Genomic DNA, 144,179 nt, shown 5'->3' with positions numbered 1-144,179 from the left:
ACAAGGTGATGTAAATGAAATAGAAGAAAGAAAAGCTGAAACATGTTAAACAAATAGTGAAAAACAGCGAGAAAGAAGACAAAATTTTAAGAATTGATATTAAACACGAAAATTAAAGAGAGAGAAAGAAAGAAAAAACAAGTAGTTATTATATCTACACTTTTTTCTCCTTTCCTTCTTTCAGTGAGTAAATGTATAAATATTTGGAACAGGTAGGGAAAAAGTTCAGAAATTTGAAGGGAAATTTCAGAAAACTAACACTCCTGTTACTATCGCAAATTTGTGTATCAACCTTTAGAAGAGCGAAAACAAATTAATTGATAAAGATAGAATAGATGTAAGAAATTATATATATATATATTTTTTAACATTAAGATGCATAGACAGTGGGTAAAAGAATTTATTTCCGGCATAGGGGTGGCTGCAGCCTCATAGCCGCCCCCCCCCCCCTGGATTCGCCATTAGTCCAATGATCACAAAAAGAGATAATAATGAGCCAGTTTGGCATTTAAATATGAATAACATGGAAAGTGCTCCAGACATGACGGAAAAAAGGTTACTAAGGTTGTTTGTACTTGTTCAAAGAATGTTGAACTCAAGATAAATAAATACCTTTGTGCTGAACAGTAAAGTAAGACAAAACAACGTTAGAAGAAGCACAAATTTGCAAATTACAGTAGACACGTGTTTCGGCGTTACAGGGAACGCCTTTTTCAATGCAAAAAATAATGAGCTTATGGATGAAAAGACATCCGAACACGTCAGCAGTTCTATGGGGACAAGCCCCATCTTACATGATCCAAAACCAGGTCATGTTGAGAAGGGCCTGCTTCAGGGCCAAAGTGATGATCTTGTATGGACACAAGCCCATTGCTTTCGTGAGGCTTTGTAAAGTGATGTTTTGAATATGCTCAATTGTTGGGATGCCTTTCAAGTGGAAGTGATTGACTGATCCTCAAAGAATGAGTACACGACCCTTGTTATCGAAAAAAACTGGATTTTCGTTTCTATGTCATTCTTCTAACATTCCAAACACACTGGGTAGATTAAAATCTAGCCATTATCCTGTCCTGTATATAAAAATCAGTGTGAGATTAGAGTCAGAGAGAGAGAGAACATCAGCCACATGATAGCGTCCAGTCCACTTTGCTGCTAGTAGACAGGCCCGAAATACTTTGTTGTTAGATGAACGGCCCGAAGTATGACCGGCCCACTGGCCAAATGCCCAGTTGCCCGCCGGCTGTATTCGCCACTGGATACATGCATAAAAATATACACTCACCTTTTATCCTTTTAGCCTCCCTGACCTTGATCTTTCAGACTAGCCACACAGAGTTGCGACAACGCGGCATCAATTTCCTATTGGTCGAAGACCGTCTGAGGCCGAAATGGGAAGATTGGGCGCCGAAGATTGGGCGCCGACTATTGGGCGCCGAGCACTTTGGGCGGCGGGAAATTTGGGCGCCGAGCACTTTGGGCGCCGGGAACTTTGGGCGCGAAGCATATTGTGCCCAGTATTCCCGGGGCCTAAAATGCTCGGCGCCCAATGTTTCCGGCGTCCAAAATGCTCGGCGCCCAATGTTCCCGGCGGCGAATTTTGAAACGGTCTCAATGCTTACGTTACGGTAGCTACCGGTTAGTTACCCACGTGATGGTAATTGGTTGATCATAGAGCGCTGCGGTTAGTAACCGGTCGACCGGTGAGGTTCGTCGAACGCAAGGAATGCTTGCGTTCGCCGAGCTCAACTGTTAGCTACCGGTTAATCGTTCACGTGACATCTAATGATCACGTTCTTCATATTAATACGGCAACCGGTTGATGATAGAACGCAGCGGTTAGCAACCGGTTACTCAGTGGTCGACCGGCTAGGATTGCCGAACAAAACCAATTACAGTACATTGGCGAAATGAAAAATAAAAACGAGCGCGTTCTATAACACAACTTAGTAACCTGGATACATTAAAGCAACCCTGAGTAAAATGTAAACAGAGCCGCCTCTTTAAATTCTGAGGTAGAAATTGCAATGCGAAATATTGCTGTTTAAAGTTTTAGTTCGTTTTAATTTCACGATTTACTGTTTTTTGTGTTGTGAAATATTTCCGTTTTCGTAGGGTTTCTTCTGAATCTTAATTTACGTCTGTATTGTTATGTTTGGAACCCTTTCCCCCAACTACCAATCACTTCTGAAAAGCTCCAAATTCAGAGTTAATTACAATACAATATGAATAGCAACCCCTTTTGCAAGTTTTCCGGATTTTTCGCATGCCATGAATGTAAGGGAAAAAAGGGCCACTCACTTTGGCTCCCCTCCCCCCTCTAACTTAACTATCACAGGTGCTATGAATTCAAAGTCAATTATACAATATTTGCTGTAAACTCCTTTGATAGGGAACATTTTAATATAATTAAGATTTAGGTGCAATCTGCAAATTGTTATCAATTATCAGTTCATTCAGGCAAAATTAACAAGGCCAAAAAAAAAAAAAAAAATTTTTAGAGCTCTGAATATATTATTATCATTAGCATACAAATGAACTCACACCTATTAGACTATAATGATTTAGTACAGTTAAGGAGAGACACAAGCTCGGAGCATAAAACAATCGAAATGGAACAGCTTACAGTTCCTGGGGCCAATGACTACTGATTGCGAGTAGTTGGTGGTAGCCAAACGTGTCATTTTAATTTTTTCTAGGAAATGGGGGGGGGGGGAGTGTGCAAAGGCTGACACTGGTCGCTCAAATTCTAACGAGCCCCACAGAGTATAGGAGCAGTGACTCAACATCTTCACACCCATCCTTTCCCCTTTTTATTCTTTTTATAAAACTAAAAACTGAGACAGATGAAGGTGAAATTAAATTAAATGAAAAGGATTATATTCTTTCCTGAGATAAAATGTATTTCTTAGATCATTAAATGGTAGTATTTTTGACAGATTTTCTCACGACATTTTTATTGTTAAAAAACTTTATGAACTAACCAAAATCTTCAACATATTGTTCAGAGAAAACCAATAAATTAAAACATCAACAACATAAGAGAAGCACACTCAGATTGTATTTCAGTTACTATTCTCAAGAATATAAAAAAAATCAACAGTCAATGAAACTCATTTTGAAACAGCATGTATTATCTACCTTGTTAAAATCTGTTCTGCGTCTCTTTCAATGTGAGTTTATTGCGAATGTTTACAGCAAGCAGAATTTTCCAAACATAACTACAATACAGACGTAAATTAAGATTCAGAAGAAACCCTACAAAAACGGAAATATTTCACTACATAAAAAACAGTAAATCGTGAAATTAAAACGAACTAAAACTTTAAACAGCAATATTTCGCATTGCAATTTCTACCTCAGAATTTAAAGGGGCGGCTCTGTTTACATTTTACTCGGGGTTGCTTTAATGTGTCCAGGTTACCATGCTGTTTAATAGAACGCGCTCGTTTTTATTTCTCATTTCGCCAGTGCACAGTAATTGGTTTTGTTCGGCGATACTATCCGGTCGACAATTGAGTAATCGGTTGCTAACCGCTGCGTTCTATCATGAACCGGTTACCGTATTAATATGAAGCACGTGATCATTAGGTGTCACGTGATCGATTAACCGGTAGCTACCAGTTGAGCTGGGCGAACCTCACCGCTCGACCGGTTACTAACCCCAGCGTTCTATGATCAACCGGTTACCATTCTAAGCAGTTGATTGGAGCAAGTGATCATTAGCTGTCACGTGGTTAACTAACCGGTAGCTACCGTAACGTAAGCATTGAGAGCGTTTCAAAATTCGCCGCCGGGAACATTGGGCGCCGAACATTTTGGACGCCGGAAACATTGGGCGCCGAGCATTTTAGGCCCCGGGAATACTGGGCACAATATGCTCGGCACCCAAAGTTCCCGGCGCCCAAAGTGCTCGGCGCCCAAAGTTCCCGGCGCCCAAAATGCTCGGCGCCCAAAGTGCTCGGCGTCCAAAGTTCCCCGCGCCCAAAATGCTCGGCGCCCAAAGTCCCCGGCGCCCAATATGCGGCGCCCAATTTACGGCGCCCAATCTGCGGCGCCCAATCTTCCTAGACCGCCTGAGGCAGTGTTTCTTCTTCTCCCGTAGGATTAACATGGAGCGTATGACAGTGCTGTGGAAAAAACCCAGAATCTGGAAAATTAAAGGTGAGTCCAAGATTTTAATGCTCATATTACTGTTCTAAAATGTTCAAATTATACGTATGTAGCTTTACTTGAGTGAGTCCATTCCTATTTCTTTAACTATCGCGTAATTATATCAAGAACATGTGTTCAGGTGTGCAAAAATTCCCTTCTGACACTTTATTTGGGTCTTTTATAGTTAGTTTTCCTGTTAAATCGATTATTCCAATCACAACGTTATTGAAAAACAACACTTTAAGACAAGGCAAAAGTTTAAATTGTGTAAATTAATTTTTTTTAACGATAGATCTCTGTATTCGGTTTGGCGCGATTTTCTTCTTCTTCTTCTGGAGTTCCCGGAAGAAAATATTGTTGAGGACTGCGTACAGAGCGCTTTGCCTCCCTTTCGTATCTTATTTTGAATAAAAAACAGCTGTGTTAAGGCAGATCTTTTTATAGCCGTCTTAAATATATTAAAAATTGCTTAGAATTATATATATTTATATATATATATATTTATTTGTTTATTTATTTTTGATGGATGAAGCAACTGCATTAATGTGAGTATAATATGCAAATAACTGAAGTAATCTAACAGTATAAAAGTAGAGCAAAGAGAGGACGGGGCCGTGGTAGCCTAGAGTCCCTATATGAAAACGTAGTTTTCAGAGTTGCGACAACAGCTACGCTCGGAAAGCGCAACCGGTTACAGGAGAAAGATAGGGTTGCCGCCGAGCTGCAAGATTGGCTCCTTGTTCGCTTTCGAGTTTCATTAAAAAAAATAGTCACAAGCGGGAGCGGGAAGAGTGGCTGAAACGGGTTCTGAAGGATGTAAGCACGCGGATTCGAAAATGCATGCTGTCAATAAATGAAACGCTCGATTTTGTTTCAAACATTAGAAAAAGACAAAATGGCCCTGTGTTAGCAGAATTAAAAGCAGATTTTTTTCTTTAACCTTATTCTCTTTAATACGATTAATTTTAAATTAATCAAAAGATTCTCAGACAACGAAAATTATATTATAGTTTGAATTGATTCAAAATGAATGAAGGAATAAAAACTTATTAAGAAAATGAAAATAAATAAGCAACAAATAACGAACATAAAAAATTGCTTGTTTTTGCTACGTTAATTAAGTTTTATAAAGATTTTTGAACATAGAAATATTTCTTGAATTGATATCAAAAGCATTACTTATTTTTTTTCTATAAAAGGAAAAAAAAAATACAATTTTCTGATTTAAATGGAAAAGTTTAACATTAGCTTAAAAATTCCGAAAGGAAATATATGCCTGGGATGTCCACCTACGGGGGGGGGGGGGGACACCCATGTATATGCAAAGGAAAGTTTGAAAGAGTAATACTAGAAATATGCAGAAGCTTAAAACAAGGTATCCTATCCAGGCCCGGATCTATATATTTTGGGCCTCCCTGCAACAAAATCTCTATAGCCCCTTCCCAGAGGCCATCAGTGTATATTTGTAACATTAAATAAGTCTTAGTGCTAGGTTTTTTTCAATTTTTTTTCTTCAATTTCATAGGCCGTTGAACCCCTTAAGACCTGAGACACCCCACACAGCAGGGATCCTATCTCGCTCCCCCCCCCCACTCAAAAAAAAGAACCTCTGAATATTTCAATGGTTTAGAGGGCACACCTAGTTAATAGATTAATTTGTATTTAGCTGAAAACGAAATTATATTAATCAGAGGTCATTTTTATTTGAAACTAGATGCAGATAGAAATATTCAGAAATGAATTGGGAAGTTAAGGGGGGGGGCGTGTATTTTGACTTATATTTTTTTAACATTCGTATATGCATAAGAAACAGATGTCTCCATTGTTTTACATTTATTTCTTGAAAGTACACTATCTATTATTTAAAATTTTCAACAACATTTTTATACCAAAACAATACTAGAATGAAAGGTAGTTAGGTAGTAGACATTTTTTTAATGAAACAAAATTAAAACAATTCAGAGCACCAAAAAAGGACTTGTACTTATTTTGAATTTTTATAAGAAAACAAAAACTAAAAATTAAAAACAATTTAGCATGAGGAAAACTCATTTATTTCATGTTAAGTTTTCAGATCAATAGCATGATCTTATAGTTGCAATCTTGTTGCTGTTGTAAACAACATAGATCTCTGTTGTTCAATTTATTTTTTGGTGTTATTGTATCTATAAACTTTATTTAAACACAAAATTTCCAGCATTTTCATCCGAAAAAGAAAACATTAGTTTAATTAAAAACCTCAGTCACTAATGGGCTAATCTTCAAAAAGTGCAACTTTGCTGTCACATGCCTTTTACAGTTAAAACTAAGGAATAGTTTATTATTTTTTAATTTCAGCAAAAATATATCCATTTAAATCTGCCGACAGTTTTTTTTTGTAATAATTTTTATTTATTTATTTTTGGGAGTTCACAGCATGTGAATTCTTACCTTCATGTATTAGAATTTAATTAATTCAAAATAAATGAAGTGATAAAAAAAAGGTAAGAAAATGAAAATAAATAAATGAACAACAGATAATGCACATTAGAAATTGCTTGTTTTTGTTTCGGAAAGGCAAGCGTTATAAAGAGTTTTAAATCTAAAAATATTTCCTGTAACCATCTAAAAAGCAATATTACTAATAAAAATGGTTTGGTATTAAAAAAATTGCATGTTTAAGTTTACCCTGTACAATTTTCTGATTTAAATGTGATTAAGTTAAACATTAAATTAAAAATTTGAAAGGTAAATATGCAAAGGAAAATTTGAAAGCTTAATACTAGAAATAGGTAGATGGTTGAAACGAGGTAACCCCTCCCCCCCCCCAAAAAAAAAGAAAGAAAAAATACCAAGAACCTCTAAATATTTTAGTGGTTCAGTAGGTTATCATGGTTAAAATATTAATTAGAATAAAATTTAAAATTATTACTTTAATTTGATGTAGATAGAAATATTCAGAAATAAATTGAGGAGTTGAGGGGGTGTAATTTTAAACATTACTTATTTTCAACTCATATGAATAAGAAACAAATGTATCTATTGTTATTTATTTATTTCTCTGCATCATACATCTATTACTTAAATTTTGAACAATATTTTCACATCAAAACAATATTACAAAGTAAAAATCATTCACAGCACCAGTAGAGGACTTGTACTTATTTTCAATTTTCATGGAAAAGCAATGTTTACATTTAATTTTGACATATATTTTAAATACAACTTAGCATGAAGAAAACTCATTAATTCCATACTAAGTCTTCAGGTCATTACCACATAAAAATTACAACCAAAGTCTCTAATGTTAAATTTATTTTTTGGTGTTGTTACATCTGTAAACTTTATTTCAAACACAGAATTTCCAACATTTTTACACGAGGAAATAAAGAGGAAACAAAGACATTTTTCTCAACTAGGCAATCAAACTCAAATTCAGGGTACCGAAACAGGATTTGTAGTTTTTATAGATTTTGGGACAAACTATTATTATCAATAACTGCTTAAGTAACAAAATAGGCAAAGATTAATCTTTGTGTTTTCTGAAATGCAACGTAACGTCAAAATATTTAGATGTTCAAATTGTAGTGATTATTACCAAATTTTTAAAAATTCCTTACTCCAAAGTATCATTTCCTAAAATTAATAATTATGGACAAAACATTAGTTTAATCAATATTTTCAGTCACTTATAAACATAAAGAAAATAAATTTTGTTATAGGCTTTATTCCCATGTACTCAATCAAGGAGTTTCGATTAGACAGGGCAAAATATACTGATGCTTGTAATTTATTTTCTCTTATACTATTCGTGAAGTGAATTTTTATGAAAAAAAAAACTCCCTTGATTGAAATAAACTGAATTTTTTGTTTAGATTTTTTCATATAGATTGTTATTCCATTCATTACCCCATATCATGGATGGATGAACACGACGTATGTTCTAATATCCTGAAAAATGCTTCCAGAACTCAGTCAGAAACAGAACAGGTGCACTGACAGTCAGAAGTGGACTAAGATAACAGTTGCTACCAATCCCTTCCAAAATTGGAGCTATTTGCAGTTATTCAAATTCTGTCCTGTAGTTTAAGTGGGGAGAAAAATCTCTTTTTGAGAGGGGGGGGAGGGTTCTGGATAATTACAGGAACAGAATAAGCAGAAATGAACTGTTCATTTAATGCTGAAATAAGGTATAACAATAAACAAACCTAAATACATCTTTCATAATTTTATGTATACCTAAATTTTTTAGCCTTGCCTTAAATACCAAAAAATTTATTATAAATCTGAATTGAAAACAATATTTTTACATGACAAACAAGCATAAACCTAAAGAAAGCACTTGATTTACAAAACAAATTCAAAACTCTAAATTTAGAGAATCAAAACAGAATTCCAGCTACTATTTCAAAATTTCTGTTGCAAAAGTATTGTTTGTTTAACCTCTTTACATTTCAATATTATTATACAAATGAATGATAATAAATTTGATAATAAGCGTAACAAATCAGAAATACAGCATTGTCTGTATGAAGAAGATCAAAATTTCATTTAATTACACTATTTAGCATTTGAACACAAAATTTTCGTTGGTTTGTATGTTGTTGTTGAAAGTTCAAAGACCATTTCGGCAACAAATTTCCTGAAGTTTTCATCATAACAAACATGAATGGCATATTATACATGGAAATTTATTATTATTTTTTAAACAACTTCATTAAAATTAGTTTTGATAAAGCTGTCAAGCTAAGAAAACTTCGAAAATGATTTCTGGACATCCTTGTAAACTTAATACTGGAGATCATTCTATTATACAATTTTTTAAGCAAACAGTACAATATTATCATGAGTTTTCTAGAACATCTGCATCAGGGCTACAATTCAATTAGTAGTTGAGCTTTCTTTAAGTTGCAGAAAATCTGGAAGAAACTTAAAAAACATTAAGGGCAAATAAGTTTAAAAGCTGAAGTAAAACTCTTCAAATGTGCTAAATCATCAATACGGCTGATGTTTTGAATTGGCAGGAATGTTTTTAAAGTAGTTCATAAAATTATAAATGGAAAATAAATAAACACACTTTAATTGAAATAGAGCTGTATTTCAACTACTTTGCATTAAGTGTGTTGTAAAGTTTAATTTCAAATAACAGGGTGTTCTAAAAACACATGAAAAAGTAAAACACATATTACAGGGAATATTTTAATTCATCAATCTCTTTTGACTAGCATAGATTGTTTTTTTCATTCATTTATCTACATAATATTATGTATATATTTTTTAGTGTGCATCATCTTTGCTCTTAAGAAGAGAAATCATCAGTTTATGATGACTAAAATAAGTAACGATTGGATATAAATTTTATAGGAACCGTGAGATAACTTGCTTGTTTTTTCTGCATTTCACTTAGGAATATCCACAGCAAAATTGTAGGGGTAGGTGGGGTATGTTGGACAGTGGGGCACGTTGTTCAAGTCCCAATTATTTTAATAATATTAATATTTTTTATTTTATTTTCTGACCAACAAATAGCTCCTATGGTCCTACAAATTTTATCACGAAATCACATGGCACAGTTATATTGAACAAATTTTTTTCCAGAAAGTGTTATTTCAGCAGTCCTGAGTATTTTTCAGAAAACTATAATTTAATTTTTTTAATGGTTTTAGTCAAGATTGAGGAGAAAAAAAATTAAACTCCTGTCTTGAACTTTTACGTGAATGCCCCTACCTCATCAAAGAGCTTACTTGTGCTTGTGATTGAAAAAATGTGAGTGCATACTGTAGAAAATATTTATAAACTGTTCTTGTTTGGCTGTAACATATAAATATAAGTGAAGTAAAAATATAGAGAATGCAATAAAACTGATGCTTAAATTTAGATTCTTTAAAAAAAAGTCACATTTTTCAGTAAATTCATTTATCTATACCAGATATTTCAGCTGGCCACATGAATCAGTTTTGAAAGCCGTATGTTGGGCACCATTGTCTTAGAGCATTTGAATTCCCCTTTATTTCAATGTTCTATTTCCTGACAAAAGTATTGATTTTCTAAAGTCTTTAACAAATTAAGATAATCTCTGATAAATTGAATATTTGTTTATTTATACATTTATTTTTATGAGTGGTTGAAATGAACTCAGATGCAATTGAATTACCTTTTGAGTGGGTGAGGCAAAATCATGAACATGTAATAAATGAATATAAATAATGAAAGAAACATTACTTTTAAAGTGGATGCATTATAATAATAATAATATAAGAGAAATAAACAATTCTGATTTAAGGAAGCAGTTACTAAAGATTTTATTTTGCATTGATTGAAAACATCAGATAAATCTCAAAATATCCAATATATATCAAAATATCGGATATTTTCGAACCCTGATCTTTACAGATAAATCTCAAAAACCCATTATGACAGCCTTTATTTTAAAATGCCACACTAGTTAAAATTTAACTCCACATTAATCGAGATAGGATTATTTAAAAATCATTTTTTCCACCAAATATCGAAATTTTTACGAAATTGATGTGGGATGAGAGCTTTATGTACTTTATTTTTCTGCTGATCTAGAAGAGTAGAATTTTTCTAAAGTTTGATTCCAAGAAACAGGTTGTGTCATAATGACACACGATAGACGTGAAACATGTTAATTGTTCATCAAACACTTTTGAATAGATTGTATTTCTTATTCATTTTCTTACATAAAATTATATACATGTGTCCACTTATAATGATCATCTTCTTCCTTCTTAAGAAGAGAAATGATCTGTTTACGATAACTAAAGTAAGTAATTACAAATGTACATATTGATCTCCGCGCTGCCTAAACGTAGTACATGCAACCATACAAAATGAGAAAGAAAGCGAGAAGAGCGCAAGGTCTCACTTTCCCCCAATATCTGAAGGCAAGCAAGCCACTATTTTCCTTCTAACCGACATTGCTTATCCCCACCACTTTTCATCACACAAAAAGGTTGGATATAACTTCAAAGCCCTTACATAAAAAGTTTCACTTAAAAAATCTTTGATTCAGCATTTTATCATAAAAGTATTGATATTTCAACCCACAAAACTTTATATGTACCTAATTTCTGATAAACAAGAGCTTTGTGGCTGGGAGGACTTTTACAATCTCAAAAACCCATGATAAGTCCTTACCTCAAAGGTAATTTAAAACTTGTTAAAACTTAACTATGTATCAATCATGGCATAATTATTTAAAAATCATTTTCTCAATAAAAATAGAAATTTTTACGAACCTGAAGTGGAGTGATAGCATGCACTTGATTCTTCAGCTGATAAAGAAATAGCAGGTAAAGGAAATAACAAGGCAACCTAAAAATTAGTAAACCCTAATTAGAGCATAATAAAATGTACCAACACACTACTTGAACCGAACTTAGAACACCTCAGTTTTCTGTTTATGATGGAACACACAGCGACTGGCATGCTTGTAGAATAAAAAAGAGTAAATTACCAAAATAACCAAAACTACCTACAATTCATTAAATTTTTAATAAAATAATGCATTTTAAATTGGCTCGCTCAACCTAAAAAATCGATAAAAACTGTACTGTGTGTCAAGCAAGTGTTGTACTTCATTTCCACCTCAAACGCTTTGGCAAATTTCATGTGGTCACATTAATTTCATAATCGAACCGACATTTTTTTAAACAAATTTTAACTAATAAACATTTAGCAGAATATCATAACAAAACGTTTCCATAAATCAAAATGTTATTAAAAGATACTGCCAGCAAGCACTGTAAGTCCTATAATTTATAATTTTATTTCCTCTGCATCTCCTTTCAAAAAACAAAAATTTAACACTGTAAATACTTACGTTGTATACAGTGAAGATTGCTTGAAGGAACATGAAAAACGATACATTAGTCAATTTTTGTCTAAGAAACGATCAGGAAAAATAAAAACCTTAACATTAAAACATACGTTAAAATGGGTTTTAATATCAAGTCACATTCATTTAAAATAAAAATTTCCGCAGCATAAAGCATTTATAATACAAATCACAAGTTAAGATCTCTTCACATCACAAGTGTATGTTTTGTTTACTTCCACTCGTCGCCAAGCACGAAATTGATCGCGCCAAACCGAATACAGAGATCTATCGTTAAAAAAATTTAATTTACACAATTTAAACATTTGCCTTGTCTTAAAGTGTTGTTTTTCAATAACGTTGTGATTGGAATCATCGATTTAACAGAAAAAATAACTATAAAAGACCCAAAAAAAGTGTCAGGATGGAATTTTAGCACACCGGAACACATGTTCTTGATATAATTACGCGATAGTTAAAGAAATAGGAATGGACTCACTCAAGTAAAGCTACACACGTATAATTTGAACATTGTAGAACAGTAATATGAGCATTAAAATCTTGGACTCACCTTTAATTTTTCAGATTCTGGGTTTTTCCACAGCACTGTCATACGCTCCATGTTAATCCTACGGGAGAAGAAGAAACCTTGCCTCAGGCGGTCTTCGACCAATAGGAAAATGATACCGCGTTGTCGCAACTCTGAAAACTACGTTTTCATATAGGGACTCTATGGTAGCCCGATCGGTAGAGTGTCGGATTCGGAGCCGGAGGGCCTCGGGTTCGAACCTCGATGGTCGAAGACCCACCGTCGTCATTAAAGGGGACTGGGCGACGTTAAATATGCTCGTGGTCTCAATGTCCTCCAAGTGAAACGATACCTCTGGGGGTGCTAATTTCAGGTAGCTATTAGCTCCTGGATTAGTTCAAAATTCTCATTAACTGTTGGATCCGGTGGTGGTGCTGCCATCTATCGGTATAAAAAATAATGGAGGCAAGGCACTTAGTATGCAGATCCCTCGACATAATACAGTTGTAGTCAGTTATGACTCGGAATCGAATCGAAAGAGAGGACGGGATCAGAAGAGGGCGAGGATAGCCCTTCCGTATCTTGGATCCTTAAGCAAATCCAGACTAAAAATGTCATTTGAACATAAGTTATTAGCCTTTATAGTTTTTATAATAAAGTTCCTTTGTTCAATGTTTTTACTACAATTCCATATTACGTGCTGGGTATTTTCAATTTTTTGGCAGGTCTCGCAGATGGGGGAATTTGATTTCCTTAGTTTAAACAGTTTTTCTTTAGTTAAGAAGGAATCGGTTAGGATTCTATTCAATTTTGTTTCTTCGCTTCTGTTCTTAATCCACTTATACTTTTCATTGATTGAATTTACAATATTTTTGTATTTGGAGAAATATTTTGATCTCTCCCATATGATTTGCAACTCTTTATTCCTCTCTTTTTTTATATAATTTCGCGTGTTATTCCACGTACAGATAGGAAACATAGGTGTTTGGGAGCATGACTCTGCTTCTTTGGCTAGTTTGTCCGCTTCTTCGTTGTCTGGAATTCCCTTATGCTCAGGGACCCATACTATTTTGGTTTTGTTCTTTTTTGAGAGTTCCGATAAGTGGTGTCTTGTGTTGTATACCAGTAGGTCTTCGTTTTCGTTTTCTTCTTTTAGTGCTGTAATGGCACTTAGGGAATCGGATAAAATAATATTTGGAGAGTCATTTTTAATAAGGAATTTTGCAGCGTACCATATAGCCCCTAGTTCCGCCGTGTAAACTGAACAGATGGGTGGGATTTTTATTTTCCTTTTTAATCCTTCCTTTTTGTTATAGATAGAAAATGCTGTATTATTTGATTTTGAACCATCAGTGGCCCAGATGTTATAATTGGGGTGTTGTGTTTTGAATTCTTCAAAGGTCTGCCTGATGATGTAGTCTGGGTTTGGTTTTTGAAATTCTTTGTTCTTCAGGATATACTCGATGTTGCTGATGTCTGTTTCCGATTTTATGTATTCTTTACATATGCAATTTTCGTTCGCCATGGTTTCTCTTTCTATTTTTTCAAGGTTAGTGACTATTTCAAACATGTGTGGTTGGTTTTTTTGGAAATTTTTGATTGAGGTGATATAATTTTTATTCTTTTTAAATTTTTGTTTGCTGATGTATTTTATGTAATTCCATTTGATGCGGGTTTCTACGTTTTCTGTATCTGTAATGATCCTGATTAATTTATTTGGAGCGAAGGTATTGACCCCTAGTGCTTTCCGTAGAGCTTTATTTTCTGTTGTCTCAATTTGTTTTTGATTCGCTTTTGTATCTTTGACTCTGATTGTAATTCCGTAATTGGCTTTAGCTATAATTGTTTGCTTTGTGACGTTGAGAATATTAGCGTAACTGGCGCCAGATTGAATGCTCCCCAGCCAATTTATTACATGCAGCATTTTCTTCATTTTTCCATTTAGGTAATTTGTATGAACATTCCACTTCAGGTTGTTTTGAAAATATGTTCCTAGGATTTTATGATTTGTTGTCCATTTGATGCTTGTTCCCTGTAAGTTAAATTTTGTGGAGTTTTTCTCGTTTTTAGGGGAGAAATCAATTAAGACGGTTTTTTCTGTTGAGATAGTTATTTTGTTTTCCTTACTCCATTGTTCCAGGGATAATGAGTTTTGGTTTAGCTTTTCCTCTGCTTCGTTTTTGTTCTTCCCGGATACAATGATTGTCATGTCATCTGCATAGCAAAATATTCTTCCTTTCTTTATATAATTTCCGATGTCGGAAATAAAACAGTTAAATAGAAATGGTGATAAAATTGACCCTTGGGCTATTCCTTGGTTAATTATGGCTTTTTCTGAATTCCTGTTGTTCCAGCTTATTATTATCTTTCTATTGTGGAGGAAATTTTGAATCCATTTTATAATTTTGTAGTCTATTTTGAATTGTATGAGTTTTTGTATCAGCTTTGGTATCCAAACGTTGTCATAAGCTCCTTTAATGACTATGGCGATGGCGTACACAAATCTTTTTTTCCCCTTAAGTAATAAATTAAGTTGTAAAGGTCATAAAGATAATCTTCCGTACCTCTTTCTTTGACGAAGCCATATATGTAGTTTGGAAACACTTTAGTTTTTCTTCTGTTGATTCTGTATAATATTATTTTTTCTATTAGTTTACTGATATTTTGGGTTAGTGCAATAGATCTATAATTGTTGATCTGTTTGGGGTTTTTCCCAGGTTTCTTAATTGGGACTATTTTTGAAATTTTCCAGTCTTCGGGAATTTTGGCAGTTTGAATGCTTTGATTAAAGACGTTTCTTAATACTTCCAGTCCCTCATCTGGTAGAATTTTAAGAACTTTGTTTGAGATTTGGTCTGGGCCTGGGGCTTTATCCCTTGTTGTTTTTAAGGCTTTTTTTATTTCTTCAATGGTAATTTCCTCAGACATTTTAAGTTCTCCTTCTTGTTGAGAAATGTTGACTGTGTCGACCGTTTTTTCTGTATTGTCACTGTTAGAGAAATGTTTCGCAAATAGATTTGCCTGTTCTTGAATATCTGTTACCTTGGTTCCATTGATTTCTATTGTTAGGTTGTTGTTTGTGTATTCCTTTTCTAGATTTTTTTAAAATTCTGTTAACTGTATTGTAAAGCTCTTGGGGGTTGTTTATTTTATAATTTTGGAGAAAATTTGTTTTCTCCAGTATTCTCTTCTTGCTTTTTTGATATGGTGTTTGAGTACGGCGTTAGCTTTCTTGTAGCTAATCCAGTCCTCCAAAGAGGGATCTTCTTGCTTTGTTTCTCTTCCTATCTCTGTCTGTTTTTAATTTTGCGCATTTTGGATTCCACCAAAAGTTGTTGTTCATTATTTTGTAACGTATGCTGACAGAATGTTGTCTGATCGTTTCTTTTATGTTTTTGGTTATGTGGTTGTATTGAGTGTCTGTAGTATTTAGTGGAGAGTTCGTGGGAAGTTTGTTTTTTAGATCCTCTGTGATGTTTTTCCAGTTTTTGTACGATTTAATAATATAGGTTTCGTCTTTCTTTTCTATGTTTGTTTTTATTAAAAATGGGTAATGGTCGCTGCTTCCATGTTCATCTAGGCGTATCCATGAGAAAATTTTATTCTTACTGTTTTCTATTATTGCTAAATCTAGGATGCCATCTTCTTTGCCTTTATTTATTCTGGTTGGTATATTTTCGTTCAGTATATGTAGATTATTGTCTAGGACCCAATTTTCTAGTTTTTTCCCACTAGGGGTGGTAAGCCTGTCTCCCAAGCTTTGCGTTCTGCTGTTAAAATCTCCGACGAAGATTGAAAATTTGTCGGTTATATTGTTGAGTTCCCCGATCGTCGTGTCATTGAAAACTCTTGGAGGTCTATAGCAATTAATTATTTTAAAGGTCCTTTTGTGGAGAACTACGTGGATCATCAAGGATTCCATGCCATGGATTTCGCAAGGAATACTATAAGAGGGTAAATTGTCTTTGACATATGTGCACACTCCTCCACCTTTATGGGGAAAGTCCTTTTCCTTACTATAAACTGTGTATCCTTTAAGTCCGGGTATTTTGCTATCGGGTAACCATGTCTCTTGAATGCAGATGATGGGGGGGGGGTTGACCAAGCGACAATGAATTTGAGAAAATGTTAGCAAGAAGTCCTCGTAAATTCCAACAAAGAAGAAAAGTAGACCACGACGACATAATAACGACAGCAAAAACAACAGAACACAAAACAGCGAGACTAAATATCTCCCGTATCCAATTCAATGTCTTCTGTGTGAAATTCGTTTTGTTCGAATGGGCTCGAGTAAGGTAGATCGGTGAGTGATCCCTCGCTTGTCACTGAGTTATTCAGTTTGAAGATTTCTATTTTTAATTTCTCTATTTCCGCGCTTTTTAGGTTACAGCTTTCGCATTGATGTGATTTAATTTGATTGGTTAATGTTATCAAGACTTTTAATTTTTCGATTTCAGCTCTCAGTTCTTTGATTTCCTTATCTCTGCTATCTAATTTGTCGCTAAGTTCCGTTATAGTGATATTTGCATCGTTTTTTCTTTCTACCTTGTTGTGCCCCTTCGCAGGTTCTTCTGCCTTGGCAACGCTGGCCCAAGATTTATCAGGGGTGTCGGTTTTTAATTGTGTTTGGGTGGCTTTTTTGATTTTTTCTTTGTATACTGGGCAGTTTTTGTCTGTTGATAGGTGATTGCCTTCACATCTTATACATTTGGGGTCATTTTCGCAGTTAGCATGATCCCCTCCGCATGTCATGCATTTTGTTTTTCCCTTGCAGGCTTTCTTTTGATGTCCCAATTTTAGACAGTTATAGCAAACTTTCGGTTGCTCAATGTATTTTTGCGTTTTGTATATGATCCTCCCGATTTTTACTTCCTTTCTGTCAGTTTTCCCAAGCTCTTTGACTAGAATAACTGGTATCGGCTCTTTGGATCCTTTCCTGTTGAACCTTATTATTTGAGCTATTTGAATTTTGTCCTGTGTCAAGTATTCCGCTATTTCTTCCAATTTTATTTCTGTGTCGACATTTTTGATTATGTACTTTGAGGTTACAGTCTCGTCGATTATTCTGGTAATGATTTCCGTGTTGCAAATTTCTTTGGTTTTAGAGATATTAATTACTGTATTTAAATTCTTGGTTGTGATCACTAGGTTTTGTTTGCTTGTAAGATTGATGGTGTCATCCGCGGCAATTATCTTGTCTAGTTGCTCGTTGAGGGTTTTAGTGTTATTTGTGGGGATTTTGTTGACAACGCCTGTTATTATCAGTTTTGTTGTTTCACAGCCATTTTTGAATGCTATTTTGGCTTTTTTTACTATATTTATTGCCGGTTCATAAACGTTGTTGTCAGTTTTTATTTCTTTTTCTCTGCTACTTGCAGATTCAACATTCTCTACTTTTCTTTTGGACGAATTTTTCATGTTGAACTCTCATAATAAAAGAAAAACGGGACTTACCGAATATGGTTCTAATAAAAAATAAATCAGTAGAGTTACATCCGCACGTGTCGAACGTGCAGACAAAAATACTTACACCTCCGTACGCAACCTTGTACAGGTTCCTCCTTTCCAATGCAAAACTCCGCCACGCACCGTTTGGCGCGATCAATTTCGTGCTTGGCGACGAGTGGAAGTAAACAAAACATACACTTGTGATGTACGTGAGGATGTCTTAACTTGTGATTTGTATTATAAATGCTGTATGTTGCAGAATTTTTTTTAAAAAATAAATGTGACGATATTAAAACCCATTTTAACTTATGTTTTAATGTTAGGGTTTTTATTTTTCTTGATCATTGACAAAAATTGACTTATGTACCGTTTTTAATATTCCTTCAAGCTATAAAACTCCAAGTTAAATCTTCTCTTTATGCAACGTAAGTATTTACAGTGTCAAATTTTTGTTTTTTGAAAGGAGATGCGGAAGAAATAAATTGCTTATAAATTATTGAACTTTCAATGCTTGCTGGCAGTATCTTTTAATAACATTTAGATTTAAGAAAAAACGATTCGTTATGATTTTCTGCCAAATATTTATTAGTTAAAAATTGTAAAAAAAAATGTCAATTCGATTATGAAATTAATGTCACCACATGAATTTGCCAAAGCGTTTGAGGTGGATATGAAGTAGAACACTTGCTTGACACACGGCAGTGTCTATCGATTTTTTAGGTTGAGTGAGCCAATTTAAAATGTACTATTTTATTAAAAATTTAATGAATTGTAGACAGTTTTGTTTATTTTGGTAATTTACTCTTTTTTATTCAACAAGCATGTCACTCGCTGTGTGTTCAATCATAGACAGAAAACTGAGATGTTCTAAGTTCGTTTCAAGTAGTGTGTTGGTACTTTTTATTATGCTCTAATTAGGGTTCACTAATTTTTAGGTTTCCTAATTATTTCCTTTACATGCTACTCTTTCTTTATCACCTGAAGAATAAAGTGCATGCTATCACCCCGTTTCAGGTTAGTAAAAATTTCTATTTTTTTATTGATAAAATGATTTTTAAATAATTATGGCCATGATTGATACATAATTAAGTTTTAACAAGTGTTGAATTACCTTTGAGATCAGGACCGTTATCATGGGTTTTTGAGATTGTAAAAGTCCTCCCAGCCACAGCCCTTGTTTGTCAGAAATTAGATACATTTAAAGTTTTGCGGGTTGAAATATCAATACTTTTATGATAAAATGCTGAATCAAAGATTTTTAATTGCAACTTTTTATGCGAGGGCTTTGAAGTTATGATCCAACCTTTTTGTGTGACGAAAAGTGGTGGGGGTAACCAATGTCGGTTAGAAGGAAAGCAGTGACTTGCTTGCCTTCAGGTATTGGAGAAAAGTGAAACATTACACTCTTCTCGTTTCCTTTCTCATTTTGTATGGTTGCATGTACTGCGTTCAGGCAGCGCGGAGATCAATACGTACATTTGTAATTACTTTAGTTATCGTAAACAGATCATTTCTCTTCTTAAGAAGGACGAAGATGATCATTATCAGTAGACACATGTATATAATTTTATGTAAAAATATGAATAAGAAACACAATCTGTTCAAAAGTGTTTGATGAATAGTTAAAATGTTTCACGTCTACCGTGTGTCATTATGGCACAACCTGTTCCTTGGAATCAAACTTTAGAAGAATTCTACTCTTCTAGATCAGCAGAAGAATAAAGTGCATGAAGCTCTCACCCCACATCAAGTTCGTAAGAATTTCGATATTTGGTGGGAAAATGATTTTTAAATAATCCTATCTCGATTAATGTGGAGTTAAATTTTAACTAGTGTGGAATTGCATTTTAAAATAAAGGCTGTCATCGTGGGGTTTTGAGATTATCTGTAAAGATCAGGGTTCGAAAATATCCGATATTTTGATATACAGTCGAGTCCAGACTTACGCGAGGGATGCGTTCCAAGACCCCTCGCGTAAGTCGAAATTTCGCGTTGTAGAAAAAGGTATGTGTAAAAACTTTTAGACACGTGTAAACACAGCCTTAAACAGTTAAAAACCTTCTCTTAACCATACCTTATTGTTTCTTACATAAAGAACTGAATTTTTATTTGTATGTATTTAAAAAAAAGCCGTTTTATTCAACATAAAATACTGCTATGATGCACAAAAACAATGATCAATGGGAAAGAAAGACATAAAATAAACCAATAGTGTACGTACGGCATGTAGTAAGGAGAACAAATGCCCTATAGTTGTACTGTACAGTTGATTCAGTAATAATATTTGTAACTTAAAAAAAGTGAAAATGATGATTTATCCTGCAGTTATTCTAATATATTTTTAAATACAGTAGCTTCATTGTTTCTTTTATAAAGTTTCCATCTATGGCATTACCCCTCTTCCTGGTTTCTTTAATTTACAATAAAAAACAGCTTCCATTTTCATAATTTTTGCATTTTGCTTGGATACTATTACTCGGTGAACTTTTATGGATTTCCTTTTCTTGACTTTTAATTGTACGTATGGAAGACTCACTCATACCGTCATACCTAATTGTTGTGGTACCCTTTGAAGCATTTTTTGGTTCAGCTTCAGCTTCTCAAGAAGCTTTACCTTTTCTTTAATTGTCAGAAACGTTCTCTTTTTCTTTCTATCTTCAACTTTAGATAAAGCAGCGCTCCTAGGTGTCGTTATATTTCGTTAACTTTCGCATTTAGAATGAAAAAAAAATAATGGAAAATGAGAAGTAGTTATTTATATAAGCGATAAAAGACTAGTACAGTGTGGGTACTTCTGCTCTCAGTGATTCTAAAGGGATGAAGGTCCGTTCACGAAAACAACTTACTCACTGCAGTTCCTTTCCGAAAATTTTCATGTTGCGGGCAAGGAATTCGCGCTAGCTCTAAAATTCTTTACTGTTGAAAAAATCTCGTTATAGCCATTTCGCGTAAGTCGGACCGCTTTGTAGCGGGAGTAGACTGTATATTGGATATTTTGATATTTATCCGATGTTTTCAACCAATGCAAAATAAAGTGTTTAGTAACTGCTTCCTTAAATCAGAGTTACTTATTTTCTTACATTATTATTATAATGCATCAACTTTAAAATTAATTTTTCTTTCATTATTTATATTCATTTATTACATTTTCATGATTTTGCCTCACCCACTCAAAAAGTAATTCAATTGCATCCGAGTTCATTTCAACCACTCATAAAAATAAATATATTAATAAATAAATATTCAATTTATCAGAGCTTATCTTAATTTGTTGAAGTCTTTAGAAAATCAATACTTTTGTCAGGAAATAGAACATTGAAATAAAGGGGAATTCAAATGCTCTAAAATAGTGGTGCCCAACATAGGGCTTTCAAAACTGATTCATGTGGTCAGCTGAAATATCAGGTATAGATAAATGAATTTACTAAAGAATGTGGCTTTATTTTAAAGAATTTAAATTCAAGCATCAGTATATTGCATTCTCTATATTTTTACTTCACTTAAATTTATGTATTAAAAACAAACAAAAACAGTTTATAATTAATTTCTTTAGTATGCAATCACGTTTTTTCAATCACAAGTAAGCGCTTTGATGAGGTAGTGGCATTCACATAAAAGTTTAAGACAGGAGTTAATTTTTTCCCCCGCAATCTTGATTAAAACCATTAAAAAAATTAATTCATAGTTTTCTGAAAAGTACTCAGGACTGCTGAAATAACACTTTCTGGAATAAAATTTGTTCAATATAACTGTACCATGTGATTTCATTATAGGATTTGTAGGACCATAGGAGCTATTTGTTGGTCAAAAAATAAAATAAAAAATATTAATATTATTCAAATAATTGGAACCCGTACAACATGCCCCACTGTCCGACGTGCCCCACCTCCCCCTACAATTTTGTTGTGGATATTCCTAAGTGAGGTGCAGAAAAAACGAGCAAGTTTTCTCACGGTTCCTAAAAAATTTAGAATCGCGAACGTTCATTACTTATTTTAGTCATCATAAACTGATGATTTCTCTTAAGAGCAAAGATGATGCACAGTAACAAATATGTACATAATTTTATGTGCATAATTAAATGAAAAACAATCTATGCTAGTCAAAAGAGATTGATGAATTAGGTAAAATATTCCCCTGTAATATGTGTTTTACTTTTTCAAGTGTTTTTAAAACACATCCTGTTACTTGAAATTAAATTTTACAACACACTTAATGCAAAGTAGTTGAAATATAGCTCTATTTCAATTAAAGTGTGTTTATTTATTTTCCATTTATAATTTTATGAACTAGTTTAAAAAAACATTCCTGCCAATTGTGTTCAGCCGTATTGATGATTTAGCACATTTGAAAAGTTTTACTTCTGCTTTTAAATTTATTTGCCCTTACTGTTTTTTTAAGTTTCTTCCAGATATTCTGCAATTTGAAGAAAGCTCAACTACTAGCTGAATTATAGCTCTGATGCAGATGTTCTAGAAAACTCATGATAGTATTGTACTGTTCGCTTAAAGAATTGTATAATAGAATGATCTCCAATATTTAGTTTTCAAGGATGTCCAGAAATCATTTTCCAAGTTTTCATAGCTTGACAGCTTTATCAAAACTAATGAAGTTGTTTAAAAAAATAATAAATTTCCATACATAATATGCCATTCATGTTCGTTATGCTTCTTATTATGCTGATGACTTCAGGAAATTCGTTGCCGAAATGGTCTTTGGACTTTCAACAATGACATACAAACCAACAAAAATTCTGTGTTTAAATGCCAAATAGTGTAATTAATTAAAATTTTGATCTTCTTCATACAATCAGTGCTGTATTTCTGATTTATCACGCTTATTATCATATTTATTATCATTCATTTGTATAATAATATTGAAATGTAAAGAGGTAAAACAAACAATAACTTTGCAACAGAACTTGAGAAATAGCTGGAATTATGTTTTGATTCTCTAAATTTAGAGTTTTGAATTTGTTTTGTAAAACAAATGCTTTAAGGTTTATGCTTGTTTGTCATGTAAAAATATTGTTTTCAATTTAGATTTTTAATAAATTTTTCGGTATTCAATGCAAGGCTAAAAAATTTAGGTATACATAAAATTATGAAAGATATATTTAGGTTTGTTTATTTCAGCATTAAATGAACAGTTCATTGATGCTTATTCTCTTTGTGTAGTTATCCAGAAATCCCCCCCCCCCTCTCAAGAAGAGATTTTTCTCCCCACTTAAACTACAGGACAAGATTTGAATGACTGCAAATAACTCCAATTTTGGGAAGGATAGGTAGCAACTGTTATCTTAGTCCACTTCTGACTGTCAATGCACCTTCTCTGTTTCTGACTAAATTCTGGAAGCATTTTTCAGGATGTTGGAATATAGGTCATGTTCATCCATCCATGATACAGGGTAATGAATGGAATTGCAATCTATATGAAAAAATCTGAACAAAAAATTCAATTTATTTCAATCAAGGTTTTTTTTTTTTTTTTTTTTTTTCACAAACATTCACTTCACAAATAGTATAAAAGAAAATAAATTACAAGCATCAGTATATTTTGCCCTGTCTAATCGAAACTCCCTAATTGAGTAGATGGGAGTAAAGCCTATAGCAAAATTTATTTTCTTTATGCTTATAAGTGACTGAAATTTTTTATTAAACTTTTGTTTCATCCATAGTTATTAGTTTTAGGAACTGATACTTTGGAGTAAAGATTTTTTAAAAATTTGAGAATAATAACCACATTTTGAACATGTGAATATTTTAATGTTACGTTGCATTTCAGAAAACACAAAGATTAATCTTTGCTTATTTTGTTACTTAAGCAGTTATTGACAATAATAGTTTGCCCCAAAATCTATAAAAACTACAAATTCTGTTTTGGTACCCTGAATTTGATTTTAATTGCCTCATTGAGAAAAATGTCTTTGTTTTCTCTTTTTTTTTTTTTTTTGTGTACAAATGTTAGAAATTCTATGTTTGAAATAAAGTTTACAGATGTAACAACACCAAAAAATAAATTGAACATTAGAGACTTTTGTTGTAATATTTATGTGGTAATGACCTGAACTGTTAGTATGGAATGAATGAGTTTTCTTCATGCTAAGTTGTATTTAAAATCTCTGTCAAAATTGAATGTAAACATTGCTTTTCCACGAACATTGAAAATAAGTACAAGTTCTCTACTGGTGCTGGGAATGATTTTTTTCTTTGTTTCATTAAGAAAGTGTCTACTTTCTTTTCTTTATAATATTGTTTTGATTTGAAAATATTGTTCAAAATGTAAGTAATAGATGCATGATGTGATGCAGAGAAATAAATAAATAACAATAGATACATTTGTTTCTTATTCATATGAGTTGAAAATAAGTAATGTTTCAAATTACACCCCCTCAACTCCTCAATTTATTTCTGAATATTTCTATCTACATCAAATTAAAGTAATAATTTTTAACTTTATTCAAATTAATATTTTAACCAAGAAAGCCTACTGAACCACTAAAATATTTAGAGATTCATGGTATTCTTTCTTCCTTTTTTTGGGGGGGGGGGGGGTTACCTCGTTTTGACCATCTACCTATTTCTAGTATTGAACTTTCAAATTTTCCTTTGCATATTTATCTTTCAAATTTTTAATTTAATGTTTAACTTAATCACATTTAAATCAGAAAATTGTACAGGGTAAACTTAAACATGCAATTTTAATTAGCATTTTTTTAATAGCATACCATTTTAATTAGTGATATTGCTTTTTAGATGGTTACAAGAAATATTTTTAGATTTAAAACTCTTTACAACGTTTTCCTTTCCGAAACAAAAACAAGCAATTTCTAATGTGCATTATCTGTCGTTCATTTATTTATTTTCATTTTCTTACCTTTTTTTTATCTCTTTATTTATTTTGAATCAATTAAATTTTAACGCATGGAGGTGAGAATTCACATGCTGCGAACCAAAAAAATAAAAAAGAAATAAAAATTATTCCAAAAAAAAAAAAACTGTCGGCAGATTTAAATGGATATATTTTTGCTGAAATTAAAAAATAATAAATTATTCCTTTGTTTTAACTGTAAAAGGCATGTGACAGCAAAGTTGCATTGTTTGAAGATTAGCCCATTAGTGACTGAAGTTTTTAATTGAACTAATGTTTTCTTTTTCGGCTGAAAATGCTGAAAATTTTGTGTTTTAAATAAAGTTTATAGATACAATAACACCAAAAAGTAAATTGAACAACATGCTATTGGTCTGAAAGCTTAGCATGAAATAAATGAGTTTTCCTCATGCTAAATTGTTTTCAATTTTTAGTTTTTGCTTTGTCATAAAAATTCAAAATAAGTACAAGTCCTTTTTTGGTGCTCTGAATTGTTTTAATTTTGTTTCATTAAAACAATGTTTACTATCTAACTACCTTTCATTCTAGTATTGTTTCGGTATAAAAAATGTTGTTGAAAGTTTTAAATAATAGATAGTGTACTTTCAAGAAATAAATATAAAATAATGGAGACATCTGTTTCTTATGCATATAAGAATGTTGAAAAAATATAATGTGTCAAAATACCCTCCTTAACTTCCCAATTTATTTCCGAATATTTCTATCTGCATCTAGTTTCAAATAAAAATGACCTCCGATTTCAGTTTTCAACTTTATACAAATTAATCTATTAACTAGGTGTGCCCACTAAACCATTAAAATATTCAGAGGTTCTTAATCTTTTTTTTTTTTTTTTTTGGAGTGGGTTGGGGCGAGATAGAATCCCCGCAGTGTGGGGTGCCCCACGTCTTAAGGGGTCCAACGGCCTCTGAAATTAAAGAAAAAAATTAAAAAAACGTAGCACTAAGACTCATTTAACGTTACAAATATACACTGATGGCCTCTGGGGAGGGGTTATACAGATTTTCTGCAGGGAGGCCTAAAATGTATAAATCCTGACCTGGCTAGGATACCTTGTTTTAAGCTTCTACATATTTCTAGTATTACTCTTTCAAACTTTCCTTTGCATATACATTCCTAGACCGTTATTTTTTTTCTAGAAAAGGAAAAATATACAATTTTCTGATTTAAATGGCACAAAGTTTAGCATTAGCTTAAAAATTTCGAAAGGAAATGTATGCCTGGGATGCCCACCTAAGGGGGGGGGCGGGTGTTAGGAGTGTGGCACCCATGTATATGCAAAGGAAAGTTTGAAAGAGTAATACTAGAAATATGTAGAAGCTTAAAACAAGGTCGGTCTAGGAAGATTGGGCGCCGGGAACTTTGGGCGCCGAGCATTTTGGGCATCGGGAACTTTGGGTGCCGAGCACTTTGGGCGCTGGGAACTTCGGGCGCCGAGCACTTTGGGCGTCGGGAACTTTGGGCGCCGAGCACTTTGGGCGCCGGGAACTTTGGGTGCCGAGCACTTTGGGCGCCGAGCATATTGTGCCCAGTATTCCCGGGGCCTAAAATGCTCGGCGCCCAATATGTTTCCGGCGTCCAAAATGCTCGGCGCCCAATATTCCCGGCGGCGAATTTTGAAACGCTCTCAATGCTTACGTTACGGTAGCTACCGGTTAGTTAACCACGTGACAGCTAATGATCACGTGCTCCAATCAACTGCTTAGAACGGTAACTTGTTGATCATAGAACGCTGCGGTTAGTAACCGGTCGACCGGTGAGGTTCGTCGAACGCAAGGAATGCTTGCGTTCGCCGAGATCAACTGATAGCTACCGGTTAATCGATCATGTAACATCTAATGATCACGTGCTTCATATTAATACGGTAACCGGTTGATGATAGAACGCAGCGGTTAGCAACCGGTTACTCAGTGGTCGACCGGTTAGGATCGCCGAACAAAACCAATTACAGTACATTGGCGAAATGAGAAATAAAAACTAGCGCGTTCTATTAAACAGCATGGTAACCTGGATACATTAAAGCAACCCCGAGTAAAATGTAAACAGAGCCGCCCCTGTAAATTGTGAGATAGAAATTGCAATGCGAAATATTGCTGTTTAAAGTTTTAGTTCGTTTTAATTTCACGATTTACTGTTTTTTGTGTAGTGAAATATTTCCGTTTTCGTAGGGTTTCTTCTGAATCTTAATTTACGTCTGTATTGTAGTTAAGTTTGGAAAATTCTGCTTGCTGTAAACATTCGCAATAAACTCACATTGAAAGAGACGCAGAACAAATTTTAACATGGTAGATAACATGCTGTTTCAAAATGAGTTTCATTGACTGTTGATTTTTTTTTATATTCTTGAGAATAGTAACTGAAATACAATCTGAGTGTGCTTCTCTTATGTTGTTGATGTTTTAATTTATTGGTTTTCTCTGAACAATATGTTGAAGATTTTGGCTATTTCATAAAGTTTTTTAACAATAAAATGTCCTGAGAAAATCTGTAAAAAATACTACCATTTAATGATCTAGGAAATACATTTTATCTCAGGAAAGAATATAATCCTTTTCATTTAATTTAATTTCACCTTCATCTGTCTCAATTTTTAGTTTCATAAAAAGAAAATAAAAAGGGGAAAGGATGGGTGGGAAGATGTTGAGTCACTGCTCCTATGCTCTGTGGGGCTCGTGAGAATTTGAGCGACCAGTATCAGCCTTTGCACACTCCCCCCCCCCCCCCATTTCCTAGAAAAATTTAAATGACACGTTTGGCTACCACCAACTACTCGCAATCAGTAATCATTGGCCCCAGGAACTGTAAGCTTTTCCATTTCGATTGTTTTATGCTCCGAGCTTGTGTCACTCCTTAACTGTACTAAATCATTATAGTCTAATAGGTGTGAGTTCATTTTTATGCTAATGATAATAATATATTCAGAGCTCTAAAGAAAATTTTTTTTTTTTTTTTTTGGCCTTGTTAATTTTGCTGAATGAACTGATAATTGATAACAATTTGCAGATTGCACCAAAATCTTAATTATATTAAAATGTTCCCTATCAAAGAAGTTTACAGCAAATATTGTATAATGGGATACTTTCACGTGACGTCACAGCAGCTTTGTTGTCCATAAGACACGTGACTTTAGCATAGGACACGTGATCTATGCAGATTTGGCTGCTTTGTTTTGGAAGCCATTGCTGACCACCCAGCTTCAGCTACTTGTCATCACCAGTGAAAAATTGGGTAAAACTAGCATTTTATTAGTCTCGCCGTAATATTTGAAAGATTTTAGATCAATAGAAATACATGATCATTCTGAAAACTTCAGCAAAATTTTTTCGATGCATACGAAATGAATATGATTTGCAAAACTAATGAAAGGCTTGGAAGTTTGTAAAGAAAAGTTTGTTTTGAACCAGTATGTAAGTGAACTACGAACGGAAATAATGAAAAGTTATTCTTCCTGAGATTTTGCACCGTATTTTTTTTTTTTTTAATACATTACAGAAGAATCATGAGATGATATTAAGTGTTTAATTAAGCAAACATCCTTATAAAATAAAAAAGAACTGCCATGTGATCACAAATAAATAGTTGATTTTTTGTTCCTAACCAATATAATGTTTTTTTAGAGTTATTTTGATTTTATGATGAAATGGATAACTATAATAAACAAGTTGCCTATTTTTCTCTGCTGGTTTTGTTTTTCATAGTCAACCACTTTTTCTGTTCTGTAACTAGTTTGTAATGGATGACGTTAGGCAGTCACGTTACAGTGACATTTAGTGATTATCCATTCCTCGGAAAAGCAGAAATGTTTCTTTTATGAACATACAAAACAACTGAAACAAACTTCACCCCTCCCCCACTGAAATGCAGCGACATCCCTTCCAATTTTTTTCTGGCTACGCCAATGTTACAAGGACTTTACTTCTTGATAGCTGAAAAATTCAAACTGCAGTGAATATGATGCTAGCAGATCATTATCATTATTCCGCAAACTGTTTTTTGCTAAGCAATTTTCAATCTGTTGCGGAGAACCCTCAGTTTTTTTGAATTTAATGTGGCTTATGTTTAGGCGAGCCAGATTTTTGTACTGTTAAACTGAAACATCGAAAAACTCCCCCCCCCCCCTATTCAGCATAGCAAGTATTCAAAAGGGTAGGGATTTGTTCATGAACAAACGAGTCAAAAAGAATGAATTCTTAAAATGAACAGATCCGTTCGTTCACTAAAAAGTGAACAACCATTCCTTTGAACTGTGAGCATTTGGAAAATTTTACTGATGCATTTGTGATAAAATCGCATTTTAATCGCGAAAATACATTCATCTTTAATTTTTTAACGGGTAATCAATTTCAAATTTCCTTTTTCTCAATGCAGTACAATATCTTCTTTTCGAACCTTTTTACTTTCTGCGTTATTCATCATTTTTCTTTAACCATTGCAGTTAATTTGCTATTTTCCAATGTAGTATTCATTAGTAATGTTTTGTGTAACTGGTTTGGGCTACTAACAAAATGTTTGGACATTCCACTTCTTGTCCCACGCACTTGCTAAAATCCTTCTCATGCTTTCTGTCACCAAAGTTATTTCTAAAAATACTTTTTATCACTTTTCTGGTGATCATTTTATCTTCTATAACATTCCTATCAACTACATTCTATATTGATTTTACTTTATTTTTAGCTTGCTTAGGCGATTTTCAAGTCGCTTATTTTACATTCAATATCCAGGGATTTTTAATAAAGATTGTATAATTAGTTCCCCATTTAAAAAAGTGTTGCCTTTTTTTCTTCTGTTCCCATCAGTACTGTGTAATAATTTTGAAGTTCTCTAATATTTAGGTGAGTACCTTTTTTTAAAATTAAGTTCTTCGGTACTGCGACTGAGCTACCGATGCATTTCTTGTTACTTTTTTCGTTTCAGGAACTGAGAAATGACTTACAAAAAAATAGAGACGTACCGAGTGGCACTTTGACCGAGTAGCCAAGTACCGAGTACTCGGCCGAGTTACCAAGTACCAATTATGTTTTAAGAAGAACCAGCGACACACATGTGATGAATTTTGAAATTATTGGAATAGTAGTATAGACCTTCTTGTCCATATAATAGTTTTTAAAACTAAATTCCTGCTGAAATTTAATTACGCATTATATAAACAATTTTGTTTGTGTCAAAAATTTTGCAAAATATTATTTTTAAAATTAAAAATAAATAAATAAAAGGTATGATTAATCAAGTTGGAATTAAAACAAATTACAGTAAAATCTATCTAATGCGGACATTAACAGGACAATTTTTTTTGTCCGCAATAGAGAGGTGTCCACAGGACAGGGGTTTAATAATGTTATTTGCATTGGAACTGGGAAATTAAAAATTGTCCGCATAAGAGGGGGTGTCCGTTAGGAGGGGCTTCACTGTAAACCAATCAATTATAGTTTTTGTCCGCCAAACATAAATAAATTTTAAAAGCAGATAAAACAAATGTGCAGGAACACTGCAGACACGTGTTTCTGCCCCCTCCCCCCATTGCAAGGAACGTCTTTTTCAGTCATAACATGTGAGCTAAAGAATGCAAAGACACTTGACAAAAAAATCCGACTTTTGTCGGATGCCTTTAAATCTACAAGCTCCCATTTAGTTCATTGAAAAAGGAATTCCTTGTAACGCCAAAAGATGTCTCTGCAGTGTTTCTGCACTGTGCTTTTAACGTTTTTATTTCCTTTTATTTTTTAAGCAAAGGTATTTTTATATTTTTTATAACTATTTTTTGTTTGTAGCAAAAATCCATTTTTAATATAAAAATTCCATATTTTCTATACTTACCTTTTTTGCATAATTTTTAATAAATAAGTATTATTAACTTTGGGGACATTAAAATAAAGATTTATTCCATTGAAGCATTACAAACTTCATTATTCTCAAAATTTAAATTTGACTTTTAAATTTTAATTGTAAATGATTGCAGAATATAGTGCTTGCTGTTTTTTTTTATAAATTTTAGTATCTGTCTCGGACAATATTCAATTTTTTGCAACTACTCGGTTTTGGCCGAGTACCAAGTACTCGGCAAATTGGCCAAGTAGCGAGTACTCGGCAAATTGGCCGAGTACCGAGTACTCGGTACGTCTCTAAAAAAAATTTATAATTGCTTTATACATCTAAACCTGAATAAAAATTTTTGATCAATTTTTCATAGGCATTTTTTATTACTTTAAAATAATTTTAGTTATTTTCTCTTCAAAGAATATTACTGATCTAATGAAACATTTCGAGTCTAAGTGAATATGTTGTGCTGAGAGATCATCTGCAACTTTTTCAAATGTACGAAGTAGTTCGAATGAACGAGTTGAATGAACGATCCTCTGATGTGTGTGTGAACAGATCATTAAAAAGAATGACATTTCCCACCCCTGGTTGATTTTTAGAGTTTTAGAGGGTGGTTCATTTTCAATGCTATGAATAAATGGTTACTAATTCTAAGGATAAATCAGGGGTAATAAATAATACATGACACAATCAGATACATTTAAATATTTTAGTTCCTACATGTTAATATTTTTAAGTTACTTTAGTAGGAAGGAAAACTTTGATTGAGGAATAAAAATTTGAACAGTATTTACTCATTCTTTGCATTGGCCAGGACTGTTTTAGAAAGTTTTTTTTGTTTTAAATCTCGCTGTGAAAATTTCTCACAAGCTAATCCAATATTAATTTTACAAGTCAACTTTACCTCAGAGCAAGACTAACTTAAGTCCACAATCGCTACTTTATAGGAAAAAGAAGGAACATTTGTCTCTGGATCATGCAAACGATAAGGGGTGCGCTCTTTTAACACTGGTAAGTAATTACAGTGGATTTTTTTTTTTTTTTTAGAATTACATTTGCATGACTCGATATGGACTAGGATTATACATACAATGCAGAAAATCGCAATTTATAGACTTGTGTCAGTCTGGCTCTGAGGTACAGAAATGAGTTTTTGGACTTTTTCGGTCATCTGTAATCAAATTTATCTTTTTCCGCGACGTGAAGCGATTTTGTTTGAAAACTGGGACTGTCATGGTCAAACCAGGACGTCTGGCAAGCGTACTTATTATATTCTACAATTTCACCATCCAATAATGACTTAACCTTCCAAAATGTCTACGGCATAATAGATTTTTCTGTATGATGCAGTGTTACATTTTGTTGCTTTTATATTTTTCTTAAATCTTATGATAATACAGTGAAACCTGTGTAAGTTGACCACTCGGGGTGCAGTACTTTGGCGGTCAACTTAGATAGGTGGTCAACTTATAAAGGGCGGTAATTTTTTTTAAAAACATATTTTGTTATTTCTTGCACCATGTATTTTTTTTTTTTTTTTTTTTTTTTTTTTTTGAGGAATTCACCCTTACTCTTTCTGTTCAACTCCACTTTCATTGTTTAACATTATTGAAAGTAACAATAATTAAAGATACTATTCAAATACTTTTGTTATTTTCCCCTTGTTTTCCTTGTTTTTAACTATATTAGACACTGTAGTTTTAGAAATTCCATATATGCCAGCTAATTTCCTCTGGCTTTCTCCATTTACAATTACTTTTAATATTTCATACTTTTAATTAATCTCAAGTTCCACTAACTTTCTTTTTGAAGCCTTTTTATGTAAAACTTATAGCACTGCTGGCCACATAGATCCGGGCCTGCTCTTTTTAGCAGAATTCCTGTGTTGCCACAACGTATTGCGACCGAAAGAAAAGACTGAAGTTTTCTACTGACACCTATTTTCATTGAACAGAGTACAAGAAGCTATCTCAAATAGAACAACAAATAAAAAACAAGTTTGGAGAATAAAGAGCAGCATAAGCTTTATGCTGCTGTTTAGTTAGAAAAATGCTAGTATGTCATCAAAGCATTAAAAACATTTTTTGAAAGCTATCAAAAAAAAAAAAAAATATTATAATAAATAAATTAATAATAAAATAATATGCTGAAGAAAGTAAAAAAAAAAAAAAAAAACAAGTGGTCAACTTACAAAGTGTTTTTTACAATACTCCAGACCAAATTTGGCGTACATTAGTGGTCAAGATAGACAGGTGGTCAAGATAGAGAGGTGGTCAAGTTACAGAGGTTTTCCTTCATTATATGAGATAGGGCTAATTCCGTTCCTTACAAAAGCGGTCAACATAGACAGGTGATCAACTTACAAGGGTGGTCAACTTTACAGGTTTTACTGTACCATCAACCTTAATTTTAAAACTCATATATTATTGCTTATTACAAGAAAAAGAAAGGATGTTTTTCTCATAGCATGAGTATTGGAAAATAAATATTCATTGAAATCTGTTTATTGAAAACTAGTATTACATTAGTTTTTATGGATCATAAGGCAATCAAATGTAAAAATAGTACATGTCTGTATCATTGTATTGTTTAATAAAAATATTTGTTTGTATTTAATGAATTTATTTTTTCCATTTAAATCCATATTCACTTTAAAACAGCCTAGGCTGATACCACAAGAAGTTATGATTCATTAAGTTTGCTTCAGATATTGAACCAAAAGTGAAAACATATAAAATGCATTAAATTTGAACCGGAACAAAAGAGCTTAACTTTAAATTTACATTAATTTCATACTAAGTACTGGTTTCATTTCAATGTATATTGTGACTCTGATAAGTTTAAGCTTGACCTTGAAAATGTTTATATTCTTTTGGGATATCAAGGAAGGGTAATTGGCACCAAATTGAGTTGGGTTGCTTTTGTAGAAGTTTCTCAAAAGTATTCCAACCCAAATCCGTGCAGCAATTACACGTCCCTTTTTCATTGAAGTTCCCAAAAAGAAGTAGTCAAGGTCAAACTTGCATTTGTCAGAGCCACGCTATAATATTTTCTTTCTCAACACCAACTTTTTAATTCATTTTATAACTTTTGATACTGGACCCAAAATTTATGATTTTTTGTATCACGATTTAATTTTTAATTGCATTAATTGACAATTTAACTGCTACATTACAGATTCATCATTTACACAGATTACACATTTATTTATTATTATTAAGCTCAGCGTTTTCGATTTGAAAATTTTAATGTACTGAAAAAAGGTGGATAGGGCGGTTTTTCCCAGGGTGGACAAAATCTGACAACCTTGCCTTTCGGTGGTATTCCGCATAGCTTTTGAACCCGACATTTCTTTGAAAAAACTTCTCAAGATACCATTTAAGGACTTGATTCATAGCATATTATAGGATTCTAATAGAGAATTTTATCAGTTTATATTGATTGTTTTCAGTTGTAAGACGTGAATTTTTTGATAAGTTGACCAAAAGTTTAAAAAGATGTGATATATGGAAATTCACTGTATAATATTGTTTACATTTTGTTTCACTAGCTGTGAAACTAGCTAGCAGACGAGTGACCGAAGCAATGGTTCGGTCACTCGTCTGGTCAGTGCTAATTCTACATTAGCTACCAGTTTGTTTGGCACTCTAGGCTTCGTTAAGAGGTTTTCCACCTCCAGCTCACTCTCTTCCTATGCCAGGCTGATGAGTGCTAATAAGCACGAAACTGCAGTCCTCGGCTGGAATTGACTGAGCTGGCGGTGTATTTCACGTATTTCCGCCTAAACCCTGGCTATAGGGCGGTAAGTTACTGAAAAGTATATATGGACTTTCAATATTTTACCCCGCCATGGAGAACAACATAGTGGCATGTTCTAAGTATGAAATCTCTCACTACAGCAAATCATGGATTATACAAAGTATAGTTTTACCATATGGACACATCAAGCCATTGTTGAGTATATATATATTATTGTGTGTGTGTTGTAATTTTTTATTTTACTTTATCCTGGTAAACTTGGCTTCTTTACTAGTAAATTGATAAAAATTACCCTCTTATCCATACTATTCACTACTTACTAGTAATCAGACTGCCTATTGTTTGGGAGGAAAACTTTTTGATACTTAAAATACATATTACTCATTAGTCTTAAAAACAATTTTGAATGTTCAACAGTTAATATAAAAAATAACTGAAAATAAAATTACATTTTATTTGAATGTGTCAAACAAAAAAAAAAATCCATTGCTTTTATGAAAATCAGCCTTTTTGTGTGCAAAATTTTTCGCTATGCCAATGAATCTGATGGGATGTTAGCCACTTCAACTGTGATAACCTAGAAATATATGTTGCATGCAAATCTTCTTGTTTGAGTATGAAAGGTTTTTTAAAAAAGATCAAGTTCTGCATCAATTTCCACACTACCTTAAAGTGGCATCCAGACTGGAGCATCATAAAACAGCTTCTGAACATGACCTAAGATCAAAATCACTCTAGTGGGGATGCCACTTTGGAGGTATGATGCAATAAGCGCATTACCCCTTTTTGCAGAAGCAAGGCGGGTTCCCCAGGAGGTATATTTCCATCACAGAAAAGAAAAGCTCTTTGCTACTATTTTTAAAATGTCATTAAGAATTGATGGTGTAATAATCATTTACAAGAGTTGTTAGATAGTTCTAACTAATTTGAAATTTTTATACCCCAGGTATGTATCCAATGAAGGTGTAGGAATTGAAACATTTCTCCATTTATAAATGTTCATCTATCTGAAAATGCAGCAAGAAACTAAAAAATACAAAATTGTGTTTGGAAAATCAATAATTTTATGTCAGGACATTACAAATATTTTATTTACTTTGAAAAATAAAAAATCATTTATAAACAGAAAAGATATTAAAAGTAATACCTCTAGTGTGATACTTTAATGTCCAAAAGAAAAACATTTACTTGAATTGACAGGTTCTCAAAAATATTCATGTGTGCAAGCCTTCATTGAGTTAGCACACTTTGTCCTTTGCCTAATATTTTAAATAAAAGAAATGAATAAAATTGTAGAAAAGTTATCAAAATTCAACATTTGACAAAAAAAAAAAAAAAAAAAAGAAAATTAATTTGAATTCTGAAATTTTGAATTCAAATTATGTTTTTCGCAATCACGAACTGAGACAGGACCCTACTCATTGGAGTTATTGTTTCTAGAAACGGCTCCTGTCCCCCCCCCCCCAAGCCTGCCTCTCCTCCTGGGCGGTTACTTGTGCATTAGTTGTGTGTGTGCGTAGACCTGTGTGTATGCACGTGTGTGTGAGTGTATGTGTGTGTGTGTGAACGTGCGTGTGTGTAGGACATGGACGCCTCCGACCAGGAGAAGAGGATAGCTCAAAACCGGAGCAGCTGCGCGGCGCCGCCAGCAGAGGACGGTGGTGCTGCAAAGGCTTCTGGTCCAAGTTGAAAAGGGCACGGACACCAAAAACGGTCAAATGAGAACAATAAGCAATCGTGATTGCTCAAAAAAAAAAAAAAAAAAAACAAATAAGTAATTGTTGAAAATGCAAGAATATTAATGAACAACAATTCCCAGACAACCACAAATGTCTCTTAGACATCCAAAAAGGTCCATGACATATCCAAATATCCATTGGATTTGCCATACAGCTGATGGATATCCATATCTGGTTATGTCTATGGATATGGATTTCTGGTATATCTTCAAGACATCCAAACGGTTACATGTTTTGGATGTGGATATTCGGATAGCTTATGGATATCCAGGTTTTGGATATGGATTTTCGCAAGTCGTCTAGCTATCCAGATTTCTACATGTTTTAGATATAGATATTTGGATAGCTTGTGGATGGCTGTTCAATAACCTGAATGTTTAAAAAAAATATTCATCTAAGTCTCATTTATGGATATCTGCTAGATATTTGACTTTTGGATATTACTTGATTTGTTTATATTCAGGTCTCTGTGGCAAAATTCTTTTAATTTAAAGTTTTGTTGATTTCAGGTGAGTTTTTTTTAAATTCATTTCCTTTTAAAATGTGATGAACTAAGAAAACTAACACTTCTTCTTCTAAACTTCATTGTTTATCAACAAAATCGCGATCGCGATACGGCGTGAGTTCGGTGGTAACAATTTTGTACTGGATACTTTTCTTTGCTGTAACTACATTAATTAATATAGCTATTTTCTTTTCTCAGATAAGTGTTTCAGATGCTGCTGATTTTGTGTTTTTCACATTTTAGAACATTTGTTGGTCAGCAAAAGTTAAGTGTTTGTATGTTACCTACCGCTTTTCCGTTTGATTTGAATGTCGGCCATTGCTACTTTGTTTGCTGTTTTAAAAATTTAGTGGAGTATTAAACTGTTTTGAAGTTTTTCTTTTCTTTATTGGTATGTTTCTTTGTTTCTGGTAAATGTATTTTTTTTTACTCAATGATAATTTTTTCACTAATGAGGAGTTAAGTTCACAGGTACCCTAACTTTGATTTCTGTTCGTGTATGTTCGATCTGCATTTCTTCCATAATGTTAACTTTTCATTTTTTTAAACATAAAAATCTATCTTGCAAGTAGGCTAGGTATTAACTTAGATTTCTTTGCATGTGTTGTGTTACTTTGCTGAAAGGATTAAAACTCTAAAGTTGTTTTGTGGAAATGTTTAAGGCTTATTTTCTAGAAATTTTTATGTTCATGAATGTTCAGTTTAACCATTCGATTTAAGCATGCATTCCCCCAAAACATCTATCCAGTTTGTTAATTTTTACAATTGCACATTGCTTGAATATGTGTTTGCATTATAAAGATAAAGATTGCATTTTAGTCTTTCCCCTTGTTGTCGGATGGCACAAAAAGGCCCAATGCTGGGTTTATTATTTGCATTCATGTTTTAGCACCTCATCGTTTACATTAGCAAGATGAGCACTACTATTAATATTATTTCTCCCTAAAAGCTATGAAATCTCATATGCTGGAATTTTGGTTTCACCAATGTATTAAAAGTGTCTCACTTACTCCTCCATAATAATAAGCATTTTTTGGCATGATTTTTTTTTTCAATTTCCCGATTGTTTTATTTAAATTCAAATGGTATTATATTTGCTTGAAAACTCAGCCCACTGTTGACTAAAAAGTGGTTTTGTTTAAAAATGCCAGGTTAATGAGAGTGCATATGTAAAGTTTTTCTCTCAGGTGTTTTCGTCCTGCCAGAATGTAGATGAGTTTTCTGGATTTGACGGGGTTATTAAGTATCAAGTTTTTGGAAAATCTAACATATTAAAATTAGTGTAATGTTTTATAAGTCTCTGAATGCTGTAAATTTTGCAACAATTAAATATGAATCCAAGTTAGCCAACTATTACTCATAAAAGTTTGGCTTCAAAATTCACATTGTATGTATTTGATGTGTAGGTTTCACTAGTGCCGTACCAAGTAGCTCTTAGTTCGAGTTCAGAGCATCAACCTTGTTGACATACACTTTACCGAGCACTTAGAATGACACTAAATACTCATAATACAATATACAAATTATTCTTTTGCAAATATTTAATTATTTTATAGTATGAAAGAGAAAATAGAGAATGAGAAACATCCGGAGAGGAACATTTTACCGCGTTTACCTAATAAAATTGATGTAGTTTCTTTTTTATGTTCCTTCTCTGTCAAGCCAGTTTTTTTTTTTTATTGCAGTATCCTGTGTTTGTCAAGTATGTTAATATATAATTCATAAATTGTTATGAAAAACAAGATAGCAAATATTTATTTCTTTATTTTAGCAGAGAAGAAAAAAACCAAGCGGAAAAATTACTGAGAAAAACATTCAAGAGGAACTATTTAAATTAATGTAGTTTCTCTTTTATGTTTGTTCTCTGTGTTTTCGACATCTTTTAAAATTATATCCTTTAACACTCAAACATATAAGGTAAGTATATCTTATAATTTAATAATTCCAAATGTGAAAACACATGCTTTATGCAGCATCAGTCCATTATTTTTGCAATTTTCTCATTTTTTGAATTAAAAAGTTTTCTTGGCTGTTTTTCAGAACAAAAATTAGAAAAGGGAGATGTTTAATTCAAATATTTTGGAACAGTTTGGACTTTTTGGTGAAAAGGTCTTCACGCCAGTTACATCTGCAATTGTGGTTATGGCTGCAATTTTCTTGAGTATTGTATACTCGACTGCAAGCTTACTTGACAATGGAGAAATAAGATGAGACCAAATGAAGGAAATAGTTCATTGTGTCTTTTCCAATATTCGGGGTAAATTACGCTCTACCGTTTAGAAATCAGATTTGTTCGTTAAACCCATGCATACTACCTTTTTTAGGCATAATTTCTGTCAATCTTTAAATATTTTCAATTTTACGAGCGAAGCAGCGCGGAACATTAAAACCATTTGAATCAAACACGCCAGCCAGTAGCAGCTCATACACAGGTGGTGATCTCCTCTTATTTGTGAAGCAGGTAGGGTGAGGAAGCTAGTAAGTGTGACGTTTTATCTGTTAACACGGTTTTTCTTCTGTGTGTCGTGATGATGTCACTGTCCACTTAAGTTGCAGGCAAGTATAGTTCCAAATGTCAAGATGTTATTGTAATTGAAATTCTAAATTTTTACATTAAATTCTAAGTATTTTTTTTCTGCTGTAATATGTATTAACAAAGTTCCAGATGTTGCATTGGCATTGCCAAAATAAGTATTTTTATAAATTGGTCTTCTCCCAGTATTAATCAAAATTAGGGCAACAGGTTCTGCCATGAAAAGTTGTGGTTAAAAATTAGTTGCGGCACATCAAAACCTGACTAGATAAAATTAAATAAATAATAATAATAAACCTGAATTTTTGACATCTTGAATTAAAATTAAGCTTTTTGCAATCATGAGTGTGCATGTACTGGTGCGTGTGTTTTTGTGTATGTGTATTTGTAAAGATATGTGAATGTTTGAAGGCGTGTGTGTGCGTAAAGACGTGTGTATGTTTGAAGGTGTGTATGTAGGATGCAGAAGCAACCGCACAGTAGGAGCGGATTCTGGTGGTCAGTGCTGCTGGTTAGACCGTGCTTGCTGGAGAAGCAGGACCTGAGCCAGTCAACGGTGGTACTCCCGAGGCTCCTTTTCAAAAATCAAAGGACTAACATCATTCACCGGTGAAGTGAAAACAAGAAGCAATTCCTGATTGCTGAAAACAAACATAGATGTTTTGTCCCTGTCAAATTTTCATGCAATTGTGATGTTTTGTTTGTATGCATTTTTTTAAATGTTAGTCAATAAAAACATTTTACAGTAATTTTGATGACATTAAAGCTTTTTTCACTACGTAGAATTTAGTTAAAAAAAGTAGAGATTGCTGTGTGTAACTCATGTAAAGGAAGAAGCATATAAAGGTAGGTCATTTTGCCTAGGAATATCAAAATTTTATTGAAGTTCAGTTTTCAGATTTGAAATTCGACATCTTTTAAGAGATATGAAACAAATAAATATTTTCATATTTGTCTATTATTTTTTTTCAGATTATACATGCATTAATCACAATGCATCATAATATTTTAGTGTTATAGTTAATTCTTTTTGAACACTTATCAAATAAACTAAACTTTATTAAGTATTATGCTTTATTAAGTATAAAACTTCGAAAAAGAAAATGATACTTCAAAATTCAGAAAACTAGAATTTGCAAACTAAGATTAAATTTAATTCATTTTTTAGAGGAAATAGGAACCGTTTTGCAGAAAGGAGGGGGAAATACAGTCGAGCCCGCTTATTAGAATATCGGTTAACTGTATATCCTGCTTAATGTAATACATTTTCAATGTACAGAACCATTTATGTCTATTTTAATTCTGTTTAATAGAATATCCGGCATATTAGAGTAATTTTTGTGGAAGACTGGCTATTCCATTAGGCGAGCTTGACTGTATTTGGAAAAAATCGTAACACTGTGCAATAAAACATTTTATAGTGCACAAGTGATAAGAACTCATCCTTTGAGGATCATCAAGTCAATAGAACAAGCCTGTAAATAGAATGTTATTTTTATTAGAATTTTTGTGGCATATACTTTAAATCTATAGACAAACTTACACGTTTTAAGATTGTTTTTTTTATCAGCAAATAAGTTATTTACAAATATTAACACTTTTATTCATAAGTATCAGGAACAGATCTTACTCATGGTGCCAAATAAGTTACTTAAAGTATTAAAGCTTTCGCACTTAACTACAGTTATTAACATTTTTCCGAATTATTATTAGCAGAGATGCTAAATTTAGGTGATTTATTCATCGACACCAAAGAGTTGCTACTTTTTAACTTGTAAAATTGGTTAAAGCAAATTACTTGGAAAGTCTGAAACAGTATGCGAAAAAGTAAAAACTCCTTTTATAGGTACCCACAGGGTGAAAACTCATCCTTTAATGATTATTGAAAAATGAAAAGTCTGTAAATAACTTATGAATCTAGACTTCATTTATTACTAAATTTTGTGGAATATATTTTAAAGCTGTAAACAGATTACAGGTTTAAAAATTACAATTTTTTATATCAATAAATTAATTTATTTGCAAATATAACACTTATATTCATGACAATCGGTGAAAAAAATCTAGAACAGTATGCAAAAAAAAAATATTTTATAGGTAGGTATAGAATGAAAATTCCTCCTTTGAAGATTGAAAAAAAAAAGAAGAAAAGTTTATAAATGACTTTTATGACTGAAGACTTTATTTAAAACTTATTACTAATTTTTCTGAAGTATATTTTAAAGCTGTAGACAAGTTTACAGGTTTCAAAATCACAATTTTTGTGTATCAATAAATAAGTTATTTGCAAATATAACACTTTAATTCATATTTATCAGTAAAAAGGATCGTCACTGCATTGAGAAAGCAAATTTAAGATATTTTCCAAATAACTTATTTTTTAATACACAAAAAGTTGCGTGTTTTAAACCTGTAAATTTGTTTCCAGCTTTAAAATATATTTAAAAACATGAAATCTATAAAACATCGATTCTAATATCTCCTATACATCTATATGATCAAAAATCCATATCTATAACCCGTTATAAAGACATCCAAAAGCTTTCTGGACATTACATCCTATGAATAGGAAAGAAATATCCTCTACATGTGCATGAGCTATCCAGAATATCCCCTTCATATCTCTGAGATCGCCGCAGAACGTCTGGATATTTTGGATGTCACTGGAAGTTAAAAATTTTCAACCTTTCGACCACTGGTGGATATTCAATTAGACATTCGGACATCCCATGCACATGTTTTGTATTTGGCTCATATCCAGTTCTATGGCTAGTGGATCTCTTGTAGATAACTTTTAAAGATAGGTGGTTGTCTGGGCTATTTTCGGAAAAAATGTCCTGTTCGTAATGCTGGAGAATCAAAAATCAAGATACTACGGATAAAAGCAAGAGATCCTTAAAGAGGCATAACAATTTTGTATCGAGATAAAAAAAAACTACGTTTTGTTACAAAAATTAGAATTGTTTACAAGACATTTAAAAATATATGAATAATTTTCTACATTACACTAAAATCTCATTAACTCGAATATTCCTTTATCTCGAAGTTTTCATCAGATACCAAACTTTTGAGACTGTTGTGAAAATTCCCCATAACTCGAACGTTTTAGCCCATGGGACTTCGAGTTATCGAGAGTTGACTGTATTTCCTAACAAAGAATTAGTCTACTTATCTTCTGTTTCAAACACAAGTGACATTTCAGTGAGGCATGGTCATGAAAATGCTTCATTAATAGATCAAAATATAAATGGAATCTTTCCTGCACTCAGAGTTATATTTTTACTTTCATAACTTAAAATCATATCTATTTAAAAACAGGATTTTTAAAGAAATTTTTTAATTTGATTAACGAGACTACTGTACTGTACATTGGTTGAAATGCACTTCTTAATTTCACTTCAACAGCTTTGTCAAAAATGTTTGTATTCTCCGTGGGCCCTCACACCGAACATAGCCTAACAGTAAAGCAGACCTGTAGGTACTCAGAAAAGTAATTTTGCATTAAAGGTGCACTGCTTGGCATTCAATTTATGGTACGAGATTTGGCGAATCACATAATATGTATACAGTATAGAAAATATGTTTAATCATCCAATGATAAATATAGAATGATAAGTGTTCCTCATCTATTCAGCAGGAAATTACTAAGATTTAAAAGATATAAATATGGCACAGCTCCAAAGACTAGTTTTAATCATTAAAATTTTGTACAGTATTTATATTACTTGACAAATATCACATGAATTTACAATCAATATACCTGAATCAATGGAATGCATGAGCTGTATTTGAATGTTGAAAATTTATTTAACCTGAGAACTAATAATCGAGGATGAAGGAAATAAGAATGAATTCAGGTAATTGCAGGACTAGTAGAATAAACCTTTGTATTCAACAAGAAAAAATAACTTATAGTTTTTTTTTGTACTAATAATGAGACAAGTTTACAACATTATTTTTTATACTCAAAGCTAAAAAATAAATAACTGAAAAAAAAAATTAATGGTTTGTTTATAAAAATTCCATTATTTGATTTTTTTAACGGGAATAAATGAAAATTCAAGAAATATTATACATATCATTCAACTTTACATGGGCAAAACTGATGTAAACATAACGACTATAAAGTGTAGATTAATGACGAAATAACTTACGATGCTTCAGCAGCTCGAGGCATAAAATTTGTATTCCTCTTTTTTACAAGATGGCTTGCACAAAAAGAAAGAAAAAGTTGAGGAACTGATGTGATATACCCCACCCTTGGCGACTTTTTCCTGTTGGCGCCAAGAAAGCGTCGCCAAGAAAACGATGTATGACGACATATGTCATACATCGTTCTTAGCGATGCTTTTTTAGCGCCAACAGGAAAAAATCAGATAAGAAAACATGATCAAAGCACTTCAGAACACAATATATATAAAAACAACATAAAAGCACAACAAAAAGCATCACGAATATATGCTTCAAAAATGTACAGGGCCGGGGTTTTTTGTAAACATATTAAAATACAATGAAATAAATTATTGTATTAATTACAAGTCGAAATTAATGCATTAATTTTTTTTTCATCATTTCTCCGGGATACGAGCCCTCGGTCTCATAGTAGCCGAGGTCTCATTACGAAAGTACTATGAGACCTCTGGCTCGCCGTTATCCCTCCGACTGTTAATATACATCACAGTCGGAGTATGATCACAGTTATGTATACTACAAGAACCCCTCAAGGATTTGTAAAAACAAAGAATTTTGGAAGTGAGAGGTTTTTTTTGAATTCTAAAATAAAGAACTTACCTTTTTATATGGTATAAATATTCACACTCAGTCTAAAACAATACATCATATGACAATGGCACGTTACAGATACACACCACGTTGGAGTTAACTTTTAATTAACCTTCAAGTTTGAAGAAACTGGCATTTTCTAATGTTTTAACTTCAAAACACAACTACTGAATTTAAACTAACACAAAATAAGCATTCCTGTAAGGTATATTGCACGAAACAACACTACGTCGTAAAATCCCCCTAAGAGCGGAACATATGTGCACCTACCTCCACGGACACACGTGCGAAAAGAATTAGTTCACATCTGTACTTCCCAGGTATATTCTGCAGGGTTACTAGGGCTACCGGAAAAAGTTTTATCGCCAACGTTGGCGATTTTCGAAATGAGCTAAAAATTCTATCCTCGCCAAGGGGGGGGGGTATATCACATGTGTACCAAAGTTGACACAGCATCACTTTTCAGTACTCTTTTTTTAGTCCGATAAAATCCTTGTGGTCATACATGGCCGTCGTGACAACCTTGAATATCGTGATTTGACATTGACAACCGATTTATTTTTTTAGCTCTGTAGTTGAATGTGGAAGGATATAGAGGGATATTTCCTGCTCCTTGCATTCTTCTTTATCATCATTAATCGTTCATCTACACGCATAAAAGCTTGTTAGCATTTTTCTTCACGAAAAAACCTAATTTCGACAGCTTACGCCACGTTCCCAATACCATTAACATTACCATGTGCGTTTGTTTTGCATAAGGAGCCGTATCCGCGGTGTTCTTCTTCTCGGCGTGAAAGTATCCCATTGACTTTGAGGGTTGCTTTAATGTATCCAGGTCACCATGCTGTTTAATAGAACGCGCTCGTTTATATTTCTCATTTCACTAATGTACTGTAATTGGTTTTGTTCGGCGATCCTAACCGGTCGACCACTGAGTAACCGGTTGCTAACCGCTGCGTGATCATTAGATGTCACGTGATCGATTAACTGGTAGCTACCAGTTGAGCTCGGCGAACGCAAGCATTCCTTGCATTCGAGGAACCTCACCGGTCGACCGGTTACTAACCGCAGCGTTCTATGATCAACAGGTTACCGTTCTAAGCAGTTGATTGGAGCACGTGATCATTAGCTGTCACGTGGTTAACTAACCGGTAGCTACCGTAACGTAAGCATTGAGAGCGTTTCAAAATTCGCCGCCGGGAACATTGGGCGCCGAGCATTTTACGCCCCGGGAATACTGGGCGCAATATGCTCGGCGCCCAAAGTTCCCGGCGCCCAAAATGCTCGGCGCCCAAAGTGCTCGGCGCCCAAAGTGCTCGGCGCCCAAAGTTCCCGGCGCCCAAACTGCTCGGCGCCCAAAGTTCCCGGCGCCCAAAATGTTTGGCGCCCAAAGTTCCCGGCACCTAAAATGCTCGGCGCCCAATATGCGGCGCTCAATAGTCGGCGCCCAATCTTCGGCGCCCAATCTTCCCATTTCGAAAAAATAAGTAATGCTTTTGATATCAATACAAGAAATATTTTTATGTTATAAATCTTTATAAAGCTTAATTTAATGTAGCACAAACAAGCAATTTTTTATGTTCTTTATTTGTTGCTTATTTATTTATTTTCATTTTCTTAATCAGTCTTTATTTTTTCATTCATTTTGAATCAATTAAAATTATAATATAATTTTCGTTGTCTCAGAATCTTTTGATTAATTTAAAATTGATCGTATTAAAGAGAATAAGGTTTAAGAAAAAGAAATCTGCTCTTAATTCTGCTAACACAGGGCCATTTTGTCTTTTTTTAATGTTTGAATCAAAATCGAGCGTTTCACTTATTGAACAGCATGCATTTTCGAATCCGCGTGCTTACATCCTTCAGAACCCGTTTTAGCCACTCTTTCCGCTCCCGTTTGCGACTATTTTTTTAAATGAAACTCGAAAGCGAACAAGGAGCCAATCTTGCAGCTCGGCGGCAACCCTATCTTCCCCCTGTAACCGGTTGCGCTTTCCGAGCGTCGCTGTTGTCGCAACTCTGAAAACTACGTTTTCAAATAGGGACTCTAGCCACAACAAGCAACCCCTTTGCTTGCGTTCGACGAACCTCACCGGTCGACCGGTAAGTAACTGGTTGCTAACCGCGGCGTTCTTGAGAGCAACCGGTTAACTGGTTGTTGCTTCCGATGTCGTTTTATGATCCTCACCGGTTGATCTACCGGTCGACCGTAACTCTAGTCGGTTAAACCCGGTTGATGGAACCACGTGGCATTTTTGACCAATTATATGCAGTTTTCACCTGCGTGTTATTCGTCTGCGTCATAGACTAATAATAAGAGTAGACCGAGCTTTCTCATTCTTGCTGATAAAGAAAATTGGTTCATAGATGTATCATGTGACTAGTGGAAGGGCTAGGCGAGGACTTTGGCAGCATGGTTGCTAGATGGCAGCATTATCTATAGTTTGGCACTCGACATGTATTTTAAGACAATGTGTTTTCATTAAAAAAAACTTCCAAGTGCAGAGATTGAACTGTTTTTCTTTTAGTTTTGCATTATTTTGACATTAGTAATAGTTTTTGATCAGTTTTCGGTAACTTTTATTTCATTTGGAGCTGTCAGCGTTGACGTGAACGAAATGGCGTAAACGTTTTGCGTTAATGCAAAAATGTACTAATCGGTATCTTAAATTGAAACTGTAGGTAAAAATCTTACCGTTTGCTGATTCTTCTTGGTCGCTTGCATCTTTTATTGCTTAGAGAGTTATTGAAATTGACTAAAGAAAATGCACAATACTATCTAAACGAAAAACTCACTATGTTAACAAAATATTTACAACTTAGAATAACAAATTTACAAATCGAACTCCATAAAAGATCATTCTTCCGTGTTCCATCAATTCTATTTATTTTATTTCGCGCTGGCGTTGATCGTCTGCTACGATTAACGCCCGCTGTTGCTAGGATATCCACCAGTCACATGGTTTGGTTTATGAGCAGCAAAAGGGTTGCCATAGCTCGGTCTACTCTTATTATTAGTCTATGGTCTGCGTCATGTCTGCGCAAGTAACTGGTGATCAACCGAAAGCGTTCGATGAAGCATATGTTCGTTTTAACAACCGGTTAGCAACCACTGACATCATTACTGTCACGTGATTAACCAACCGGTCGTGCTCGTCGAACGTAAGTATTTACGCTTGAAATATCAAAAGGTTTTTGTGTTTTAGGAACGGCAACGCTTGCGATTTGTTTGTAAATTTCCTGTTCAAAATTTTCAAGAAAGAGATGTTTGAAAATGATCTTCAATTTTGGACTGCCTTTTGCCTTAATTTTAATTTATACGTTTTTAATGTCAATTATTCATCGTGCAAATGCTCAAGTTTTACGGAACTCATTTAGTAATGTTTATTCCGAAAATTCCAGAGATCGATCTTATCAGAGTGATTACTATGGAAGATATCCGCCAAATAGTTTCAAAAATCGTTTCAAAAATTGGGATAATTCACAATTTGTTCCAACCGGAATCGATTCCGTGTACGGTGACTCACGTTGTTTGGGGGACCGGAATCAAAATCTTGAACCGATTGGCACAGTAAGTGTAGAACTTCGTTTAGGTACGGTAGTTGGTACGTATATATCACTTTGTGACGGTCCTGGTGTGCCAGAATATGATAGACCAAACTTTAAATTCAACCATCTGCCCAAAATATATCGAAACATTACTGCTTTTCTTGGAATACCGTACGCAGTCCCTCCTACAGATTCGCTTAGGTTTCGGGTATGTTATGTGTTTCTCCTTTTTGTTATTTTACTACTACGCATTTTATTTTGCTTGTATTTGAATTTTTTGTATGCCATCTTATTGCAAAACCTTGAAATTGTGTAAGCTGTAACGCGTGTTTTTTTTATATATATTTTTTAAAATCGGTTTTATTCGTGTCTGAATTTCTGTGTTTCTCAATTGGGAACGGAATGTAACTATAGGTTGCGCTATAATTAGGATAAAAACGAAACCAGTTTGTCTGCTACAATGTTCTGCTACGGTATGAAGCTGGGCAATTCCACTGTTACGGACGTAACAATCAGACTTTAAACACGCATAATTTCAATTTGGTTTCATAAAAAGCTACAATTTTTTTTTCTGTTGTATAGTTTGGTGTTATTAATGCTATCAAAAATTTGGGTGCAGATTGCTTTATTACAAAAAGTAACAAAAATTAAAAACTGCCTGTTACGGACGTAACTCAGAAAACAGCAAAATGTATGCATTGTCATACAATTGCCAATATTGCTGTGAATTATTCATAGATTTCTAAAATTTTCTTTGAAATACTTGTTCTAGAGATTTCATGCTTTCTAAAACCATAAAGTTTTCATGGATATTATTCGTAAAATTTATGATAGAAATTTATATATTTGTTACGGACGTAACATGTCTGATATGCCAATTGCACAAAGCAAATAAAAGCTTAAGTATACTAATAATTTTTGTTAAGAGAGTGCAATGGTCTAGATTAACACATTATTTTGACCCTTTAAGTTATTCCTTAATAGTTTTTAAAGATTTGGGGAGGTAGGGAGCATATACCACCATGCATATACCACCATGTAAATAAATATAAAATATAAATTGGTGCGTCATAAAAAGTAAAATTATCCAAGGGGAAAATAAGCAAAACAAAAGTTAAATTATTCAGTTACAAATAAATTTTTCAAATTTTTAACATAAACGTGGAGGAAGGGGGGGGGGGGCTTCTACAAGGGAGACTTTTACAGGTTGAGAATTTTCGATGATTTTCTCTATCTCTCAACAAACATATTAACTGCCAAATTTCATTTAAAGTTTAACAGTTGGGCAGTTCTCAAAAGGTGGGAGCAAACACAGACCTCAACTTTGAAGCTTCAACACCAAATAACTTTCATTTTAATTAACTCAAAAATTTTTGAGTTAAATTATAATACTTTATAGAGACAAGAATTGACATAAATTATGGAAAAAATGCTCTTTAAATGCCCTTAAAAAAATATTTTCTTTGCTAAAAGGCGCAATTTTGGACATACCAAAACGTTAACTGAGCAAATGTACCATTAAAGAAAATTTTTTTAAAATTATTTCCATACGTTTCAAAAAAAATTTAAAGGTATGAATCTTACACTGAATAATTTTTTGTTAATATTTTACACAAATAACAAAAGTAAAGACAGATTATTCACTTTGTAAACGATTTTAGAAAATAGTAAGTTTGAAATTTGATGCATGTCCAAAATTTACGATCTTTACAATGCTATTTTTTGAGAACTAAGTATATGATGTTTTCATTTTAAAGGTGTTTATTGAGCCTCAGAATCAATTTTTAATTGTTTAAAAGTGTTTTCATAAGCTTTTATGCAGTATCTTAGAAGAAAAATAATTTTTTTTAAACGTACATGTGAGATGTCCAAATGGCGTTACGATCTTGACGCCGATAAGTCTGTCCATTTATTCATAATTTTTGATGATCTACTGTCTTCTAACCTCAATAAAAAACGTTATTATAATGTTATCTTCTTTAATCCATTGGTATTCTGCATAATTAATATGTTACACATTGAACAATACATAAATTACAGTAGAAACATGGCTGCTTATGATCGAACCGAAAGCCATTTTGCGGTAAAATCGCCAAGCAAACCTCCGTTGGCGACAACACAGTATGCGATAAGCTAAAGGTTACCAGAGAGGAATTCCAATTTGACAAATGTAGTTTATCGTCAGCTGTACCAGTTTTGGCGACTTTATCACCTGCGCTAGCAATTTTTTTTTTTTCCCGCTTTTATTATTTTAGAATTCTTTTTCTCTTCTTTCTTTTCGAAACATAATTTAACGATCTCCTAATAGAAATACGAATTTCTTTCTTCAATAATTTTTTTAGACATCATTTTAATTCTTATGACATTAGAAAAAATATTCATTATTAAAACTGATGTCACTTTTTACAATTGTATTATTTTTAATTTGAAGCTTTTTTTTAACCTTGCATCAATTTCTTCAAAATCATTCCAAAACTTTATTAAATGTAAGGAGCAGCATGTATAGCCATTCAAGTATTTCATTAATATCCTCTTTATTATTAAATTGCAAAATTTAAAAAGTAGTAAATAAAATTTTCATTGGAAAAGTTAAAAATCAGATTAACAATTGTCAAAAATGGTGAAACTTACGTTATGATGATGTCCAAAATCCGTTACCTACAGGAAAACAATGTCCAAAATCTGTTACCTACAGATTGCTGATTTAATTTGCTAATTAACAATTTTTATAAATACCTGCTGTCTTTTCATGTTCATATATTGTGTTCTAGGTATGCATACTATAGAATAAAATCAAAATTGATGTCAAATTCGAAAATTTTTGAAATTGCTCAAAGTTAACTTTTTTGTTCCCACCTTTTGAGAACTGCCCAGTTGCCTTTGATTTCGATCGCTTTTTAATAGATTGGCACGTTTTTACCAAAGGTGGAAAAAAACAGTCGAAACTGACATCGGAAGAATACATTTTGGCCAACATTTGCCTAAGTAGTCTAAATCTTGCTTCAAAACTAAATGTGCTTTATCTGAGGATCAAATGTAGCTAGTTTAATATTTAGTACTTTTAACTCTAATCTAATTATGCTTTTTAATTAAAGGTTTAAAACTATAAAAAATTCAACGCATGAATGAAACAGTAATCTAAATATTACTTTTTTGTGAAGAGTAAATAACAATAAAAAGTAACTCAGTAACTTTGGTTTATACTATTAAACAGGACAAATTCTTATCTCTAAGTTAGTTTTTAAAAGTAATATCAATTTGGCTATGCTTTCAGAATGATAGAAGTTTGAAGAGAAAAGCTATGATTAATATCTGTAATATAAATTTTTTTTGGAAAAAAGAAAAACTTTATTAATGAAAATTACGCACAAAATACTTTGGATTTCATCGTGTTAAATGATCAAGTAATTTTCACAAAAATCTACTTGGAGAACTATATTTTTTGTGTCATAGTGCATTGATGAAGCAAAGTTTGAGAAAATTAAGGAACCCTCTAGAATATTTTTCTGAACATTATTAAGCATTAATTGCTAACCTAGAATTATTAACACCAATTGAATTTATTGCATGATTTGGAGGACAAAAAATCTTACCTTGAGAGGAACACCTCAGAGCAACAGTAGGATATCTTAGTGGTATTCCTAGGATTAATGTCTTAATGTTGCTCTGAGGCGACGATGTGTATTTCAATAATTTTAAAAAATAAAATTAAATATCCTCTAATATTTATAACATTTTGGAAATCACAGTATCAGAAGTTTTGTTACATCATATTACATGTCATACCCTATATTTTCATTGCCATCTGGTACTTTTTTTCTTTTTAATTGGAAATATGACATGTGTTACGGACGTAACGTACTGCTTTTTGTTACGTCCATAACAAAAGATGTTACGTCTGTAACGCCATTTTTTTAAAAACAAAAGAAATTCTAATGTTTTAAACTATGGTTATCAATTATTCTGATGAATTGCTAAAAGGACAAAAAAGGATTTCTTTTAACTTTGATTTTTTAGGAAGTAACGACAACTTTTGCTAAATTTTTGTTACGGACGTAACATTGAACTTCATTTTTTTTAAATTTAAATTGCGTAATTTTATTTTGTAAAAAAATTAAAATAAATGCATGACATTATGGTATTATGTTAATAGTTTAAGCTGTACTGCAATAAATTGTGTTTATTTTTATTTTGCTATTAGAAATAAGCGTTTGAAAATGGGGTATTTTTTTCTGATTGTTTTGAAGACCCAATTATCGTACTTCCAACTGGGAAAAAAATTTATTATTTAATTTTTATTAAAAAAGCAATGCAATATTCTGAAAATACACATTTCAAGCTTTACAATGATGTATAATATAGCAAAATAAATGCAATATGAAATTTTGACCTACTGGTTTTACTTTTCATGGAATTGCCCAGCTAGCAATGAATCATTATATTTCTAGGTTGTGTTTAGTAATATTCTTGCCTTGTTTTCATATTTTGTGCTTGGTTTGTGAAGATGTGGTTATTCTTAATGCATCAATTATTTATAAACTGTAGATTTATTGGTTTTCTTTTCCTATTTTGATTTGTAGTATTGGTATTTGTTGCACATCCATTCTTTTACTCTTTTACAATTTTCAATCGTTTCATATTTTTTCCCATTTCTAACTTTAGCTTTGATCTATTGTCTATTACACTCCCTTTGTCACTGTTGGTGTTTATTTCTACACAGGAAGATTGCATATTATTATTTGCACTGATTGATCTAATTTATTTTCATGCCGATAAATACCAAGTGACCTTTAAAAATGTAGCTAGAATATACTTGTATCATAGCAGAGCCTAGTAATTTAGCAATATTATACTACTCGGGATCCGTTTCCCCGAGTGGTTTACGTTGCAAAATATTTTCGTATCTCACATTGTCACACTTGGATGATTAGGATGATCGTAAGTAGTATGGGTGACAAGCTGACAAGACAAGTTTTCTTGTGATGCCTTTTCAGATATATCAGAAAGATTAATGATTAAACAAGAGTTATTTCAAGTCTAACAGCTTGAGAGCTTTTCATTTTTTTTCAATAAATTAAAATACGCAAATTGCATTTTTTTTTCCTTTGCTTAAAAGTTTAACACGCAGAACAATGGGCAATCGGCATCGTTTCCTATTTAGATTCTCTCGCCAGATGGGGTGTTAGTTACTTTCAGTTCCTAATATTTTCCCATCCTTAAGTATTGGTCTCTAAGTTTTGCCAGGAGAGGTACTGCCTATCCTGGGAAATATTTTTCCTCCCTTAAACATACTAAGAAAGAAAAAAAAACCTCTTACTTATTAAACTGAGATGCGTCATGTTTTTCCTTTTGAAAAAATAAATGAAACAAAAGTATTTCAATTTGCCAGCCTTTCCCCTTGTGCTTTAGGGGAGAGACATGTGAACAAAAACGACATTTTTCTATATTTTTCATTATTGATTTGAGATAAAAAAGAAAAAGGTGCTAAATATGATAAATCAAACATTTGCTAATATTTTCATGCAGTTATCCCCCTTCTACAAGAGTAAATTCTAGCCTAAAAATTAATTCTAAAATATGTTACATTTTGTTCATATCTGCCCCGGTGGGGGGGGGGGGGGCAGTTGTAAACACACCTGGGGCACAAGTGAACAGATACATAAATGGTATAAAATGCACCTAAGCATATCTTTAAGTACTCTTTTTTACACATTAATAAACACAATGAAAATATAAATATTGAGTACATAATAAATTAACTTGATTCAACGAGCATTATAGCCCTCAAGTTTTACAGAAAAAGAAACTGAAGAAGCAGCTCAATATGTGCTACCTAAAATTGTAGGTGGGGGTAATTTTAGCAGAATATCATCAGTGTTTACCATCGATGTATCATCTGTTTCTGGAAATACAAAGGTTTCTTTCTTCTGCTTCCTCATGAATTTAACATTTGCTTCATCACTCTCCATTATCTCGATACAGCCAACATAGTGAATTTTTGTCTTTTTTGTAGTGAATTCTACGAGGACAAAGTCATTCACAGCTAAATTTTCTGGTGCAAGGTTGACTTCAGCACAAATTTCTTGATGGCTACTCTCTTCAAAGCTAATGTCGGACTCGGAGTCACTGACTACAACCTTTGACTGCTCCTTTTTCAACAGTTCAGCAAGTTCTAACTTTCTTTTCTTTGTAACTCTTTCACATTTTATCTTCATTTTCTCTGCCTTTTCTTCCATAGCTTTGACAACAATGTGTTTTTCGAGGGTGTCTGTCCAAATTCTTGATTTTCTTTTTTGACGCTGCTTACTTTTCCCTAGAGTGGAATGGTGACATTCTATTCGAGGTAATGGTCTCACACATTCTGGGGTAGGACTTGAATGTGCATTGCAGCTGGTGGAGGCATCCTCAGGATTAACTGGCATTAAGCTTGTTATTTGAATTGGGATGGAATCAGCGTCAGTAAAAGTAAGCCGAGATAACGGCCAAATTCCTGGTTTAGAAAAACCCGATTTAATATTTTTGGATGTAAAGGCTGCTGTGAAAGCTGCTGAAGAACACTGACCAATTTCATATATAGTTATTCTTTTTTACTGGGTGTAATGTCAACCAGTCATTGAAAGAAGTTTTCAGTGCAGATTTAAAGGGGTCATAAACACCTACATCCAAAGGCTGTAAGCGATGTGAACAATGAGGGGGGAATGTAAGGAGTACTATTCCATTCTCACGACAAAATAATATTACATCCAAACTGATATGACTTTCATGATTATCAAGTAGAAGCAAAACAGGATTTGCTGCGGTACAGCGGGAGTACTTTTGGAAGTGTTTTACATCTTCTAGGAAGATATCTGCTGTCATCCATCCAGTTTTGGATACTAACCCTAAGCTTTATGATGGTGCTCCATTTAAGAAAATATCTTTGTATCTTTTTCTTGGGAATACAAAAACAGGAGGTGTTTCCCATTGCATTAACTATACCACAAAATGATACAAGTTCACCTCTCTCGCCTGAAACATTTTGTCCAACTTGTTTCTCTCCACAAACCGCGATCACTTTTGGAGCCTCCAACACAGTCGCGATACAGCTGATACTAACTTCAGTTATTAAAATTTTTAATTATTCAATGTTTCTTAATTAGCCTAATCAAATAAAAAAAATAAACAATTTTTGAAATTGAAATGACTAAAAAAAAAACAGTATGGGGCATATGTAAACAGTTCACACCTGCCCCTACATAGTGTGTTCACATGTGCCCCATATAACAACTTAAGCCTAATCTGATAAAAAGCAATATTTCTTTCAAATTTTTTTAAAAAAATAGAGTACAAAAACTTACTTTATAAATCCCACTTCAAAATGAATAAAGTTCAAATCACAATAAAGATAGTGTTGAATGTGTTTTTACTCTGAGAACTGGAACATGAAAGTTTACTGGCACCTTTGAAAACAGAAGTTATTATGATAACTAAAAAACAAAATGGTTGAGATCTTTGAAATTTCAGGCAGCATACAGTACTACTGCTGTCATCTACGTGAATTTTTTTAAAGATTTTTTTCCTCATGTTATCTGGGTAAAATATGGTTTGTTCACATGTGCCCCATGTCTACATGTGCCCCCCTCTCCCCTATAGGTAGGGTATATGATGTTTCAGCTTCAATGCTCTGTGTGTGTCTGCCTTGAAACTAACAATCTATGCATAGGTGCCAATGACACAATTTAAACCAAGGTGTGTCCAAAGTGTCCAGCTTCTTTCTATTTTCGTGCAATATTGTGCATTCATTTAAGATGAAAAAATTAGAGTTTCTATATATATTTTATATTTTTGAGTGTTGCATTTTATTGTGTATTTATGTGCAACATGGCTTTAGAAAAAAAGCATATTTCTATTTTGACACTAACAATGAACGAGTAGAAGTTAAAAATTTAAATTAAAAAATTTCACTTTCTCGAGAAAATTATGTAAAATACTTAAAAGAAAAGGAAAAAAAGTTAAACAGATTTTGCGTTACCTTTAGTTTTTAGTAAAAAGTAAACATTCTATTCTGCTTTGTTTTTGGAAACTTGAGCACTTAAGCATCTTGTCTAGATCCATCCTGCAAATGACCAAATATCGTCAGCATTATGCTGTACTAATGAATGAAATTTGGCACTTTTCAAGAAAGCCAAAACAATATTTTTTTTCCACCTGACGCGTTTAGTTATTTTCATTGTTTTAATTTTTACAAATAACCTTACGTATAAAACTATCGTTTGAAGTAGTTTGTAGCAAGTAGGTAGCCCGTTTTGAGTACTAGGGCAAACCACGAATTTTGAAAAGGCACTTCACAATTTGTCACATCTGTTAGTTTAGCATGGTGCTGACAATATGTCGATCAGGCTTTACACAAAGCCCACATGCCTTTTCGGTCAAAAAACAATCCTTTCCGATCAATCTTCCTCCTCAGTGTACCCTGGGGTACTTCTAGAGCAAGTCTTTCATCCTGTTAGGTTTAGTTGATGATTCCATTTCACATCAAGAATTCTCTTTGAAACTAAAACAAATTGGCGACTGAGGAGCCTTTTTTGGTTGCCACATGTTTAGTGGGGACCTTGAGTCTTGACTTTTTTAGTGCCCCTAAAACCTGTCTATCCGGGGATATGATGGACTTAGGGGGATCCGATAAGCCATATCTGTCCTCCCAGTGGTTACCCCTTGAACTGTATAGATTAAACACTTCTTGCGATTTATATAGGTATATTATGTATAATGGATACATTATTGCAATTTATATGGGGCAGTTGTTATTATTTTATGTTTAATTTTAAAGATTATTTATTCATTGATATGTCTTGCAGCCACCTCAAGTTCATCCAACATTTAATATGAAAAGAACTTTGCAATTCAAAAGCGCCTGTCCACAACCATCTCAGTACACTGGGCTCAAAACTGGCATCATTGATACTAATGAAGATTGTTTATATTTAAATATATTTTCTCCATCTGTAAGCATCCATTTCAGAATCTATTTTACTACTGTTCTTTAACTCAAACTTGATATGTGTACTAAAAAGAGTTACTTACAATGTATTGGATTTATTTCTTTAATCTAGATATTCTACTTTCTAAGCTTAAATCATGTGGGACACAAGTTTGAAATTTTGAAGTTAATGTTGGCCTAAAAAAAATAGAGATTTATATGTCACAAAAAATACATCTATCGATAAATCTTAACTATCAAAATTGTTCCCATAAAGCGGGAAGGATCATCTGTGTTTCAAATATTTTTCAGTGAATTTGCCTTTGAAAAATCTTATGATGTGTTTTGTAATGAATTAAAATATTTTTTTGTGTAGGAGTTTAAAATTTAAATTGGTGAAAAAATTATCTACAAAAACCCAAAGTATTAAATCTGTACCTCAGAGCCAGATTGACATAAGTCTAAAAATTGCGATTTTTAGTTATTATTATATTGTATGTAGAATCCTTTTCCGCATTGAGCCAAGTGAATGTAATTTTCAAAAAAATCCTTTCTAATTCTTTACCATTATTAAAAGAGCATGTGTCCCACCTTTTGCATGCACCAAACAACCTTTTCCCCCTCTGTCCTGTAAAATCGTGATTATGCGACTTGCATTGTTCTGGCTCTGAGGTACAGAAATAATGTTTCTGTCAAATTAAATTTTAAAATTTCATGTTTCAAGGTGTATTAGATCACCTTTAAGTGATTATTTTTGTATTTATTAGGAAATGTGACAGATTTCTATGTATATTGAATAAAGATATATGCACATATTTTATGGCTATTCTGACAACATTTCCTTTTCTAATCAATTAAAATAAAATTTCTTTTAGGTTAAACGCCAAACTGAAAAATATGCAGTGATGATATATATTCATGGGGGTGATTGGGATCATGGAAGTTCATCTATTTTTCCTGCCCAGATGTTAGCTGCATCTCAGGAAGTCATAGTTGTGACATTCAACTACCGCCTAGGACCATTAGGTTTTACTTTCAAACTGTTCTAAATGTGTTTTATAAACATTAACAGGGGTCTGGCCAGAGGATATTTGGGTCCGTTAACGGACCCTTCACAAAAATCCGATCAACCAAAATGGACCTTTCACAAAATCCCGATCAAACAAAACGGACCCTTCACAAAATTCTGATAAACAAGATTGGATCTGTCACAAATTGTTTATTGAAAGAGCAAATCTGAAAGCAAAATAACGCATATTTCTGTGTATAAACCGATAATTTTTGGAACCTTTTTTTAAGTCAAATTAGAGGGATCAGCTTATACAAAATCGGCTAATTTTGAAAAAAAAAAAAAGAAAAAAAAAGGCACTCTTGCGATGCTCCTGCAAGGGATAAATAATTGCTACTGGCAAATAAATATAATGGTTGTTTGTTTTATCACAGTTAATTAGCAGCGGTGTTGTTGTAAACTTTTCTGAGAAGGCATTGGTAAGCACTTTTCTCTGCTCATGATTTAATAAACAATAATAATATATATCTGCGAAATGAACTTAGAACTGCAAAGGGATAGTAAGGGTGAGGAAAAAATTTGATCGCTTCAGATAGGGTTACCAACTTCAAAACTATCACCACTTTGCGTCTGGCGTTGAACCTTTATATTGACTTGATTAGAAAATATTCTCATCATTTTGTCGGCTTGTCAATATTTGCGTTTTTACGGTGCGGTGCGATGTTTTATTGTTATTTTGGGAGAAAATTATATGGGTTTTGATTTTTCGATGCTAACAAGGATGATTAACTTTAAATAAACTCTTTTAATTACCTTTTTTTTTTCTTTAGATGTGTACATTTTGAAAAATGCAATCCGATATGAGAATCATATTTTGTTCTTTTTTCAAGCTAACTTCGCTTTATTAGAATTCAAATAAATGAAAAGTCTCTTTATTTCTGTTAGAACTCTCATTTCAAGTTTTTAAAGCAAAATTCCATTTTCTGTTATGAGTCAAAAATTAAAATGCTGAATAGATGGTTTATTTTATTATTTTTATTATTTTTTTGGGGGGGTCAACTGTGTCCACAGATATTAATGATATGTTATCATAGGACTCTAAAATGCAATTTTAAAATAATTTTATCAAAAATATTTCTTTTACAAGTCGTTTTTATACTTTTGATGACTTCACTTTGAGAATTGCAATCTCTTTGCATCCGCTATGGGAATCCGATTTTTCGAATTTTTGATGATTATTACGCTTTGTTAAGAGGTAAACAATTAAAAAATCTTTTTATTTTTGTTAAAATCACGGAATTTATAAGTATTAAACAAAATTCTGTGCTTTTTAAGAGTGTCTTGGGTCAAAAAGTTGAATGCAGAACCCTATTCTGAATATTGATTTATTTATTTATATTTTTGTTAGTTATTTTAAATACTGTACAGAAATATATCTGGTATAATTTAACATAATGCAGAATGGTAGATAAATATTGATAATTGAAAGAGCGATGCCTCCCCCCCCCCCCGCCAAATATCAGAAAAAAATCCAGAATGATTTTCTCGTCATAGAAGAGGAAAACACTCAACTTTAAGTTTAATTGATGCAGTTTGTGCCATCTCTAAATTCTAAAATTTTGTTTTAACAACAAAAAAAAATTTTTTGCGAAATTTTTTGATTTTTCACAAAATTAATTCATTTTTCACAAAATTATTTGATTTTTCACAAAAAACGGACCCTGTGAAAAATCCTGGACAGACCCCTGATTAATTCTTATTGTTTTATTATTTTTGGGCAATTCCACTGTGTCAGATATAACAATTGGGCAATTCTATGATAAGGTCAACCAGATGATCAAATTTTCAAAATTAAAATTTCTAAACAAATGAGGCGTCATTTTAAAGGTAAAGAGTTGTATATTTTGGAATGCCTGTCAAAAATTTGATCACTTCAGTTGTAAATAAGTTACAGAAGGTTAAAGTAAGGTCAACATCTTGAGTATTTTCAAACCATATTTGGTGACTCTCGAAGAAATTATGTTTTCTCCAAAAACTACATACTAATATTATGAATTGAGATGAATAACCATTTAAAGATAAAATGTGTTGCTTGTGATGTTGCAAAAATGTGTTAAAATATAATTCATTTTAATTTGTAAAGGAATTCCTCTGGGTACATTACGTGTTTTACGTCCGACACCAAAATGCACAATTAATTATGCTGAGCCAATAATTTTAAAAACACATCAGGGTTCGTACGCCCTTGAAAAACCTTGAAAAGTGCTTGAAAAAAAAAAGTTCATTTTCAAGTGCTTGAAAACCTTGAAAAAGTTTCTTATTGCTTATATTCTCTCAAAAATCAACGAATTGTGCTTAGAAGTTTTAAAAAAGTATTTCACCACTGCAATTTTCTGAACATGTGCTCAGTATGCAACATCGCGAAAAATTGCTTCCGTGTTTGGGATTTCGATCCTTTTGCATCTTGTAAATATTTTGATGTTTTTTACAACCGAAAGATATTTTGACATATGGTACCTTAGATTAGTTTATTTTTTGTTTAATTTCATTAATTAACAAAGAAATTAATTTGGAAACCATGACAACATTGAACTTACTCGGGTTTCGCGGAAAATTGCTCTTGTGTTTGAAATTTCAATCTTTTTGCATCCTGCAAATATTTAAATATTTTGGCTAATCAAATGTTAGTTTCGCATATGCTACCTTAGATTAGTATATTTTTTGTTTAATTTTGATAAAAAACAAATAAATTTATTTCATGGGAAACATGCCACGTCGAACAAACTCAGACTTTGCGAAAAATTGCTTCTCGTGTTTGAAATTTCAGTCTTTTTGCATCTTGCAAATATTTAAATATATTCACTAATCGGATGTTATTTTCATATTTGCTACCGTAGATTAGCATATTTTATGTTTAATTTCAGTAAAATATAAGTTTATTTTATGGGAAACATGACAACATTAAACTTAATTCGCGAAAATTTGCTTCCCTTGTTTGAGATTTCAATCCTTTTGCATTTTGTAAATATTTTATATTTTTGGCAATTAGTAGTTATTTTGACACTGCTACATCAGATTAGCTTATTTTATTTTAATAACTAAAGAGTTAAAGAATTTATTACCTTGGTCTTGTTTAATTATTTGCTTATTTATTTTTGCAATTTTGAATGATTATCTTTACCTAATTTTTGGTCATAACAGATTTTTTTAAAAAAAATTTAAATTTCAGCAGTTGAGCACCTAACAAATTAACTTAAAGTTTGTATTTTAAATATAAAGTTGATTTATACAATTTTATTTATAAGTACATCATTTTTTATGTCTGCTAAAATAAATAAGGTGTATAACAGGGGTGGTTGTGTTATGATTATTCACTTGAAATCCAGTAGTGTTCGTTTTTATGCTTTTACCTCCATATATCTCCAATTTTCCCCTTTTCCTCAAATGTTCAAAATTACTACTTTATTAAAGTTGTGGGTACTTGGAGCTTACTGAAAGAGGCTTTAATCAGCAAAGTGGTAGATAGCTTAAGGAGGGTCATTCATCTTCATTTGGATCTAATAAATTGACCAGTACCAGCCTAGCTAGGCCCAGTACCTGTTGCTGGTTATCAACAGGCACTGGGCATTGTATTTCTATGCAGAATATTTTGACTTAATAAACTATTTTATGAATTGTATGCATAGCAAAAGTTATTGTTGTACATATGTATATTCAAGTAATAGGGTCTTAGTTTTAAAAATTATTCCCCCCACCCCCCTCGCCCCATTTTGCTCTTTGAAACTTTCAGGTAATTTTTTATGAACTCACAAATCACAATTACACCTGAATATTATTGCCTTTCTAAATTTAAATTCTAATTTCAACAATAACCCATTTTTTCCCAAAATAAAACTACTTTTGTCATAATATATGTCAACTTATTGTGAACCTTTTCAATTTCGAAATATGGCTCTATAAATCTGAACTTGTGCATTTATTGTCTATTGCAAGTTAATCAATGAAAGCTGAATAGGCTCAAGTTTGCATTCAGAGTATTTATCACTGCTTAAGCTGCTTTTGTATATTTTGAGGTGTAGAGACTGGACTGTGGACTTTCATAAACTTTTCTTACTTCCTAATTTTTAAATTTACTCGAGGACAGTTGAAATGCCTTATTGGCTGAACAGCTAATAAATACATACGAATAATTGATTTGCATACTTATAAATGATTTGCAAACCTAATATTTTTAGAACTTAATAGTGCAAACTGAAATAACTTTCTGGGTAGTGTTTTTGTCCTAACCGCCCTTATATTGTAATAAACCACTGTATAGATATTGGAAATAAATGTTGAAATCAGGGGGGGGGGGAGTGACTTCAAAAACTCTCTGGCAATGCCATTGAACATGGGTATTTTAGTTTCTTCCCATAAAAGTTAAAAGCACTTATGAAAGGTTTTTTTTTTTTTTTTTAAAGTATTAATTTGCCGATTCTAGAAAATATACAAACCTCTGACTACTGCAACCTTTGAAAAACCTCAAAATCAAACCTCTTGGTATCTGCTTCTCTTTATGACCAAACTTTTCAAACATTTTCAGAAAAACTTTCAACGCAGTAGATCTTTCATCAAAGTGTCTCTCGTTGTAGAAAAAGCAATTTTGTTTTCCTATACTTTTTTGTATTATTGCCTTATTTCTATGTGTTTGTAGTAAATGAAATCTGCATACAATATTTTTAGTACAAATTTATGATATTGCCTTGAAAACAAAATTTTTTACCTTGAAAAGTACTTGAAAAGTGCTTGAATTTTTTTCTGCCTAAAGGGTATGAACCCTGCACATGCATGTATTTTTGGGTACAAAGTAAGATTTTCAATCTTATTGATGTAACCTATTTTCATTTTGTAATAAGTGAATATTTTTTACTAAAATCTAGGTGTCGGACGTAAAATTTTTTTTACGTCCGACACTATTACATTCCTTTAAACAAAATATGTTTTCGACTGTGTTTTTCCTTTTTTTGCCTTTAATTTCAAAGTTAAAGTGAAACATGCATAAAAAACAATTTAGTGAATTTACTGTATATACATTTAGTTCTGATAGGGGTAAGTAGGACCTCTTTTGAGAAAGGTGTGTTGAATGAACGTAATACAGTTGATTAAGATCAATTTTGGCAAATTCGCCAAAACTATAAGTGGGAAAAAATTTGGAAACACTAAATGACTGCGTCTGTGTAAAGTTGGCTAAGGAAGAACAATTATCAACATTTTTCCGATATAAATCGTGATGGTTTTCTTTCAGGTAAGTTTCACAAATAACTAATCACCAGATTTTGTAGCTGAACTATCAGCTATCTACTAAGTCATCATAGTTGTCTTGTATTTCACTAATATAAATATTTCATCAGAGTTGCTTTTGATTTTCAAATCCTCACTGTTATGGGGTGAACTACTTACCCCATAGTGTGGGGACCTGTTATAGCGAAATTTTACGGGGTAAGTGGAGTCCCTCCTCTAAAAGTTTTTAATAATGTTTTATTCAAAAATTCTGATTGCAGTATGCACTTGAAGTTAAACTGGACATGAATGTTTAATGATCATAAAAAAATAAATGCTAACCGTGAAACACTTTTTGAAAAATGCTGCTTAAACTCGCCAAAAAATTATTTTCAGATTTTTTTTCTTGACTAAGTTTTCTGACCTAGAAAAAAAATTCCATGGAACTCAAATATATGCAAAACTAATCACTGTGATGAACCATGACATGATCAATAGGGTGGATCGAAAAAAATGAAATTTTGAATCTTAATTTGGAATACCTGCCAAAAGCTGTGCATGTGTAAGTACAACACACATGTAAAATATTATCAAGTTTGAACAACTCTTTGAGGGTCCTACCAAGGCTTAAATTTCTCAAAAAAAAAAAAAAAAGGTCAATTTTCCAAAATTTTTATGAAAATACTGGTGTTTAAAATTTTTGTTATAATATGGTTAAAATGCTTCCTTTGAACACTATTTTCATGTATCTTCCCAATTATTTAGTCTTTGCACCATTAAGTTCGCACATAAGCTGTTAAGTTTCGCGAAATTAAGCAAAAACTGACTTTTTTTAAGCTTTTTTGCACATTGCAATATTTCTTCTTTTAAGGTCCAGTTTTCTTCTTTACAGCGCCTGTACAGAATGTAGTTTTAAACGGAAGTGAAGTTAAACTTTATTACATTAACAGCCCAGAATCCAATAAAAAGAAATGGCTGCATTTCGAGTTCCATTCTACCTTTTCCATCTGCCGAGCCACATGTATTTAGTATAAATGTGTTATTCATTTTACATTAGAAGTAAACTATCAAAATGATTTAGTTGTATTAACTAAAACAAACATAGAGAGAAGTGCATTGGTTACAAAGAATGTATATTTATTCACACACAGTCGCTCTGAAATATAAACATCAATATTTCACAAAATGAGGGGCTTGAAAAGTATCAGTTAGTTAAAGCCACATAAAATAGTCAGTTCGTCTCATCCATTCATAAAACCTCTTTGAAATCATTTTTTGATTCAAACGATGACATGATACTTCAAGGTTTGATTTTTGCTCATATGATGCCATCTTTTGCCGATTGACTAATCACAAACAAAGAAGCTTCTGTCACCATATTAGCACAGCGTTCCACCACCTGCATGTGACAGGGCAACTAAACGAACGTAAAATCGGCGTTGGTGTTTTTAATCTATTGTTGAATATTCTAATTAGATATGCTAGCTAAAATAGGAGAGGGGTGGCAGTTATTGCACATTCTTGCTGGTTGATAACATCATAGTAGTCTGATGCATTAAAGTTAATCTTTGAATTATAGAATTCTCTCATTTCTTCATGAACAGAAGCCACTTGTATGGCCTTCAAAATCTTCGCAAACGTAGTTTTCTGATGTACTTTCGTTCATCAGTGATCACTGTTAAGAAATTTTTTTCCGGTTGGCAAAAATAGGCATTTCGTTGAATGACAGGATCAATAATTTTTTCAGATTTTCACTTACGTATCGAGATGCTGTAACAACACTGATGAGGAACAGCAAAGTGTTGTTTCAATTCCAGAAGAAAAAAAAATTTGCAACGGCTATATTCCCGCCAACAGAGTCATCAGCATCTTTTGGTGTTGATGGCACTTCAAAAATGGAACAAATGAGGCTTTCTCTGATAACGCTATCAACAGTGTACTACCAGTACGGCATTGCTGACAGATGTGCGATGTGCTGCAGCAATTGCTTCAGAAACATTACAGGATTTTGGTACTGTGTCAAATAATTATTGCTCCAAAGTCCTTGATAGGAATAAAATTCGAAGACAGCGACAGAAGTGTCACAGGTGCCACAGACAAAGTAAGTGCTTCTTTTCAAAACCTGCAAACTAGAAGTGAAAGGGTTTGAAAAGTACATTTTTCGATAGCCGAAAAGACAAGACTATGACAAAAATAAGTGGTTCGAAACAGATACTATGGAAGAACCATAAGCGAGGAATCCATGGTTGAAAATCCAATTCTTTTTCTTTGGGTCATGTGAAGCCAATTTCTGCTGGAACTGGAAAACATGTCGCGAGAGCAATGTGATTTTTGAACTGGAAATTTGTTTAAGCCTGAAGGATCTATTAGCTTTTGGCTGTGATGGCATGGCCACGAATACCAGAAAAAAGAATGATGGAATTGCGGTCATAGAGAATAAAATTGGACATTTTGTCCCATGGTTAATCTGAGAACTGCATACGAGCAGCCTTTGTGTCACCTGTTTACATTACTTGATGGTGAAACCCTCTCTCCCTCCCCCCGTGCATGCCTCTGCTTAAGGACACACACTGCATTGAAATTTTAAAATGTTAGATGAGCAGTTCAGTAAAATCAATTTCAGTTGTGTTCACCTAGAAAATATTATTTCTTTCTTTAATGCACATAAAATAAAAAAGCTGCTTGAAAGCGTACAAAAAAGAAAGTTTATGCGAAATTTCTAGTCAGAACAAGGAAATTTTCATTACTAGTTAACTAAAGCTGTAGAAAAGGTTTATAATTTACAACCATGAAAAAAGACACTGAATGCGATAAATTGAATGTAAAACAGTGCAACACTACATGTTTATGCAATGCCCAAAAAATAATTTTATCTACATTAAATTGAACAGAAAAAGTAAGGACACCAAACTGTCAATTGTTTTGAAAATCACCCATTTGTGGGAAATCGGTAGTATTTAAAAATTTTGTACTTTTAAATATGACTGTGTAATTTTGTTCCAATACCTGAAGCTTAAAGAATTTTCTCGTTTTTTAATTTTTATGTGTATTTCTTAAAGCGCTTTTATATATGTCTACATTATGTTCATTTTTATGTTTAAGGTTTCTATGCTACTGGTGAGAATTCATCTGCTGGTAATTACGGCTTATTGGATCAAGCTATGGCAATTGAATGGGTTTATGACAATATAGATGCTTTCAATGGTAACAATGAGAAAATTACCCTTTTTGGCCCTGGTGTTGGTGCTGCAAGTGCTGGAATTCATGCTTTGTCAAGTAGACTTGGAAGTAAGAATTCTAAACTATTTCTGAACTGATTGATTCCTCAGAATAATTTATTTATGCTATGTTATGCATGCAATATGATGTATACTACATAGTAATGTAATTGTAGAGCTTCCACCAGAATTAAAAAAGGGCACTTTTTTGAGTTAAGGGCACTTTTTCTAAAGTAAAAGGCATGTTATTGCCTCAAAGCAACAGTGGGTAAAGGTCAAGACTCACAAATCTTCTAAATGGCCAGTGGCCAATAGACCAAAAAAGCTTAGTGGACACTACTGTAGAGCTCTCAACACAAAAATATTTAGAAAAGAATTGTGTTGCTAAGTGTCGACTTCGTTAGTGACTACTAAATAAAAGGCTTCTTGCATGTGCTTCCATTGTTTGACTTGTGCAAGTTCTCACACACTGCACTAGTCTAAAGATCACTTTGTTAGTGTGTATGTGTAACCACTTCAAATTTTTGATTTTTTTTTTAATTCAAAATATGAAAGCGATGAAATATTGTTGCACTTAGGCTCAGTTTTATCTGAAATTTGAGAAAATGGAAACAAAAAGCGAAAGTTTGCAACAATTTAAGGAAAGGTAAAGTTTTTTGATACTTGAACAACTAAAAAGTGGATCGAACATAGCACAAAAATTAGGTTCACATGTGAATCTTTCACACATACAATTAAAAGTCAAGAAAAGGCAATCCTTAGGCAACTTAGTTTAACAGGAAGCTCGCAGAGTATAGTGTCTAGTAAAATGCAAACAGTATGAAATTGAATACTACTATTGTATCGTGGAGTAACGAGATCCTCAAATTGGAGTGTTACCATGGATGGAAATTTTAGAAAAACAAATGCAAAACTACTGTAATTAAAATATATTACAAAAACAATCTAATTGCGCAGCATAAATCATCTTCAATTTTTAAGTTATAATAATGGTATCTACCATGTAGTACTATTATAGTGCAGCGCTTTATTATTTCTACATACTGTTGCTGCTTTATTTTATGTTTCTCTCTTCCATTAATCATTGATTTTTTGCTTGGTAACAGTATTTTATGTTGAATGCAGCAGTTTTTTTTTACAAAATAGAGTAAAAGTTCTGCTCTTTATGGAAGAAACGGTAATATATAGTTTAAAAATGGTCTTAACCAATTTGAAAGGTGTTTAAAACTGTCTAAAACAATTGGGTATGTTAATAAAAAAATGCAAAAAACAAATCCTTTTCCACAATGCGAATTTTCGACTTATGCGAGGAGTCTTGGAAAGCATCCCTTGCGTAAGTCGGGATTCTACTGTGTGGCACATTAGCAATGGACCTTTTATGAAACATGGAAATTAACAACAAAACGATATATAGTACATTGATTAGGTTAGGTAGTTCATTGGAGGCACCAACTTCAAAATGTGATTAAAAGTTAAGAAATTGTATATATTGTTAGGTATTAAAATAGTTTATCATATAGTAATTAAAATCATTGTTTATTTTATAATTGGGCATTTGGTTTTGTTGAGTTTTGTACTGGAATTGCAAAATAGGTTTGGATAGGAAATTGTATGTAAGTGTAACCAATTATTTTTTGCTTTTTAGTGGATGTTCTTTGGAGGCAGTTTTTTAATTTAAAAATATTTTATTTTGTTTCGCTTGAGGACTTTTGTTTCATATTAATGTGCAAAATATGTAAATGATTACTAGACAGTAATGTAGTTAATCATTATGTATGAATTTTCAGAAGTGAATGTATCATTACAATTGCACAATATTCAAAAGACAAAAAGAGTATTCATTAGACCCTTATTTTGAAAAATTTACAATTATTTCATATTCATTACACTACTTTATTATTATATCATATACATTTCAGAACTTAAAAAGGCTATAGAAGGATGGTTTAGCTCTTTACTAGACACCTTTAAAAATATTGTGCTTTCTGTGAAATTTCTTGAACTTAATTGATGTAGCCCTTATTACATTATTTTGTGTTAAATAACTTTTTTTTCTCATATAGAGACTGAAATTTGTTAGTTTTTGAGCTATTGTGCCACTTAGTATATTCATTTAAAATTATATATTGTAACAAGTTTGTTACTGATGGATTTTTCTGATCTGAAATGTTTATTTTGCTTGCAATCCTGCTTCTAATTACTTAATTTTTTTCTCCAGTTTTGATAATAATTTATCATACTTAAATTTTTGCTACATCTAAATTTTTGTGCAGACCAAGGTGGTCATTCCAACTCTTCAGCTTGTGAGATCGAGATTCTAGCGCACGGGATCAGTTGTGACGTAGAAATGTCACAAAGTAGCATTTTAATCTACTCGAACTTAGCTTGAGGCTAGGTTCGAGTAGATTAGAATACTACTTTGCAACATTTCTACGTCACAACCGATCACGTAAGCGAGAATCTCGATCTCGCAAGCTGACAAGCTTGGAATGACCGCCCTGATCTAGCTGTTAATTTTGTCAGTGATGGTTGTGGCTAACTGTTCTAATTGAATGTTGACGTTGCTACCAATTTTACCTTAGAAAAAAAATGATACAGCAAAATGTTATTATAATCCATTATTCAGGTAATTGTTTTGCCCCCATGTTCTTCATTTGTCATCCTTCTCTCCAAAGGAATATGTTTGGATCCTGCTAAATCAAAGCTGTAGTTTCTCCCTCCACTTACATGTTTTTTTTTCCAAAAAAAAAAAAATAAAATAAATAAATAAATAAATAAATAAATAAAAATAAATAAATAAAAAAAAGAAAGAAACACAATATTATTTTTTTTAAAAAAAAGGAAGAAAAAAGAAAAGAGCAAGATATGTGTTAAATGTCAGTCCTAAGAATTTTTTACGTCCACCTAGTCCGCATACCTTGTGATGAGATGGCACCTTTTCTTTGGTTTTGTTCATTCATTTTACATAAGTAACTTATAATATTTTAAATTCTTCTTTGCAGTTTATTAACTTTAGAGCATATTTTCTTTTGTGCCCCTGAGATTGATAACGTTTTTAATGTAACTCCATTTTAAAAATGTGTTGATAATAGCACGAAAGCTGGAATTAGATATTTTAGAAAGGGGGAAAATAAACGTGAAATAAATATACAAAATAAAAATCGAATGTGAACAGAGTGACCATAACAAAACGACCCTACTTTAAAGGTTTCTAATGTTGAAACTACAGTGGGTTATCAAAGTGATGTGGACATTCAAAAAATTTCATGATTTGATAAAATGGTATTAAAATTTGTTTCAATGATCTTAGCAGTTTAGCATGTTTTACTTTGATTACTTCCCAGATATATTGAGCGTAGGAAATATATAAAAAATAATAATAATAAAAACGCGAGTGAAAAAATTTAATCAAGATTTAATAGAGTACTATGTCAATATTTGGTCATGTTTCCTAGCTTTAATTTGAATAAATTTTAAAATTCTTCTTGCTTCATGGCAAGATGCAGAATATTACATAAAAACAAAATATTTGCCATTCAGGGTTCATTCTCGAGGCTGTGGTATCAGTCGAGTTCCAAATATTGCTCTGTGTAGGTCTTGCCTCATAGTTTTAAAAGCAAAATGAAGGCATTGAACTTCTTTAGAACTGAATACAGATCATAATATTGTTTTAATAGGATGCTTCACCCTTTCTGGAGTGCAATCAGAATATGATCAAGTTTCAACTTACGCTAGGGATGCATTCCAAAACCCCTCACATAAGTCAAAATTTCGCGTTGCGGAAAAGGGTGTGTACATGTGATGTTTTATATTAACATATCTACCAAGTCCGGCTATTAATTTCCAGGACTGACGTAACTGTAAGAGAACAAAAACCCAGAAGATGGGGCTAATGATTGCATATTAAAGAGCATTTTCTTTCGCATGTGCAGCTCATGAAAAGGCGTATTAAAACATAGCTCTTAAACTCCTGTTGTCAAAGTGAAAATGGAGCAAAGAATGAACATTAAATTTTGCTTCAAGGAACGCATCCTATCCAGGAACGCAGGATCAGCATCAGGGTTGTCAATATGTTTGCCACTTGCGTCCAGTCTCAGTTGATTTTTTTTGTCCCATTAATGGGGAGGAATGAATCTGGAACAAATCTTGCATTTGCTTAGGTCTTGCGTCAAAAATTCGCCAAACCATATCTTTGTTCATGTTCAATTCATTGGTGAGTACTCGAACAGTTGATCAATGATCACAATTCACTGTATCACAAACTTTTTCAATTGCTTCAGGCGTGCATACGGAATGTGGCCGACCTGGGTGTGGATCATCTTCGACGCTTTGGAGCCCATTCCAAAATCGTTTAAACCATTCAAAAGTTCTTGAGCGGGATAATGCTTCCTCGCCTCAAACTTGTTTTAACATTTCTTAAGTGTCTGAAGCTGCATTGCCGAATTTGGAGCAAGATTTAATACTAACTTTTTGCTCCATTTTCACTTCGACAACAGGAATTTAAGAACTATGCTTTAATGTTCATGAGAACCACTTACTTCAGAATTGCGCCGATTGCATGGCACATGCACAAGAAAACGCTCTTCAATATGGAATCATTAGTGCCATCTTGCGGCTTTTCGTTCTCCTACAGTTATGTCAGTCCTGGAAATTAATAGCCAGACCTTGTAATTATTTATGCATTTGAAAGTTCTCAAAATGTTTTAAACCATTGATTAAGTTCATATTACCGTTTCTTACCCATTGTTATGAACTTGTACTGTATTTTTAAAAAATCTGTTTTGTTCAACATAAAATACTGTTACAGTACCCAGTGTCAATAATCAATGGAAGAGAGAGACATAAAATAAAACAGTGCAGTATGAATAGTATGTAGAAAACGACTGTACAGTAGATACAGTATTTATGTCTATAACTTAAAAATGAAGATGTTGATGATTTATGCTGCTCGATCAGATCATTATTCTTATATATTTTTAAATACAGTTGCTTAGCCTCTTCTTTTATAATGTTTCCAACTATAATTACACCCCTCTTCCTGGTCTCTTTAATCCACAATACAAGAGCAGCTTCTATTTTCATAATGTTTGCATTTTGCTTAGACTCTAATCTGCAAGCTTCAATAATAAAACTGAGGTCTGAATTCCTACAGATTTTTTTTTTTTTTTTGACTTTAATTGTATGCATAAAGATTCACTCATACTTCATTGACATATTACCTTCAACACACTTTTTAGTTACTCAAGCACATTGAAAATCTTTCTTTAATTGAGTAATTCTTTAAAATTTTGAGAAACATTCTCCTTCTCTGTCCATCTTCACGAACTTTAGATAAAACAGCGCTCTTATATACCATTATATTTCATCACCTTCGTATTAAGAATGAAAACATAAATGAAAAATGCAGACTCGATATTTATGTACACTAACCAAGCAATGTTTTAAGACTAGTGGGATGTGGGAACTTCCACTGTCAGTAATTCTAGAGGGATGAAAGTGCTCTCAAAACGAATATTTAGTAGCCAATATTTACGCGTTGCTTTTCCCATTCGAAAATTTTCATATTACTGGCGAGGAATTTGCCTTTCACTCAAAAATTCGTTACTTGTGAAAAATTCATGTTTTAGGCATTTCGCATAAGTCGAATTGCATTGTAGCACAAGTTGACTAGATCTTTCCCCGGAGAGTCATCACAAAAAAAGTTTTTGTTTGCTTGAAAAATGCGGAAAATGTGGAAACATAATTTTTAATAGTTAAAAAAAAGATCAAAAATGAATCAGAATGTTCATAAGCCACTCACTTATTTTATTTCAGTACTTTGACATATTACCCAATGCTTTAGAGCTCAGAAAATACTTCATTTTTCATTGCTTTGGTAAGTTTTTTTTTTTCCAGAAAGATACCCTGACAATTTTTCTTCTAACAGCCATCTTTGGATGGTTCTTATCGAAATGGCTGTTTCAATCTTTTTGAACAAATTGAATTACTCTAGTAGCATATTTTTTCTTTTTATAAACAAATATTTTAAATTTTCTTGTTAGAACATGGTGTTGTAAGGCTTTTCTGGTCACCATTTTCGTTCAAAATCCCTTTTCGTTTTGTAGAAATTGGAAAACTTATATGCAAATTTATATTTTGTTAAAAACCAATTTGGAAACACAAGATACTAGCTTCCTTTGGAAGTGATCTGTAAGCAGTAGAATCGTTTTCACCTTTGATGTTTTATGTGAAGTGGGATTGGTACCTCGACCCATAATGTTGAGTAATCAAGTAAAAATATTCAAGGAAAGATAAAGATTGCTGAGAGTTGGGAGTGTGTTATGAGCGCAGCTTTGTATACATGTACTGATTATCTCTCTACTATTTTCACTCATTAAATTTTATCTTTTAGATATTGATATGAATTTAGATTAACCCATGCATTGAAAAAGCATAAATAATATAAATTGTACACCAATGAATAATGTTATTCAATGAGTTTTCTTTTTTTATTTCTTCTGTGGATGTGTTTTTTCATCTGATCCAACAACAATGCATGGTTTTATCATGTAATTTTTTTCTCATAATGATTCTTTCTGAAATATTGCTATTTAATTTTTTTTTCTTATCGTGATATATACTTCACTTTCTTTCAGAGAAGATACGAGGTGTTATCGCTCAAAGTGGTTCTGCTGTAGCTGACTGGGCTGCAACTGCTGATAATTATACAATATTCAACAACAGTCTGGAATATGCACAGTTGTTCAATTGTCATTTTCAATCATCATATAGAACTGTTGATTGTTTACGAGGTGAAGCATTGTCTCGTTTTGATGCCACACATTTCAAAGTATGTTTCATGCCTTTTAAATTCTATTTATTGCAATATTTTGATAATTATTTACCCAGGTCATCTTTTGATGAAGAAAAGAAAAAGGTTAGGGAAAGTGTTGGAAGCTTTTCATTTTTTTACATATACAGTCAAGCTTATTAGTGTAGAAAATGCATGTTTTTATATAACTGTTAGATGCTGTTTGTCATGTATCTACCACTGACATATTAATAAAGAGTTGAATTTAAAAACATATTTGTATTAACATTATAACATTATATATTTCATGAGTAAATAAATGAGAAGACAAAAACAACTTTTTGTATTAATGGTGGCTGAAGGTGTATATATCGTCAGCATTACAACTCACATTTGTAAAATTCAATGGTTTGCCGTAGTACGCAAAAAGGGCTACCTACTCGTTATAACTTCTTCAAACAACAGTTTTATTCTTAAAGTTATCTATAAAAATTAAAACAAAGTGCGTCAAGTGGAGAAAAAAAAATTGTTTTGATTCTCCTGAAAAGAGCTGATTTTCATTCATTAGTTTAGCATGTTGCCGACGATATAACTAGTATATACATAAAATGAATGTGAAGAAAGTTTATAAAGTGATCTTTGTACAGGTCTAATATGGCTCATATAGGAGTGATGCTGGTATTTTTTCATTAAAGTACAATTTATTTATTTATTTATTTATTTTTTTGAGGGGTAAAAATACATACAAATGTTATATTACTCAATCCAGAATTTTTATATTCTTTGAGTATGCCAGGCAATATTATTTTCGAAATAAAAGTTGTAAAAACAAAACTTAAGATGATATTCGATGATGATGTTGTGTGTGTTGGGGGGGGGGGGAGATTTTTTGAAATTGAAGCTGTAAATGTACAATTCTAGGCTATCTGTGATGATGTTAGGGTATGGGATGGAGGGTTCCTGGACACTTACCCAAATTTTTTAAATATCGAAGTCTTAAATAAGCCACTGAGGGCCATTTTTAATGATTTTAAGGGAAGAGATGGTGTTTTCAACAATTCTTCACCATATCCCTACTTTTTAATACAAAGTCTTAGAATTACTATGTAGCACAAGAGAGAAGATAGGTTCATTCTCATTTCCATGCCAGAGATCAAACCTAACTCATCTTGGTGAAAGACCACTAACCACTGAATCACATGGGACTCTGGAGACTCCCCTGGAATTTTTTTGGTATTGGGATTTTAAAAAACCCAATTTTTAATGATAAGGGAAGGATGGGTTGAGGCTCTCCCCCTGAATATTTCTGAAACTGAAGAATTTACGTTCTGGAAAAATAACATTTTTAGACTACTTGTAGTGACATAGAACAGGATGCCCAACTGGCAGGCCGCATTGATGTTGTCGTACATCGATGTTGACATTCCTTCCCTTGTCAAGAAGGCGGATCGGCCTCAGTTTTCCCATTAAAATGTAAGTGAATTGTTTTATGATTAATAATTCAACTATTAATTATTATTATATAAGAGGTAAGAGGTTATTGTTCAACCTTTTCAAACTTCGGTCCGTCAGGTGATCAGTGACCAAAATTCTGGCCCGTGGGCTCTTTGCAGTTGGACAGCCCTGACATAGAAGAAACTGATTAGGTTCTGGGACTCCCTTCCTTCCCCCTTGACTATAACAATATCTTCTTACATTGATTTTAAATAACATTGTTGTAGGAAACCAGCTCCCAGTTTTTGTTTTCCAAAAACATTACACTACTTTGGTTTTCCCTACTGAAATTTTCAATTTATGCCTTAATGTTTTTTTTAGAATTCAAACTACTGCAGTTTATTAAACTTTTAGCATCTTGGAATGAAGCAAGTGCGCCCATATGGGGGGGGGGAGGTCAAGTGGGGGCTCAAGCCCCCCCTTTGAAATTAGAACTTCCTTGCTTTTAGTACTTTTTTTCTTTGCAAAAATGTAAAAACATTTCTTCCCCAGCAATTAATGAATAAGTTACTAAAAATGACAAATTTTAATAACTCTAATCTGTTCTGAAATTGGTTTCTATGGGAAAAATATCCTGCTAAACCATGCGGAACATATCTGAGCCTCCCTTTAAATTTTGCATATGGGCGCCCTTGGAATGAAGTGATATTTTGCACGATTTTATTTTTTGCATTTATTTTTGACCTCCACTGGGAAAGAATGATTTAAATGTAGCTTTTCATCTGTTGATTACTTACGTTCCATTGTGTGCACAAAAAAAAAAAAAAAAAAAAACTTAAAACTAGCAGTTTTAAAAGTGGTTAATAACTATGTTTTAAATAAACATAATTTCAAATAGTTGATAAATTTCATAAACATCATTATTCTTGTTTTTGTTTTGTAAAAGTCAAGTCAAATAATTTATATAGAATCTAACAATTTATTTAAAATAATTATAGCCTCATGTTGGTTGGTTTTCCTGGACACCTGTTGTTGATTTTTGTAATAGGGAGGAAGGCAAGAGGATATTACCAGATATTCCAGAAAATTTAATAAAGAACAGCTATGAGAATCTGCATGATGATTTTGCATACATGGGAGGAGTAACTCGTGATGAAGCGATCACTATGATTCGTAAGACTATTTTTTGAACTTATTAATTTTGAAAGTAGTATAATATACTTTTATTTCTCTTTACTTAAACACTTTGTAATTTGACATTCGACTGTAATAATTACAAAAATCAACCTCCTTCATTAATATTCAGTGATAATTTTCAAGCAGTTGAAAGAAAATTTACAGGTATTGATATAGGAAAATATTCTTAACTGCTTAAAATTTAAAAATTAATGAAACAATCACATGAGATGTCTAATTCAAAAGGAAAACTTTTCCAATCACATTTTTATGTGCCATCTTTAGATTAAAATGAAGCTTTGCCAAATTTAACTGAAAAATTTTAAAACTTTACAGTTATGATATTATTTAATTGTAATTAATATATTTTTTAATGTTATTGAACAAAAAGTTTCATTATTGTAATGAATATCTTGAAAATAAATTAAATTTTAAAATAAGAGAAATTCTTGAAAATGCTTTTTTAAATAAGCAACAGGAGGTTATTGTGCTATTGTAATCTCCTGAGTTCTATTCTAATCTGGGGGTTATTATAATTTCCTGGTTTGTTTCAATAAATCATAAATTTTTATCAGTATATTATATAATCCTCATTTTATGAAAATCTTCAAATAACTTAAAACATCAGGTTACATTTCTTGATTTAGGATGACCATTTAAATTGTACAGACCAATCTTCCCAAACACATTTTTTTTTCAGAGTTATGTAGTTCAAAAATAAATCTTTATGCTTAAATGCATGTTCAATCAGAGCCCCAATCCCCCAAATAATTGAAAACTCTTTAAACTTTATTTTGCAAACAAGGTGCCCTGAGAAATTATTTTATTTTTTGATAAATCCTTGAAACAATTTAAAAGTACATAATTTTTCTGATGAGTCCTGGAAAAGTCCTTGAAACTTAGTGGAAAAATAGTCCTTTTTCATTTTTTTTTTCATTTTTCATGGATTTTTCGTAAAATTTACCACCACGTTTTGTGCATCAGTCCTGATTTTTTTTTTTGTATTTCAATATCTGAATGCATCTGTCTCTGTAAAACTTAACCGCTTTTCTTTTGTATGTGATTCTACTCTTTGTGATTCTACTTCACTCTAATTTTTGATTTGCAATGGTTTTCAATTCTTTTTTTTCTTTTATATTCTGTAGTAGAGGACTTGCACTTTGCCATGCCCACTTGAAAATTTCAATCCACTAAATTTCTGATGACTGATAATTGCACCAAGGTCTGCCAACATTATCGTTAAGTCGAGGAATGCCGACAAATCCACATCAGTGAAATGTATCATGAAATTGAGGGAATCTTTAATTCAGGTTTTTGTAAATTGCAGATGACACACACATATACAGCAGGGTGTCCCCTCCAAAAAACCAACTTTCAAAAGTTGAAAGTCTCATCCTCTAAAAAGTTTCCTATGGTGGAAATTAAACCACTGGTAAAATTTTATAACTCTACGAAAATATTTAGAGTTCTCCCAAGAGTGTTGAATTTTGCCAAAATATCCCAAATTTAACAAAATTTCACAAAAACATGTGTTTACGTCCACTAGCGCCCCCTACATTATTTTATAATTTAACCATTTATACATATACTAATAACTTAGTTGCAATTAATTTATTTAAGAAAAGGCACCTTCAGTTTTAACTAATCATATCACTTTAAACTAATAGAGCTATTTTTTTCCTCTTTGGATTCTATGCTGGTGACATGAACTGCTGGTGATGAAAAAAAAAAAAAGGTTACACACACCAGGGGTCTGGCCAGAGGATATTTGGGTCCGTTAACGGACCCTTCACAAAAATCCGATCAACCAAAACGGACCTTTCAGAAAATCCCTATCAAATAAAACGGACCTTTCACAAAATCCCGATCAAACAAAACGGACCCTTCACAAAATTCTGATAAACAAGATCGGATGTGTCACAAATTGTTTATTGAAAGAGCAAATCTGAAAGCAAAATAACGCATATTTCTGTGTATAAACCGATAATTTTTGGAACCTTTTTTTAAGTCAAATTAGAGGAATCAGCTTATACAAAATCGTCTAATTTTGAAAAAAAAAAAAGAAAGAAAAATTAATTTGAATTTTTGGCATCTTGAATTCAAATTATGTTTTTCGCAATCATGAGCGTGTGTTTGTGTAGGCGTTCGTGTGTGTGTCTGTATAGGCGTTCGTATGTGTGTGTAGGCGTTCGTGTGTGTGTGTAGGCGTTTGTGTGTGTGTGTAGGCGTTCGTGTGTGTGGGACATGGACGCCACCGCCCAGCAAAAGTGGATTCCGGGGGACAGTGCTCAGGACCAGCCGCGCCGCTGCCGGTGGACGGTGGTGCTGCAGCCCTGGTCCAAGCTGAAAAAGGCATGGACGCCAAAAACGGTCAAGTGAGAACAATAAGCAATCGTGATTGCTCAAAAAAAAAAATCGGCACTCTTGCAATGCTTTTGCAAGCGGTAAATAATTGCTACTGCCAAATAAATATAATGGTTGTTTGTTTTATCACAGCTAATTAGCGGCGGTGTTGTAAACTTTTCTGAAAAGGCATTGGTAAGCACTTTTCTCCGCTCATGATTTAATAAACAATAATAATATATATCTGCGAAATGAACTTAGAACTGCAAAGGAATAGTAAGGATGAGGAAAAAATATGATCGCTTCAGATAGGGTTACCAACTTCAAAATAACACCACTTAGTGTCTGGCGTTGAACCTTTATAATGACTTGGTTAGAAAATATTCTCATCATTTTGCCAGCTTGTCAATATTTGCGTTTTTACGGTGCGGTGCGATGTTTAATTGTTATTTTGGGAGGAAATTATATGGGTTTTGATTTTTCGATGCTAACAAGGATGATTAACTTTAAATAAACTCTTTTAATTACCGTTTTTTTTCTTTAGATGTCTACATTTTGAAAAATGCAATCTTTTAACATCCGATATGAGAATCATATTTTGTTCTTTTTTCAAGGTAACTTCGCTTTATTAGGATTCAAATAAATGAAAAGTCTCTTTATTTCTGTTAGAACTCTCATTTCAAGTTTTAAAGCAAAATTCCATTTTCTGTTATGAGTCAAAAATAAAAATGCTGAATAGATGGTTTATTTTATTTTATTTTTTGGGTCAATTGTGTCCACAGATATTAATGATATATTTATCATAGACTCTAAAATGCAATTTTAAAATAATTTTATCAAAAACATTTCTTTTACAAGCCGTTTTTATACTTTTGATGCCTTCACTTTGAGAATTGCGATCTCTTTGCATCCGCTATGGGAATCCGATTTTACGAAATTTTGATGATTATTACGCTTTGTTAAGAGGTAAACAATTGAGATATCTTTTTATTTTTGTTAAAATCACGGAATTTATAAGTTTTAAACAAAATTCTGTGCTTTTTAAGAGTGTCTTGGGTCAAAAAGTTGAATGCTGAACCCTATTCTGAATTTTATTTTATTTATTCATATTTTTGTTACAATTATTTTAAGTACTGTACAGAAATATATCTAGTATAATTTAACATAATGTAGAATGGTAGATAAATATTGATACAGTGAAACCTGTGTAAGTTGACCATTTGCGGTGCAGTACTTTGGTGGTCAACTTAGACAGGTGGTCAACTTATAAAGGGGGTAATGATTTTTTTTTTTTTTTGGAATTCTTGCACCATGACACCTTTTGTAATTCTTGCAATTGACACCTACTCTTTCTGTTTAACTCACTTTCATTGTTTAGCATTACTTTGAAACAATAATTTAAGATGTTATTCAAATATTTTTAGGGATTATTTTCCCAGAATGACGTATAATGTGTCGTGCAAATTTAAAATTTCAGTAAATTGATCAAAAAAAGCCTTATTGTTTATGAAAAGTTACTCATTTTATATTAATAGTTCCTAAAAATTTATAGCTAATCAAAAATTACAAATTTTTCGCTTAACAACAGAAGAAAAACAAGTTTGGAGAATAAAAGGGTTCTTAGTAGTTTTCCCATGTGGTTAAACTCAAAAGGAGGTTTAGTTATGTTGCTGTTTCATTTAGTTGGTAAAATGCTGGTCTGGCATCAGAAATATTCTTGGAAAGCTTAAAATAATAATAATAATAATAATAAAAATAATTTGCTAAATAAAATTTTAAAAAATAAACCAAGTGGTCAACTTACAAAGGGTTTTTTACAATACTCCAATCCAAACTTGGTGTTCATTAGTGGTCAAGATAGACAGGTGGTTAAGATAGAGAGGTGGTCAAGTTACAGAGGTTTTCCTTCATTATATAAGATAGGACTAATTCCGTTCCTGACAAAAGCGGTCAACATAGACAGGTGGTCAACTTACAAAGGTGGTCAACTTGACAGGTTTTACTGTACTTGAAACAGCGATGCCCCCCCCCCCGCCAAATATCAGAAAAAAAAATCCAGAATGATTTTCTCAACGTAGAAGAGGAAAACACTCAACTTTAAGTTTAATTGATGCCGTTTGTGCCATCTCTAAATTCTAAAATTTTGTTTTGACATTTTTTTTTTTTTTTGCGAAATTTTTTGATTTTTTACAAAATTAATTTATTTTTCACAAAATTATTTGATTTTTCACAAAAAACGGACCCTGTGAAAAATCCTGGACAGACCCCTGCACACACAACTCTGATTCAAATTTCTGAATAGCATCTATTAGTACTAGGAAAAATGATTATGTATGGCTCATTTAATTTAGAAATTAGGAAAAAATTTCATTCTAGTAGGGTTGTGGACACTTGGAACAGTTTAGCGGAAAAGGCTGTAATGAGTAAGGGGGGTAGACAGCTTTATGAGGATCATTGATCTTCATTGGTGACTTATTAGCTGACTAGGACCAGCCTAGAAGGGCCCAGAACCTTTTGCTGGTCATCACATTTGTATTTGAATATCCAAATAAGAAAAATACAGGTACACCTCTACTGTCAGGAAGAGATGTAATGCAAAACTTCATTTATTTTCATCTTACCAAGAAGCACACAATCAAAGACAGCACTGTTCTAGTATATGATCAAATTTTGGGAAAAATCCAGACTGCCAAGAAGGCAAAAACAACATGTATCAAGGAAAATCAGGGATTCGTACAAAAAGCAAGCAAACTTAATAAAGCATTGAAACAAACAATCTAAGAGATCAGGTGAATCAAAAACCTGGATCAATTGCTTGATACAAACCATGCTAACTTAAAACTCGTAAAAAATTATGAGGCTAGGCAGTTCCACAAATAGCAACTAGATTCAAGGGAGGGATGTTTTAGTGCTTTAGCTAAATGATTAACTCTCCGTGAAAAAAGAGCAACAGAACAATCAGAAAAACTTTCTAAGTCATTGACGTTCCCATCCACATCAGTTTATGTGCCAGCTCTTTCATCAGAGAAGAAGATTACAGAGAACTTTTGAATCTTTGTCGTGATGGTTGGAATAAATGTTAAAACTTCCATTCAAAAACCAGGAGCTCTTCATACTGCATGTTGGATAGACAGAGTAACTTCCTTAAAAGTAGATTTTTTTAAATTGGATATTCAAATGCAAATACAAATGTAATGACAAGCAACAGGCTCTGGGCCCAGCTAGGCTGGTCCTAGTCAGTTATTAGTCCCCAATGAAGATCAAAGGCCCTCTTAAAGCTATCTACCTGCTTACTCATAACATCCTCTCTCGCTAAACTGTTCCTAATGTCCACAACCACACTAGAGGGAAATTTTTTCCTGATTTCCAGATTTTAAATGAGTCAGGCATAATTTTCCTAGTACTGATAGATATTATTCAGAAATTTCAATCAGAGCTATGTATCTTTTTTTTTTATCACCAGCAGTTGATCTCACCAACATAGAATCCGAAGAGGTAAAAAATGGCTCTACTAGTTTACAGTTATATGGTTACAGTTAAATAGTTGGCGCCTTTTCTTAATTTGATTGCAACTAAGGTATTAGTATATGTATAAATGTTTACATTTTAAAATAATGTAGGGGTGCTAGTGGACATAAACCCTTGTTTTAGTGAAATTTTGCTAAATTTGGAACATTTTGGGAAATTCAGTGCTCTTGGGAGATCTATAAATATTTTCGTAGAGTTATAAAATTTTACCAGTGGTTTAATGTGCACCATAGGAAACTTTTTAGAGGGTGAGACTTTCAACTTTTGAAAGTTGTTGTTTTTTGGGACACCCTTATATACAGGATGTTCCATTTGAACCTGCAAGACCTTTATTTTCGCAACCGTTAGTCCTAGATGCATACTTCCAATCCAAAAAATGTTCAAAATCAGATGCAGGGTTAAGATATTAAAAGTTTGAAGCAAAAATAAAAATGAATAAAAAAATACAACATTTAACTTTTTATATGGGCCCTAGGTCCCCCAACTTATATTTAGGGAAATAATCTCTATTAAAAATATTACTAACACAAAAAAATTGACATTTGTGCTACCAAAACTCAAGGAGATATTCGACTTTAAAGTTTTAAGGTACCAGGTAGAAGGTGAGATAGGAGCTTATCGCCCTTTCAGAATAGGTTGTCAAAGTAAAAAACCAAAATATTTATGTTTTTCATTGCTATTCAAAACTAAATGCATGATACGCAAAAACACACTACAAAACTGCAATCGGTTTGAAAAATCACACTTTTTGCACATATATAATTTCAAACCTTTGTAAACTGCTATATTTTCCCTCAAAAAGTTTTATTGACAGCGATAGTAAAGTGGTCTAAGTCACAAAATGCTGCGTTTCATATCTCAGTGAATATTGGTCGTACTAATGTCAAACTTTTTGTGTTGGAATTATTTTTCAGTGGAGATTGTTTCCTTGAATATAAGTTGGAGACCTTGGGCCCGAATAAAAAGTAAAATTTTATATTTTTTGACTCATTTTTATTTTTGCTTCTAACTTTCAATATCTTAACCCTGTATCTGATTTTGAACATTTTTGAAATTGGAAGTATGCATCTAGGACTAACGATTGCAAAAATAGAGGTCTTTCAGGTTACAACCAAACACTCTGTGTGTGTGTATATATATATAAGTGAAGAATATTAAAAAGACCAAACCAAAAGCCCATAGATGTGCAATGCAGCAAAACAAAAGCCAAGTAAATATGTAAAATATACAAGCAAAATAACAAGCTTTAAACAATGTGTAAGAATAATCATGATGAGAAAAAAGGAAAAATAAAAGCAGCAATTACTGGAAAATGGTTGAAAGGTTGAATCCAGAGCTTATCCGCCATGGAGGATTTCATAAACATGGTCAAAAGACCAAAAAATTAAACTACAAACTAAAAAGAGAGTGTTTGAGCTCGAGCATATACACTACAGAATAACATTGGGTGGGCTAAACGCACCACATGCTAAACTGTAAACAATGAACAGGAACTTAAACCTAAAATTAAAAGTAGGGGGTTTCGCCTCGACTAATTAGTAAAACGAGTTTTGATAATTAGCCTTCCACAGGATAGTACCTACCAATAACTTAAATCATCTTACCTTGAGATCCACAAAGAACAAGCCCAATCCAGCATTCAACTGATCAATATTCAGTCCATTTATGAACATAAAAGTCAAAATAAGTTAAACAAATCCGTGTCCTAAAAAATTCCATGCAAGTCGTTGGTTTACCACATGCAAAAAAGCATCTACATCAACGATCCAATCAGATGGTTGGTCGTGGTTGTATCTTACATTCACAAGTAAACGGTTTCAAGAGAAGCGAAATGTTCATCGAAGGCTATACTTGAGCAAATGTTTTTAACCAGATTTTTTGGGAAATTATTATTGATAAGTTTATTTTGGAGCACAGAAATTTCTTGATTAAAAGTGGGAATAGTATCCCAAAGTCTTTTTATTCTGATAACTTGTGAAATAATGATGCCAATAAAAAAATTTTACTTAAGCAAGATGAAAAATCTTGTAGGCTGTTAACTTTGAATTTAAATTCACACCTTTTTTCACAGTTTGTAGTGTAACAATTTGAATTAAGTTGCATGTTAATATCCAGGAAATTGAAGTTATTTTGAATAAAACTAGTTTTTTTGAGCGCTAATGAATTGTGATAAATAGTTTTGCTAAGTTCAGAAAAATTTGGAAAATTGATACGAAAATGTGTCGTTAAGAATTAGAAAAATGTCTTGGTGGCTGTTAAAACTTACACAAAAATATCTCAAAATAAATAAATAAATGTAACTCTTTTACTTTATTTTCATTAGACATTTCATGAAACACACTTTATGCATGTAATATATATTGTGAAATGTATTGAAAAAATATAAGTTGCTTTGGTAGTATTACTTTTGTACCTTCTTTAGGGCTCGTTTGACATTCTGTGTCTGCTATCATGGCCTACTGATAAATGTGCTTCATGAATTGCGGTAAACATTTCTTCAAAATATATATGTAAAATCTAACATTGTAGCTGTGTTTTTTTGGGATAGCTTAGTTTTTCAACGTTGACAAAACTTTCATTGCATCATGTTCTTAAGTCTGTGATAAACTTTCGATATTTTCCACTAATTTTGTTTTTACTATCAATCATCTTTGTTAGCAAGTCGTCACATTTTTCTTTCTCCCACAAACAGCTGTTTACTTTTTTCGAGTTCATAACATTTACCTACTTGAAATTGCAACTCTGCAGCATATCGGCCATTATTAGAAACTCTATAAATGCAAGAAAGCAAACACTGCGAAAAAAAGGTCTTGTCAGCACAACATCAGAAATACAATAGAATCTCAGTAATCCAGACAATAGGGGATCCAAGTTGTATGAAATAATGGAAGTACGGTTCAAACAAAATGACCGAAAAAATAAGTCAAGGTATATAAACTATTGTACTCAGTAAAAATTGTATTTTGAATTTAACACTCGAAAGACGGAGGGGCCTGTGTGGCCCCTCGCATAGTTTGTTGTTTAATAACTCGGATAATGTCTAACAGAACGTAATGTAACTTCCTGACTTTTCATTATATGACACTATTTGAATGCTTGTTTAATCATTTTATCATACGCCTCATAGTACTGTAAATATTGATCCTTATACCTAGAAAGACGGGAGGGGCCACAGTGGCCCCTAAGCTTTTTTACAATTAAAAAAAAAATTTTTTTCCTTTCTCCTAGTTGTTCTAGCATAAAAAAGGCCATTCTCTCTAGTTTAACCTGTAACTTTCGTTTTATACAGCCAGTTGGATATCCAAATGCTATAAACAGTACTGACTGCTTACCAGCCTAATGGTTGCCATTACTCTTGAAAAGAAAAACTGATCCAAGCTTTTAGCCAGTATAGAGAGAAACACTACAAATAATTGCATACTAAGTTTTTATTTAGTCATGAAAGAAGGTGCATTGGGCATGTGGACACACTCAGGAAGAATTTTTAAAATAATTCTCCCCAAAAAGGGGTAGGGGCCACACTGGCCCCTTCAGTCTTTCTAGGTATACAGAAAATGTCAGCCGTTCTAGTGTTAAGAAGGTAAAACATAAAACTGAAGTGAAAGTTTAAAACATTCATAACAAAGTTGCAAAATGCGGCTACAAAGATACATTATTACACTAAATCACATTTTATTTATACAGTGTACATCTAAATGACTGTACAAATTAATCGAAATCCAGTTTAATAGGGTTCAGATTAGTATGGGGTTACTGTGTTGAATTAAAATTAAAATCCTACTAGCATGGTCACTAAATACGCAAACGCAAACAAGTACATCCGGCATAGAGCCCTCGTCGCTTATAGATGCTATATACCTCATAGAAAAAGCCAAGTAGACGCTCAAACTGAACGAGGTTTGACTAAGTATCGACCGTTTTTGCATACCCTATGAAGAGTTGGGGGTTATATAAATTCATTGGTAAATGTGATAAATATGGCAAAATATTCAATAATTTATCCCACTTGCCGATTTCAGTGGGGATTGTACAAAATCACCAGATTTATCACATTTACCGTAACATATATATATATATATATATATATATATATATATATATATATATATAAACGTCAATAGAACACCAAACAGACAAGGTTGGAACATAGATAAATGATAGAGATGAAGCCAGTACTCATCAGCAGTGGGGACCATAGGATGAAGTTTCCACTGCTGAAGAGTACTTACTGGCTTCATCTCTATCATTTATCTATGTTGTAACTTTGTCTGTTTGTTGTTCTATTTATATTTATATTTACCTGGCTTATTTGTTTGGCTGCTTTTTGCATCTTTGGGCTTGTGGTTTATGGTATTCTAATTTTTTCCCTCTTTAATACGTTTTCAATTTATATATATATACAGATAGGTGACAAATAATTCAAACACCTATGAAATAAGAGAAAAGCTTAAGTCCCAGTTGATTTGATTAGAGAAATTTTTACTGTTCAGTGCTTGTTCATTCAGCTCTTTATTTATCATTTTTGTTTGTTAAAATTTTCATTAAAAATATAACAGAGAGAATGAGAAAATGGTTTGTGCAGTATTAAAATTCACCATTTTTAAAAAATATAAATTATTTAGCAAAAAATTGTTCCATTCTCATTGTTTTCCTTTTAATTATTTTAGTTCAAGACCCAGAAGTTAAAAAAACAGGATATAAGATAACACATCAGTACTTCAAGAAAAAAATTTCTGAATTTTCTTCGGTATTCAATTATACACTTGACATACCTGCTTTAACTAAAGCCCTTGAGTTCATGTATATGCCACGGGAATCTGATTTGGGAAATGAGACTCTTTTAAGAGAAGGATATGCAAATGTAAGTATGGGAAATTTATTCACTGTTTAATATAAATCTTTTTCTCAAACCTTTTTTAAATGTAAATTAAACAGAAGTATTTTCATAGATGTTATCTGACAGTTATGTAATTGCACCTAATGATAAAATCATGAAGCTGCTTCTGCATAGGAGTGTTCGAACATACATGTATGTCTTAAATAGTTCTTTGGAAGGCTTGCAAACCATTCAAGGACATGAATACAACACATTTAAAAATGGTAAGTGATTTTAATCTTTAACTTTTGTACAATAGTTTTCGTGCTACTGTGGTACCAAAAAAAAAAAAGTACTTACTTGCAAAGATTTTGCTTTCTGGTTTACATAGAAAACAACTTCATATTGATTTATGCTGGAGTATGCTGTTCAGTTTTGGTATCCTTATCTTAAGAAAGATATTAATGTATTGGAAAGGGTTCAAAGACAGGCTACAAAGCTAATAAATGGACTTTCTCATTTAGACTATGATTCCAGGCTTAGAATGCTAAAAATGTACAGTCTTGGGCAAAGAAGAGACCAAGGGGACATGATTCAGTTGTTTAAATTTATTAAAATGAAAGATGTTACGGGGCTGAAGTTTAGCACTGAAAACAGGACAAGGGGTCATTGTTTTAAGCTATTTAAATCTCAGGCTAACATGGATATTAGGAAAAATTATTATTTTAGCAGGGTAGTGGAACCTTGGAACAGCTTATCAGAAGAGGTGGTAATGAGCAAGGGAGTCGATAGTTTTAAGAAGGCCATTGATCTTCACTGGGGATTGTAAATTGACTAGGACCAGCCTAGCTGAGCCCAGAGCCTGTTGCTGGTCGTCACTTTTATATTTGTATTTGTTAATTGATTTACACAAAAAATTGTTTCCCAGTAAGTTGATTATTCATTTTTTGTTGTTAAATGTTGCATATTTTTGTGATAACATTTCTGTCTTCATCAATAATTATAATATTTTTGTATGAAACTCTTAACTAAATTATGATAAAATCAAATCCTTTTTAAATGTATGTAATTAAACTAATTGAAGTCTTTATTTCCTGTATAGAACATATATTATACAGTGAAACTTCGTTGTCATTTCATCCTTGAGACTTGCTAAAAATCTCCTGATAACCAGACTGACATCTTTACCAGATTTGCTTGAAAATCTATAGTTAAAAAAAATGTTAAAATAATTTTAGTTTTACGGAATTTTTAATAACTTGACATTCTCAATCAGATTCAATTAATAAAATTTTGAATTATTAACTAAGACAAGGTTAAAATTATAAGAAATATTGCTTAATTTTTTTTTCTGACTCTAAAATGCTCTGCAATAAGGATTTACCTACTTGTTGAGTAACAATTTAAACAATCACAGTTTCAACAAAGTTGTTTTTTCAATTCAAAAATTAAAAAAAAAGAAGTTTTGTTGTAGTCAACCTCCTCCAACACCTCCAGACAAAGGCCAAAAGTGCATTTTTACGCCTTCAATTCCGAAACATTTCCAAGGAAGTGCACCCACCTCCTCCCAAAGCCTATCGACATAGAGCAAAAAAAAAAAAAAAAGATAAAATATATTTACTGACCTCTCAGCCAATCAGGAAGAAAAAAAAAAAGAATAACTCATTTTAATCCTCTTAAATAATAACATTCTTACTGAATTTGTTTATAGTTTAAATTTTTTTTACCCTCAGTTAGTGAAGTCTTTACTTCACTGTAGCTCATTCATTACTTACCTTATGATGAATCTGGTCTAACCCATGTGTTAAGAATATCTCGTGTGATAGCTAGATTGAGATGTGGCATTGTTGCCTGATGAAAAAGATGATTGAGAAGCAAGAGACAGGGGTGTTAGTTTTCCGGGGCTACTAAAGCATTCCGGGTTTCCCAAAATGCTGTTCCGTGATTTTATTTTTTGCGCATTTTCTCCTCCTTCCCTGCCTTGTGAGCGCCAAACAAGAGGCGAAGGGGAGACGAGACCATGATGTCTAGCCCGGTTTCTGTAGTCGGCAGTTCAACGAGAAGAGCTTTAAAGCCCCTCCCTTTTTCTTCCCCCGCAAGCGCATTATCGTTGGCGCAGCTTTGCATCCTCCTAGGAGGATATGTCTTGATGGTAGAGGAGAGGGAGGGTAAACATACGTAGACAGAACGGAATTTCGGAATCACTCCACTGATGAGGGTAGCGTTGTTCGTCGTAGTTTGATAATAGCCATTTTGTCTCTTGTGTTCTCGCTTCTACGACTATGAGTTCGCTTTTGTGTTAAGCTTGCGTCTTCTATTAAGAAAATGAAAATTCTTTCCGAAGCGGACGATATTGCAGAAATTGAAAAAGGACTTAAAAATAAATTCCGATGGGAATGGCTGTCGAAGCTGGATCAACGCAACGAGAAAATAAGTGTTTGGTGCAAAAAAATTAATGAAGCTGGCAAATGTTTTTGCATTTGCTGCAACACTTCGATTAAATACAGTAATGAAAGGTTAAAATCCTTAAAAAACCATTCGGGTACAAGCACCCACAAACAAGCCCGTGAATCAGTTCTCCATTCTCAGGTTATAAATGCTCTTTGTCCTGTTGGCGGGAGTATCTTCGAAAATGAAGAGGATAAACGTACTCTCGACACAGCATCAAGAAAAACAAGAGGCGAAGCTTTAATACTGAGTTTTATAGCGGAGAACTCGCTTGCATTTTCTTTAGCGCTGAAATTAATAGAATTATCGAAAACCTTAGCGCTTGATATTTCCGCTTTAAAAGCTTTACAATTATCAAGATCGGCAGCAGCTTACAAAATGAAATATGGACTTTCCAAAACGATCAAAGATGAACAAATCTGAGAATTAAAGACTTCATTCTTTTCTCTAAACATAGATGAAAGCACTAGCAGGTCCTCTGATAGCGTATTGGCAGTACTGGTACGATATTTTTCTGAAGTTCAGAGTAAAGTGGTGCTGCGTCATTTGGCCTCTCTGAAGTTATCGGCTTGCAGCGCAGAAGCTGTGTATAATGCGGTCGTATCCCTTATGGAATCAAATGACATACCATGGAGTAATTTAATAAGTGTTTGTTTGGATTCGTGTAATACTATGCGAGGCAAAAAAAACGGAGCTGAAACGAAACTTATATCTAACAAATGAGGAGCTTTTTTTGTTCTAAGTGGGGAAACTTGCCACACTGCAAACAATTGCGCCAAAAAATTCACAGAACCTTTTCTGAAGCATTTGGAAATCTTGGTAGACAACATATATTTTGACTTAAAGAGCACTGATAAAAGGGAACTGTTTTTTTGAAATTTGTGTTTTAATTAAAATTAAGCCCTTAAAGCCACTTTCTCGCCCGGATCATCGGTGGCTTTATGTTCTTCTTGTCATTGAGCGCCTAAAACATTTATGGGATGCATTATTAATTTTTTACTTCTCATGGAGTACACCATTATATGAGGAACAGTTAGAAGAGATTTATGAAAAGAAGCAATTGCGTAAAGAAGAAATAGAATCAATTAAAAAAGTTCAAAAACTGTTGAAAAAAAAAGATTAACTGCAGAAGGTAGAATTAGAAAAAACAGAATAACTCAAAGACTGTTTGAAGAACAGGTATGTAAAATTATTCCAGAGCAAGGAATGCCTTTTACATGAACTGCATGTGGAAATGGTTAACTTGACAAAATTATTTTTCGCCTTTTTCTTAAAGCATGAATTAGTTACAAATATTAATTCATTTAATGACATTTTAAAGATTAATATCGCAGATAGAGCAAACTCTCTTCCCGATAAACTAATTTTCACAGGGATGAATGCCAATCAAGGAAATGATCCTAGTTTTGATTTTAAAGAATTAAAAGAGGTTTTGAAAGTTGCTTATACTAAATGTGCTCAATATATGAAAAAAAATTGCCGTTGAGTAATTCACTTCTAATAAATTTATCTGCCCTTAATCCTACTCTAAGAGGGGTAACAACAACATTTGCTGCCATCATAAATTTGGCAAAATTATTGCCTACTGTAATTCCCGAAGAAGAAATACCTCTCTTAGATGCAGAACTAAGAGAGTATCAAATAGATAGCTCTCTATCTCAGCAGAGTAATAATTTGATTTCGTTTTGGACACATGTTATGAGTGTTCAGAATGGAGATAGCCTAAAATATGTTAAACTTTCAAAACTGATCAAAGCTGTATTGTCTTGTTTTCACGGGCCATCAGTTGAAAGTGCATTCAACTGGATGGAAGATGTAGTCACTGATAGCAGAACTTCATTAAATATGGAAAGTTTAGATGCTATACAAACTGTCAAGTATTATTTGCATTCTATGGGCACAAGCACCTGTGATATATTCGGCAGTAATGATCCTGTGCATGAACCGCTACAAGGAAATTTTGGAAGAAATTTATTGCATAGTTGGGCTACTTATCAGCAGACACTTCAGGCAAAAAATCCTTCTGTAAATCCATCTGAAGCATCGAGTAGTACAAGTAGCAATCATATTCTTGAAACTGCATCACCTACTACTTCTGGTGAGGAAAAACAAAGACAGAAAAAAAGGAGTTTGTCACAAGACAACAGAACTGAAACAAAACAAACCAAAATTGGACGTTTTTTTAAATAAGTGGACCTTTTGTCAAAGAAATTGAGCATTTCTATATTCACTGTTCATTTTAAGTTATTTTTAATTGATTTTTTCTGTATGTATACAAGAGGCCTTCAAGGAATTTTTAATTTTTGCATCATAGAATAAAATTTCATATGACTAAAATAATTCATTTGTCAAAAATTTCAATATTAGTTTCCTTTCATGTTAAGAAACGAACTTCTGGCTTTTCTTTAAACTACTTAGGTGAGTGTATATTTGTTTCCTATTTGCTGTTTTTATGTTCAACTTCTGTGATATTTGCACGACAGGGATGCGCTGCTCAAAAAAGAAAAAATAAAGGGAGAAAAACACCATAAAGCACTCCTTCAAAAATTTCTATGGTTCAATCTGTGTTAATATGACCCCTCCCCTCATTGAAGATACCCCTGGAAATGAAACACATAGTGTTAGTAACCTCTCAGGGTTTCGTTGCTTTTCATTTTCACTTTCAGGGTTTTTGATGTTGAGTTACTATCACCCCTGAAGAGATTATTAATTTTTAGTGTGTTTCTAGCCAAAACATCCATTAATATAATTTTTCATCATATAATTTTGGACAGTTTTTACAATGATACTTTCATTAATTGTGGCAAAATATTGTTTTTTTTTTTTCATTCTTTAATGTTTTGCATTCCACAGTGACTTATTGCATAAAAAAACATTTTATGCAATCTTTTCGCAGAGTTTACTTCCAAAATATTTTTTTCTTTGTAATTTTCAGTTGTTGTCATAATTCTGACCTCGTGCTGAGCGATGCATCAATGTATCGTAAAAAACCAGTGTACATCCGTCATCATTAAACCAGTTTAGTATATTTCTCTAAACCAATGCATCAACACTGCACCGACTACAAATCCAAGCACCAATGTACAGACACTAGTGTGTCAAGCTACTCTGACTGAGCAACAATAGTGTGAAGATTTATGAGAAGCTTTTCCAGCAAATACTGGTGAAAGTATCATAAGTGTGCAAAGACTTCACACATCCCCTTACCCTAAAATGTATTGATAAACAAATCTTAGCATGTAATCACTCACAAAAAGAAAGAAAAAACATAGTTCAAAGCATAGCAACAAAAATTGCATATATGTATTTTGATGTTATCAAGAATCCCTTTTTAAATGCAAGATGTGAGCTTGTGGATTGAAAATGCATGACTTAGCTTCCATAAACTCACATCTTTTTGCATTGAAACGATAGTCTTATTGTAATCCCAAAACACATGTCTGCAATATTTATTGCTATCTTGCACTTTTAAAGCTTTTTTTTTTTTATTTTTTCTTGCTGGTGCTAGAATCTATTAATAAGTATTTCCCATTACATATAATATTTTAAAATCTTGTGAGTATTTTGTAAAATTAAAGCAAGCAAATTTTAGAAAAGCTTTAAAAAATGTAAAAAAACCTACCTGAGTTACATCGCAATGTGAGGCTGGCAATGCATCACAATGTAGAAATTCCTACATTGCCTTGCCATATTCTGACTATCAGTCTATTTCTTTGTCTAAGAACAATTTAATGTGATTTTTTTTTTTTTTTTTTTTTGCATCTTGAAGATGCTTGTTTTATGGTTATGTGTGCATACTATTTTTTCTGAGTTTAATTAAATGTTATTTTCTTCTTTCAGTTGTTCCTCATGATCTAGAATATTATTTAATTACTGGTGCACCATTTATGGATCCTAAGCTTTATCCTAGTGGCCTAAATTTGCAAGATGCAAAATGGACTGAAGCTGATCGAAATATAAGTCAATTTTTTATGACTGCATGGGCAAATTTCGCAAAATTTGGGTATTTAATTTATTTATGTTTTGAATATAAACAATCATTATGAACAGAATTATGAATATTTGTACTCTTCCAGATTTTAACTGAACTCAAAGCTAAGCTAACTCCTTTAAGCTATATTTGTACATTAGATTAGGTACCAAATTTAGTACCCTGGAAATTTAAATAAAATATTATTTTTTTCTGTTAAGAAACATAGTATGTATTTTCCATTTTTTTCAAGTTCCTCAACCAATGTTCAATATTTGGCCAACTCACTATTTCTTGCATGTGAGTGCATGTCCCAAGTGTTGTGCATTTAAATTTTGCCTATTTTTGTTTCTTTTTTTTTTTTGTATACTGTAATTATTTATATGTAATATGGTAAAATCTGCAGCAAAATATCAGTTTTAACAAATAAGTGCTCAGTTCCGTTTTAATTGCCATTACCTTCCTTGAATTCTACTGTAACAGAATTCCTATTAGAAGGAAGTTTCTGGTCCTTTGAAGTGTAATGTAAAAAAATTTGACTGTATACAGGACTGTATACAAAAGCAAATATATCACATTTAAACAGTCAATTAAAAAAAAAGTTTAAGCAATACGAGGGCAATATTGATCAAGTTCGGCAGCTGAATTAATACTTCAAATTTTTGTTCTCTCATCTGATGCACCTGCCCTTTTTTAAACCCTTTCCGATGTGGTGGTCACAAAGAAGGACAGCAATTAAAAAAATTCTAAAAAAAATCATTCTCTTTAAAACTTCAAAAATTGCAGCCAAGTTAGTATTTTGTTCATGGAGGGCAGCCTTACGAAAATTGCTTTTTCTGATGCCTCATTTTCTTGTTCAAATCTCCCCACTTTTTGAACCCAAAAATGGGAATCATTCTAAAGTTTAAATTTTTTTAATTTGAAAAGCTGCTGGCCATTTTCCTTTATTTTCACTGAGGTGTTCAATTGTATTATTGTGAAAGATTAAGATTCGTTTGTGGATGAATACACAAGATAGTTTCCTGCCCTAGTTGGGAGGTGTCAACAAATGGGGACATCACCCACTGCTAAAAAAAAAAAAATATCTGTAAAATCAATGTCTGGATCAGAGTTTCCCAAACTGTGGTTTGCAGACCCCGGGGGTTCCGCGAGTCCATGCCACAGGTCCACAGTGCTATCCAGCTAAAAAGTTAAATATAATTGAGATTGAAGGACAAGTAGCAATATTTTTATTCAAAAAGAAAGCACATTTATGAGGGATAAAAAGTACTTGCTTAAATACATGCAGGACGCATTAGCCCCCCCCCCCCCCGTAACTCTTGGAAGTAAACGCACTACACATTAGCTAATTTTGTGTACATGACAAAATTCATATTGTTGCAAAACTATATTAAGTAAAATGCAAACATTGAGTCACATTTTTACAGCTGGAATATTATACTTCAAATAAAACATTTGCTCCAAAATTTTCAAGACTCATCCATTACACAACATCAGGGCCGTCCGAAGAGCTGACGGTGCCCGGGGCGAAAGTTTCCTGGCGCCCCCACCCCAAACCTCCTATATATACAGAAAAATCAAGTTAGCTATAACATCAGTGCATCATACGCGTGAACGTGTCATACTTGCATTTTTTACATATTAATGAACACAACAATCAGAGGGTAATGCATAATAGAAATTTAAACACAAGCAATAAATCTGTTACTTGTGAAACATTAACACCCCAAAAACCTTTTGAAAAATGGAAGGTTGAAAATCCAAATATTTATTTAGTAAAATGTTATCCCACAAGATAAAAAAACAAACAATTAAAACTGAATTAGTTACTTACATTAATCAAACTAAGAACACGAATAAACAATTTGCTGATTATACATAGAAAATGTATTTATCGAAGTAAATTATAAAATTAAATTTCGATCTGGACTCAACCAATAATTCTTTTCAAGAGTTTTTTTTTTTTTACTTAGGGAGTTTTTTGGTTTGGTACTAACTTAATACCAGTTTTAATATCTACGTTGATAACAAACAGTAATTCTTTTGCATAAAATATTTAAGTTTTAGGGGAAAGCCCCGAATTACTCAACAACATCAAAAATCGCTCAGAATTGCGTATTTGGAGCTTTAATTTCGAAAAATTAATGGATAAATATCATAAAATATGGCCTGTCAATTGCGTTTCAAGACTTGAGTTTAAGAAAATATTCGGGGAATGTTCCTCAAACCGCCTTTCTTTACTATCACAAGCAAAGGTTTCGTAAACGACACTTCCAAAAAATTTAAGTGGAATAGCCCCTGAATATAAGACATTGCTTTAAGTTTTTTTTGACCATAATTTTGAAAAAAAAAAAAATCCAGGGAAATGCTCCAGGTTCTCCTTTCCATAAAATCTTTAAATTCGTCTATAGTTGCGTTTTTGAGCTTCTATTTCGAAAACTTGCAGGGGGGTGAAGGAAATTTTTTTAGAAAAAATCGATTGGAAAGAGTATCTGAGCTTCCTCTGTTACCTTAACGTCAATAAACATGTCCTATAATCGTGTTTTTGGGGCTTCAATTTCTAGAAATTTTCATTGAAATCACTTTATCTTTTTTTTTCCCATTGCATCTGCAAAGAAAGTCTAGAATTACGTTTTAAAGCTAAAAGTTTTTTTTTTTTTGTTCTTTCAATGTGCCTTCCTAAAACTTGTTTCTGGTTACGTCACTGCACGCAGGGGCAGAAATCCAAGAAATTTGGTAGGAACTAGACTAATTAGAAGTACCTTTTGTTTGATTCTAAACAGTTTTTTTTTTCCCAGATATCGTATCTGCTTCAGTGATACAAAGGAAACGAATGTTTTGGAGACTGAGAGAGATGAATATTTTCGTGCCCTAGGAAAAAAAATAGAGAATCATTGCAATGATTCTCTATTTTGTGTGTCTATGACTGTGCATCTATATGATACACGAAATGAGGGGCGCCTTGCCCTTGCGCCGCCCCCTCATTTCGTGGCACCCGGGGCGATTGCACCGCTCGCCCCCCTCTTTGGGGGGCCCTGCACAGCATTACAACGCTGCCATTGTAGGTTTGCCCAAAACATAGTCCCTAAGTAAAAGCCTAATATGCCATAAAAATACAACTCATAAGAAAAATTATACTAGTTACCACTTAATACCACTTAAACTTGGCTAAAGAATTGCAGGTGAGTAAAATTCTTGATACATACTTGCAATTCTGTCTTAGCCTTGGCCAGGGTTGCAATTCCACTTTTAGAACTTTCTTGATAAACCAGGAAGGTACCAAGCTATTATATTATACCTTCCTAAGTTTCCTCTAATTTTCCAGAGACATGACCGGCTTCTCTAGGGACATTTCTGAAGTTTTCTGGAGCCTTCCAGGATAACTTCAGGAAGGTTACTGAATTTTAGTTTAAAAAGTTCCTGGTTTTTGCAAGACATGTTACTGGCAGAAATTGGGCACATCAGCTGCCCATTCTTTTCCAGGAACGTTTCTGAATTGTTTTTACAGTGTAAGACTAAGAAGAGATTGGCAGAGAATTTCAAGCACATGTGAGCAGGGATTTTCTCTTTAAAAATTTGTTTCTTAAATCTCTGACACATAAGGGACTGTTATCTATTTTCAAAAATGATCAATTATTCCTCATGAGGTATTTGAACCAATATTTATTTTGGTACTCAAACTTTCAAAAAATGAATGAAATAAAGTCATTATAATGGAATTCATTTTTGTAACTAGAATGGTATCTACTAATAAATAAATAAGTGTTTTAAGAATTGAAATCACAAGACCTTGGTAAGTTGACACATGCTTAACTCGGCATATTCTCATGTACCCTTGGAGTGTTGAGTTATCAAGGTTTCTTTGCACTCTTAAAAGGGCTATTAATCTACACCTTTGTCTTATAAATTAGTATTTTCCCAGAACCTGTTGCTCATCATTTTTGTATTTGTGTTTAAATTTTGCTTCATGTATTCATTGCTTTATTTTTTGTTTTACAGAAATCCTACCCCAGCTGCATTATTTAATATATTTTGGGAACCATCTGACTTGAATAAAATGCAGTATTTGTCTATAAACACTACAAATTTTACATCCGTTATGATGTCAAGTTATCGTCAGAAAGAAAGTCAATTTTGGAATTCATTTTTACCTACCTTAATGAAAAAAGGTAGAAATAAATTTTCTACTACATACTGTCGTCCAGTTTATGAACCATGGGAAGACCAGAAGAATGTCTATGCGGCATCATTGTGGGGAGTTCTGGGAGGTGTTACATTGTTTGGAATTTTAACATTTATATTTTGTTGTCTTTACTGCAAAGTTAAAAGGTAAGTAAGACATTCTATTTCCTGTACTTTAATATTATTTTAGTTTTTCATATTTTGCATTTGCATTTAGTATGTAGTATACAATTTTATACCGGGAATGAAGATATAGTATAACTTAATTGTTAGTCTGCTATGGGTCTGCTCTATCAATAGTTACTTTTCTCCGCATCACCCCACCACTTAGAGAGCGCCTTAGGGAGTTAATTGGTAATTGAAGCATTTCTTTATTTGCTATACAATAAAATAATGTGTAATATTGCAGTATAATAGAAACCCCCCCCCCCCCTAATTATGTTTATAGATTAAATAGAAAAGTTCCTTGCTTTTTTTTTAATCAATATTATATTCTTATTTGTTTTGTGAGGAAAGTTAACTACTGTTTCAATCAGTTCTTAAAAGCCAGTTAAGTACTCTACTTTACTGTACAAGAGATAAATTGTTGATTATCTTCTGTCTGCAGTACAAGAAAATTATTAAATTTTGAAAAAAACTCAAAGCAAAAAAAAATTTTATAGGCTCACATTCACCCTAAAACTTGAATCGATTGTAAGAATGTCATGTTATATAACAATAGAAAGCTCTATTTTTTAGCTTTACAATATTTTTTGATCCTTCATTCTACTATAATTAAGAGATAAGCTACGGTCATTTGTAAGAACACACTTTTATTTATTTTATTTTTTCCCCATTTTGAGTTTTTTTACTGGTTTATCTTACGAGCAATTTTCAAAATAGGAATCTAAAATTGGCAGGATTCTTATCTTGTTACATGTGTCCTTCGTGCCAAATTTTATTGAAATCTGAAATGGTGAGGTCAAGAAACTGATTTTTTGGACATGAAATGGCTCATAGGTTAAGACCAGGTGACAGGTTAAGATTGAGAGGAATGGTTTACAGCTATAAATAAAACTTTCAGAAAAATCCTGAAACAGGTCAATTTCAGTTTGTTTATTTTTTTCAAATTTTCAATCATTATTTTAATTTTTTTAATTAAACTTTGAAGTAAAGAAATATACTTTACCCTCTGATTCCCAATGATCAAATATTTTGGGGTAAATTTCACCCTGTTAATGGAGCTTGTTGCCGATAAAAAGAAACATGGATTCAATATTTTTAAGTGTTCTTTCTATCAATATGTAAAGTTTTATTCCAATCAGTGATTCACACTTGGGTAGGGTTACTTGTGAGTCAAACTTACCATATTACCCCGCATTATCCGGCATGCCACAAAATTCGGGGGTCACCAGATTTTCAATAACACTTGCCTGGTCCTTTCCGGCATGCCGGAAAAATCAAAGTTATGAAAAAAAAATTCTTTAAAAAATATATGTTCAACTTAAAAATGAATATAAGTTCTATACATATCTTATAAGTATTAACAAACAGTTTAATTTTGTAAAAATATTTACAAACAATGGCATTTGTTGTTTAACAAGAAAAATATTGCTTAACCCTTTGAGGGGCAGTACTTGAAAAAAAATTAAAATCTACAAAAAAACTCACTTTTCATAATGTTTTAGCATCATTGAACTAATTTTCATTGGAAAAAAAAATTAGAATTTTTTTTTAAATATTGGAACCATACGTTCTCAAGACGAGGACGCTGCCCGTCTGGAACAGAGAAAGCACAAAACGCTGTGCATAGGAAAAGCGCTCTTACAGGCACTAATTCAACTATGATATTTACATTTTTACTGATTTATTGACTTTTAATCTTATGATAAACACATATTCTAATGCAATACGATGGAAATGATATATACATAAATACAAACGCAAAAATAATTTAGCATTTTCGAAAACAATTGTATTCTTATAATTTGGTTCCATTTTAAGTAGTATAAATGTATAAATATTATAAACAGATACTTGAATATAATACGGTTGTAATAGATCGCATATATAAATAAAATTGCACGCAATCAGTGAAGATAAAGTTAAAAGCAGAATAATATGCATGTATCTATATGCAATATTTATAATTATAAAGCTAAAGAGAAATCTAAGGGAACTAGTGCTGCCATCTATTGACTGATGAGAAATGACATACTGAACCGGGGCAATGTCTTCACAGTGAGGACGTATAAAATAAATGTATATTTCTCAATGTTTTTGCACTATTAAAATTTGGTAAAGACATTTATGAAGTCTTAGGAGCCTATAAAAATAAAATTTGTGACTAATATTTTTTAACTCTGGGTCTTACTACTGAAAAAAAAAAAAATCCTCTGACCCTAAAAATTCGCACATTTCAAACCTCTCTCAGAGAAGGAAAAAAGACTTCAATGGTGCTGACATCTATTGAGTGAAAAAGCAACTATAAGGGTTCTTTAACAAATCGATAGTTTTTTTTGCAGAGAGCTATATATATTTGGAAAAAAATTGTCAAATATGCGTTCTCAAGGCGGGGACGCTGCCCTTGAAAGGGTTAATAACGAATAATTTTATAAAAATTAAGTTAAAACTAAGTAAGCAAACATGTAAGGAGTAAGTTACCCCCCCCCCCCCCTAAACCAGTGCTAAAGAATTTACCATAGCTTTTCAATAAACTTACCTCTCTAAAAGGAACCTAAAATAATTTATTTAAGAAAATTATGAGCAAATTGCAGTAACGATGATTGTTTCTGAATTGATTACTTTGTTTGCATATAATTAAATCCATTAACAATGACCTACCATAAATAACAAGCACATATTATATACAATACACATTTTTTTTTGAAAGAAGGTTACTTTGGGGATCAGGGGCGGATCCAGAAATATTTATAAGGGGGTCAAGTTTCAATGGCGGGCGTTATATCCCCTACATAAAAAAGCTTCTCTTAAGCAGGGGTGCCCCCATCCCCCCGATGAGATGAAAACCCATTCAAATACTCCCTCTCTACAATTTTTCAATGGTTAAGCTCATTAGAGATGATTGTGTTTTTTAAAGTAAATAAAAAAACTGAAAATAGCAGTTGCCTATTAAAACAAACCCAGTCAATCCTTTGAACTGTGACGTGCTGAGAAGAAATACCTTACAGAACGAAGCAAAAAACAGGTTAACATTGATTCCATGTACTATTTTTTCGAATTTAAAAATTTGAAGATTGGTAATACAGTAGAAGACCATTATAACGCACACCTTGGGACCAGAGCTTTTGCATTATACAGGTTTTTGCGTTATATAGATCATTTCACAAATTTTGAAACTAATATTTAGAATATATCTATATATTAGCTCTTCAGAATGAGTTTTATCTGCAATGAGTATTAAAGCACCACTATTACAATTAGTTATTCACAAATAAATATATTTCACAATCCAAAGAAAGTGCATTACCTTGCACTTCTGCTAGCTTCATGGTTCGCATAACAGCTGCATTTTCAAGAACCATCTGTATTTTCTGTTTACTATGAGTACAAATTTTAAATTTAAAAGCTTTGAATTAAGATGGAAACATGAAAAACTTTCAAAATTTAATTTGCCTAACAATTTTTATTTTTGCAAAGCAAAACAGAGGGATTTTTTAAACTTCCAAAACCTATTGTTTACTTCTGAAAAGTTGTGCGGTTTATAGAGAATTGTGTTATATAGGTCGGCGTTATAATGGTCTTCTACTGTAATTATAATAAAATTCTTGTCACGGGGGTCAGCTGACCCTTTGACCCTCCCCTGAATCTGCCCTTGTTGGGGATCTATTTATTTTTTTCCTTACAGCCGTTTGCTTTCTGATTGTAACTGAATGGGGAAATTTACTTTTGTTTTGTTGCAAAATAAAGCTTAAATTATCCGGTATGCCGGAAAATTTGAATTTCCCAACATGCTGGTCAACCTCGCTTTTTTCCGGCATGCCGGATAATGCGGGGTAATACAGTAAATAAATAGAAAACTTGCAAGAGATCGTTTTGTACAATTTTTTTGTTAATTTTTAGCAACATTTCCAATTCATTGTAGTTTGATTGATGGAAAAAATACATATTAAATGTTTCAGCTTTAAAAAAAAAAATTCAGCTAATTTCAGCTTTTAAAAATCATATTCTGTTTCAAAATTCTCTTACAGTAAACATGTTGTGAGTTCAGAAGATATACCGGATGCAATTTCTGTTACACCTTCTTCTATCGATACTCTTCTGAAGTAAGTTAAATCAAGAAAATTACTTTTAAATAAATTAAAAAAAAAAAAACACCTTCAAAAAACACCTAGGAAAAAAAAAAAAAAAACTGGTTACACTTACATACCATTTCCTACCCAAACCTAAAAATGAAATTAATTTTACAATTCCAGTACAAAAATCAACTAAATAAACACCCAATTATAAAATAAACACTTATTTTAATTACTGTATGGTAAACTATTGTAATAGTACCTAACTAATTATATAGGGGAGGGTGGCCCAAAGTGGGTAGGTTTTCAAAGAATGCTCAAAAATTGTAGTTTTTGGATTTTTCAGGGATGAGATTTTTCCGACTTTTTTTTGCCTCTTTCAGGCCTTATTTTTCTCAAAAATCTAAATTTTTGGTCCCCGACTTCGTATTTTTTATATTTTTCCCTCTTGAATCTTCATCCTCCGCGATGTCTGCCTAAAACATATGTTTTGCAACAATGCCGATGACGTCAAACACGTGCTGCGCTGAAAGTTGCATGCCTCATTTGAGATTTCAATCTTTTTGCATCCTGCAAGTATTTCAATTATTTTTAATTTTGGGTGGTTTTTTACTATATGCTACCTGATATCTGCTTATTTTATTCATCATTTCAATAATATTTTTATTACTTTAATTTATTTTAGAAAAATGCAGAAAGTTAATAAAAAAATGTGGCTTAGCCCATAGTCTTGAATTTCGTTGAGACTTGGAATGATTACCTTTTTTGTATATTTAAGAAAGTTAAAAATATTTATGGTGAATCTGAAATGGTTTAGGCTTTACAGCCTGTTAAAAGTTTTGAGATTTCATTATTAAATGAGGCAGCTGCAAGTTGTTCTTTTGATTCCAAAATCGTATTAGGAAGTTTTAAAAGCAAATTTTGGGTTCCAATGCAAGGAAAAAGATAACCAATCATTTAAACACATATATATTTATTTATTTTCAATTCTTATTATGAAAAGTATGTTCTACCACAAAAAGAAAGATTTTTTTCTCTGTTGTAAATTTTTACTTTACAAACAGACCTTATTTTAAAATTTATGTTCTCACTCATTTAACACTATAAACTGAAATGTTTTTATTTTAAAAAATGTATTTTTTTCTAAAAAATACGAAAAGTTCACACTATTGTGTGATGCAGCCAAGATTGACCTCTGACTCTCCTAACCCTTTGTTCAAGGACTCAGGGATGAGAAGTTGTTGCCTCTTTTTCATAATTTAGATTTATTTAGGAATAAACACTCTTGCAAGAAATGGTACAATGCAGCAAATTATACAAAATTATTACTTATACTTAAATAAATATGTATTACCTTCAAAACTGATAAATTAGCAATTTTTTGTTGAATTTTTGAACATCATGGCTCTCAGGTTCTATTTTGATGCAGTTTTGGATATCATCTCTTTCACGAAATTCTTTTTGATTTTCTCCTTTTTGCTCTCTGACCACTCTCATCCCTGATTTTTATCGCAACCATTTCTTTTTATATCCTGGCAGGGTTCTTGAACTTCAAAATAAAAAGTGAAAGGGGGCCCAAAGCGAGTAAGCTTAACTAATTGTGATTTGGTACATTTACTTATCCAATTGAAATAGAAAATCTAAGTTAGCACATGTCTCAAGAAATTATAAATAAATACTTGGTTAAATCCTACACTACCTATACCCGCTTTGCCCGCCCCGCTTTGCCCAAAAGCAGGTTTTTAATTTCAATAATTATAACCTTAAAGTAATAATTAAAAAAAAAACGAAATGACCATCATAGTTTGTAGGTGTATGGTGTCAGAATAATGTAATGTTATTGACAGTCAAAAAAATAAGCTCGTCTTCTACTAATCACAACTTACAAAACTTCATTTTTTAAATATTTTAAGCCTGGTTGCGCCATGCCGCTTCACTGCCGCTTTACTGGGACTGAATAAAACTCGGGGGTGTTCGGATAAATACGACATATGTATGCATCGGCACTGACACACCATGCGGGAGCATACAAAGGCCTACCCACTTTGGACCAACCTGCCCTACCATTTCTTAATTTTTATTCACTTTTTGAAGTCGGTGCCTCCTATGAGCTACCTAATCAAACTGACTACCCGTGGAATCCTAAGTTAAACACTAATTGAACTAAACACGAATTTAGTTTTTAAAACCAAACTTAGTCAGTTACGTTAGGTAGTAGTTTATAGGAGGCACCGACTTCAAAAGGTGAATAAAAATTAAGAAAGGGTATGTAATTAGTTAAGTATCAAAATAGTTTACGGTACAGTGATTAAAATCAGTGTTTATTTGTAATTGAGTGTTTAGTTGATTTTTGTACTCAAATTGTAAAATAAATTTCATTTTTAAGTTTGGGTAGGAAATGGTATGTAAGTGTAATAAATTATCTTTTGCTTTTTAGTTCCTAGGTGTTTTTTGATGGCATTTTTTACATTTAAAAGTAATTTATTTTTTTCTTTTTAGTAGTTTTAGTGACTACTAAAGTGACTTTTTAGTAGTTTTAGTGACTACATTTTAGTGATAAAATAAAGTTATTTATTAGTAAAAAAAATTAAGGTAATTGATTCAACTATTAAAGTAGTAAAGTATATTTAATTAACTGCTTTGCTACGCAGTAATAAATACATTAGTAACACCTATGATTAAAAATTAATAGGCGGTGGTCGAAAATTAATCATCCATATGCTGCGAGAATTACGTAGCGTTCAAGACGAAGGCAAAACCTTAGCTTTGAAAATACACCGGTCACGGTAAAACCACTTGGCTTGTGAGGTATTCCACTCTCTGACGTAAGCTGGACTATGTAGCCACAACATGTGAAATTCAAAGTTTCTTGGATTTCACCGGAACCACTTATCAGATCTAGACTAAGTTACCATGGGACCATCTGGTAAGTTTACTCATTCAAACAAAAAAGGAGTTTTTCAAATTGGTCCAGTAGTCTTGGAGTAATCAGAGAACATACATAAAAAGCCACAGACAAATTCATAACCTCCTTTTTTGAAGTCGGTTAAAAATACTTGAATATTTTCACCAATTTCATTCCTCAATTTATTTCAGATAAACTAATATATTTATATATTTTTTAAATTTCTAGTATGAAGAGAATTGAAGCCGGGAATAGATATTATGCAGATCGTTTATCTACTGAGCAGAAGCACACACAAGTTTAGGAATATTTGTTTGTCAGGTCTGCACTGTGATAATGAATGCAATTTTTTAACTTTGTACCATTTATAGACATTTACACGATTTTATGCACACATTGTTAATAATACATTTACGTGTATATCATGATGCATTTTCTGACATTATTAAAAAAGCTTTACAAAGCTTTTTTGCAGCTATTATTTTTCCTTGTTCTCTTACTAAGCATTCAAATTTTTTAATGAAAAGCCAACTTAAAAGAATAAGTTACCTTAATAACACTGGACGGCAAAAAATCCCTTCAGAATGCTTCTGACATAGTTCTTACTGACTCCTATGTGAAATGACTCCCTGAATCCAAATATGACCACCTTTTTCCCTCTACATGTCGTACCTTTTAGAAATGGAGCATCCCAATTTTTTTCAGCTTTTGACAGCTTCATAGCCATTATTTTTATTTGGAGGTTAAGGGAGCGTTATATTAGTCATTAACACTCTTCTAAGGGGCTAAAAAGGTGCAAAGTTCAAAAGCATAGACATTTGGAGCAAGTTGGGAAACTCATGGGGGTATGCCCCCTTAATTATTAAAAAAATCATGAAAACCGATCTTTCTTTTCTGGGGATTTGTTTTACAATTTTTTCACTTATTTTTCAGCATAAAACCAGAGTATAGGACTCACTCCTGTAGCCCCGTGTCCGAAAGAATTTTTTTTTTGGAAAAAAATTTAAAAAATAAAAATTGTAATCCTCGTATTTTGCAGTCAGAGTCGCATCTGCAGATTTCTGTAAAGAACCAACTTGATTATTCAACTTACTTTCCAAGACATAATTATGATTAAAAATGAACGTAAATATGCCTATAAAGTAGCATTAAAATCATAATTTATCTTAATTAAAATGAAAATAGTAGATGAAATACATTTAATTAAAACAAACAGTACATATGGGTCATTCCACGCCAAATCAATGAACCTCTGAAATTGACCCATCATCAATTTCTACAAAAATTACAGGAATGAGTCTACCCATGTGATGATCGAAAAAAAGTTTTTTAGATTTTTTTAACCATTAGTTTTCTGTGTGAGACCTCCCAAAGTACTCGAAAAGTGGCAAAAAGTGACATTTTTTTAGTTACAAAAATTCTTTTTCCTCAGCTACTATAGGAGCTAGAGTGTGGTACTAGGTGTCATTTTAAAGTTCTTTTAATTGGTTTTCACATAATATGTCACTTGGCAAGGTCATGTGACATTAATGTTTCAAGCTCATGCAAAACCTTATTTGACTTTGAATATCTTAAAAAGTAGATTTCTTAAAAATTTGAAAAAAAAACAAACTTTTTTGCTTACTAATGTGATCTACATGTGATAAAAATTTCAGAATAGGACAGCAATGAGATCATACTGAAAATTATTCCATAGAATTGAAAAATTTCATAATTAATTTTCAGTATGATCCCGTTGCTGTCTCATTCTGAAATTTTTACCACATGTAGACCACAATAGTAAGCAAAAAAGATATTTTTTCAGATTAAAAAAATCTATTTTTAAAGATATTCAAGGTCAAATAAAGTTTTGTTGACCTTCAAATATTATTGTCAGGTAACCTTGCCAACTGACATATTATGTGAAAACCTACTAAAAGAGCTTTAAAATGACACCTAGTATGACACTCTAGCTCCTATGGGAGCTGAGAAAAACTAATTTTTGTAACTACCAAAATGACACTTTTTGCCATATTTCAAGTAGTTTGCCCAGTCTCACACAGAAAACTAAGGGTCAAAAAAATCTAAAAAACTATTTTTGTCGATCATCACGTGGGTAGACTCATTCCTGTAAATTTTGTAGAAATCAACGATGGGTCAATTTCAGAGGTTCGTTGATTTGGTGTGGACCCTTATACGAACATAAACTCATCACAAATGCAGAAACAAATGTCAAACTGGTGTCTAGGGCCTTCGTTCTTAATACAACAATCATGTTCCATTCATGTCTTATGTCCTTTTTCTTGTTTACAATGCGCTCTGCTCCCCACAGTTTAACAGTACAGTTACCGTTAAGTTTAGGGATCCCATATTCACACGACCATCCTGGGGCAGCATTACCCCCAATGTTGGAGATCTAACTACATCTTGCATCATTTGCAGCTCATCCTCATCAAAACCTGAAAGTTTAACTAAAAAATATTCAATCAAGAACTATAGAAAAAGTCTTAGTCCATTGTCACCAGTCTTTTTTTTCTCTTTTACACATGTTTTCAGTCTACATCTTTTTTTGTTCACATGGTCATTAATTCATTATACATGTCTTTCACCTCGTCAAATTTCACGTCTTCAAAATAAGTCTTTTTATGTCATGTCTTCCTTAGTCACAATTGGAAAAATAGTCTTAGTCGGGAATAAAAATCAGGAATGTTTAATTAACTAATAAAAATAGCTTTTGAGTAGATAATAACACTGTCCATGGCTTTATGTACTCCGGGCATGTGGATGTACAAATTGGTCCTTCATGTTCACCTTCTTTAATTACATCATAGGAGTCGTTTTCAAGTTTTTCAACTTTATAGGGTCCTAAATATTTTGGCTTCAATTTCAGATTTGGTCCGAATTGTGTTCTTTTAATAGCTACCAAATCACTAACTTTGTAAGTGTTGGGTAGACTTCTTCTTAAGTTCTAACTCTTCTTTATGCACTCTAAATATTTGCCTTTTTGACTCTTTTCTAATTCTGCAAGATAATTTTCTGAAATTCCTTCTAATTCTGAATTTAAAAGTTTATTTAATTCTAAACCTTCTTTCATTTCCGACAGGAAATCATTTTTCTCTGATGGATGTAAGAATTCTTCTTTCCCACTTGTGTGATTAATAAGTATGCAATTAATATAAGCAGCAACTAAATTTTTGATCTTCTTTTTAACCTTAGAAATAAAATGTTCCTTTTTTAAATTGTCTTCTGTTCGGTTAACTTCAACATGACCTTGTTCATGAGCATTTCTTGTTTTCACTTGTTGAATTGGTTTAGATACAGCTAAAATATGTCTTCTGTCAAAATTCTATGCATAAGCATAAACAATTCCTTCAGGTTCAAAATAATCATTGTAGCTGGATACTTGACTCGTTTCTTTTTCTGCTTTTAGCTTATTTTCTTTATTTATGCCTGCTTTGACTGGTGATCCTATTCTTTTTCCGAGAATGCAACTAATATTTATTGGACTTCGGCAAAGAGAGTTTATGCTACACGGTATGGCAGCGGATCTTTTCTCAAGGCTGGATTCTGTTTCAATGATATTTTTTCAGGAACTGCTAAATGCCCCGTGGTTTTTTTCCAGTAACAGAAATATTCATCTCAATATCTGTAGATTTGCTTTTATTGGATTTACTATTAGGTGCTATATTTTCATCAACCCTTACTTAATTTTCTGTAACTTGCGATCCTTCATTTTAACTTCCACTTGCGATAAAACATCCATACCCAATATAAAATCAAATGACATGCATGCATCATCAACAACATTAACATTAGCACACAACTCTAAATTATCAACTTCAATTTTACTTTCAAAACATCCAATTGGGTGAATTTTGCATTACCTAAACCAGTCAACACATGAACACATGATAAGAAATGTTTAAATCTGGAACACCCAAATTTTTGTAAATACTTCTTTTAATTAAACTTGCTGTGATCCTGCATCTTGAAGGGAAGTCAATTCTACCCTGTTAGTTTTAACTGCTTTCGTCATTAAAGTTTGAACACATGCATTAATATTGGATTGTTCTTGAACCGTCTTTGTTTTTGTTTCATTTTTATAACACTGAAATGACCGATGATGGTAAAGGCCACATTTGACACTTAAATCCCTTTTTTTTTCATGGAACAAAATCTGGCTGAATGATTTCTTTCTCCACAGTTGAAACAATTACCATTAAAATTTTGGTTACTTTTTGTTTTTGGAAAAGATTTTGTTTCTTTAAATTTAAATGAAATAGAATCCTCTTTAATCCTTGAATAAATTTTTAGCTTCTTGCAAAATTCAAAAATGTTCTGGCAACCATAAAGAATATATTTATTTTCTGGACTGTTGTTTATGCCATTGATAACATGATTCATTAAAGCATTATCTTCAACAAAACCATTACAAGAAATTTGTTTCATAAAGAAAAAATATCTTTCAACAGACTTATTTCTGTTTTCTCGACACTTCACTAAAAAGTGTGAAGTTCTGCAGAATTAAAACACTGATCAAATTTCTTAAGTAAGATTTCTTTCAATTCTTGCCAAGAACGAACACTTGATTCGCTTTGCAAAAATAGCTTAGCTTTCCTGCTAAACAATCTTTTGGCAAATATTAATTTATGCAAATCACTAAACTCAAATAAATTTGTATTATCTTCGAATTCTGCAATCCATTTTTTAATCGAGTCTGTATTTTTCCCCTCAAATTTTGCAATTGAATTTTCTATTAAAGCTTATAGAATATTTAAGAGAACTAGAATGTTCTGCAGCATTAGTCAAAGAGTCATTATGTGTTTCGTTCAAAGTTTCATTTTTAGAACTATCAGTGTCATTTTGAGATTGCATCTTTAAACTATCATCTTTAAACTCAGTCATTTAAAAGAAAGTAATTATATACAAAATCACTCACCGCGGAAGATGTCACACAGCTTTAATTTGAAGTAATCCACAAAAGTAATTTCACTAAACAGTTTTCACAATACTACACTAATCTTTCACATCCAGGCCAGGCACCCATAATTTGTGGGAATTTATCCCAATTAAAACAAAAAAATAGACAAAACACATTTAATGAGAACAAAGAGAACATATACGAATCGAATATGTTCTCTTTGCACTCATCACAAATGCAAACAAACCTCGGTGCCTAGGGCCTTCAGTCTTAACACAACAATTATCTTCCACTCACTTCTTATGTCCTTTCTCTTGTTTACAATGCTCTCTACTCCCCGCAGTTTAGCGGTACAGTTACCATTAAATTCAGGGATCTCAAATCCACATTAATATATATATTTATATTTCTGGGGCTGCAATTCATGGTTTATCATTTCCTGACACAGTGAAAAATACTGGGGGCAGTGCATCCCCAGGGATATAAAAAAGGGGGGGGGGGGGAAATAACGTGAGGTGTTCAAAACCCTCTAGCGATTGAAGTATTGGAATTTCAATTTCTGAAATAAGAAAAATGAGTACCAAAAATCATCACCAAGGGAAATTTTGGCGTTGAAAATTAGCATTATTGTGAATATTAACGAATTAAATGCTAACTGACATAATATACATCAATTTTGCTCACAAAATATGATTTTTACAAACAAATGAGGGTCAATATGATCAACATCGAGGTACTTTCCACGTATTGCATACAATGCACAATATTTTTCACACATCCGGGGGGGGGGGGGGGGATTAGTTTCTCCTACATGTAATGTTATTCGAGTTTTCAAAGTTGAGGCATCAAGAACACAACACCGTTAAGAAATCCCCATATTGAAACGTCATAAGGTAAAAGATTGGGCAATCATGGTGAATATACCATAGGAAATGCATGATTAATAAAATTGCTATTAAAGAAATGTTGGCACCATACACTCAGTACCTAAAGCCCAAAGTGGGTGGTGCACCATCTTACCTAAATGTTATTCAAAAAAGAAATCTTTGCTTCGGCGCCGAAATTTCTTTCTGACGGCTTTTAGTAGGGTTGGTTGGGGTAAGTGTTACCGCTTTTGGGAATAGTTCATTTTTGAAACCTTATACAAAGGTTTTGAAACAAAAAAATTTAAACTTATTGCCTTATTTTATCTTGGACATTATTAATAAACATAAGTTCAGCATTATTTTTTAAAATAATGCTTTAAATATTCTTAACCATTACATTTTTTAAAAAATCGGATGGGTGTCCCACTTACCCCATAGTAAGGGGTAAGTGGGTCACCCCATTTTATTTGAATTTGAATGAAGCATATCTAAAAAAGGAGTAAGGGGGTCTTACATCATAAAGTATGTAAAATTTTAGTGTGAATTATTTTTTCGTCGATGCATTCATTTATGAGATATTTACTGTCTTTTAAATCTGTATCAAGGAAAACAAAATTTCATCTGTGAAATTTATTGAAAACCTGTAGGTATATATATTTTACTTTTGCATATAAAAGTGTGTTTAATGAACGTAATACAGTTGAATAAGATCAATTTTTCAATTTGCTAGAACTATAAGTTGAAAAAGAAATTGGAAACACTAAATGACTTCGTGTATGTAAAGTTGGCTAAGGAAGAACCATTATTGCTTCCTCCTCAGTAACTATTCCAACATCATCTGCCCTATGCCAATAAAAAATGTCACTGTTTCTATTCGTTCTTGCAAATTCAACAGTATTTTCTAATTTGTATCATACACTTCCAACATTAGACCTACTTAAATTTAAATGATTTTCTTTCATGTATGTTTCACAAATACATAATCACCAGCTTTAGCAGTTTTTGTAGCTGAACTATGAACTCCTACTAAGTTATAATAGTTGTCTTGTATTTAACCAATACAAATATTTACCCAGAGTTGCTTTTGATTTTGAAATCCCCATTGTTATGGGGGACCAACTTACCCCATATAGTAAAAATGTATGGAGTAAGTGGGACCCCTCCTCCTAAACACTTATTAACTATATTTTGTACAAAAATTTTTGTTGCTGTATGAACTTTAATTTAAACTATACCTGAAAAATTAATTATCATAAAAAATAATGAAAACTAGCCTCGAAACATTTTTTTGAAAACTGTTGCTTGAACTTGCAAAAATATTTTTTTCAGAATTTTTTTTAAACTAACTGCTATGACCTAGAAAAAAAATTCCATGAATCCCAAATATGTGCAAAACTATCACAGTGATGAAATTTAATATGATCAGTGCAAAAAAGTTGGAAAACTTGATCCATATTTCAGTTTTAGGGGGGTGACCCACTTACCCCAACCAACCCTTTTATTCTTCTCTTGTTACAAATTGAAATTTCTTGTTGGTTTTATTGAACCTCTTTTGTAAGGAACAAACATTTGTAGCAAAAAGCTTGATTGCTGCATTTTTGGCATTTAATTCTTCAGTATTTGCAAGTAATACACTTTTTCAGCACCAAAATTCCCCTTGGTGGTGACCTTTGGTACTATTTTTTATTGCAGAAATCTCAATCCCATGGTCTGCTATGTACGCCCATGAAATTTGGCAGTGTTTCGTCCAATACTTCACTTGCTAGAGGGCTCTTAACACCTCACATTATTTTATAACCACCCTGTATATTAATACTACTTTATAGGTGTATTTAAATTCATTTTAATTGTACTTATGTCTTGGAATGTAAGTTGGATAATATGAAGGTTCTTTACAGAAGATTTGCAATGTGACTCTGACAATGCAAAATACTAAGCTTTCAATATTAAAAAAAAAAAATGTTTTGCAAGGTAAAAATTCTTTCACACATGTGGCTATAGGAGTAAGTCCTATACTCTGGTTTTATGTCAAAAAATATTTAAAAAAATTGTAAAACAAATCCCTAGGGGGAAAAAAGATCGGTTTTGATGATTTTTTTTTTGAAAATTTAAGGGGAGCATACCCCTATGAGTCTACCAACTTGCTCCAAATGTCCATGCTTTTGAACTTTGCACCACTCTAGCCCCTCAAAAGTGTGTTACTCCCTTCCCTTCCAAATGAAAATAATGGCTATTAAACTCTTGAAAACTGAAAAGAATGGGGGGGGGGGGTATGTGGCTCCATTTCCAAAAAGTGGGATGTGTCGGGGGACGGTGGTTATATTTGAGATTCAAGGGGTCATTTCACACAAGAGTTATTACAGAAGCATTATGAAGGGAAGGTAGTTTTTGCTGCACAGTGTAATTTATGTGCTCAGTCTTGTTTGCTTCAAATTTATGGGTCATGATGGTAAATTCATTTTAAAGCTATGTTTTGTAAACATTATTTTATGTGAATAGATAATTTTTTCTCTAGTTCTATTAGGTTGTGCAAGTTTCATTTTTAAAAGTGATATCAAATGCATTCCATATATTCTAATTGTTGATTATTGTAGTATTTTTATTATTTCTTTTACTCATGTTACTGAAAAGAAACTAAATTATGTAGATTTTATAAAATTTTTATTTGTCATTGTGGCTTTTTATATGGGTGAAGCATAATTTTTCATGTGATGGGATTAAACACGAAAGAAAAAGAAAGAGTCATATAACCTTGTTTTAATTATCATCCTAGTCGCAAATTATTTATGCTCTTTTCTTAATGAGCTTTTAACTCAGTTCTGGAATTATTAAGGGTATAATTTCATGAGATGATCTGGTTTGTATGTGCTCAAGAACTACAAATTATGTGCATCACAAATTTTAGAAAAAGGTTATTCCAAAAAAGTGATATTTCAAACATATATATCTAGTTGTACAGATTTACATGTAACTAAGAGTAAAAATGGTTCAAAACGAACATTTTTTTTCTTGCATATTTAAATGTTGAAATGGACAGGACAGCCCCTTACCAGATGCATGAATTATTTTTATACGCAAGCTTTTATGATTACATTATTTTTCAAATAAACTTCTCTGATTATTGTCAAAGGATTTATTTTACTTATGCCTAAAAATTACAAAAATAACTTTGTATTATAAATATTAACGATAATTCACAATACATTTTAAAACCTTGTTGTTTAGTTTTCTTATAAAAAATAGTGTTTCGTCATTTTTTTATTCCTTTTTACAAATTCTACCGGTTGAAAAAAATAAAATAATAAATAAACAAACAAATAAATAAACTGGATGCATGACTGGTCCGAAATTTTGTTTAGTAGTTATTGGGTGATTTTCAAATACATTGACACATTAAATTCGACACAAATTTTGAAAATTTTCTTGTTATAAACATTAAAACTTTCCTAAGGCTCAAATTCCTCACAATTTGTAGCTTTCTAACCAGGTGATTATTTGTGAGTTAATTTGATTAGATTTTAGAAATTCTAAAAAGTGCCTTGACAAGTCACCGTTTTTCTCATGAGTGTTACCTTCATAAAACATTCTGTAATTTCTTTACGAAAAATAAATAATCTAACAAATCTTGATTAAACTATCTTAAATACTCAGTAATAAGTCGAAAAGGTATACATATTTATTTATTTAAGAAATTTTAAGTATTTGTATAACTATTTTTCTCATAAGTGTTACTTTGTTTCCAAAATAAAGGGTAAAGCTTGCAATTAAAACATATTAAATTAAACATTGAATGTTTTCATCATGATTACCATGAATAGCTAAAAATTTTCAATATTAAAACCAATTTTTAAAGATTAAAGAAAAAGTTTATAAATACAAATGTTGAACTTTAGCTGTAGTAACAATCGTGAGAGACGGTAACACTCATGAGAGATGGACTCATAAAATAATTGATGGAAGAATTTTGGCTTTAATTCATCTAAAATATGTAGTTATTTGAATACCATATCTTAAGAATTAGAGTTTTTCCTTAACAACGCACACAAATTTCATTTTTGTGTCAGAGTTCACTCTTCAATTTTTAATAAATGTGATATCCGTGACAATACCCATAACTACGGATCTCCTCATTATTTGGGTCTCTTTTATCATAAGTGTAACTCCCTTCTCATGAATGTTACCTGTTCCAAGTAGCACTCATGAAATTTATAGAAGAATTCTTTGCTGGAATTAATATTATGGGTGTTTTTGAAAATTTAATTAGGTCTCTTGTTTCCTTAAAAAAATAAATTACTGCCTAATTGTTTATTTCTAAATACTACAAAATAAATGGGTAACACTCATGACAGTTGAATAAAATACCCTTCTCATTGAAGTGTACATTTCAATATACAACATATAAGGAGAAATATATCCATTTTTAGACTTACACATTCTAAGAGGAAACACATATGGCTTCCCTGACACTGTTGCTAACTACAATGAAGAAATATTTTGCACATAAAAAATATTCCCCGGGGTAACATTCATGAGTTGCACTTAAGGACACACGCTGCATTGGAATTTTAAAATGTTAGATGAGCAGTTCAGTAAAATCAATTCCAGCTGTGTTTAACTAACAAATATTACTTCTTTCTTTAATGCATGAAAAATGAAGAAGCCTTTTTAAAGCGTACAAAAAAGGTAAAGATTATGCGAACTTTCTTCTCAGGACAAGGATATTTCCATTACTAGCAAACTTAAGCAATAGAAAAGGCTTATAAATTTCCAATCATGGAAAAAAGTCACTGAAAGCAATGAATTTAATATAAAACAATGCCTCGCTACATGCTTATGCAATGCTGAAAAAATAATTTTATCAACATTAAATTGAACAGAAAAAGTTAGGACACCAAGCTGTCCGTCATTTTGAAAATCACCGTATTACAGATCCACGGACTAAAAAAGGTTGAGAAACGCTGGTCTGATGTATTTGAATCCAAAATGCAATAAATAAGTATTGTAAATTGCTGAAAAATGTAGTGGTTTTAAAACTTAGTAAATTGATTTATTTTGCAATTTTCAAAATTAATTTTTAAATTAATTTTGCAAATTCAATTTGGTACTTTAATAAACTTTAATTTTCAATTGAAGAACTTTTTTTTTGTACGCATACAATTATTCACATACCCTGTACCGATTTGGTTAGATATTTGTTACTCAAATTCTATGAATCATTAGAAAAGTGGGTCTTGATAGCTTCTGTAATCCAACTTTCCAGATCAACAGTGTCTTGAAATAGTGGTTGAAAAGCATTGTATCTCCCCTACGAGACATAAGAAAAATTTATTGCACTTTCAACAATATGATTCTCTTTTGTGTACATTGAAAAAACTACACTATATATGGAGTATACATGACCATTGTTACGCATGTAGTGCAAATCACATGTGCATCCTACATAGTCAATGTAGAATTTTAAGGAGCATTCCAGAATAGTTTTTTTTCCTTGTGTGTTTAGAAGTCTTATTTCTACATTTTTGTTTCTTTAATATCTTTGAATTGTTTGAAGCTAATACAATGATTGACAAATTTTTGTGACTTCAGAGTATAAATTTTAGAAGTGTTAAAGGTAGGTTGTAGAAAAGTATTGAAGTTTTCAGAAAATCATTTCTATGAATTGTTTTTAGTGAAAAATTTATAGTCTAATAAAAACTTGTTTACCATTTTAGCCAAGTAAAAGAGGTTCTACTAATTAATTTTACTGCAGGCAGTTGTGTCATTTTCATCTTCTTTCAATGCATTTTCTGGTTTTCTTACTTTAATTGTATTTTGAAATACTTGAAAATGATGTTGGAGAACCTGATGTGATGAACATAAATCATATAATTTTTATGAAGAGCTTTCAGAAATACATTATATATATATATATTTCACAATAAATATTATATATTTATGCGATGAATTTCATCATTATACATTTTCATTTGGATGTAGAGTTGCTGCTATAATTTTTTGTGCAATTTCATTGAACATTGTATTTTGTGCTTGAATGTATATCTTATTTCAAAACTTTCTGAGATTTTATATATACATACAAAGTGTCTCAGTTAAATATTTCAGAACTCAAACGATGGGAAGGATGCATCCTGACGACTCGAAATCATACAGCAATGTGGGGTTGGAAATGCTTTCCCAACTCGACAAATTTTTAAAATGCCTGGCCTCGACAAATTTCAGTTTCCTGCGGCAAAAATGTGAGGTTTGCATTGTAGCTGGTTGAAAAAACTTCAAACACTTACTTAGGTCCATGTACCTTTTGCTTTTTCGCAAGGATTATTAGAAACATTTTTCACTAAGTGTATCTTTTCTTTATGGTGCTTTTGTGTACATCACAGCTTCAGAAAAGCATTTCTGACCCTGCATTGCTGTATGATTTCAAGTTGTCAGAATGTAGCCTACCCCTTTTAGTAGTTCTGAAACATTTAACTGAGTCACCCTGTGTATACATAGGCTGTTCAATAAGTAATAAGACTTATTTTATTGTCGTGAAACCACTCATCGGAATGTTAACTTCTGTCCCTTGAAAAATGTCTGTTGTCTGTATCAACAAAAGCTACCGGTAGTTGATGCATACAGACTCATGTTCCTGAGTATCATGTGATTGAATTGAAGCCTGTTGGCGAATACCTTCAAGACGCAACCAGTTGTCAAAATGGAAGTGTCGTTGAAACAAAGTTATGCGATTAAAGTTTGTTTTCGTCTGCAACAATCAGCATCGGAGATCTTTGATAAGATACATGAAGTTTTCAGCAATGAAGCAATGTTTAGAGTCAGTCCTTTTTGCCGCCACAAAGCTTTTAAGGAAGGAAGGCAGGCAAAATATGGAAGATATTGAACTTGAGGGACTATGTTCAACGTCCATCATAGAGACAATGATTAACACTGCTGCCATTACCATCAAGGGGAATTGCAGAATTATTTTACAACAGTGATTTCTGGCTGTTTCCTTAACTTAAGAAACAAATTATGAGGCAAACATTTTGCATTTTTAAGGTATTACAACCTTAACGTTCTCAAGTTTTTAAGAAGTGGATCGAACGTTGGAATAAATGCATTCAGTCCCGCAGAAGTTATTCTTAAAAAAAAACCCATGTAACTTATGAGGATTAAAGTTTTCTGTATAGTTTATACATTTAGTCTTATTACTTATTGGAACAACCCTCGTATTTATATATATAATATATGCATACATGCAAGCATACTTTTGTGTACCTCTAAATTGTCAGACGAATCATTAAATTTACTGGATTGATTTGTTTCATTTTCATCTCAGTGTTGTGAACTGCTGTGTTTTCAAAGTTAAAAGTTTTTAATGAAGACTGCATTCACATATTTTATATTGACAAAAAATTCTCTCTTATATGTGCATAAAAATGAATTTTTAAAAAACTGCTTTGCCACAAGTACATTACTTTCAGCAAAACCTGTAATATCAGTATACTGCTGTGCTAAGCACAAAAGTTGCATCTGTACTTTTTATCAAAATTGAGTTTCGATCACCAAGTGGTTCATTGTCACATATGTCACCTACGATCTAAACACAATATTTTGTAGCCATTTGTCAATGGGAAATATTTTTTAAAAAATTCTGAAAACGTTGCATCTGAATCAAATACATGGAGGCGTAAAACTTTAAACAGCAATTTCTCACTTTTAACTCGACCGCAGATATGACTTATGTGCTTAGTACGGCAGTTTAAGTGTTACCTTTTTGTTTGATTTCATCTGGCTTCAATAGCATTATTTTGTGGAATTTCCAATTAATCACCAAATGTATTTTCATGTGCAAACTTCAGTATTTTTGTAAGCATAAACAACTGCATATTTTTTTTACAAACTATTTTGCAACAATAAATGATTTTAATTTACTTCTAGTCTTCTTTTCAGTTAAACATACAGGAATGCCTAACTCAAAACTGTTCCTCTAAAATGAATCATCATTAATGGAAACATTACTTCTGTAGGAAAAAAGTAATTAGAGTTTCCACTAAATTTTGTTTAGGCAATAATATTTGTATGCTTATCTAAAATTAATAAAAAACAAAAAAAGTATCAAAAGTGAAAGCAATCAAATGTTTTGTGTCTTAAAGTTTAAAAAAGAAAACAGTATTATTTTTTAATCAGGCAAAAATCAATGATTTTTTTTTTTCTTTTTGCTCCACTTGTTTATTATTATTATTATTATTTTCATTGTGCATTATGTGGTAACAAAGAATCATTTCAAATCTTCCCTTTGTTTCAATGCTATATTTTCATTTAGGCCAGTTTCTTCAATAGTTTCATCATTTTTTAGTGGCATTGAATCATTCTTGAATGTTTTCCAATGTGCAGCTTTTTTCTGTTTGCACATGTTCTTACATCTCACTTAGTTCAGAAACTCATTCTTCTTTTATGCTGATGATAGAGTTTTCATCTAAAGGCTGATGGATTGTTTGAATACTTTCCATATTAGCCTCATCCAGTAAGTTCTGCTTATATCATGTCTGGGGTTTTGAACTTCTGCTGATCTTGTATCTATTATTGGATCAAAGCAGCAAAATCATCATATAAGAAAATGCTGTAGGTAGACATTTTCTTATATGATGGAGGTAGAACATATTTGCCAGTGGCGTACCCAGGGGGTGGGCTGATAGGGCTACAGCCCCCCCCCCCCCCCGAAATTTTCAAAATTAATTATAAAAATTATAATAAAGAACAAGTTTTTTTTTTTATGATGTATTTTTGAAATCTTACATTCGTATTGATATCAGAAAAGCGATACATGAACTTTTCTTAGCTACAGTTCATAAGTATCCCTCCCCAGCTCAAAGACTTTCGAGCTCAGCCCCCCCCCCCCCGAACTGATTTGTCTGCGTACGCCGCTGATATTTGCATGTAAGTTTTATGTTATTTTTAATCAGTATTTTGGTACCTAATCTTTCCAATCTTACATAATAAATAGCAAATCAGTTCTATACACACTATAGACATAGCTAGCACTTAATAGGAATTTTTCCCGTTTTATTTAATTTTAAATACCCTGATTTCTTGATAAATTTTTGTTTTTGTTTGAACTACTGGTGCGACTTTTCATTACAATATTTTAAAATATATTTCTCTTTTTTAAACCTGTATGCAATCCGAAACACCTTTCGTCGTCGCATATATTTTCTGTATTTTGCTATTATTTTCGCTACGATATTTTAATTTAAAAAATCGAAATAAAAAATTAGTTGTTGGTTCGCAAGAAGATAACAAAGCTAAGGAAGGCGTAGCGCCCCTGAATTTAGTAGAGCCACGTACTTGATCGAAATCTGAATGTATGAAAGTTTGACTGATAATCATGAAGCAGTTTTTATCACTAAATTTTATATGTAAAATTTATATATTTTTTATATGTAGCAAATTCGTATGCGCAATAGGTCAAATACTAATGAGCAAAATTGTTAAGTAAATCTAAAAGGGAGGTGGGGGGAGGGGGATGGAAAAATTTAAAGTGGTTCTAGTCGAAATCTAATTGACGAAACATTCCAAATGTATGAGTAAAACCCCAAAAGTAGTTCAAATTTTTTTGCCTCTGATGACTAGATGAGTAAAAGAACATATACAGTGGTGTGGAGTTAGTTAAAGCAGTGGCTGTTCTCAATCTTACTTAGTTAGAAGGTTCGTACCATTTCTAAAAGACGCAAGAAGCTCCCCCACCCCCTCCAGCACCGATGTAAAGGTCAGGTAGGTATACATATGTTTCGAGTTTGCACTGTAATGAAAAAATTTAATTTTTAATTTACTTGATTTTTTTTTTTTTTTTGTGAGAAAAGCTAAATTAAAATAAAGAGAGAGAGAAGATGAAGTTTTAAGCGGTAAAAGTGCAGGAAAGACGTTTAAATGTTTTTTTTCTGTATATTTTTTTTTATGGTGCGGGGTCCGTAGTATTTGCTACTTCTGCTCTATGGCTAATCCAGCCCTGTGTATACTTTTGTGTAACACAATCGATGCTATTTAAAAGTAATTGATTAATAATTAAAATATTTCTCTGTAATACAAAAGTTTCACTTCCATCGTGTGTCTTTACGGCACCGTTTGTTTTTCTTTTAAACATTCAACTACATTTCAGACAAAACAGTTACAAACATTAAGTTTATTGAAAAAGGGTGGGGGGGGGGGTATAAATGGAAGAAAAAAAGATAGTTATCACTGCTCACTCTTGTTCCAGAGGATAACATTTTCTTTAAATTGATTTTTAATGTTACTTTAGAAATAAATCAGTTTGGGGGCAGAAACCAGAAAAGTTTTATGCCTCCAAAAAGTGTTATTTAATTTTGGCATTTCCCTTCTTCAAGCATACAACGATATGGTCACGTGTCACTAAGACTGTGCTCGGAAACACTTCATCGGCCGCAACGCATGATTGGTCAGGTTGCGATTATAACATCACTGGAATTTGGTGATGCCGGTAGAACAGTTGCGTTTCCGAACACTCGCGGTTCTAGTTCAGCAGCAGACAACACTCCAATCAAAGAGAGTGTAAAACTTGAAACCCGATCGGATTGGCCAACAAATACCATGTGATCTAGCCAACCACGTCGAGACCGTGCTGCGAGCGGTTTGCAACCGTGTCACCCTTTTGAGAGCGACCGCAGTGTTTCCGAACGCTAGTAGGTGACGTCACCGGCGCCACTGCAAGCGTTTTTGAACGCTTGTGGTGGCACCGGTACCACCGTTCCTTGTTACTGAATGTATCCAAAGGATTGTTTACCTCTCCTACCACGTCTTGTGAAATAAACTATAAGGCTCAATGCCCTAATATCGTCCCCGTTCATTGTATGCTCATTCCTAAGTGGAGTCATCTGTCACGTAGATGCAAGAAACGAAAGGTATAATGAATCGGCAGTGAAAGTTTCGTTCACCAAGACATACATCTGTTAACGTTGGATTTCTTACTTCTAGAAGAGGTGAGTTTTTAATATGTCTTTTTAGACCGTTTTTTGTGTACTGTATGTCATAATACCTTATTTATCGCATGCATTCTATGCTGGTAAGATGCTAATAGTTGCAAATACTGAATCTTTGGACTGTAGTTCTTTGTACCTTTATTCGTTTTGATTTATAAGTAAAGAATAGTTTTATTGGATTTTTTGAGGGAAACGAAATTTGAACACCTTTTATGTATTCTTTTTACAGGAAACCATCCATAGTTAACTTTTGAAACAGATTTTACATTTTGAAACATATTTCAAAACATTTTTGTCATCAGTTTTGTTATGTTTAAATGTTTGAGTATAATTAGTGAATTTAACATCTAAAGCTGGAAGATTTACTCTGGAAATTATAGCTTCCAAGGGCCTGAGAGACGAAATTAGGCCTCTTTATTGTACATTCAAAGAGGGATATGGACAGTATTATTTTGAAATGGAAATGCCCTGCTATTTATTATATAATCTTTTCCCCCATTTAATTGGGACCACTATGAAGAACAGGCTAACATGTCCCACATTTTAGCTCCAATGATGTTTTGGGTTTCAGTTCCCATCTTGTTTTTCGTTGAAAAACTGTTGTTGGTCTCTTCTTGGTGCGTCGTTAAAGTAAGTTCCGAAACATAATGAAAAGCAATTTTAGGCAAATGAAACGGAGAGGGGTGGGAGAAGGACAGGTTCATCACTTTGGCATCAGAGGGGATCATTATGGATATTTCGGGTGTCTGTACGTTCCTAGGCACATCCACGTGTGGTCGGGTTGAAAAAAAAACTCAACATTCATTTGGGGGTGAGCAAAATGGAAATTAAGGCCGATTTTTGGGTGAAATTTTTTTCGCGAATACAGTACTTCCTTTTTTGTAAAAGGAAGTAAAAATAGGAGAGATATAGTGTACGATAATCATATAAGATGTGGTTAAACTTTGCCCGTTGCAGTAAACCGTAAATATCAATCTTATCTGTGATATAACTCTTAATAGTAAATACGAACTAAACTTGGAATGGTTTTGGGATATGCAAAGGCATCAAATTTTTAAGGGGAATTTTTATCAGATTTTTTCCTTGTCTTGGAATTTGCAAAAATATTAATGCTATCATTGTATTCTGGATTCTGAGTGAAATCATTATTTATTTTTAACTAGCATGATAAATTAAGGGGATTTTGGGCCTCATGAAATCTAAGAGGAGGGGTCTGTGCCCCGCATGCCCCTGCGGTAATCAGGCTCTGAATGTAATAATGATTTGGTGTGTGTATTTTGTTGTTTTTTCTTCTAAAAATTCATATTGTTTTCATCCTTTGCCCCCTCCCTTTCTCCCCCAGGAAAATTCAGAAGTGACAGGCCTGGGAGAGTCACTTTTTCATGGTGTATGGGGAGAAAGCAATTTTTGTTCGGAGTTTTTGAAACACTTTTCCGCTGTATTTCCTTGCGATGGTAAACTAACTAAACAGGAGTAACTTTCTCTTTTCAATGATCCCAAAGAAGAAACAGGCACTTTCAAAATCAGGTGCCAAGTTACTATGGAGCCGTACCCATTGATAAGCATAAAAATTAAAGCAACCGTCTATTAATGATTTTTTTAGAAATTTCTTGATTTTTTTGGTAGTTCGAATATTTTCAATTTTTGAGGCAGGTGCTTCCTCTTACCCCCCGCTTAGATTCGCCTATGTAATGCAAAAATAAATCAAAATATTCTCCTTTAATCAACACTTAAAATTTTCTTTTTCTAGTTTTAAACCGAAAAATATTAGAGCCCAATATGGGACCAAAATGAGGAAATTGGCTAATCAACTATATCGTTCCTTTTAGGTAGTTATTATATTTATCATGTATGTCGTTCATTGTATAGTGGTGTATTTCTCTCTTTTGATGCGTATTTGTTTGCTAAATGGTATCACGTTTAGTTATATCTTTTAAAGTAGGTTGTTTCACTTTATGGCGAAGCTACTCACTTTTCAAGAGATAAATATCTAATGACAAATAGTAGCTAAAAGCTTGTTTTTTACTTCCTTTAACAAAAAAGGAAGTATTGTATTCGCGAAAAAAACTTTCAATCAAAAATCGGCCTTAATTTCCATTTTGCTCACCCCCAAATGAATGTTGAGTGTTTTTTTCGAACCGACCACACGTACAAATGTACCTAAAAACGTATGGACACCCGAAATATCCATTTTGACGTTTCCCGAGTTAATTACAACGAGTTTTCTCGTGACGTCTGTATGTACGTATGTATGTGCGTACGTGTGTATGTATGTCGCATAACTCAAGAACGGTATGTCCTAGGAAGTTGAAATTTGGTACGTAGACTCCTAGTAGGGTCTAGTTGTTCACCTCCCTTTTTGGTTGCATTCGGGTGTTTCTAAAGGGGTCTTTTGCTCTTTTTTGGGTGGAAAACATTGTTAATTTCGATGCAAACTCAAGTGGTGTTATAATTTGGCGGACACTTGGCGATATATCACCTGTCTTTTGGTCGCCAAGTTTTGTCGCCAACTTGGCGACAAATTTGGAGATTATTTTTTTTTTTTAAATCTGGTTTCAATTTGGCCATTGTTGGTGATATTTAGAGTGTAAACTATTGAATCACATTAAAACTGCCAATAATGAGAAAATGGCATTATATTGGAGTAAAAGGAAGTCACATGATGCACACATCAGCTCGTTTTCCTAAAAAAACTGTGCAAAGAGTTTCATATAAAGAATTAGTAAAATCCTTTACAGGGAGATACTCCACTTTTACAATGAATGACACATATACATAGCGGTGGTCACAATTATAAGGACTACAGAAAATTTCCCAGAAAAAAAAAATCTGAAATAATTCAGGGAAGTTAATACACAAAATACCTTTTTATGCTAGAAATCATTGTGGAATGAAGAACACTTAAAAATACATAATTTAAAAGTTTTTCCCGTGATTAATAAAAAAGTATCATTGCTAAAACTGCAAAATTATAAGTACAACGAGTAGTTTGCCCTGAAAAACCCTAGCATTAAAATAATATCCCCCTTATTTCGCAATCACTTTTATCAGTCTTGATGTCATGGAAGTTAAGAACGTTCTTGGAAATTTTTCCTGCCTTTTTCGATGGAGAAAATTAGTTCTTGCTTGTTTCGATTTTGAATAACATTTTTCCATACTTCGGTTGCCAGAATGACTTACAAAGTTTCCATTAAACTTAGATCAAACCTTTTGTCCGGTCAATAAAGCAATTTCACGAATTAAACATCATGCAATGATTTTGAGGTTTGAGAAACATGAAATTAGACACTATCCCGCTGGAGCAAATAGTTTAAACTCGTAAGTAACGGCGTTTTTGTTTAAAAAAAAAAAATGCTCAGTACATCAACTCTCAGAAATCATTCTGCCCTGCACAAAAAGTATTCGTATATAGCTTCCATTCTTTGCGAAACTACTTTAGGCCATTACTGAGCCGCATCCAAATGTACGTTTTGAGATTTTTTTTCTTTCATAGATATCGTACCACAAGTAGCCAAGACCATGTAGTCCATCCTAGTTAAACTTTTTCTCATCAGAAAAGATTACACTAACAAACTTTTTAACCACAACAACGCATTTTTGGCACTCAACTCTTGGTTTCTTAAGAACTTTTTCAAGAGTCGGTCAGGACATTAGTTTCACATCATATAACTTTTTCTCTTTTTGTAAAACCACTGAACAGTTCGAGAGCTCCATCGTTTCTTGAATTCCCATCTTATATCTCTTAATGTTTGTTTTTTGGAGTAAGCTCGTCTCTTATTATCATATGTTTCACACCTACAGAAACAGATTTTCTACTTGTTCGTCTTTGTGGTTCTTATTTGACGGGATTTTTGTGAAAACTTTAAATACCGATCTCTATCTATTCAGATTTGTTATTATTTGACGTATAATAAGACGTCAAGTTTCCACAACACTTTCCTTTTCTTAAATTTTTTAAGTTTAGTAATAGCATGATTACTAACAGCATGACTAAAAATTGAATATGACATCCCCAATCGCTTACTAAGCATTTATATCGTTATTTATAGTGCAGCGTGGAGAGCAAAAAACAAGCATATTTTACTTTTTAAAACACACAAATCTAATTGTCTTTATAATTTTATCCATATAACAAGGATGTCTAAATTCAAACTTCATTCTATAAATACAAAATTCCTATGCATTTCCAATTAAACTAATGAAGAAATTTCTTTTACTATTTGTTTCCAGTCATAAAATTTGCATAACTATCCGAATAAGTGAAGCCAAGATTTGGGTACTTTTCTTTTGTCCTTATAATTTTAGCTACCACTGTACCGTAAACGCGGGCTTCTTTGGCTCTAAGGTCCTTCTTTAGCTCTAGTTAGTTCTACAATGATTTTAAATGGGGAAAAACCACTTTGGGCCAAAGTAACCCTAACGTAAGGGTAACATTGACCCAAATTAAAAACAATTAAAAAGGGTAATAATATTTTGAAACAAAGTGATCAATGTTTAAAATTAAATTAAGATAACTCTACATGAAATACACCGCCTGCTCAGTCATTCCAGCCGATGACTGCAGTTTCGTGCTTATTAGCACTCATCAGCCCGGCATAGGAAGTGACTAAGCTGGAGGTGGAAAACCTCTTAAGGAAGCCAAGAGTGCCAAACACAAACTGGTAGCTAATATAGAATTAGTAGACAAGTGACCGAAGCAATGGTTCGGTTCAACTCAAAGATTGAAGGCAAGGCATGGTATATTCAGTAAGTTACCGGCACTATTGCCAGGGCTAAGGGTCTGGTCTGCTAATTCTATATTAGTTACTAGTTTGTTTGGCACTCTTGGCTTCCTTAAGAGGTTTTCCACCTCCAGCTCAGTTACTTCGTATGCCGGGCTGATGAGTGCTAATAAGCACGAAACTGCAGTCCTCGGCTGGAAAGACTGAGCTGGCGGTGTATTTCATGTATTTCTGCCTTAGCCCTGGTTATAGGGTGGTAACTTACTGAATATAAGATAACTCTAGCTATGTAAAACAGGTTTCCACAGCTTGGAAGTATGAATAGTTACAAAATTATTTTGAATAAGATGATAAAAGTTACAAAATGTTTGCCTAAGTAACCTACGTCTACAGTACTTAAAGAAAAGCATAACTCACCGAGATTTTGTAAACACAAGATACTTTTCGAAGCAATAAATGGAAAGAATGAGTTTACTTTATATATTTTATTCTGTAATAATTCAACAAAATAAGACAACATTTTATTAAAAAATCTCATAAATTGACTATTATAGATATCGATTCGATAAAAAATGTTGTAACTTTTCAATGAAATTAACTTTACTCAGAATCACTGCTTTGAATAAATTATGATGTCATCCTATTAACAGCAATTTGTACCTTATTTCAGTTATATATTAGATAATTTTTGAACGTTAAGTATAAAATTCTTAAGAAAAGAAAGATATATTAAGTCCATGGAAACATATTAAACTAAACTTGAAAAAACGAAATCTTACTTTACTTGGTAGTAAGAGTTACATTTTTCGTTAAATAATTATATTGATATTTTTTTCAGAACTAATGCCAATTGACAACTTAAATGATCTTAAAAAATCTCGTAAAAAAAGTGAGAACTCTACGCAATGTTTTTCATTTCTTTTTTATCATTGTAACATATTTCCTAAACTCTCAAAACGATTTTTTAAAACCAACGTTTGTCCAAATTACAGGTGTAGATAAATTGTAAATGATAAAGAAAGAAATGAAAGTAAAACACTTACTTCATTAAAATATTTCCTCAAAAAGTTAAAAAAAAAGTTGCATTATTTTAAATTTTACTATGCATTTAAATGATTTGTATATTCAAACGTTTGATATAATTCTAATTATCGTTAATAATAATGTATCGTCAACATCATAAAATTTTTAGAGCATAGCGGTTTTGGTCATTTTATTTCAAAAATTAGTCTTTACAGCATCCCTATTTTCGATTATTATTATTTTTCTAGCAAAATGGAGGCTTACCTCATTATTGTTATACAAAGCTCAACAGCTAAAAAGAAAACGCAAAACAGAAGTACGATAAAATGAATTTCAAAGCTTGTTTGCTTTGTGATCAACAAGTAAAAGCTTGAGAATGTAAGTAAAATATAGCCACGACGGCTGAAAACTTCATTGTTTGGTCATTTAATCGGCACCTCATTCGTATCACATTGATTTATCGAAAAATACAATCTGCTTTCCTTTTATTTTTTTACTTGCACCAGTCTCTATATCATTGTTTAAATAATCTTGAGAAGGAGCACGTAGGGGGATTAAGTCTCACTTGCTAAGTTTGACTCAGATATTTACATCATATATATCCTGTCTCATTCCATACTTTATATAAATATTTAAAAGAGCTAGTTACATGATGCTAATATTGTGAATAATTATTCCACGTTTTCACTTGTCTAGGACTCCAAGAACGAGGAAACGATTTTCTACCGTGTTTGCTAAGTCTTTTTTTACTTTCCGAAATATATATTGAACGTCTAAGCGTAGGCATTAATATACGACACGATATCTCCGGGGCATCGTATCAAATAACGTAAGTAGCTGCAAAGTATACAGTAAACCCTGTAAAGTTGACCACCTGCCTAAGTTGACCGCTTTTTTCAGGTACAGAATTAGTCCTATGTCATATAAATCAACTTCTATAAGCTGACCACCTGTTTAAGTTGACCACTAAAGTAGTGCGTCGCAAATGGTCAACTTACACAGGTTTCACCGTATTAAAGAATCGCAACAGAACTTCTTATAAAGCTAAGTGTCTATATCATTCTTTGCGCCAAAGGTATATTAAATGTAGTGAAATGCATTTAAGCAAAATAAGGCCCTTGGTTTAGTTATACAATTCGCTTCAGATATCTCTGAATTTTTTACCAGAAAAAGTTTAATTCCTTGAAACTTCAAGGGAACTTTATGCTGTGCTTACTTTGCCACTTTTCCTGAAAGACGTGCACTCGAACCATAGTGCTGAGATGCACCTGTATTCTTCAGCTGTCGTAATCACAAAACCTCCTCTAGAATCTCAACTACTGTCGAATGCTATTTTTCTATGCTTGAAACAGTGATCAAATAATGTTTGATTCAGAAGACTTTTAGATTTATGTATATATAACTGTTGTAAATACTCTTCGTACGAATATGGATATCGTAGTAAAGGGAATGAATCTATTTCAAAGTCTTGTTAAAAAGGTCATCATTGAGACGAAATTATCACATTCATATCGAAAAGACGAAAACATGCTGGTTCTGTTATATGTAGTTTATGATATATTAAAATCTTCATCAAAAAAATTGCCTCTTTTATTATCGTTATGGTTACTTTGATTGTTATAATTAAATTTAACTCTTTCTTTAAACGTACATGTATTTCACGAAATTAATAACATATTTTTTTTTTTTCCAGAAACAGATTTTAAATTGAAAAAGGCTCTCCTAATATTTTTACTTAGACATGTGAATATGTGTGCTTTATTTAACCAGATTGCTGTGCTCCATTGAAAATTAGTGATGAATTTCTAGTTCTTAGAAATTTATCTGAAAATGGTAAATTTTGTGTGCAGTAATTTGGAAGTTGTAATATAAATGTTTGATGTGCGTGCTTGTTTGGTAAAATTGAATTTGATACTTATAACGTGTTGCTCTAAGGAGATGAAAGAAAAATAGTGTGTATGTGATGTATGTGAGCCGATATAAGGCCACCAGCTTGTTTCGCCATTTCGATCCACGTTACATAAGAAGCTCACAAACAATCTAAGCATAATGGAATTTGCTTGTGCTACTGCAAAAGTCAAGTCTGTGCTGATTATGTCTTCAGTATATCAATATTTTGAAAGCTTGCTCATGATATGATAACCTTTTTGTGTTCGGCCTTCAAATCGAAGAGCAATGATCTCTTATGCAGTGTTCCAAAACTGCATAAGAGCCTTTAATCTTTTGATTTGCTGTTTCGGAACAGAAAATGAAACATAAAATAGCAGTGAATGTATGCTCAGTTCTCCGTAGACAGTGCACGGGATGTCAAAGGCGGTGGTGCAGCAGTCCGATTGCTACATCCTAGATTAACTGATGTCCAATTCCCCCCTCGATTTGCTAGGGATGCAGCATCATCCGGATGGAGAAAAACATGACGACTGCTAGGTTGCTGAGCTTGTTGCTGCGTTTGGGATCCGCTTTGCTGGCGATTTTCTGCAGCAGCTATGGCCGGAAGCGATGATAAGGCCTTTGTCAAAACATCTGGAAGGGCTTCTAATTGTTCTTGTATAACTGTTAAACGTTCTTCGAGAGATACAACTCTCTCTTCTAGTATTTCATGCTTTTGACTCATTTCAGATACCATCTCATACACAGAATTCTGCGTCTGAAATAAAAGTAATACACAATGTTTAGCATTTAATGCAGTACAAGTCAAATTTATTCTACACATATGCAAACACGGAAATATATTCCAAAAGGAATGTATATGACATCCTCAATATTATTATACAAATAAATATTTGAAAAAAAAAAAAAATGGATGAGTGATTTAATTAAATGATTAAGAATGTGTCGTAAGCGTGTATGACGCTATTACAAACTCATTATTTGAGATAAGAGACTCCTTATCTGTTAAAATTTGAACGTAAAGTGCTTAAAAAAGACAACTAATGTTTTTTGTTACATATATCAGACGTAAGGTCAACTAGTGATAAAATTGCTTTCACACAAGGACTATTTCTATCATAAAACATCATTTAGAAGCAAGAAGGACCTGCCTGTGAGTTGTATGATCCATAGTGTATTTACAGGGAAAGGACAACTGTTTCTCGCAGTATTTGAATTCTGTCTCTTACTTTTCAGTTTATTACTGATAATTTATTATACAGAGTGATTCTAAAATCATGGATCAAACTTTGAGGCACTTTACAGGAGAAGAAGTAATAGTCTAAGAACATATCGCACCCTGGCAAGGACTCATAACTCAAGGACATCAATGTCCTCAATAGTCCTCAATAACCTCAAGGACATAACTCAAAATTTGAGAAAAACGTACTAGCTCCTGATTTAAAATCTAAATTTAATGCCCTTTTTTTTCCACAAAACTCGCAGGAAGTTAGCTTCCATACATTCGTTAATTTCGTAAAAACGAAATTAACAATACTGAAACACCATTAAACTTTCATAATTTAGAAGAAATTTTCGAACTTTATGTTTGCATTATTAATTTAGACAAGAAACACTAACCAGTAAACATTACATCAAAATATTTTTTACATGCTGTAATATTTGAGAAGAAATCGATAAAATCTATTGCGTAAAGTTTTGATTTTCTCAAATTCTGCTTTTTTTTTGAGTAGCGTAAGTACGCCATTAGTTGGCCAGTCTACAGTAGTCGGCCGCGAGGACATAAAACTGCTTTTAAATAGTATATATATAGTTCAAAACCGGATATAACGCCTCCCCACATTTATTTACCTATCTCCAATTATCATCCAATAACAGTTAAGTTGTGGGTACTTTTTCTTAAGTAGTAACGAGTCATTTTATTTTAAACTAGCCGCCTTCGGCGACCAGCTGGTCCGCCTTTTTACGCAATTCGCCTTTTGCGCCAGGGTTGCCGTCTTCGGCGGCTGCTTACACAATTTAGCGACGGTATTAATCAATGTTTTTCTTTATATATCAATATTATCATTCGCCTTTTTACGCCAAGGTTGATCGGCGGCTGCTTAAATAAATTTTGTGTTGAATAAAGTATTTTCTAGATCTACCTCCCGTTATGTCGTTTGGCATATTTTTAAGGGGGGGGGAGGGGAGGCACAAAGGGCATCATACTCTTCATGCAAATTTTGTCGGAAAATAACAAAAAGCATTTCCACTTTTATGTGAAACATTGTTTTTTCAAAGTCATGGTGTGTTTGTGTGTGGGTTGGGGGAGGTGGGTGTGGGGTGGGGGCTATTGATCCCCCGTTGAAGTTCCTCTATTTCTTACTGTCCATCTACTGTATCCACCTCTATATTTGTCCACCTTTCGTTCTCTCTAACTATCTATCTATACGATCCATGCATATCTATCTCTGATAGTAATTAACAATCCTTTCTATGTAAAAAAAAAAAAAAAAATTTTGCCCACTTCATATCATCTCTCTATTTATCAAACATAACCACCAATCCCTACAAAAATCATGCAAAAAACCGCGGGCTTTATTTATTTACTTAAAATTACACGCAAAAAAAAGGCTCTATGTTCCTTGTAGTGTGTAAAAAGCAGCGCTTGCAAAAGATAAAAAAAAAAATCACCGCTTTTATTTAATTAAAATGCGCAAAAATATTTGACCAAAAATAAATATAGCAAACAGTCCAGAAAAAAAAAAAAAAAAAAAAAAAAAAAAAAGTTGGAAAAATAAAGATATGAAATCTCTGAACGTTTAAAAAAAAAAAAAAAAAGTGAAGAGAAAGCAAACGATTTCAGTTAGGTCATGTGATGAGGAAGTGCGGAACTCAGCCGGCAATGCTTACAGATCGCGTCGTGTTCTGCATTTAAAAAATTGTAAAAAAAAAACTTTTGGGTATTTTTAAAAACTTTTTTCTTCTGAAGGGGGCGAAATGTTTTTACTATTACCAACTAAAATTTTGGAATTGAGAGCTCAATACTTTTTGGCGGATGGGTTTCGAAAAAAACTAAACCCAGAAAAAAATGCGAAATAATAGTTTTTTCAAAAATTTATAAAAAATACAAAAATTGCTCTATCTTCAAAATTTTTTCATTCATCATATTTAAAATTAAATTTCCTACACTATAGTACAAAAAATATTTGTGTGGTGCGATTGGTTCGGGGTCTGTGAGGTAAAAAGTACTAAAAAGTGCAAAAAAACGCATAAAACATTAAATAACTTTTTTTCTAATAAAAATATCAAAAATCGAAGCCCGAGGTGGACAACTTCAGCAAAAACTGCACCTGTATACCAAATTTCATCTTTCTAGGCCTTACCGTTTTCCCGGGATGCTCGCCACACACACACATACACACACACACAAACATCTTATTTTATTATATGTATAGAAGATGATGTGCTCGGCATCCTAGTTTGCGATTCTGCTTATTTATTATTTTTTTTTTGTTGAAAAAACATATCTTCTTTAAATGTTAAGTACCCTTCTTTTTTTTCATTTTACTGTAAATTTGATTATACTTTTGTTTTAATGGAGTGTATAACATAATGTTTCAATGAAAAATCAAACTCTTTTTTAGACTCAATCGTTTTTAAAGGGGTGGCCGACCACTGGTTATGGAATTATCTTGCACTTCCAGTAGTCGGCCATGGCAGTTCGACCACTGGTTTTATGCTGTTTGTTTGATCTACCCCAAGAGTCGGCCACGTTCTTAATATGGATTTTCTAACGTTCATCAAACAGTAATTAAAATACAGCGACAACTTAGCTGTGTTGAGTAAAAATTCCCTTTCTAAAGTTATTCTCAAGAAAATGTTTAAATTTTCTGCCTGAACTTTTTTCGACAAAAAGGGTCATTTCGTCATTTTATTGCTTTTAATGTTGATTGTAATTTAGAATTCTCGAAAACAGGTGTTGTAAATTCAATCCATCGTTGCGTTTAGAATAAAAGTTATAATATTTAACATGTCATTACCAAATGTTGATTTATCGTTTTTCTTATCAAACCATCTTACGTTGATGAAATTGGGGAAAAAAAAATGATTTGATTTCAATTAGTATTCATTCGGCAGTTAATAAACATTATAATTGCAAGGAATTAAGATGTGATACTTCAATAGTTACGTTAGTTGAAGTTAGTTCAATTCTTTCTATTGCGTAATATGTTAATTCACCAAAAGTTCAAGAAGCCTGTAATTCAAAAAGGCTATTAATTTCAAATGTTGGTGCTAGTTCTTATTTCTGCGCCTAAAACCACATATTTTATTCCTTAGGTTTAGGAAATAAAAATTTATTTTTTGTTTATATAAAATAATGCTGACTTTGCTTCAAAATTGCATTGCGTAACTACCAATTCCATTTTTGTTTATTCATTGTTTACTAATATTCTTCTTGAAAGCTGTAAGATTATCTGCATACCCGCCCCCCATTTCTGAATTTCAATTTACCTACATATAGACCGGTCACTTGGGCAATCAGGGGCTAGGGGCAATCGACCTCTCTGGATTTTCAAAACATAATGCAATTATGAATTTTTGCTTGTATCTTTATGCCTTTTTCCTATAAACTATAAAACGCTTTGAATTCATACCCTTTGCTCCTCCCCTTCCCCCCCCCCCCTCCTCGAAAACTTGGAAAATACGGACCTGCCAACATAATTAATTCATCTTACTCCAGTTCGTTCACAACTTAAGTACCTTTTTTTATGATAAATTTCGTTTTAGATATGTCTTTAATTGCAAATCTTATAGATGTTTTTCCAACACATTTTTTCTTGCTTTGTTTTGAGGTGAAATTGTTTCCAAAACTGCAATTTTAATTTTATGCTCCGAATGTTGAAGTTTCGTTCTAATGGACATGAACCCGTCAAATGTCACTCATATCGATCATTAATTCACTCTTTATCCATCATGAATTCTATAAAGTATTTTATTCAGTCTTTATATTAGCACAAACTGTTAATACAGAAACCTTTTTGCGCTAGGGGAGGGGGGAGGGGGGAGAATCCAATTTCTCATGCTTTGGAAGTTTTCTAAATTCCTTTGATGTCTTTTCAGCCATAAGCTCATTGCTTTTTTGCATTGAAAAAGGCGTTCATTGTAACGCCGAAACACGTGTCTGAAAGTAATCTGCAATTTGTGCTTTTTTGACGTTGTTATTTCTTACTTTATCTATCAAGTAATTTTTATTTTCTTGAATTTTTGATGAATTTATGCTACAGTAGGTTGATAAAATAGCAAATTATCATTGTAAACATGAAAGAGTGAACCATCTGATCAAAAAATCCATTAGTCAATAATAAAGCATATTTTTATTGTATAAATAAAAAGAAAAATCTAAATGCGTGTCATTAATCCTTAAATTTCTGTTATTCCTTTAGACGCTGCAATGAATTTTCTTACATTTCAAATCGATTAAAATGTATCATAATATGGATGTTTGAAAATAGGTATAATTTTATCGTATTCAAATAACCATTTTAGCAATCAACGATAAATTCAAAGTTGTCTAAGATACAATAAAATTATAATTAAATATTGCAAGCACTCGAATGTATTCTGTTTAAGAATGAAAAAATATTCATATCATGAATCCAAGAATTACCTTTGCCATATCTGTAATAGTATTTGCATTATCCATAAGTTTTCTTTGATCCATTTTCACTTTTCTAAGACTGTAAAAACAAGCAAGTTATACTTTCAGTTTATTAAACAGTCATTCATAAATGTTTTTAAATGACGAGCTTTATCGTATTAAAACTTTAAATACATTAAAACTTTTTTTCTAGGTAAGGAACTGTAAACTTTTTTTTCTTCAAGTATTAACTATATTGGCATTTGCAAAGTTTATATGTTCAGATTTGCTAAAGCCTCAAGTTAATAATCCTACATCTGAACACAAAGCAATATTTTAGGTTATCTTCATACAGTATGATACTTTTCATACCACTTTTCAAGTCATTTACATTGATTGAAGCTATGAGTACAGCATACCCAACGCTTGGCCTGATTTGTAAATAGAAAAGCATCTGTCTCGACTAGACCCGCAGCTGTATAATTGTTCTAATTTTAATATTTCTAATTTAACTCATATCAACGCCGTAAAGTGAGAAGAAATTTATTAATAGCTGCAAACACACACACTGTAAAAATGCTGAAATTATGACTGCCTCTTTTCCTGCATTTTTCCAGTTACCGCAGCTGCAACCTTACCTGTAAGCACTTCGTGTTATGAAATCGGAACTTTTTTTTTTTAAATCACGCGAGCCACGTAACAAATCGGAAACTCTGTTACAAATTTATGCGAAGCCTAACGGCAACGTCCACACGTACGCGATTATATACTAATGGCATCATCAGAAATAGAGAGATCTTATGGCTGCGAGTGGTCTGAGCACACTTGAGAAGGCGGATTCGACTCCCATCCTCACTTTGGATGAGCTTTCCCTTCTTTGAGCTGTAAATGTTTTCATGTGAATCTGTATTAATAAAATAGATATCATGTGTAACGCATGTGCTGTAATAGTAACAACACTGGTAGGGTGGTTCAAAAATACATGTAAAAAAAAAGTTTCTCCTAGATAACTGGTCACCCCTCAACATTTTTATACTTGTAGATTGTAATATACTGGAAGAATTTTAGCTTCCTATTTCAACTGAAATAGGGTGCTCAATTCCCTCTCCCAAACTTCATTAGTATGGGGAGGGGGGTGAAAAAAATACAGTGAACTGAAATAACAATGCTACATATTATAATATACACTAGTAATATGCATATACATTGTAAGAAAATAATTATTTATAGAAAAAAAAAAACAACAAACAGCTGGGGAAATTAAATGTTTCTAAAATGTGACATTTTCTATGCTACGGCTAAGGTTAAATTAAGGGATCACTGAGCACCCTTTTAAAGTTTGAGTAAAACGATAAACCTTTAACAGCATTATACTAATAGTAAATCTGAAAAAAAAGGGGGGGGGGGGTGTCCTGGACTCTAGCTCTTTGAACTACCCTACGCACTGGGTTAGAAACCGCACCCTGTGAAATTAGCTGCTAGTTAATGGTAGCCGCAGTGCAAGCATTTTTTGCTGAACTATTATTACCTGGAATTTTTTTTTCAGTGTATTCATAAATGATAAAACTTAAACATATTGAATAAAATGTGACGTGATACTATATCCAGATTCTGTATGGTTTCTACATTTTACGATCTCTTAGCTGTGGCGCACACAGGAATTTTTCAAAAAGAAAGGGGAGGGGGGAATCGAAGGACCACCATTCTCATACACTGCAACATGCATCCAAACGTAATCTCTTGATTTTATCGATTGTCGGGAAAAACATCAAAAAAAATATTGAATAATTACTTAGTATTAGTTTATAAAATAAACTTATTAATAAAAAATACATAATTGAAACACCAGAAAGCGTAAGAATGAATGTATTTACTTTTGTCATAGTTAAAAATAATTATTAAATAAAAAAAAAAAAAAAAACCGACTGCGTAAGAACCAGAAAAACGAAAAAGAAGAAAATATGAGCTCAGTAGTTCAGAATGTTATTAAGTATTACTGAATAACTACGCCATTGAAATAGTTTTATTATCGGTACACACAAAAGACAAATCATACATTCAAAAGCAGAATAGAAGGATCAACAGTCGGGGCCCATTCCTTTTTGACCAATCAAGGAACCCCGTAAAATTTAAATGGGCCCCGACTGTTGATCCTTTTTTTTTTCTGCTTTTGAATTTATGATTTGTCGTATGTGGATATCGATTATAAAACTATTTCAATGGTGCAGTTATTCAGTAGCACTTAATAACATTCTAAACTACTGGGCTTATATTTTCTTCTTTTTAGTTTTTTTTGGTTTTTACGCAGTCGGGTTTTTTGTTTTTATTTAATAATTTTTATTTTACACTTTTTAATTAATTTTCTTTGACTTAGTTATTATGATTTTAAGATGGTAAATTTCGTAATCTTGTCATTTTGTTGAGAGAGTTTATATCGTGGAGATTATTAAGTAACTTGCGGTGGTCAAAACTACTGATTTATTAGTCCCTCTTAGGACCTAACTAGGCTTAAAGCTACATATGCTTTACCTTTAGCAAAAATGCTCGAACTGAAGTCGACCACAGCTACATAAACAGCCTGTATAACACATGATGACGCGAGCTTGGAAACGTCCCGTCAGTCGCAATACTAAAATAGTCCGTCAAGAAAGTACACGTCGCGATACTCAGTCCCCGAATCAAGACGAAAACAAATGCAACATGTTACAAATGAAAATCGAATCAGTAGACTTAGAAAAACAAATTCAGGCAGCGAAAATGCCAACTGCATTAGTCGTACGCTGGTAGCTTGTGACACGATTCCTAACTGAAAATATGGCGACTGGTAGTTGATACGGTGAATTTTTATTACTGTCATGTCTTTAGTGACACTCCCAAGGTTAAGACAAATCGATTGACGCAATAATCATCAAAATTGACCGAGGCATTTAGCCTCTGCAACGCCACATAGGAACATACATACATAGACTCATGCTCCTTTGCATCGCGCACGTGCAGTCGGATAAAAATAAAAACAACGTAGCAAAATCATCATTATAGAACAATTGATGTTCACATACAGTTTGACTTTGCAGGGGAAAAAAGATAGAAAACAAATTTTACTTTTTCATTTATTGAATCTGAAATTAATGTTATCTTTATTTGGAATTATTTTACGCACTTCATAAAGGATTATAGTCAATCGAAAAAACTCAAAGGCGACGGGAGGGATCCGGACCCCCAGGACCCTCCCTTTATGTGCGCCACTGTCACGTAGACATCCCAATAACCAAGAAGTCACTGGAATTAAAGTCATGAGAACGAAGAGTTAGGCATTCGAAAATGGTTTCGAATTTATACTACAATTTCCTAAATTAGCAAGAAGGATTTTTTCTGTTTTTGGTTTACATGGAAGTGTTATACTACCGTGGGAAAGTAAAGCGCAGTATCTGCATAAAGGAGTTTTTGAGATATTTGAAAAAGCGCGTTTTGGATCACATACTAACAATAGGAAACTGTAGGAATTTGACGGTTTTTTCGTGCCTTGTTTTTATGGGAAACCGAATAAGCAAGCTTGTACATTGAAGCAAAAGTACAATAGATGACCAAATAGCAATAAATAAATTAATATGAAAAATTTACTTTCCCTTGGCAGTATATCATCTTGCATAAATAGTCTCAAAATCTTTCCCTTCGACCAATACTGGTTCAACAAATGCTCAATCTTGACTGGTTTTGGATGTATTATTTTAAGATCCACTGGAATAGATAGCTTCTTGACTTGGCATTGCCGAAATAAGTGACTGCTTTTGAGTTAGGGCTGCTAATTTTAGACAATTCTGTTTGCTCTAATTCACGTTGTTTACTATAAACAATGATTGTGTTAATAATTTATCTTTTTCTTTTTGGGTCTCTTCTTGTGAGTTGGACCATTTTTTTTTAAAAATCTTGACCAATCATTTAACTAAACGAAACAGGAAACATGAAAGTAGCTTCTCATGAAATTACTTCTTTGAAACATGATTATCAGAATTAATACTGCAACAGAAAAACAAAATTTTTTCATAACGTTAACCCGTTTGTCAGCTCTTTGCGGAACTTTAAGATAACAATAATATTTTCATCATACTGTTTTTAAAATATTACATTGATAAAAGCTAAAAATATGACTTTGAAAAAATGGTTTTTTAAATTTCTTTTATCAATAAAAAATGGAAATAACATTTTACCTTCTGCTGGGATTTTGGCATGAATTCTTAGGTTTATTTCACTAGATTTTTTTCACTTGGTAAAATCAACTTTGAACAGTTCTAAAAGTTATGTGGAGTAACTTGTAACAAATGGTATGTAGTTTAACCCGATAGTGTTGAGTTTACTTTTTTCGAAGGGGGGGGGGGGTAGCATCAAAAAAAGGAGGTGTTAAAGTTTACAATAAATAGCTTGTACCGATTTTTAAATTGATTAGCTCTAGGCTGCTAAAATAAAGATTCAACGTTTTACCATATCATATCCTGGTTCAGTTAAAATGATTGCTATCAGTAAATTTCTAATTTCACCACATTTTCGGCTCAAGTGTGTAGGTAAGGGCGCCCATATGCAAAATTTTTAGGGGGGGGGGGGAGGTGGCTCAAAAAATTTCCCCATGGTTTAGCAGAATATTTTCCCCATGGAAACCGATTTCAGTACAGATTAGAGATATTAAAATTTGACATTTTTAATTACTTATTCATTAATGGCTGGAAAAGAAATTTTTTATCCATTTTCGCAAAGAAAACAGCACTAAAAGCAAGGAAGTTCTCATTTCTAAGGGGGGGGGGGGCTTAAAGCCCCACTTGCTCCCCTATATGGGTGCCCTTCAAATAGTGGACAATCAAATCGTATTACCTCGCGTGAAGAAATTTCGTCCCACGTCTTGCAAAGAAAGGGAAGTCAATCTTTCATCTAATTTATTTTTTGTCTACAATTTGACTAATATTACCCATTTAATGCTTAGATCAGTGCCAAGCCTTTTTTTTTTTACTCGCCTGCCGTGCCTTATACTAACCAATGAACCACACGACTAAAGTAATAATGAAAAAAGTTTAAAATGGTCGCATTCGAAAGAGCATATTTAGACATTTTTTTGACCCATGAACTCTGTGCCCTCGTCCCCTTGTTTTCGAGATATGGGGTCTTAAAGTCTGTCGAAATCTCAAGAAAAGTCGCCAAATTTAAAGACTTGGCAAGAAATTTAAAACATCGAGCTATTTCATCGTCAGCATCATGCAAGGCATCTCATTTTCATTTTAGGTCATCCGCAAGGCATGTGAAAGATGTGTTGCATTAATCACTTACTTGTGTGTGTTATATTAAAGAATCACCATCAAAACTGTGAAGTGAAAAGTAGTAAGCTTTCTTGAAGAACACACAAAAACAAAAGCCCCACCCACATGAGAGAAAAATTACCCCTGAAAACAACCCCCTAACATCTTTAATGGCGAGTCTGTGCCACGATTCCCTCTCCCCCTGGTAGTCACCCCATGAGTAAAGAATCAACTTAAAACATCTTTTACACGTTTTGATGAAAATGGCAATGAGAGGTTTAAGGGACTCGCCGAAAAAAAAAAAGGTGGTTTGAAATGAATTTACATTATAATTACATTGTTTTTACAAAAAAAAAAAAAAAAAAAAAAAAAAGTATTTCTGGTGACAGCGTTCCCCCGCGCGCGTCCCCATTCCCTATCATACTACTTTTGCTAGTACATGTAAATACTTTTTGTTAAAAACTATAAGGGTCAACCTTAGCCCCTTAAATCCCCCCTTACTGTGGTGGGCCTGCTTTTATCATTAATAATGAGATAAAATTTAAGCTTAATCTTGATTTAAAGTTGTTCCTCTGGAAAAACTGTCTACTTCATACGCTTGATAGTGGTTCTTTGACGCACACAAGTCAAGCAGGGGTGTCTATTTCCTCTAAGACTCCACAAAAACAAAAGCCTCCCCCCCCCCAGACAGACGAGAGAAAAATTACCCCTGAAAATAACCCCCTAAAATCTTTGATGGCGAGTCTGTTCCACGACTCTCTCTTCCCCTGGTCAATTACTGGAAACCCCCGGTAATAAATGTACAATTTTTCAAAAGTATTTCAAGGTCATGGTATTAAAAGGAGCAATTTTTAATAGCTCAAAGTCATACATGAACATAGGCAAAAAAAATATCCAAAACTTATTTTAAGCATTTTGTGCAAAGGATAATTTACAAGAACATGAAATATAATACTGTGATAAGTAAATTAAAATTCTTACCAGTATATGGCTAAAAGGAATTTTCTTTGATGGGCTCTAACTTTAGCTTGATTCACCCGTTTTACTAATTTAGTGTGCTTGTATATAAGCCACGTTTCTCTGAGCACGTTGGCGGCTGCATTCTTTAACTGTAATAAAAAGTGTAAATGTGCTTTAAATACAAAGTCTACTTGTATGTATACTGTTGCTGTATATACCAATCATGCTGAAGAAACTACATTAAAACGAAAATGTTTGAAGAATATTAGCAAAAAAACTTAAGTTAGAAGTAAATGAACCTACTTTTCCGCATACAAACAGATTTTCTAAAATGAAATAAATATTTGTCTCAACTGGTTTAGACTGAAAATAATTTTAAATATACCTTTTTAAGATTTAAGACTAATTTCCAAAAACAATTTTTTTTTTTATTTAATGTCGTTTTCATGAATTTAAGTTCATTAAAAATAAAAGAATGCGTGTAGTACTTGATACTACCCTAAACCGTGCTTCATTTTAAGTTTCTATCAGTTTTGTCATTTTAATACAGCAACTGCCAATAACACGTCACTGGCAATGCCGTGTGGGTACTGTTAGTGTTTTGTAAGTACGAATTTCCGTTAGAAATTCGTACGCACGTAAAGTAACGTAAGTACGAGTTTCCGTGAGAAATTCGTACCTATAAAACACTAACGTATTCGTACATTGTGCATTATAAAAAAAAAGTACGTAATAGCAACACCAAAAATGGCTAAGCTGAAATAGCATATCTAGTGTCTTGACTGTCATATATCTTATGCTATAAAAATGCGAAGCATCTCACATTTTTGATATCCTGTGTTTAAAATTTTAATGCATTTTCAGTCCAGTAGGAATGCTGGAAATGTTCGCATTGCTCATATAGGAAAGACTTAATAGTCACTGAAGGAGAAAATACTTTTATTTAATTTGAATTAAACATCAACATTTCAAACTTTATGTACAATAAAATTTATTTAGCTCAAAATGATGTAAATGAAAAGTAAAATATAAAATGCTGAACATTTGATTACTTGGGAGTTAAAGTTCAGCAATGACGCTCGAATGCTTTAGTATATATACTTTTCTCCAACATACGTGATCTCGTACCGTGATGCTTTAGGATTATCATGCGATAGAACCCGAGATAGGTTCATTACTTCATTTGTTTATTAGTTCATTCAATCATTTTTATTAGTTCATTCAATTCATTCGTTCAGTTATTCATTCATTTGAAGACATATTTTTAGTAATCAAATGTAAAATATTTCCTTAGAAAAATATTTAGTTATCACTTTCTCAAAGTGATATTTTTGCTTTTTTATTTGAAGGTACAAATTTACTGAGAATAATTCCAAATAACATTTCAATGCAAATTTTATTATAAAACGCACCGTGAGTGTTTTATGTGCTGTAATTTCAAAAGAAATTTTCGAATTCGTTCATTTTGAGAAATGTAAGTTGATCTGAACTATTTGACTTTGCCCTATGTTCCTCTACATAGTTAGGAGTGTTATTCATCGTTAGTTTAATAATATTTTAACTAGGGGGCTCCGCCCCTGTTCTCTTCGCTTGCCAGCCTCCGTTTGCCACCTGCAGTGGTTCAATGCCGCCTGCGACGGGTGACACAAGCATTGATCTGTTAGACATTGACAGTCCAGAGGAGATAGGGTTACAGGCACACAGACAGACAGAAGCGCATATGTTTTAATAGTAGGTATGGTTAATTTTGAAAAGGTAACATCTCTTGAAAAGATAAAACTGACTTATGAAAGTTTGAAAAACATTTCTGGTCTTATCTTTTACTAGTTTGTTTTGGTAAGTAATTGCAATAATAGTGTGTTTAACTAAAACGATTTTGACTAATTAAGGTAATCGCACCAGTAGTGGCCAGTTCTTCAGTAGTGGCCACTTCAAAGTTTATATTTGAAAAAATAGGATTCCAAGCCTATTTAAAAAGTGCATCAAACGTGCAGGAGTTATTACCTCCATCACGTTTGAATCCATTGGGAAACCTGGAATCCTATTTTTTCAAATACGAACCTTGAAGTGGCCACTACTGAAGCACTACTAAGCACTAGTCACTAATGGTGTGTTTTTACCTTATGCCTAAAAAAAAAATCCCCTTAGAGTCGTTTCCTTTTCAAAAGAGACGGCTGAGAATAAAAACGGAGATGTTATCTTTTTGAAATAAACGATTAATTTGCATTTAGCCGTTTTTCTTATAGTAAATTTTGTACTTTGAAAACGAAAATCATGAAAATTGAACTCTTCTGGAAAAAATGGGATGATACATTGTTTTGAATTCACGTTAAACGAGCTGATGCGTGCATAACATAACTTCCTTTTACTCCAATTTGATGATAAAGTGCCTCGGAGTAAGCAAAGAAACACTTTAAATGTTTTCACCCCAAGTTTGTTGCGAACCAAAGCAAAAAAAAAAAAAGTTATATACAGATAAATTTTCCCAATATTGGCATTTTTAATGTTATATTCAATAGTTAACTCTTTAAATAAGGCCAAATTAAAAACAAATTAAAAAAAAAAACCGCCAAATTTGTCGCCAAGTTGGCGACAAAACTTGGCAACCAAAAGCTTGGCGATATATTGCCAAGTGTTTGCCAAATTATGACACCACTTGAGTTTGCATTGAAATTAACAATGATTTTACCCCAAAAAGGTGTAAAAGACCCCCCTTTCGAATGAAACCAAAAGCGGAGGTGCACAATTAGACCCCACTAGGAGTCTACGTACCAAAATTCAACTTTCTAGCACCTGCTGTTTTTGAGTTATGCGAGATACATACGCACATACATACGGACGTCACGAGAAAACTCGTTGTAATTAACTCGGGGATCGTCAAAATGCATACTTCGGGTGTCTATACGTTGTTAGGCATATATCCACGTGTGGCCTTAGGCACATATCCAAAACTAAACATTTATTCGGGAGTGAGAAAAATGGAAATTAAGGCCGATTTTTGAGTGAATTTTTTTTTCGCGATTACAATACTTTCTTTTTTGTAAAAAGAAGTAAAAAATGTGTAGTAGTTGTAATTATCTCATATTTTTAATTTATTATTTGGAAATCATGTATTTTTTTAAATTTCAACTACTGTCTGCTTTAAGTAGGAAGCTAATTCAACAGATCTCTCTAATATTATAAGGATAATTACGATAACTGCCGACTCTTTAGATTTTAGATTTCACTTCAATTTCTAAAAAATACTTACAATTAGAAATATTTCATAAACATAAGAATAAAGTAATAACACTAAACGCTACGGATCTTCAAAATTACCTTCATAAGACACTTAAACCATTTGTTTAAATAAGCATTCAATAAGCCATTATTCAGAGACTGAGATTAAGAATTCCTTTTGAGAACAAGCATTTTCAAACCGAAATTGAAAATTTTCATTATTTACGAAAATAAGCTTGTAGTCGAAGCTGAGTAACTCATCAATCTGATTATTATGTTCAGTGGCAGAATCTTGAATAGTTTCAAATATTGGTTGCCTTGAGGGGAAGTTTAGTTTAATGTGTTCAAATATGCTTGTTTGCGTTTATGAGTCTTATTTAGTGATGTTCTGGATATCCGTATCCATATCCGCGGATATCCGAAGGAAAATAAAAATCTGTATCCGTATCCGTTACTTTTTTGACGGATCTTAAACGGATCATTTCTATTCTAGAAATTTTTAAATATTTGAATAAAAGACTCTTAAATTCCGTTTAAATTAGGTTTTATTCCCTATTTAAATTATAAGGTATCATTTCAGAAGTCAATTTGTACCCCATCCCCCCGTTGCAAAAAGGAAGGGGAAATAAGTTTTAAAAGTGTGTATCAGTGTGTCTTTTTATGGAATCGTAGCTTCCAAACAGATGAACTGATTTTGATAGTTCATTTTTCGTTCAAAAGGTGACTTGATCGAAAGTGTTCTTAGCTTGGCCTCCTTTTTGTAGAACTTTAATTACCGGAGATATTAATTAAAAACCGATTTAACGTTTTTCACAATTATGGTAGTAAAAATTTACCCGTACGTTAAAAATGTTGGCCCTAATTGAAAGAACGAAATTTTTTGCGTTTGATATTTGTTTGAAACTTCCAACTTATATACAGTATGAGCTA

General features: G+C 32.6%; 2 protein-coding genes across 2 annotated transcripts in view; one reads left to right on the top strand and one right to left on the bottom strand.

The window, feature by feature from the left end:
- Window positions 1-47,272: 47,272 nt before the first annotated feature.
- LOC129218451 (cholinesterase-like) lies at window positions 47,273-104,213 on the top strand. The gene is made up of 12 exons (XM_054852725.1): window positions 47,273-47,731; window positions 56,361-56,507; window positions 57,358-57,508; window positions 65,853-66,038; window positions 72,604-72,797; window positions 75,191-75,365; window positions 85,907-86,100; window positions 86,189-86,339; window positions 92,344-92,506; window positions 96,473-96,802; window positions 100,846-100,920; window positions 104,024-104,213. Exons 1-12 carry the CDS (start codon window positions 47,303-47,305, stop codon window positions 104,097-104,099), a joined length of 2,271 nt encoding a protein of 756 aa, XP_054708700.1. The 5' UTR covers window positions 47,273-47,302; the 3' UTR covers window positions 104,100-104,213.
- A 21,508-nt stretch (window positions 104,214-125,721) lies between these two features.
- The window catches only part of LOC129219212 (small conductance calcium-activated potassium channel protein-like), a 417,058-nt gene continuing 398,600 nt past the window's right edge, over window positions 125,722-144,179 (bottom strand). The window contains exons 7-9 of the mRNA XM_054853536.1: window positions 140,052-140,179; window positions 133,819-133,888; window positions 125,722-128,925 (exon numbers count right to left, since the gene is read on the bottom strand). Of these exons, the coding sequence (XP_054709511.1) occupies window positions 128,557-128,925; window positions 133,819-133,888; window positions 140,052-140,179 (567 nt within the window). The 3' untranslated portion in view covers window positions 125,722-128,556. The remainder of the gene's footprint in view (window positions 128,926-133,818; window positions 133,889-140,051; window positions 140,180-144,179) is intronic.

The sequence above is a fragment of the Uloborus diversus genome, chromosome 3, assembly GCF_026930045.1.
Source record: "Uloborus diversus isolate 005 chromosome 3, Udiv.v.3.1, whole genome shotgun sequence".
NCBI lineage: Eukaryota > Metazoa > Arthropoda > Arachnida > Araneae > Uloboridae > Uloborus > Uloborus diversus.
This window is presented reverse-complemented; position numbering and strand designations above follow the sequence as displayed.

Coding starts and splice junctions, on each gene's coding strand:
- LOC129218451 (XM_054852725.1), top strand. CDS start 47,303: ATGTCAATTATTCATCGTGCAAATGCTCAAGTTTTACGGAACTCATTT. Junction 47,732..56,360: donor CAGATTCGCTTAGGTTTCGG/GTATGTTATGTG, acceptor TATGTCTTGCAG/CCACCTCAAGTTCATCCAAC. Junction 75,366..85,906: donor TGAAGCGATCACTATGATTC/GTAAGACTATTT, acceptor TAATTATTTTAG/TTCAAGACCCAGAAGTTAAA.